We start from the raw sequence: 138506 nt of genomic DNA on the forward strand, positions 1-138506 counted from the left end.
AACAAACCCAAGAGAATTACGAAACATGTACTTACCAAAGAAAGTAACAGCTGGGCCAAACCCCTTCACCACTCATCAAACCTCAGCTCAAAGGAATCGATCCAGGCTCAAAAGACAAATTCTCCAAGAAATACTTCAATAGCAAAAGCAATTTCAATCAACTTCCTTAACCTCGGAACCCGCAACTTTCGTAGATTTTAAAAAAAAAGAATGAAACTAATACACGGACTGTAGTCAATAAGGAACTTCAGTACTCCATTTTCGCAATTTGATCTTAGCTGCTTCAATCCAAGGCTTCAACTCAAAGCAGCAACAGCGAGCCGGCAGAAACGAAAACAACAGGCGTTACGTCATACGTCACGCGGCTCGCGGCTGCGTGCCCAGAGGAGAAGACCTTGACTTTACACTCATTGCTCTTTACACACACAAAAGTAGAAAAAAAGAACAAAACATTTTTGTTGAACACAAGTTTCCAATGAAAAAGTAATCAACCATACATTTTTATTCTTTTCTTTTCTTCCTGAATTTCTTTCTTTTTAATAAAGTCCTTTTAATCATGCTTTTACAACACGCCATTTAATCTTTCTTTTTATTATTTTATTATCCATTTCCAGCTGTTCTTCAAAATCCTCTAGTCCTCTGGATACCTCGACAGAGAACACTGATGGAAATGCATTTCAGTGGCGGCTCGGAAGGATGTCACCGCCACAGATCTCCCACCCTCGATGGAAAAATTCCTACAGAATTTTTCTGTCACAATCTGGACTGGGAAATCTATAAGCTGGAAAACTCATAAAAAAATTACAACATAAAGACGCATTAGTGATAATTTATCATAATTTTTCATTCACATAAATATTTTTCAATTTCATTTTTTTTTTCAATTATAACTTTTACAAATGAATTTGGACAAAACAACTTAAAAATTTTTACACTTTAAAACTTTAGAATTCTTTCAATTTTATTTACTCCATTTATTTGAATTTTCATTTAAATTTTTCTTTATTGTTTTGCGCAAAACAATTTAAAATTCTTCCAAAATTTTACATTTAATATTATCTTTCACAAATTATTAAGATTCAAACTTTTCAAACAGATTTAAAAATTTTTCCAAACTTTACAATTAATAAAACTACAAATACACTTTAAAAATTCGTTATAATTCAAGCATAATACTTAATTTTCTTTACTTCACAATTCTACTACAGATCAATAGCTTTCCGGAAGTCAGTTGTTACCTGCATTTTCATTTCTTCTAGGAAAATATTTCTTAAGTTCAGAGACATGAACTCTTCTGAAGGAGTCTCTCGAATTCTCCAAATCAGAGACCAACACAGTGTAGGAGTTAAAAATTTTCTAATAATAAATGGACCTTCCCACTTCACACTCAATGACCTCGTTATCTTCTCAGACAAAGAAGATTTAATGTGAGATTTGATCAAAATCTGATCATCAACCTTAACAACAACCGGACCTCTTATCTTTGAAAATAATTTCCTTCTATTCATCCAAGACTTTTCCATATTGACCAGAGCTCGATTGCAAATTTCGGTATTATTAAAATTTATAATTTCTGGATTATTAATCTTCCATCGAGATTCAAGTGGGGTGTTAATTGGACGTCCATAAAATAGCTCGTATGGTATAGACTTTAACCCAGAATGCTCACACAGGTTAAGAGTGAATTGTAGCTCAGGAATAAACCGTGACCAGCTGACTTGCTTATCATAACAATAAGCACGAAGAGAATTTTTTAAGGTTTTCACGAATCTCTCCGAAATGTTTGCCTCAGCGTGGTACGGGCTTATTCTAATATGCTCGATACCCAAGCCAAAAAGGAAAATTTTAAAATGGTTTGATACAAAAACAGAAGCGTTATCAGTAGAAAGTGACTCAGGGAGGCCAAGTCTACTGAAAACTTCAAGAAGATGATTACAAATTGTTTGAGAACTTAATTTCCTTAATTTCTCAAGAAAGACATACCGTGAAGCATTATCCACTCCAATCAGGATAAACTTATATCCATTGGAGGTAGGTAGAGGACCAATTATATCAATCATTATGTTCTCAAAAACTCTCTTTGCAAGTTTAGAAATTAAAGGTCCCATTTTCTTTTGATTATTATCTTTTACTAGCTGACATTTAGGACACGTTTTTACGTATTCTTTCACATCTTCTACCATAGTTCCCCATGTATAACGACGCATCACCTTTTTTAGCGTCCGGAAAATCCCTGAGTGTCCCCCGGTCAAATGTTGGTCATGAAAATATTCAATAATCAATTTCTGCAAATGTTGAGGTATTACTATTTTATATGGAAAGGTTAAGGCTTTACTTTTCTTCATCAAAATTCCTTTATTCATAATATAATTTCTAACGTTCTCCCCATATTCAATTCTTTCCATAATATTTCTTAATTCTTCATCTTCTCTCTGCAAAACCTCAATTGGTTCCTTCACGAGAGGAAGATTCCAACTATTTGCAATTTTTAAATTTTTCCTCATAATAGCAAGACCAACTGGACCATCCACTTGCACAAACTCATAGGGATCATAACAACGTGTCAGGAAATCGGCAACAATGTTCTCGTGGGATCTAATATGCTTAATCGTGAAATTAAATTGGCAAAGAGTTTCAACTAAAGGTCCATATTTAAGGAGTCTCTTCGAATTTCCGAGTATCCAGGAAAGAGCCTTATTATCTGTGAACACCACGAAGTCATTGACAAGATAGTGGCGGAATCTATAAATAGTTTTTACCAAACTAATAAATTCTATTTCATAGATACTTCTATGACGGTCCGCTTCCGTTAATTTTTTACTATAGAACGCGATTGGGGCCAAGTTATTATGCTGATCCAATTGTGACACTAGGCCTCCGATCGCTCTCCCTGACCCATCAACATGGACAAAAAACTTCTTTGATAGATCAGGAGTCTTCAACACGACATTTTCAATCAATAACTCCTTCAATTTATTCAATATTTTCTGGTGTTCATGTGTCCAAACAAAAGGTTTTTTAGGTGACTTCAATTCACTAATAGGGGCCATTATTTCTTGCAACCCACTAACAAACCTCGCATAATATGAAAAAAGTCCACAAATTTTTTGAACCCCACGTCTATTACGAGGAGGAGGGATATTCTTAATTGCTGTAACTCTAGATGGATCGAGCTCAATTGTCTCCCCATCAGCTATGAAACCCAGATATTTAATCTTTTTCCTAAAGAAAAAACTTTTATCTGGAGAAATAGTAACTCCATGTTTCCTTAATCTTTCTAGCACTAATTTAAGTACCCTCTTATGTTCTTCTAAGGTATCTGTCGTTACCAGCAGATCATCAAAATAAATCCTTACGCCTTGATCTTTTAAATCACCCAATATTTTCTCCATTGCTCGAGCCAAAATGCAACTACCGGTCTTTATACCAACTGGTACTCGAGTAAACTGATAACTTCCACGAGGAGTAACAATCGTAGTTATCTCTCTAGAGCTTTTATGAAGGGGGATTTGGAAATATGCCTTGGTCCAGTCAATCGATGAAAACCAACGCTTCCCCGCTAAACTAGCCAAGCATTCCTCCAAATTAGGCGAAGGAAACACATCGTCACTTATAAGCTTGTTAGCATTACAAAAATTCCCAACAATACGATGTGTACCATTCTTATTTTTTACCAGGAAACAGCTGCTACCATAATTTGAGTGGTCCACCTCCACTAGAATACCTTGTGATACAAGATCTTTAATACAATCATAAAAAATTTTTTCCTTATTTTTTGCAACCGGAAAAGGAGATTCTTTGAAAGGTTTGTTTTCTTTAAGGTATAATTTAGCTTCAAAGTCTTTAATACAACCAATTTTATCATTTATAACATCTGAAAAGCTTGAACGCAATTCACTGACAAACTCCAAAACTTCTGGATCATCACAACAATCCAAGTAATTCGAATTCCCTAAACTACTATTATTATTATTCCCGGAACTAACTTTCGAAACTTCAATATTATCCGGAACCGAAAACTGTTTTTCATTTTTCTTTATCAAATCCAGAAAGTTCTTTGATTGTTCTAAATCAATATCTGAAGTAGTAGAGTCACTATCAACTACATCCTTTTGGACCGCCGCAATACATTCCATCATTTGTGAACCATCTTCCATTAGTGTCTGCTTTGACTTCTTTTTCCTCTTCTTCCTCATCTTTTTCTTGCCTGATGATTGAACACAATCTCCTTCAATAGGATCCTCATGAAAAGAGACAACTTTTTCCTCAACCTTTGAATTTGACTTAATATCCTGTCTATCATCAACTAAATATCCCATATTAACTATAGGATTAACCACTGGTCGTTCTTCCTCATTTCCATTAGATGACATTGCATTCGCACCACCTTGTTCCCAAAATGTTATTGGATCAGCCGAATAAAAACTCGGATTATCTAAATGACACAGTTCTTTAGTACCCTCACAATTCTTGGGTACATCTTCATTGTCTTTACATTCGATGAATTGTTTAAGTCCCCTTAACTGATCTTGAGATGGTACAGTAATCTCCAAAAGATGTCGTTCAATTTCCGCTAATTCGATCTCGCACTGAACACCAATCTCGCATTTCATGTTAACTGGTCTTAAATCACGCCTAAAATCTTCAGATAAATCATCGAAATTGTCCAAATGGCCTGCATGACTTCCTGATGTAAACCCTTTCATACCAGAAATGTCTCGAAAAAATAATAAGGTATTTTTCCTAAAATCATTTACATCACTTCCTTCAATCTCCTTTCGGTGGCCGGCACTATATCCTGATTTAAATCCCGTAGAGGTCGACGAAGATCTTTCACTTTCTTTCAAAGGAAAATCACCAAATTGCAATAGAACCGATTTCCTACCATTGCGTAATAGTAATCTCTTTTTAGCAAAATCCACTAAAGACGAAGTATTTTTTAAAAAGGGTGTACCTAGTAAGCAGTCACATGGTAACTCCGAAACCACTAAAAATCTTACACGCTCAAACCATCCTGATAAATTAATGGTAACAGTTATTTCACTTTCACTTATGTAAGTCAATCCAAGAGGTGCACGAATATTTAATGGTTTGGTTTCAACACGATAGTGCGTCAACCCACAACGTTCGATTAATCTTTTAGTAATAAGATTATATGAAGATCCACTATCAATGCAGACATTAACGAGTTTATTATTAATTAAAGCCTTAACGAAGGTTGCCACCACATTATCCATCTGTGCCGGAACTACTCCCGATCGATTTAAACTATCATACCGAGTTTTGGATTTTATCAGTGAATCAGATTCTCTCCCTTCAGAATTATAATTACTTTTTACATTATTTTCAACTTTCTTTTCATGATTATTCCTCCCAAAAATTTTCGATGAAGCAGCTGAAGCTAAATTAGCATTAAACGTAGTGGTTTTTATTCCTATTTTCCTATTATATTCAAGTTGATTTCGAAATATTTTAGAATATTCTTCAGCTCGCTCTCTAAGTTCTATAATACTTCCAGGAATATGAAAGTTTAGCATTTTAAATCTGACAGCTGGATTCATCCCGTCAAGAATAATATTAATAAGCTGTAACTCTTCACGATTACAATCTAACACTAATGAAGTAAAGTAAATATCATTAACAAAGTGTTCAACCGCCTCATTTAATCTCTGTTTTCTATATAATCTATCAGCAATCAAAGAATGTTTAACTGTTTTTGAAATAAATTTATCAAAAATCCTAGCTCTAAACAACTTCCAAGGAACGTTAAGTTGAATAGCCCGCTGAACTTCAATCAGAAATTCTCCCTCACATTTACTCAATAAGGAACAATACACCAGACTCATTGAATAATTCGAGTTTTCATTAAATTCTTCAAGTGCCAACAAAATTTCAAAAACTATTAAACTGTTCTTGCCGTCTATATTTTTAAAGTTTTTTAATTTAGAATCTAACAGCTCAGTTGTTTTTGTAAAAAGATATTGATCACACAAATGCTTCGGAAAAATTCCAGGAAAATACTCACTGGAGCTCGACTGCTCTTTCCTCGATAGACTACCTTCACCTCGAGGGTTTTCACACACATTTCCAAGTAATCCCAAACGACAATTTCCGACTGGAGTAGAATTCTTTATTGCAGCTACTCGTTTATAATAATTTCCTATTCTCTGATAATTTGTAACCTTTGATGGACTCGCACCCTGAGTACTACTAACATTAGTCAAGTCAAAATCAACTTGCCTAGATGGCATATTTTCCAAACATTCTACTCCCGGAGTGTTTCTTATAGGATAATTGTTTCTATGTTCGATTCCCGCCTGAGGATTTATTCCTACAGACTCTCTCGGCTCAATTATATTAGCCCTTAGTATCCCTCTCATTGAAGGCATCTCGGGTTCAAACCTGATTCCATCAAACAAACTATTAATTGGGGTAGGAGGTTGAGCCATCCTGCTAATATTATTTACTGGAGGATTCTCTAAACTCAAACTACTACTATTTGAATAATAATTAATTCCTAATCCAGACCCATTTCCGAAATCTCTATTACTTTCTGAGCTAAAGCTGTTTCGATTAACAAAAAGCAAAGAATCACGATTCGGCGGCGTTAAACTCATATTCATCACACTTCTATTAATGTCAACCATTCCGGTTTGATCTAACGTAATTAAGTTTTCGCTTAAACTTTCTTCAGGCATTTCAATATAAACATCATTATTGGAAGACATGATTAATACTATCAATATTATACTAAAATACATAAACTATATAAATAAGAATTTCTAACTACACTAACTACAAAAATTCCAAACAAAAACCAACTACAAAACACTATAATTCTCACAAAAACCACTGTTTGAATCTAATAGCAATTAAATAGACCTTCTTATAGCAATTAAGAACTCCTCCCGGCTCGTAATCAACCGCCAACAAGTGACTCCCGAAAACCTATTTTTTTTTCAAAAAGCACCGTAATAATTTCAATACATTGAACAATTTTTAATTAACTATAATTTACTGACCTCGTCTAGAATCCAAATTCTTAATACAAACCTACTTTTCAAATACTACCAGCTTGAAAACAACGAATGTAGTAGGTTAATGGAGTTGAAGCCTTGGATCTTGTAGCGCACCTTACAGCCGTTAATCAACAAGCGGAAATTTAACTTCCAATAAGGCAAAAAAAATCCCGTCGTGAAAATTCGGTGTTGCAGGGCGCAATTCGCTAAGATTCCTTGAATGTTATACACTTGAAGTCAGTAAATAATCTTATTCTAAATACTAATATATATTCCAGACGACGATTATTATTAAAGATATTTGAAAATTCAAAAAGATTAATAATTCCAATGAGTAAACAATTTATTTAACAAATTTAGAAAAAAAAATTCACTCAATAACAATAATTTTTAATGACTTTAACAGCAACAATTTTTTTTAACTTGAATAATAAAATGACTAGCAAGTTCTGATAATTACGGACTGATAATTAATATTCAATTGACTAATTACACAGTTTCATTAGAACTATTATACACAAAATTCTTTCACAAATTAGGAATTTACTCAAATTTCATTTAGTTGAATACCTGCAAATGGAGTACGGATCTTCCTATATCAGTACGAAACAAAATTCTTCGGTCAAATTCTCGTAAATCACGCAATGATCAAAGTTCCCAAAAACAAATGGCAAATTAAATCGTTAGTCGAATTCGTTTCCAATGGCTAATGATCCTAATCGAGGTAGATTCAATTACTTACAAAAATATAAAATATATTTAAATAACAAAACGAAATTTAACCAGTCAAAAATCTAATGAAAGAAAGACTAACAATTCAACCAAAAATTCTCGGCTGCCTAAGTCGATCCTATGGACAAACTTAATTAACAAGTAGAATTTAAAGGCAAATAAAAACGTAACCAACAAACCCAAGAGAATTACGAAACATGTACTTACCAAAGAAAGTAACAGCTGGGCCAAACCCCTTCACCACTCATCAAACCTCAGCTCAAAGGAATCGATCCAGGCTCAAAAGACAAATTCTCCAAGAAATACTTCAATAGCAAAAGCAATTTCAATCAACTTCCTTAACCTCGGAACCCGCAACTTTCGTAGATTTTAAAAAAAAAGAATGAAACTAATACACGGACTGTAGTCAATAAGGAACTTCAGTACTCCATTTTCGCAATTTGATCTTAGCTGCTTCAATCCAAGGCTTCAACTCAAAGCAGCAACAGCGAGCCGGCAGAAACGAAAACAACAGGCGTTACGTCATACGTCACGCGGCTCGCGGCTGCGTGCCCAGAGGAGAAGACCTTGACTTTACACTCATTGCTCTTTACACACACAAAAGTAGAAAAAAAGAACAAAACATTTTTGTTGAACACAAGTTTCCAATGAAAAAGTAATCAACCATACATTTTTATTCTTTTCTTTTCTTCCTGAATTTCTTTCTTTTTAATAAAGTCCTTTTAATCATGCTTTTACAACACGCCATTTAATCTTTCTTTTTATTATTTTATTATCCATTTCCAGCTGTTCTTCAAAATCCTCTAGTCCTCTGGATACCTCGACAGAGAACACTGATGGAAATGCATTTCAGTGGCGGCTCGGAAGGATGTCACCGCCACAACGTGTATTTTTTTTTTGTTATATTTATAACCAGTTGTCTTTAGTTTAGTTTAGTTATTTTTAAATTATATTTAATTGGCATCAAGGGAGGACTAAGAGAAGGTTTTTGAATGCAGTTGGTCAATTATAAACAACAAGTGAATTATAGATATTTGGAAAAGATAGATACAGGAAAAAGGGTAATTAAGTCAGAGCAGGTGGCCGACAGATTAAGTCCGAGGAAGTAAGACTCAGGTGGCTTCCCATACAGGAAAAAGGGTAATTAAGTCGGAGCAGGTGGCGACAGATTAGGTCCGAGGAAGTAAGACTCAGGTGGCTTCCCATACAGGAAAAAGGGTAATTAAGTCAGAGCAGGTGGCCGACAGATTAAGTCCGAGGAAGTAAGACTCAGGTGGCTTCCCATACAGGAAAAAGGGTAATTAAGTCGGAGCAGGTGGCCGACAGATTAGGTCCGAGGAAGTAAGACTCAGGTGGCTTCCCATACAGGAAAGAGGGTAATTAAGTCAGAGCAGGTGGCCGACAGATTAGGTCCGAGGAAGTAAGACTCAGGTGGCTTCCCATACAGGAAAGAGGGTAATTAAGTCAGAGCAGGTGGCCGACAGATTAGGTCCGAGGAAGTAAGACTCAGGTGGCTTCCCATACAGGAAAGAGGGTAATTAAGTCGGAGCAGGTGGCGACAGATTAGGTCCGAGGAAGTAAGACTCAGGTGGCTTCCCATACAGGAAAGAGGGTAATTAAGTCAGAGCAGGTGGCCGACAGATTAGGTCCGAGGAAGTAAGACTCAGGTGGCTTCCCATACAGGAAAGAGGGTAATTAAGTCGGAGCAGGTGGCGACAGATTAGGTCCGAGGAAGTAAGACTCAGGTGGCTTCCCATACAGGAAAGAGGGTAATTAAGTCAGAGCAGGTGGCCGACAGATTAGGTCCGAGGAAGTAAGACTCAGGTGGCTTCCCATACAGGAAAGAGGGTAATTAAGTCGGAGCAGGTGGCGACAGATTAGGTCCGAGGAAGTAAGACTCAGGTGGCTTCCCATACAGGGAAAATGGTAATTAAGTCAGAGCAGGTGGCCGACAGATTAGGTCCGAGGAAGTAAGACTCAGCTGGCTTCCCATACAGGAAAGAGGGTAATTAAGTCGGAGCAGGTGGCGACAGATTAGGTCCGAGGAAGTAAGACTCAGGTGGCTTCCCATACAGGAAAGAGGGTAATTAAGTCAGAACAGGTGGCCGACAGATTAGGTCCGAGGAAGTAAGACTCAGGTGGCTTCCCATACAGGAAAGAGGGTAATTAAGTCGGAGCAGGTGGCGACAGATTAGGTCCGAGGAAGTAAGACTCAGGTGGCTTCCCATACAGGAAAGAGGGTAATTAAGTCAGAGCAGGTGGCCGACAGATTAGGTCCGAGGAAGTAAGACTCAGGTGGCTTCCCATACAGGAAAGAGGGTAATTAAGTCGGAGCAGGTGGCGACAGATTAGGTCCGAGGAAGTAAGACTCAGGTGGCTTCCCATACAGGGAAAAGGGTAATTAAGTCAGAGCAGGTGGCCGACAGATTAGGTCCGAGGAAGTAAGACTCAGGTGGCTTCCCATACAGGAAAGAGGGTAATTAAGTCGGAGCAGGTGGCGACAGATTAGGTCCGAGGAAGTAAGACTCAGGTGGCTTCCCATACAGGGAAAAGGGTAATTAAGTCAGAGCAGGTGGCGACAGATTAGGTCCGAGGAAGTAAGACTCAGGTGGCTTCCCATACAGGGAAAAGGGTAATTAAGTCGGAGCAGGTGGCGACAGATTAGGTCCGAGGAAGTAAGACTCAGGTGGCTTCCCATACAGGGAAAAGGGTAATTAAGTCAGAGCAGGTGGCCGACAGATTAGGTCCGAGGAAGTAAGACTCAGGTGGCTTCCCATACAGGAAAGAGGGTAATTAAGTCGGAGCAGGTGGCGACAGATTAGGTCCGAGGAAGTAAGACTCAGGTGGCTTCCCATACAGGAAAGAGGGTAATTAAGTCAGAGCAGGTGGCCGACAGATTAGGTCCGAGGAAGTAAGACTCAGGTGGCTTCCCATACAGGAAAGAGGGTAATTAAGTCGGAGCAGGTGGCGACAGATTAGGTCCGAGGAAGTAAGACTCAGGTGGCTTCCCATACAGGGAAAAGGGTAATTAAGTCAGAGCAGGTGGCCGACAGATTAGGTCCGAGGAAGTAAGACTCAGGTGGCTTCCCATACAGGAAAGGGTAATTAAGTCGGAGCAGGTGGCGACAGATTAGGTCCGAGGAAGTAAGACTCAGGTGGCTTCCCATACAGGAAAGAGGGTAATTAAGTCGGAGCAGGTGGCGACAGATTAGGTCCGAGGAAGTAAGACTCAGGTGGCTTCCCATACAGGGAAAAGGGTAATTAAGTCAGAGCAGGTGGCCGACAGATTAGGTCCGAGGAAGTAAGACTCAGGTGGCTTCCCATACAGGAAAGAGGGTAATTAAGTCGGAGCAGGTGGCGACAGATTAGGTCCGAGGAAGTAAGACTCAGGTGGCTTCCCATACAGGAAAGAGGGTAATTAAGTCGGAGCAGGTGGCGACAGATTAGGTCCGAGGAAGTAAGACTCAGGTGGCTTCCCATACAGGGAAAAGGGTAATTAAGTCGGAGCAGGTGGCGACAGATTAGGTCCGAGGAAGTAAGACTCAGGTGGCTTCCCATACAGGAAAGAGGGTAATTAAGTCAGAGCAGGTGGCCGACAGATTAGGTCCGAGGAAGTAAGACTCAGGTGGCTTCCCATACAGGGAAAAGGGTAATTAAGTCGGAGCAGGTGGCGACAGATTAGGTCCGAGGAAGTAAGACTCAGGTGGCTTCCCATACAGGGAAAAGGGTAATTAAGTCAGAGCAGGTGGCCGACAGATTAAGTCCGAGGAAGTAAGACTCAGGTGGCTTCCCATACAAACAATGAATCTTATTACTTTCACTTTTAGCATATATTTCTATGCTCTGAAAATATCTCTTTCAGTTAGTGTCTTACGAAGATAACGTTAAGTTGACGAAACCCTTACACTGTATTTTAGTCTTAATAAATAAGTGTATATACTCTGGTCAGAAGTATTAATTATTCCTTTAGTTTGATGGTGTATAATGCTTCTGAAAATTGCATATGTAAGAAATCACAACCTGAATTAAATGCAGTATTATCTGTCACAAATTAGATGTAAAGTTATCGTCTACGTAATTCTGAAACTTTAGAAATCTAGTGTGGTAAGCAAGTTGTAAATGAAACATTTAGCTTTAACTGACAGTAGGATTTTAATAATCAGTTGTGTCTGAGCATGATACATATTTTAAGAGGAGGAAGCCAGGTTAAATGTATTTGCCTTTGATTATTTAAGCTTTTTCTAATACATTTCTGTGTCTTCTATTACAGTTTCTAACAAATGGCTGCATGAACGTGGACAAGAATTTAGAAGACCGTGTACATTGTCACAGACTGTGTGAGGACGTTTGTTTTTATACATACATATTATAAACGTGTATTATTATGCCATGTACGTGTCCTGCCATACCCTAGTGTTCGTTTGTATGCCGTTCGAAGCCCCATTGAATGTTTTAAAATGTGGCCAATCAACTTTTGTGACATTAATTCTGACACACTTTTATATTGCCATTACTTGGTGCTATCAACTATTAAGAATTAGTATTAGGCAAGACGTAGTGTTAGGCAGTGACTTCCAAAATCATAAGCAACAAATGCGTATTATATTTGCCGTATGGTGAGATATTTCTTTATTGTATGTGCTTTTAGTGCCCTGCTGAGTTCTCTTACATGCAGTGAGTTTGCCAGACGCATGGGTAATAGTTTTATTGCCAAAGTGAGCCGCTTTTAAGAGATGTCTTACGAATAAACACGAAAGGCATTCAGCTTGCTCTTCTGTGTTTTGTTAAGGATTCCTTCAAAATATCAGTAAAAGATTTTTTAAATGAATCCATTACACAATAGAGAAGGGTAAATGAGTATCTTTTGATTAACAAAAAAAAAAAAAAAAAAAAAAAGTTCCTTACCAATGTACGAGGGTCATTTCAAAAGTTTTACACACAGCGCATGCGCGACCGTTGATGTGGTGTGATCAAGTTATATTGTATGTCAGTTGTGAGTTAGAGTTTGGTCTTGATGGTTGTGTCATGTTTGATTATTTGCGTGGCTGTGTTGTGAGAAATTTACTGTTAAAATGGAAGGTGAACCCGAATCAGATCGGATTACACATAGTGACCAGCGTTCCCATATCAAAATCGAAACTCTACGTGAAAAGAATCCAGCTGAAATTTACAGTGCTTTGGGAGAGATTTATGGAAATAGTGTAGTGGATCGTAGCACTGTATCACGGTGGTCAACTCGTTTCTTTGCAACATGCTTTCTGCCCTTCACTCAGATCATGCGGAACCCATCTGGCAGCGATTTTTCTCATCTTTAACTTTTCAGTACTGATTCTGTAAACTGAAGTGACTGATATTCTGGCCTCATGCTATTTCCTCACATGTTTTTCGTCGATCCTCTCTCAAAATGTCTTTCACAACAATCTCAGAGGTGTAGTCTGTTGCAGTTGATGGTTGGGTTGTCCGCAGTGCTTACACGACCTTCACGGAAACGAGCTGACCACCGTGATACAGTGCTACGATCCACTACACTTTTTCCACAAATATCTCGCAAAGAATTGCAATTTCAGTTGGATTCTTTCCACGTAGAGTTTCGATTTTGATATAAGAACGCTGGTCACTATGTGTAATCCGACTGAGTTGGGTCCGCCTTTCATTTTAACTACTGAATTTCTCACAACACAGCCACGCGAATTAGCAAACACAGACACAACCGTCAAGACCAAACTCTAACTCACAACTGACATAAAACTGAACTTGATCACACCACTCAAATGGTCGTGCATGCGCTGTGTGCAAGACTTTTGAAATGACCCTCGTATCCTTCTGTGGGAAATTAGATATTTTCCGAACGTATTGAAACAACAAGCTAGTTCCGTCTTCAGTGGTAAGGTAACAAGGATACAAACAGATAAGAGAAATATGGTATTGGAACAGGATGTATATGTATTGGTGATATGTATTCCTTTTCCCATACCATGTTTCTCTTACCCGTTTTTATCCTTCCGGTCTTCAGTGGTAAGGTAACAAGGATACAAACAGATAAGAGAAATATGGTATTGGAACAGGATGTGTATGTATTGGTGATATGTATTCCTTTTCCCATACCATGTTTCTCTTATCCATTTTTATCCTTCTGTCTTCAGTGGTAAGGTAACAAGGATACAAACAAATAAGAGAAATATGGTATTGGAACAGGATGTGTATGCATTGGTGATATGTATTCCTGTTCCCATACCATGTTTCTCTTATCCATTTTTATCCTTCTGTCTTCAGTGGTAAGGTAACAAGGATACAAACAAATAAGAGAAATATGGTATTGGAACAGGATGTGTATGTATTGGTGATATGTATTCCTTTTCCCATACCATGTTTCTCTTATCCATTTTTATCCTTCTGTCTTCAGTGGTAAGGTAACAAGGATACAAACAGATAAGAGAAATATGGTATTGGAACAGGATGTGTATGCATTGGTGATATGTATTCCTGTTCCCATACCATGTTTCTCTTACCCGTTTTTATCCTTCTGTCTTCAGTGGTAAGGTAACAAGGATACAAACAGATAAGAGAAATATGGTATTGGAACAGGATGTGTATGTATTGGTGATATGTATTCCTTTTCCCATACCATGTTTCTCTTATCCATTTTTATCCTTCTGTCTTCAGTGGTAAGGTAACAAGGATACAAACAAATAAGAGAAATATGGTATTGGAACAGGATGTGTATGCATTGGTGATATGTATTCCTGTTTCCATACCATGTTTCTCTTACCCGTTTTTATCCTTCTGTCTTCAGTGGTAAGGTAACAAGGATACAAACAGATAAGAGAAATATGGTATTGGAACAGGATGTGTATGTATTGGTGATATGTATTCCTTTTCCCATACCATGTTTCTCTTATCCATTTTTATCCTTCTGTCTTCAGTGGTAAGGTAACAAGGATACAAACAAATAAGAGAAATATGGTATTGGAACAGGATGTGTATGCATTGGTGATATGTATTCCTGTTTCCATACCATGTTTCTCTTACCCGTTTTTATCCTTGTTGTTTTGATACGTCTGGAGAATATTTAGTTTTTCCACGGAAGGATATATTGGTAAGTGACCGATTATTTTGTTAATTTTAATATTTTTCTCATGCTCCCACATAAATTAATTAAGTATGTTTTGAGTTTATTATTTAATGAAGTTTTAACTTTACATAATGACTGGAAGGATTCACAATAAATAGCAGTAGTCGTTTATTGTTGAGCTTTGGGGATGAAAGAACTCTCTACAGTTTTATTACTGGAGACTACTGTGTAAAATTGGGTCTCAATTTAGCTCTTGTTACAGGTTTGGAAATATGTCTTATTTCTTTATTACGTATAGAAATCCAGTTAGAGGTGGAGCTTCCTGAAGCATAATCTTTTTTAGTATATTCTAAAAGATTTAAAACAGTGATAGCCAAATGAGGATCCGTAAATTAAACTCAAATATGTATGATTTCTTTTCTTTTTTTCTCTATGCGTAACAGAAGAAATATAACTTGCTGGTCATTGTAATATACCTGAATTGATAATTTAATTTATCTAACACTTTCTTTAGCATTTTAAGTATACCACGTCATTCTGCAAGGTAAGGCCAATTTTTAGAAAAATTCAGATTTCATATACAGCAAAAAATGAGGTGTTGAAACAACTCAAAATGACTGCCACTTCAGCGTGTTGCTTGTGTGTTAATTCAACACCAAGGACATTGTCTTCCGAGCATATCAGAAACTAGTTATTGACTGAGAATTTGCATTGGTTTTTATTGTTTGGTATGAGCAAAGCTTTACGCATTATATTTGGCATTTATACCAAACAACGAAAACCGTTCTAAGTTTTCTGTAATCGATCACAATAATAGTTTTGTAAACTTGTGAATTGTATGACAACAGTTACATAAATAGTAGTGCTGCCATCTGTTTTCCTTATCTGTTATTCTTATGTTTTAACACGTAAGAACAGAAGATGGCAGAACTATACTCATGTAACTGTTGTCAGACAATTCACAAGTTTACAAAACTATTATTGTGATCGATTACAGAAAACTTAGAACGTTATTCGTTACTTGGTACAAATGCCAAATATACTGCGTAAAGCTTTACTCATATCAAACAATAAAAACCAATGCAAATACACACAGCCAGTAACGTAGTATTTCTGATATGATCGGAAGGCGATACCCTTGATGTTGAATTAACACATGTGTTATTTCAACACCTCTTTTTGCTGTGTCGAGTTACAGTAGACTCGCTGTTAACCGATCACCGCGAGACCGGGTACTATTCGGATAACGAAAAAAATTGGTTGAAACGAGTATCACTTCATAGCTCCTAAATTGTATAGCGTCTCTATAATGCTTTTGTTTTAGAAGAGGTTTATAGTATTATAATTCAATAAATTTAACTTAATCGGAACGAAAAGTTTCGACCACAAGTTGCTCCAGTGACACTCATTTGAACAAGATATTGTATAAGAAATAAAGCACAATAGAAAAATCTCACACTTTATGGTGTGTGTGTGTCTGTGTGTTGATTAAAGAAAAACATAAAGCTGAAAAAAATACGATTCAGTCCACAATTTGTCTTCTATTATTGTTATATGTATGTTAATTATTGTTGTGGAGTACCTAGCGCGGCTGATAATGAAAATGTCTTATTTCTTGGAAGATTAACGGTTGAGAGAGAATGCAGTAAATGTTTGTAATTCAGGTCCAAGTTACGCAGGCTACGCAACAGAGAACAAAAATTCAGGAAATGCATTACTTACGTACACTCAGCAAACTCCTCAGGAAAGGAAAAAAAAAGGCCTACAAGTACGGTTCTTATTTTATCCCGGCTCGCAACTCGTTATAAATTGGCCTTCACTGACTTCAAATATAGCTGTTGGAATCTGTCATTCCACGTTGAAACTAGAAAGTAAATATTTTCTAGGAAAATATTTTTTCTGTGGATTCTGAATCCCGTTTCAGTAGATTCTGATTCGTTTGCTATAGGAAGGAGTTTTTATTAAACATTTTTTTCATTTGTAACTCAAGCTGAGTCGGTGGAAATCAAACTCAACATAAGCACGCAATGTATATGGTCCTAGAAATCACGTTTAGGTGGCTTTTAATTATAAATTCAGAATTTTTTTTAATGTGAAAAAATTCACAGGAAATAGGTTCCTTTTTCGGTCGCACTCTATAACTGATTCTACATGTGTGTATACTATTATTTTTTAAAAATATATATAAAAGCAATACAATATTAGATTACTGTCAATCAGAATTACTTTGACTTATACTGAGTCTACTATGACACTTGTTTCTTTCCTTCTAGTCAATTATAGCTATCGATTCCTGATGCTGCCGTATGTTCGTAAGCAGGTGAAGAAACCCGACAGTGTACTTGAATTTATGATTGAGTGGACTATCGATTACTTGGTCAGATACACAAATAAAGCATTTCTATTATTTCATGGATCAAAAACACATTTCAACCAGGCACTATCCCAAAACCAGAAGACATCCAAAGAATCCTTATTGTTTTTTGAGAGATGTCAGTGGATCATGCGACTTACTTAGTTCATTGGCTGCAATTGAAAGCAGAAGATTTAATGGCGACGAAAGTTAGACCGTAGTTAGGTTATAATTGGTGCTGCGTGCAAGCTCCGGTAAAGCACATGTAGTCTGGATGTAGTATTCGTTTTTTTTATTTATTTTTGAAAGTCCAGTATCACACTTTTTTTTTTATACTGCGTCCATTGATTTAGTACATTTATTATGTGTAATAGTTTCTACAGCTCCGAACACAAGAATCCCATTGTTTTAGAACGTTTTGCCAAATGAATCTACGATTTCTATTCCGTTGCCTTTCTGTCAGACCTTTCGCTCTGTTGTTAGAATAAGTTTTGTGATCCATCACGAAGATCCTTAATATTGTCTTATTTGCTCCAGAACGTTGTGTAAAGACCGAAAGAAGTAGAATGTAGTTTGTTGAAAATATGTTAGCATGAATGCGGGAGATGAATTACAAACTCCAGTCTAAACTCATGTAACTTCCCATGTCATTCCTTTTGTTAACACCATAATGATTCAACATAGGCAGATGGATTTCTCTCGTAGCATTCGAGAATTATACAGCCGAACTATACTACCACCAGACACTTATTAAGACCTTTTGTGGATAAACGTTCTTTTGGGATGGATCTTGAAACTTCGCATGACTTGCAAATAATTGTTTCTTATTTCGACGCTCTGATTAAGAAAAAAAAAAAAAAATAAATAAATAAATAAAAAAAATAAATAAAAATAAAAACTTTTCATTGCCAATGGGGGCGCGGGCTGAGTAGTAGAACGTTCACCTCTGATGCATGCGGTCCCTGGTTTGATCCTCGCTCGCACCAACTGAACTCCCGTTTCCTCTCACTTTATTCATTTCACCATTTGATTCATTTCCCATCAAAACCGTCTCCTTCAGCCCAGCTGGCATAATCGTGGGACATCAAACTGAAAGATTTCATTTCGTTTCATTTTTTTCATCGCCAATTGACCACTCTAACACATTTTATTAGGGTAAAATTGATACACGGTTCATTCGTAGCTTTGTCTCCCTTTCGGACAGTTAGTGTGGAACCTATTTTTCTAACTTATCAAAACGTACTGAGCGAATTTACCTATCCTCTGCCGCTCTGACCATCCCAAATCCGTCCAAATGTACCACAGAGGCCTTGTTGTTCCTTTCAGTGACTTCAAACAGATCGTCGTTCTTCAGTTCCTGAGGCCTCCCCCCCCCAAAAAAAAATACAGAAGTAATTTTGGCAGATTCGTTGGGACATCATTTCAGCTATATATGCCTCATATTCTGTGCCGTTCTTTAATTGCATTGTCCAAAATTATACTATATAACAGACAATGTATGTGTGTGTTGATCTTCATTTGTGCTACCACGCTTTTCACTGAATAAGGTGCAGCGCGTTTGATTACATCGGTCACGGAACACCCTCCCACTGTCTCGCTATCAGCGTTTCCAAAGTAAAAACCCTGTGAACAGTACAATCGCAACAAGTGTTGCACAGACTCAAGTAAATATTCCCACCTAATCCCCTCTTCATAGAGAAGTGTCTGAATGGGCTAAAATAAGATCATAAGAATCAAAGTAACTTTTTAGTAATTCTTTTCAGGTTATGACCCAGGTGAAAGTATTGACATCCGACGTTTCGAATGCAGACATTGCATTCATCTTCAAGGAGTGTAATGAAGAAACCGCAGATATGAGCATGTATATATGGTAACTACTTAGAAACAGAGCTATGAACAGGGGTTTGTGATTGGCTGGGGGAAATGCTGGCTTCTGATTGGCCGTTGTTGTGAATATGAGAAATAGCTTTGTTGAATGTCTGTTTTTCTTCCTGGAAAGGGCCGACCAGATAGGGCTGAGTTGAAACCCATTGTCTCTATTGAGACTTCATTTCCCATGAAATAGCTATGGCTTCCTTTATTGTACCCTCCCAAAAATTGGTGCACTCAGTTACGATGGTCATAAAGTCAATTCTGCTAGGCTATGCTATGCTAGTCCTGACTTTTCGGGTTGCTGAAGTCTTATGTAGCTGTTATGTTGTATTGTGTTGTGTCAGTACCTTTACCTGACTGATAACCCCAGAAGAATTACTAAAAATATGTCGCCAGGAAAAATTCAGTCCTTTCTTCAAAGTAACTCTGATTGACATATATTTTATGGGCTATTCATCCACCACAGTGGTGGTAAACGATCTTAATTATCATACCTGTTGATTTTTTTTTTTTTTTTTTTTTATTTCTATAAACATTTTCCTAGGTCTTTGAACAGAAATGCTTTACAGAGGTGGACTGGCTCTATGAAAAGGCCGGTGTTAATGGGGAAGGCGCTATACCATTAGCCAACCTTACACACGCTTTGAGAAGTTAATAACAATGCGAATTATTTTGTGTATTAGTCCAGAAAAATAATGTAAATATTTCAGGGAAATCTGTTCATTTTTATTTTAATTATTAAGCAAATTTTGGAAAGGAGCTTCATGAAAGGGGAGAACGCATTGGGTATTTGCTCTGTTACCCGGCTGGCCAGTTCACCCCTGATGTTTTTTTTTACATAATATTTTAAAATGTATTTGGGGTGTTTTGACAGCGTCACAACATTCAAACTAGTCTTATTTGTACTATTTTCTACTGATGCATATAAATATTTTGTGCGCCTTTTTTTAAATGTATGTAACTTAATTTTTTTGTTAACTATTCCATGTATACGTAGCTGTACTTTTATATACTGTTGCACGTTTCAGTTTCCGTATCAGAAGAATTCGAAATAGAATAGGACATATCTGAACGGTAAAATTGTATTGTAAATATATCAAACAAAATGTTGATATTAAAATGACTGAGACTAAACTGAAATAAAGTAAATTGTAAACCGTATTGTGTAATTTTTTTTAGCAATTTACGAGGGTTGATCAAAAAGTAAGGTTACAAAGCCTGCAGTGAAACGTGTATATATTATTTCGTACAATCATCAGGCTATACAACATAGTACATACATCAGGCTATTTTTCAACATAGTCTGCATATCGATTGCGGCACTTGTCATATCGTGGGATGAGTTTGGAGCTTCCTTCACGGTTAAAAAAAATCTTGTCCTTGCGAGTTCAGCCACGTTGTCACAAAGTATTTCACCTCCTCGTCTGAAGCGAAGCGATGACCTCCTAGGTGCTCCTTCAAGTGCGAAAACAAGTGAAAGTCACTTGGAGCGAGGTCCTCGCTGCAGGGAGAGTGGTCGATGATGTCCCAGCTGTTGATGCCGGTTGGTATTGGTCACTGCTCTTCTCATCAGTGACATTTTTCTCTACCAGTCGCAAACTTTCGACACCATTCTGCGACATGCTGGCGAGACATTACAGTCTCTTCATAAACCTCTACCAGCTGCCGGTGAATTTCAACTTGGGTTACATGTTTCGCCCGCAGAAATCGAATAACTGAGCGGACTTCTTCGCGAGACCGGTTTTCGAAATGAGTCACCTTTTGTATTTACCTACAACTAGCGCTGTACGTGGCGAGTGGCTGAAACTCTGCACAGTTGCCAACTATGTATTAAAATTACCGCACACTCATTCCAACAGACGAAATTCCTGATATATTGGCCTTGTAACCTTAGTTTCTGATATCCCTCGTACATTTTACAGGTACCATACCACAACAGTGTTGCATTCTAACTTCTTATATTAAGAATATGGGAACCGAGCAGTTCTAAAATAATAATTCTTGAGCATTTCTGTATCCTGTTGATATTGGCTCCATATCTTAACACAAAGTGTTTGAAAGATATCATCAGTATTCTGATAACCTCTTCATTCTTATTATTCGAGTTTTTAAAGGTAATTTTGACATAAATAATCATAATTTATCGTAATAATCGTAACTTTTTGGAACTCACTATTAATGTTACTTTAGGATTAATTTCATTTCGTTGAAATAAAAGTGAGTTTAGAAAAATGCACAAAAGTCTACAAACAAAGTGTTACACTCACTTCACTTTAATTCACGCTTCTTCAGCTAATCGGTTATGCTGTATGGTTTGTGACTCTCAACGGATACTCTACAAACTAAAGGGAAATTAAGGCTGGAATTGTTTTCCGTTAGAGTGCAAGGAATAACCAGTCACAAAAAGAAAGCAAACATATTAGAACTGCTTCGAACTAACATAGCTTCTTTATAGAACGACAAGTTGTTCGCAGTACAAAAGTGACTAGATTTGTAAGTAAGTAGCCAAATAGTCATTTAAAAATTACCAAAAAAGTCACAAATCGGATAATTATATTTTCTCACTATCCTGAAAGTCTAATCTCTTAGACTTAGCGCATTTTCACCCAAACTGACATGACCAACAGCACAGTAAATACAGTTTGGATACAATCGCCCTATTTACGATTCCATAGTACAAGGCGCGTTCGGAAAGTAACCTCCGATTGGTCACTGTGCGTGGAGTAACTTACTAGGGGCAGCGTTAAAAACCTTTGCACAGACGTGTGCGGTAGGTCAGTCTGCATCCAGCGATGGTAGACTGAAGGTTGTCTGATAACTAGTTCCACTTTTGTAGCGTCTCAAAATGTGTGCTGCAATAGAAAATCCCGCTAAGTGCAAGGTGCGAGCTGTTATACGTTTTCTTACAGCAAAACAATATTCGGCAGCAACTATTGATCGGGAACTTTGTGCCGTGTATGGACCAAGTGTGATGAGTGAAGGAGTTTTTCGTGAATGGGTCCGTCCATTTAAAAGTGGATGAACGAACATTCATGACAAAGAGAGGAGTGGCTGGCCATCAGTGGTTACTGAAGAACTTTTTCAGAAAATTGATGGGAAAATTCGTGAAATTCGACGTTTTACAATCTCGGAGCTTTGCGATGAATTTCCACAAATTTCCAGGATCTCAACGCTTAGGTGATGATGAGGAGCTGAAAGATGCGCTCACAGGCTGCTTTGGTCCAAAAGGAGCTGAAAGATGAGGTCACAGGCTGGCTCAAGGCACAGGTGGGACATTTTTATGCTGATGGAATTTCTAAGCTAGTGCTTGAATGCTTATGGAACCCATGATGAAACATAGAGCAAAGCAATGTATATAATAAATTATTCTTATTTGGCGTTTATTTATTTATTTATTTATTTATTTTAACCAATCGGAGGTTACTTTCCGAACGGCGCTCGTATATACGCTGTTCTCTGGACGCTCATGCATTTGTACACTTAGTTAAGCATTGCTAACTGTATGTTCCTCACTTAAAAAAGGAAATTACCTTTTGAACTCTGACGGAAAAAGAAATATGTAGTTAACATTCTTGTGGATACAAAATTGGATACAGAAACTGAGATGAGTCTTTTATGGGATCAAGTACAGTGATTATTGCATGTACTATAACCGTAATAGACTATGTGTTTGGATTGGATGGATTTAACTTCAAATAAACGTGTGAAGAAACCATTTCTTTTATTGTACATTTATAGTATTTACATGTCTTAACAGTAGTGATTAGAAAAGGTATTACAACTATTTAATGTTGCTGTAAGTAAATTCTGTACGTAAAAGTGTGAACTGATCCATCACCACCTTCCCATCTCAATCCCGGCAACGGAATTGGGTATAAGCTCAGGGCCTCTGCCTCGCCAGAGCGTATCACCGTTGAATTTAACAGTTGCAAAGGAACGTCTGTTCCATTTTCCCACGTGTCCTCCCATTGGTAGGTTTCCAGTAGGATCTCCTCGCTGTAGAACCTCGTGCCATGGAAAATTCCTTCGTACCTATAACTGGAATGAAATAATACATATATCACACATAGATTCATGACTGAGTTAAGTACCCTCAAATCTCACGGTGACAGAAAATGTGTTGCTCCAGAGAATATTCTGTATCTTATAACTATAAAAAAGAAATTTCATACAAATGCAAGAATACGGCTTATCTATGAAATTGATTCATTGGTTCCTATTTCCGTCTTATGTCACCAACGAGACCTACAATTTCAAGTAGGATCTAAACCATAGTGAGTTCGATACTTTCCCTGCGATAATCTTAGCCCATGACTGTGTACATTAAAGGTACCTATGCCAATCACTAGACCATCAAATGAGGGCTGATAATTGAAGTTGCGCAAAGTATTGTAAACATTTGTATAAACAGACGTTAAATATAAAATTTACAGCACTTATGATGAATTCAGCGTTGGAAAACTAATATACGTTAGTAACAGTGGCGGCTCTGTCATATAGTCTCAAAATCACTTGTCTTCCTAATTACTAACCTAAAGAAAAACAAAAAAGAAGCAATTGTGGACATCTTTTTCTCGTATACGAATGCAGAACGACCAAAAACAGTGTTTAGTTATCTTAATAAAGAGTTTGCAGCTCTAATTGCTGTCCATAAGATTTAGTAATAGCATGAGGTCACAATGCTTCATGTGACTCTTTGTCCACATGCCCTGGATTCTCTTTCTAGCATTTCCCCTCTACGTAACTGTCCCTTTAAACACCTGGCCATTCACTCTCACTTGTGATTGAACTTCTCCGTTCTGTATATTCTTGTAATGGGATAAAAGAAACTAAGGCGGAACTATTTTAAGCGCCCTGCACAAGGGAGAAACTTGTTTCTGTGCTTCGCGCGCTAAGATAAGACTGACTAGGAATCTGCTCTTCGTTTGAAGATGAGAACCCACAGTGTAAGCGAGATGTGTTCAGAAGCAAGTAATGAATCTTCGAAGGATTATTTCTACTTTGTGACGTCCATGTACAAATTATGAATGAAAAAGTAATACACCGCGAGCATAAAGTCCTGCCCTGATTATAAAAAATTATTACGTAATAACCGCTGGACAGAATAATGTAAATTCTGGTCCGTTACATAGGTTAGTATTACAAGTTTTTTTTTCAGGACCAATAGATGGCATTAGTGCTACCCAAGAGTGACGCAGTACGTTACTTGGCGCGCGCGGGTTAGTTGGCGAAATGGCATCGAAGCAGGAGAAAGCGCAATGCGTACTGTGGTATCACGCTCTCCCCGCCACAGACATTACTCCATTACAAATTCTAACAGTAGCATTTAGACAGATTATCAGAGATTTACACGAAAAAGGAAGAACCATTACATATCCTGTACTGAAAGAAGTGGACTGAATGGAGCTCAGAATATATGATCTACCTGCAAATGGTTGGGAATTAATTGATTTGATTGATGAAGCATTTGAAAGAAAAGGAATATACTGGAACATTGATAACGTATACAAACAAATGGTAAACGCCCACGGTAAATTATACTTTGATTTTAGTAAAACGGGAAAGGAAGCAATGGTACACTCTAAATATGCATAAAACGTCCAAAACCTTAAGATTTTTGCAAAATAATGCCCATAGATCAAAAATTGCAACGATGGAACTAAGAAGATATGCAGAAATAAATAATATAGACATACTAGTAATTCAAGAACCTTACTTAATAAAGAACAAATTGGCAGCTTTCCCAGCGACTGCAAGAATTATTTATGGAGGAGATGAGTCAAAGGCTGTCATTGCTATCATGAATAGAGAACTCGAAATCCTAAAAATATCACAACACTGTGACGATTGGAACGTTTGTATAGAAATTTCATATGGACATGTTAGCTTCTGGCTCAAAATTCTTATTTTCAATATAGCATAGAAACTCAAGTATTTTTACAAAAACTACAAGACTTAATCTGGAAACATCCTACCAAAAGTTTATTTTATCGGCCTAAATCCACTGCCTGGGGTTCACCTACCACAGATATAAGAGGTGAGGCCATTGAAGATTTTATACAACAAAATGGATTATTACTAGTAAACAGGGGCAATAAACCAACATTCGTGGGCCCCAGAGGGGAATCATTCATAGATGTTACGTTATGTACTCTGGGCTTAGAAAATAAGATAAGTAATTGGACAGTCCACGACAGAATAACTATAAGTGACCATGAAGTAATATCTTTTGATTTGAAAATAGGCGAAATAGAAGCCCATAATGAGACAACAAACATTCAGAAAACAGACTGGGAATTATTCGAGAAAAAGTTTATCTTACCTCAGATAGAAGATTCAGAAAATGTGAATGGACTTGCGTTACAAATTGAAAAGGCCACTAAGCTAGCTTTACAGGAATCGACACCAAAATGTAATCCAAAACCTGAACACAGCGAATTCTGGACTCCTAAATTAGAGCGCCTAAAGAAAATCCTAAAAGCTAAAAGAAAAAGTTATCAATCAGCTTTAATACCAATAATCAAACAGAGAAGATTAATCATATATAGAACTGCGAAACAAGAATATACTGAAGAATTGCTTGAATCTAAGAAAAGAAGCTGGGAGAATTTCTAAGAAAAAACATAGAATTGGGTCCATGGGGCCTACCATATAAACTAATAATGCAAAAAATAAACCCAACGACATTATCAACTATAAAAAATAAGGACGGTTCTTACACCCAAACTTGGGAAGAAACCATACAGAAACTATCTAGCAATTTTTTTCCAAGGGACTTACAAGATAATGAAAATGAAAATCAACGTAAAATAAGAAGAGAATTTGAGAACATTCAACCCGTAGAAGTCTTACACAATATTCAGGAGATAACAAATACCGAAGTAGAAAAAATTATAAGAAAACTAAAAACAGGAAAAGCCCCAGGCTTGGATGGCATAACAAATGAAATTCATAAAAATAAGAAAAGTATTTGGATTCCCTATTTTACAAGACTGTTTAATTTTTTACTCACAAAACAGGAATTCCCAACCATTTGGAAAGAAGCTAAATTAATAATATTGTTAAAAGGACAAGATAAAGACCCAATCGATGTAAGTTCGTACCGTCCTATTTATCTACTCAGAAGCATCGCGAGAATTTTTGAAAAAGTCATAGCTAGTAGAATTAATAATGTTAGGAACATTGAAAATGATAAAGTACAATTCGGCTTTAGGCCCGGCAAATCGACAGAAGATGCTCTCAACATCTTTGTAGAACAAATTAGAAGAAGCTGTTCAGTACATAAATACGCGTTGGCATTATTTGTGGATATCGAAGGCGCGTTCGACAATCTTTGGATTCCTTCATTAAGTCAAAATCTCATCAAAATAAATGTACCGGAGTACTTATTAAACATTATTAAGAATTACTTTACAGATAGAAAAATATTAATTAAAGGTGAAAAAGGGAATATTGTAGTTAAGACAGAGAAAGGATGCCCCCAAGGATCGATCTTGGGACCGTTGTTGTGGGACATAGAATTGCAGCCCTGTCTGGAAATTCTAAATAGTAAAGAAGAAATAGACCGAGTAGTGGCTTTTGCTGACGACATTGCAATTATCATCTCAGCTAATTCACGAAGAGAATTAGAAATTAAAGCAGAATTAGTCATTAATATCTTACAAAATTGGAGTAACAAAAGTAAGCTAAGGCTATCTGCGAAGAAAAAGTATATGTTGTTCGGTACACAACTGCGTAGGAATCCAACAATCAAATTAGGAACTAATACGATAGAAAAGGGAAGCAGAATTCAAATAGTTGGGTATACACATTGACGAAAAACTAAATTTTGGGCTACATATAAGATATATAGTAGACAGGGGTCATAAAGTTGCAAACAAGTTAATATCAATAGCAAATACCACGTACAAACTACCAAGGAAAATAATTAAATTATATCAAGAAACTTTATTAAGTGCAACAATGGCATATGCTTCAAGCGTGTGGGCCCACAGATTGTTGGAAAATAATACCTTAAAACAAAATGTCGATAGACCTCAAAGGAATTTATTAATAAGATTAAGTGGAGCATTCAGTACGACACCGCTTATTACGTTAAATGTCTTGTTAGGAGTCAAACCAATAAGTTTAATTATCAGGAAAAGAGCTGCAATTTATTAGTTTAAAAAATCAAACATGGGAAAAGTACAAGAATTACTAAGTAATCAAAGTGAAACCAGTGTCTCACGTAGATTGTATAATATAATACCAAAAATTGATATTCGTCTCAAATTGAATTGAATTGAATTGAATTTCTCTTTATTTCAGCGGGCGAGGTTCAGCCGGAGGCTGCTCTGCCACCTAACCCTTGTCATCATTACAAAGAAAAGAAAGAAAAAAAATAAAGACACAAATAAGATACAAGATACAAATAACAACATAACATGATACATTCAATAATACTAATGATAAATAAAACACTCAGTAAATGTAAATGAAAAAAAAACTATACTCATACTGCTAGTCCAATTTCATACCAATTTCAGTCCAATTTCAAACTGTAGTAAACCTGTCATGTGTGCCAATGCTTTGTCTCTGATCACTAAATAATAATGTTTGGAGTGATGATTTAAATAAATTATACGGTTTGTCAGTGATTGACTTTGGTAGGGAGTTCCAGATTCTTACTGCCGAGATTGAAAATGCCTTCTCTGTTATTTTTAAAGAATGCCGGGGCATATTCAGCTTATTACTTCCTCGGGTATTGTAACGGTGAATTTCTGATCTGCATGTTAATTTATGATGCAAGTAAGGTGGTGCTTTATGTGAATTTATTTTGTATAGTAAACAACAGTATCAGAGATATCGTCTTCGGGACATGGTTAGGATATTGTTTTCATTAAGTACCGGCAGAATATGCTGAGACTTCCTGTAATTGAGAGAGAAGCGTATAGAGTAATTCTGTATTTTCTGAATTGCTCTAGTATTTTGAGTGGAGAGAGAGCTACCATATATTGAATCGCAGTAATCGAACAGAGGCAAAATCAGAGTGTTAACAAGATATAGTCTTGTTTCTTGCGATAAATAGCCTTTCAATTTATAAAGTTGTCGTAAGATGCGCTTAGCTTTAATACACTGTTCAGAAATGTGTTTATTCCAGCTAAGCCCTTGGTCTATTATTAAGCCTAGATCTTTTGCAAAGGTAGAAAATGGAATACTGGAATTCACTACAGTTACTTTTAGGTCATCAGGGTTGATTTTGCTCAACTGATGTGATGTTCCCAATACAGTGAAAACACATTTTAATGGATTAAGTAAAAGACCATTCTTAAGGCACCAGTTGCTAACAGCTGAAAGACCCGTATTAAATAGCTCTATTGTGTCCATAATATTTTCAGGCGTACTACTGATGAAGATCTGGGTATCATCCGCATAGAAGTGAACTGATGAATGTTTTATGACTGTAGAAAGATCTGCTGAAAAGAGTGAAAATAATAGGGGACCTAATATTGAACCTTGCGGAACTCCTGCCTTTATCAGGGATGGGGTAGATACCTGAGTCTTTTCTCCTCTTAGTATTACTTGTTGCTGTCTACAAGAGAGATAGCTGTGGAACCATTTAATAACTGATTCCGAGAAGTTGTAATATTTCATTTTGGCCAGTAGGAGTTCATGATTTACTAGATCAAAAGCCTTCGAAAGATCCAACAAGACCAAAACTGTTACCATTGAATTTTCTATTGAATTCAAAATTGAATCTGTAATTTCTAAAAGGGCTGGGGTTGTGCTATGTTCTTTACGGAAGCCGGATTGAGTAACAGGCAATATTTCATTTTTATTGATAAAAGTTGTTAATTGCTGAAATGCTACCTTTTCTAGTACTTTGGAGATAATTGGAAGTATACTGATGGGACGAAGCTCATCAAGCGACTGTACAACTGTCTTCTTGGGCAGTGGAACCATCTTCGCTCGCTTCCACAGTTCTGGAAAACAACCTTGAGTTAATGAGTAATTTACTATGTGAGTAAGTGGAGTTAAAATAAACGGAACAGATTCAAATGGCAGCACTTTGACCCCAATCCAGGACTAATACATTATCTCTCGGACACGGGCCATATGAACAATAATTGTACAGAATGGGTTTGAAAGAACATCCCAGATGCCAATGTCAAGAACTAGGCACGCCGGAACACCATATTCTATGGTGTCCCCTCTTGGAAGATCAATTACAGGGAAGAGATGTCATCAGAACAAAAGAAACAGGGGAAGTCTTAGCTAAGGAAGAGGACTACAAAATATTAAGTAGAATAGCTAAGGAATATTCTGATCTAAGAAAACAATTATATAAAAGGCACCAAGAATAAGAGAAAGACTTTTTGGAAATGTGATACAGGAGTAAACAAAATGTAAAAGAAAACAATAATAAGGAATGAAAATGAATGTGTTAGAGTGCAAAAGAGTACCTTCCAGAACCGGAGTTTTTGCTCCAGGAATGGTGGATTTCCGCGTGACCCGGAAAAATAGTTTGAATGTGCGCTCGACGCATCCCCGGCATCCAGCCGGATTGGAACTCCGGATGTGTTGAGCGGGTGTGCACGAAAATAGGTGGTGGGAAATAGCGTAAACTTCAAAACAAAGCAAAAATAGCATATACATAACATACACTAAAGATCATATGCACAACAAAAGCCAATTACTCGGTAAATGTTATACAGTGTCCACCTCGAACCTTGTTCGTGTAGGTGTCAACACCGGTCCCAGCGCTCACGCACCGGATCAGAACCATAGAAGTAAATTGTGGAAAACTGAAATGATTAACTCCGCTTAGGATCAATAAGGAAATCAAAATCGCAGAAAAGTGAATGGGTGTTGTAGTGTGCAGTGTGGTGATAGTGGTATGTTCTTTTTGTTACGGAAAAGTTGTGTTTTCACACACAGGAGTGTGTAGTGCCTATTTAAGCGTGTAATATTTAAATGTAAGTGTGCAATAATGATGCTGAGTTCAGTGGTGCAAATATTATCATCCTCTATTAGAAGAATGTAGTATAAATTTATTTTTAAAAAATCACACAGGAGGAAACCTAAATTTTAAAAAATGTCAAAAAATAAAAAGAACAAAATAAAATAGGTGGAAAGCCTATCATACAGGCGGAATAACACAGGTGAAACATAAATCTAATGAAGATGATGATAATACAAAAATAGGTGGAAAGGATATATAGGTGGAAATCTTATCATACAGGTGAAACCTAGACCTATGAAGATGATGATAAACATACGAGAAAGGCTAAGTATGATAAAAGGAACGAGGATGAAAGAATTGAAGACTAGAGTAAGCTAAACTTGAGTCGAGAATAGAATAGAATAGGAAAATTAGAAGATGAACAAATATTAGGTAGTTAGGAGTTTATATAAAAAATATCTTTTTCTTCTTCTCTTTTTTCTTTTTTTCTTTGTTGATTTTGTGTAAATTTATCTTTTGTTGTTTCTTAGTGTTGTGGTTTCTTCCATTTTTCCTATCCCTCGTCCCTGTCCACCCTTGTCCAAATAGAAAAACAAATGAATGACGAAAAAATAATAAAACAAAGAAGATTGCAATGATGATACCCCTGTTTCGGTTAAACTTTCAGGTGCCGAAACTGAAAGGCGCGATCTGAGCAAAAATTTTTTTAAAAATTACTCCATTGGACTTTTTTTATGGGGCCATATGAAGGACAGAGTCTATGCCACACCCAGGCACGTAGCCAGGATTTCGTGAAGGGGGGAGGCTGACATGAAATACTGTGGTCATCACAAAAGGGGCTCGATCACTCTCAACTATTTTACTGGAACATATATTGGTTCGTTTAGCCAGGATTTCGTAACGGGGGGGGGGGGGCATGAAATTCTGAAGGCCCGGGAGCTCGATCAATCTAAACTACTTTACTATCAACATATATTCGTTTGTTACGACAATAAAATGAGGATATGTTGGCAAGTATTTTAAAACAAACTATGAAGAAATTTCGAGCAAAATATTAAAAAAAAAAAAAAAGTATTGAAAAAGATTTTGCAATATTTACGTTCTTCTCCTGTTTATTCAAATATAACAATTTTCCTTTCGTTATGACCTCAATTATTATAAAAAGTACGTACTGAATACTGTCTTGTAAACTATCTTCTAATATAAATAAAATAAAGAGTTTGTTTGTGTGTTTGTCTGTCTGTCTGCCTGTGTGCGGCCTTTGGACCAGACGAGTAGACCGAGAGTTACCAGATTTTGGTCAGGGGTGCCTTGGCCCAGGCCCCAGATCAAGACGAAGCGATTTTTCAAATTTAGAAACAGTGGGGTCTCAGGGGGGCGTTTACCGGAATCGGCTTGGGAACCAGACAAATTGACCGAGAGTTACCAACTTTTAGTCACGAATACCTTGGTCCAGGCTCCAGACCAGTTAAACGTTTTTGTCGAAATTCGAACCAGGGGGTCTCAGAGGGGTGTTTACCGGGACATGTAAAAGTAGTAGAAAATGACCGATATTTATTTATTTATTTATTTAACAATCACCAGATACACCTCAGAGGCCATTTTACATTGAATATCCAACAACATTAACAATGGAAAGGATTTGGGAAGGTATCGACCAGGGCCTGTTTAGTAGGTACCATCCTGGCATTTGCCTGGTAGGACTGAGGAAAACCCTGGAAAACCTCAGTCAGGATGGTAGGCAGCGGGATTCGTAGCCACGACCTCCCGAATGCGAAGCCAACGCCTACCACTTGAGCTATTAGTGTCGAATTCATATTTTCGCGGTCGCTGAAATCAATGGTGAAACTTCAGTCGCATTAACTTCCAAATATACGTTATTCGGCTCCGGGCCGGGGGTCACTGGAGGGGGGTGAGATACCAAGACATATAAAAGTAATCCAAAATGACCGATATTAGTGTCAAATCCATAGTTTTCGCGGTCGCTGAAATCAATGATGACACTTCCATTAGCGATGACTTGCAAGTACGCAGGCCGGGAGTCAGCGGGGGGTGGATACCGAGACATGTAAAAAATAGCCCAAAATGACCGATATTAGTATCAAATACATAGCTTTCGCGGTCGCTGAAATCAATGGTGATACTCCCACAGGCGTTGACTTCCAAATACAGCCCCTGTGCGAAGCATGTGTATATTCAACTAGTTTTAAAATATATGCGTTCCTTTCTCTGTTGAATCAAATGCTAACAGAACTTTCTTTCAACATATTTTTTTTATTATTATTATTCCGTCAACTACTGTCGGTTCCAAAGGACAGGTTAAAGGAGCAACAGAAAATTGTCCTTGAAATAACATGTTTGATACTGCAAGGATGCGATGACAAAAAGTTATGATTAAAAATGTCCACGCTGTTACACAACGGCACTTATGCTTTCGAAAGCTTGAAATCTCCCTGACTAGTAGCAGGAGTTCTGAGAATTCCATAACTTTTCTTGAAATTTCAAATTTCCTGACTTCCAGAATACCTCGCTTACCTCGCCATCATATTGGAAGTAATACAAATCTCCTCATAAGAAAGAGTAAGCAAAAGCTTCCTGTAGTTTTCTTTTTAATTTTTAACGTTGATTCTTCTTTTTGCCATTTCATTTTGTTTTATCCTTCCTTAATTTTTTCATTTCTGGTCTCAAAGGGGGGGGGTCCGGACCCCCCGGACCCCCCTTGGTTACGTGCCTGGCCACACCTGTTGCTGACGTCGAGGAACTGAAGGCTAGGATACAAGCAGTTGTGGGTACCGTGACAGAAGACATGTTACAAAACACTTGCCGGGAACTGGAATACCGCTTAGACATTCTCCGAGCTACCAAAGGGGAACACGTTGAAGTGGTCTAACGTAAGTGGTCTTTAAAAAACTTGTAATACTAACCTATGTAACTGTCCAGTATTTACATTATTATGTCAAACGGTTCTTCTGTAATAAATTTTTGTAATCAGGGCAAGACTTTATGCTCATCCTGTATAATTTCCTAATACGCTTTACAGTTTCAGAATTTAATAATATATTATGTATTAACACCTGACTCCATTTTGGAATAACATACACTTTAAGCAGAAAAACATCCTGGATCGAAATCTTATCTTTCGATAGCGTTTAGAACGAATTCATGCACCTAATGGCATCCAGTGTTCAATGTTCATTGAAAATTACAAAAGGCCTACAACATAATCTAGTAATGCTCACATTAGATTGTTTCCAGACTTCGTGAACGTTGGATGGTCAATGAGATTGACAGGGAATCCTCTGCACTTGAATCCTTCCACAGCCTGATCAAAGCAGAAGATAATATCTCCTCCGATGACCACATTGAAACTGTAAGGCACCAATAACTCTTGCGTCTTCACTGAATATGTAATCTGAAATAAAGAAGAAATACCAAGATTTAGCTTTACAGAACAAAACACAAAGATAAACATAAAAAATTGTCGAACTTAAGAGTCTGACATAAGGTCATTTAGGGAGATATCGACACTCAAGAGATTTCGACAATTTTAAGGTCTGGTAAAGCTAGTGATCATACGCGCACGCGAGAGGAAACATTTAGTACGTGAAAGGTTAGTGTCGGTTCTTAGTGATAAGTTGCATATGCAGAGAAGTTAATTTTACCTGTTGCGAAGGAAGCAGAAGTCTCTAAAACAGATACATAAAGCTTTATTTAAGACAAAATATCCATGTTATAAGTTTCAGTAAGTCAAAAATAAGGTATAGCGGTAATATATGTTGATGAAAGGAGGCAAAGGATTGGTATTATGGTAGAGTATATCCTCTGTATGCGTGTGTGTGAGACTGACACACATTGCTTGTTACAGTGACCACTCGTACCAGCTTTTGTTGATCAATGCATTTAGGGAATAAATCGATAGTTATTCTAGGGTAATTTCAACATGTGGTTCCTTTGTTATAAGGAAAGTCATTTAGACAGGACTACCGTCTGGCTCATCTTAGTATATACATCATAAGTTTAGGTTGTAGAACTTGGTCCCCATATTCTTAATTTGTACTGTAATTTTAACTTACCTTATAGCTCCTAAAAGGTTCGCCATCAAAATCAACTTCCGCCTCATAATCATTGGGCAATGTTCGAGAGTAACCAGAACCCTTGCCAAGTGGTGTTGAGAACGTGTCAGTCGGGGTTTGCTCAAAATCACAAGGAACTGCTGACTGAACAGTGACTGGTACGCCAACGTCTATGTCTCTCAAGACCCTCCATTCATTCACCAGGTTTAATGTAGGCTGTGGAATAAAATATTTCATAATGAGGAAGCCAAAATGTGAGATTTCATCTTCAACATACTTGTCTCGCTTTCTGCCAGTGTCTTTATATATACAAGGTGTGTTGAAAAGTAATGAGACTGATTTTGTACTTACTAAAGTTTTTGGGCCTCATGCAGAGTCGTTTTGACGTCTGATTAATGCCTTACTATAGGTTTGACTAACAAATGGTTATCAAAAGTGTATTCAGAGTCTCTGATTAGGACGTAGTAATCGACGGAGTGCATTACATGTGACTAATTAATCTAGAGCAGATGGTACCCTTTTAGCCACGGTTTAGCTTGTAAGACACATTTCGGATTTCGTATGTCATGTATTTCCATTTTTACAGACTACGCATGCGCACATCTCTTTTCCGTAGTTGCCACATTTATTTTTCTCACCTGATGCATTGGGTTATATTAGTTAATCATACCAAATCAACTTTTTAGTTGTACTCAAAGTAGACTCTGAATACCAAAAAGTACACCTTCCTTACTGAAGTGCTACTATGACACTAACTAGTCGGTGACTAACTATTGACGAATTCTCTCTGAATACCACCCTTTATGTTTTTTGAACAATTTTATCCCCTTCAAAGTAGTTCCCTTGGGCAGCTATGCACCTGCGGAGTCGTTGTTCCCACTCTTGGTAGCAACGCTGGGAGTCTTCAACTGGTATGGCTTTAACTGTTTGGTCACAGTCTTTTGAATGTTCTTCAGAGTTTCAAAATGACGTCCTTTTAGGACATACTTCAATGTCGGGAAATGAAAAAAGTCACAAGAACTCAAATCAGGTGAATAGGGGGGTTGAGGAACAACAGTAATGCGTTTTGAGGTCAAAAATTCACTGATGGAAATGGCCGTGTGACACGGGGCATTGTCATGATGAAGCATCCACTTGTCTGCAATGTCTTGTCTCACACGAATCACTTTTTTCCTGAGCCTTTCAAGGACACTTTTATAAAACATTTGATTGACAGTTTGTCCTGGTGGAACAAATTCTTTGTGCACGACACCCTTACTGTCAAAGAAACAAATCATGTCTTGATCTTTGATTTGCTCATTCGACATTTCTTCGGCCGAGGAGATGACGGAGTGTGCCACGCTTCGCTTTGCCGCTTTGTTTTAGGATCGTACTCAAATATCCAGGATTCATCACTTGTGATCATACAATTGAAGAATTCTTGGTCATTGGCAATCCTCACAAGAAGGTCAACGCACACGTTTTTTCGATTGTCCTTCTGTTCAGTTGTGAGGTTTTTCAGTACCATTTAGGCACAAATCTTTCGCATGTTCAAATCGTCTGTCAAAATTTGATGTACGGTGAAAGTGTTTAAATTTAACTGTTCACTCATCATCCTTATTGTTAAACGATGGTCTGATCTCACAAGAGCCCTCACACGTTCAACGTGTTCTCGGCCTTCCAAAAATGATTTGTGCCAGCGGAAAACTTGTGCTCTTGATAAGCAATGTTCCCCATAGGCCTGTTTCAACTTTTCAAAAGTCACAGTCGCAGGTTCACCAAGTTTAACACTAAACTTTATTGCACAAGGTTGCTCTAAATTCCGATGCTCCATTTCTCTAATACATAACAAAAACACAACTTCACTGATGGCGTTGTCAAAGATAATGTGTTAGCTGTACGGAGTTGTAACTTGGACTGAGGAAGTGGAAGGGATAAACAAACTGGTCTGGCAGTGTTGCCAATCTCATTACTTTTCTCACACACCTTGTATATAATAGCAATATACAATATTAGAATTTTAGCAAGTCGGCCGAGGCCTGCTCGTATATTTACGAGGGTCATCCAGAAAGTAAAGAACAATCGCGCATCGCACACAGCATCGACCCCCCACCACTGGGTCGCGTGCACGGCAGTTAGCTCCTTCCTTCACCTAAGTGTAAGCCGAGTCTCGACGCTGTGCAATCATGCTACTTGTTTTGCAGCAATTCAAAATGGCGGCGCCAATCGAAAATTCCGCCAAATGTGAAGTGCAGAGTGTCATTCGTTTTCTGAATGCACAATAAGTTAAACCTATTGCAATTTATAGTCAAATAAAGAATGTTTATGGTGATAGTGCAATGAACGAGTGAGGAAATCATATCAGTAAGGAAATGGTACGTTATATTTAATTAAGGAACGACCAGCGTGCATGATGAAGATCGGAGTTGGAGGCCATCACTTGTTACAGAAGAACTGAAGAAAAAAGAATAAAAAAATTCACGAAGACCGACGCTTCACTTTGAGAACGTTACACGAAAACAGTTCGCAAACGATTAAAAACAAGCAAGCAGTGACAGCCTGGCTCAAATCTTTAACGGCAGATGAATATAACGTTCCCACGTCCAACGTTATAACAAGTGTCTTGACAACTATGGTGATTACATAGAAAAGGTGACTAAGATCCTGTGCTTCTGTATATAAAGTTTTGTGCTGGTATCTTTTGATTATTATACCAAAACGTTCTTTAGTTTCTGGATGACCCTCGTGCAAACGACTCTTAAATAAAATTTATTTTCAAGCTATTTCACATGGAAGAAAGCATTTGGGTGTTCAACAATTAAGGTGTCGTAGATTCTGAACCCAGATTTATGTCCTATATGGAAAAAAGCCTGAAAGCAGGGTTTATTTAATAGCATTTTTAGATCTACAATCGATGACTTTCTAAAATTTTAGGAGTACTTTAAGTCAGTAGCGTAGCCAGGATATGTGTTGGGGGGGGGGGGCGAATGCTGTTATAGGTACATATAGAAATATTACAAACAAAAAATATATAAACATAAAAATATATAAAAAATTACAAACATCAAAGTACGAAAGTACATTGTCGGACTTCTTTCTCTGGCTCCCCTTCCCTACGCCACTGCTTTAAGTACATCACATTAGAAACGGTCCGGCCATAAGGGAATGATTGGTCAGGTCCTACCCCATAGGAAATATAGGCTGTGCATCTTAAATTATTACGCTAGTATTGTGGCTATAGTTTCCCTGTGAACCAAAAACAATATTTCTGTCTTCTTCAAATAAAATTTTTCCCTGTCCTGTCTCACTTATAGGGTTGCCAACCGTCCGATATTTTACCGGACAGTTCGGTTTTTGACCTTGTTCGCTGTCCGGTACGTCCTCAAAACCGGACGTTAAATATCCGGTAATTTTTCCTCTTACTAGTCCTATTGTCTGTTCTATTCAGATTATTTTGGAGTGACGAAAGGAATCGTTTGTTGATGAACATGGTTAAAGAAGAGCTCATAATTCGCTTTGATATCGACCTGTAGGGATGGTACCGAGACCGAGACCGAGACAGACTTTTACATACCGAGACGAGACCGAGACCGAGACGGACTTTTAAATACCGAGACGAGACCGAGACCGAGACAGACCTCTATAAATCGAGACGAGACCGAGACGAGACTTAGGTCAGTCTCGAAAGTCTCGGTCTCGTCTCGAATATTGATATTGATAAATACTAAAATTGCCTTCACTCAAAATTTGTTTCGTTGCTGTGTTTGATAATATGAGAACGGTTGACTAATGTACAGTGGCGTATTTAGGGGGTGGTTATCGGGCTCAAACCCCTCTCGAAATAAATTTGCGATAATTTTTTGCATTGCACGTACAACGCAAATGTTTCTTACTCGTTCCTCAAGCCTCCCCTGAAACAAAATCCACTGCTGGTGCAAATAGAATTCTCCCCTCTCTCTCTCTCTCTCTCTCTGTCTCTCTCTCTCTCTTTCTCTCTCTCTCTCTCTCTCTCTCATATATATATATATATATATGGTCGCGGTGCCACCCAGGTCCGCCCTGCATGGGTTCTCGGGGCCCAACTTTAATTTTAAATGGAAGCAAGGGGTGAGTGGTACCTCGTTCGATAGATCTTCAAAAACTAAAAAGCGTTGTGGCAAAAGATCTTTCATATTGGGCACTGTATTCAAAATGGCCGCCAAGACATGTTGCCTCTATCAGATACAGTAAAACGTGCAGTACCACTTATATGAAAACGGTTGAACATAAATGAACCGAACAAAAACTCAAATAGAAAATGTCATGTGTCACATCGATTGATATTGTCGCAGAGACTCCCAGGGCCACCGTTCATGGCCATGGGGGCCCAGGGCGCAACTTCAAAATTGTAAATGGAAACATGGGGTGAATGACACTTCGTTCGACGAAAAAACTAAAGAGTGCTGTTGCAATAGATTGTTCATATGGGTCACCGTTTTCAAAATGAGCACCAAAACATGGTTCCTCCATCAGGTAAAACGTCCAGTATCACTAATAGGGAAATAGTAGAACAAATACTCGAATAGGAAACCATAGAGGGTATTTATCATTCTATAACTCGGGAATGTTGCAACAGTTGAAAAGATGATTAGAGTGAAAGTGCCATAATGGAAAGAAAGAAATCTAACTCCTAGAAAATTATCGCTCAACCTCACTCCGTAAGTGAGTGAAGCGCGAAGGATGGGGTAAATTGCAAATGAGAGCCTTAGTTTTTGCAAATTGTATCTACGAAACAAAGTTATTTGAAATGTGTTTTTATAAGAGATAAATGTCTCTGTAATGGGATAAAGTATGTAAAATTCTTGTTAAATGGTATCTTCCATTTTGATTGCAGGCAATGGTTTGATGCAAAAATGAATCAACTGAAATGCGAAACAAATTTGTCGAACACTGCAATTTTAGAACAATGTTTACAAACGTTGGTTTTGTTCAACAGTCGTCTGCATGATATTGGTTCGCTTCTTTTCCTTCTATGTCTTCTTGCATATGATAGAATATGAGTTTCACTGAGATGTCTACAGTTACATTCCGAATAACTTTCAACGGTAATTTCAGTTGCGATCCTTAGTAACGAAACGGTACATACTGATGCAGATATGTTCCAAAAATCTTGCACGCAATGTATTAAATTATCAGAGGCGAAGGGGCGGGTAAAATGTTGTTAAACTTGAATTTCACCTTATTTTTATTCACCTTATTTCACTTTATTTTTAATCATTATAGTACCAGTCATTTGTACACACAAGTGTTTCAGACAAACCATATCTATTGCAAATAAAAAGTGAGGTTCTCATTTGAGATTTTACCATTCATTCCCGCTTCACCTACTTACGGACAGAGATCGGAAAGATCATTTTCTATCATTTCCTCTTTTGCATCATGTCAATTATACTTTAATGCTACGAAAAAAAAAGATTATTATATTCGAGCGGTGGAATGATAAATACCCTCTGTGCTTTCCTATACGAGTTTTATTCCGTTAATTTATCTCCAACTATTTTCATATTAGGGGTCTAGTGGTACTGGACGTTTTATCTGATACAGGCACCATGTCTTGGCGGCCATTTTGAAAACGGTGACCGATGTGAAAAATCTTTTGCCACAACACTTTTTACTTTTTAAAGATCTATGGAACGAGGTATTACTCGCCTCATTTTTCCATTTAAAATTTTAAAGTTTGGCCCTAGTACCCCATGAAAGGTGGCCCCGGGAGGCGCCGCGACAACACCGTTCGATGTGCCCCATGGCATTTCCTATTTGTGTTTTTGTTCAGGTTCATTATGTTCAACCGTTTTCGAGATATCTCCATGGAAAGATTAAAATGGACCATCCTATATATATATATATATATATATATATATATATATATATATATATATATATATATATATATATATATATATATATATATATATATATATATATAAAAATGCTGAAATTTTGTACCAAGTTGGGAAATTCTTCTTGATACTCTGCAATATCACTAGATAAACAAGCAATGTTTCTAAAGCAAAATAAAGTTGTATTTTCTCAAATTGCGCTACGTAAGGTATTACATATTTCTAATTTAGTTATTTAACAAAACCACAATAGCCCATACATTATTTATGTAGCTTGGAAATCTCTAATAACTCAATGGCATGGACGGTGCAATACGCAACTGTACCTTAGCGTCAAATACTGTGATCATGGTATAATATATTTCGAATGAATGAAGGAACAAAGTTACAAGAAACGGAAATTTAAATGTTTCTAAAGACTTTACTTCGAAAACGCGCTGACATATCACGTCTCATCATGCAGATGCTTCCAAAAGACTTATAACGACATCAGATATACCAAACACATTGGTAGTGATTGTTGTACTTCTTAAAATAACGCATTAACAGTTTTTGGTGGTTTTAATTACAACAAATTGCAGTTACATTATTTTAAGCAGTGTTGCCCACTTAAATAGATAGCTAAATATTACTCTAAATATGTGCAAATAACGTAGATAAACTGCAAAATATTTTAAAATTACTCGTAATTTGTTTTATGGTGCAAGAATGCTTTCAAGAGACGATGTTTTTCATAGTCTTTGGGCTACTTATAATGTTAATGTTTAAAACTTCGTTCCAGCAATACATGTAAATGCAAATTGTAACTGAAATTAAATGTAACTGATACATTTTCAGTAACACTAGTTGTTCCCCCTAAGCCTGGTGTACACTTTAGATTAAGACCGTGCTTAATTAAAAGTTCTAATTGCACCCTAATTATGTTTTACTTGCTTTAGTTTGACCACCGACCACCTCAATCTCGATCCATACCATATAGCTATATGCAATTATTCAAGAACTTACAGTTAGTAATACACAGTGTTCACTTTTGTTTTGTTTTGTTTTAGTTTAACGTTCTACAGTTATTCTAGGGCGGCTAAAGGAGACGTGCAGCTAATGATTATAGTGGAATCCGTACCACTTCGGTCGTTCAACTTTACCCCTACCGGAAATCGAACTCGGGACCACGCGAACCGAAATCAAGAGTTCTAGCCGCTAGACCAAATGGGGGTCCTCACATTGTGTTGATTTAAATCATTCAGTCAGTGTTGTCAGATCCGATGATTAAACAGTAGCGTGTCTGTACTCCGAAAGTAGCGAATTCGAACTATTTGTAGCCCAAATATATAGAAATGAATACTGATTGTGCTAATGAAATGAGCTGGAAAGTGTGCTGGACGTATTGCAAGAAGAAATTATGATCGACGGACGAAAACAATTCTAGACTGGATACCACGGCACAAAAACAGCCTAGGAAACCTCCACATACAAGAAGGTGTGACGAAATCAAGAGCCACTGAGGAGTAACCTGGAAAAGAATTGCCCAAGTTAGATAGTTGTGGAGAATAATTGGAAAGACCTTCATCCAGCAATGGATTGATAATGGTTGATTATGATGATGGTGATGGTTTTATTATATCTGGACTTCGGAGGTAAACTAAACCAAGTCGTAATTTTACAGAAGCGAAAAACCGGTTCCTCAACTAAGACTAAATATATAACTTTTACTAGGTAAGGTAGGGTAAAAATGGATCCAAAATTTATTGAAAATCATAGAGCGAAAAAAGTATTTTTGACTATTCAATCCATCATATAACAGCAAAACTACGAAGAGTTAAGAATCACTTGTTTTGGCAAGTGAGAAAAAATAGGTACAGATAACTCGAATTACCTATATAGACTCTACTTATATAATATGTATGTCCATGTTTCGCAACTAATTTTCAATCAATATAAAATTTCAACGTAATAAACGCAAGATTAATTTTCTCGAATAAAGATTGCATGCACCGTTAAGAGCTCAAGAATAAGATTAATCTATGTTACGGCACTGGATATGTGCTTACGTAATGCATTACGACCTTATGAACTAGCATAAGAACAGAATGCACTTAAAATGAGACGCGAACTATGCGAAACATCGGACTTTGAATCTAACTTGTTTTGTGATCCAACTCGAGACCTCACATCGCAAAGATGAGTGTAGTAGCTTCCATCACAAGGTTCAGGGCGTTCGTGTTATAAAGTGTCAATTAAACACGGAGATGAGAAACGGTAATAAATCATTTCATCAATTTCAAACAAAATACGTATATTGTAGTAATAATTTACCCTATTTGTTAAGATAATGAACGTTATATTCTGTTTTTAAAATTACAGTGAAAGCAGAATGTATTAAATAATGAGAAATTGTAAAGTTTCAATTTCGGTACGATTAAATATATTCGTGCTGCTATGTGTTGCGTTATCCGTTAGGAGGTATTGAACAATTCTGATTCAAAGGAAGGAAATAAACTACTGTATAGTACTGGAGTTAATTTAATAGAGTTTAATTGTATAGGCAGTTCTGAGGCTATATGAGACAAAGTCTATTGATGAAAGTAAAATATGGGTTACTATTAGGGTTTTATCCCAGGTATGTTGTACCCACTGATGATTGTACCCGGAATACACGCATGGAAAGCATTAGCGCTAGCAAATTAGCTATGAAGCGGTACACCATACCATAATTCTAAGTCAAAATGAAAGGAAAAAATAACCGGAAACGACAGACTGTACGAGAATAATACTTTCACTATTTTAATTTCACACTATTTATTTCGAGACTTTCGAGACTTTCGAGACGAGACCGAGATTTGGTACTCGAGACCGAGACCGAGATCGAGACAAGCATCTGTTGACCGAGACGAGACCGAGACCGAGACCGTTATTTATCAACCGAGACGAGACCGAGACTGTACAAAGTCTCGTCTCGTCTCGTCTCGATACCATCCCTATCGACCTGTCGTGCGCGAAATTTGTTAAAGAGTTGAAGGCAGGAAAATTTCTAAATTTATCAAAACTGCTAAAAGTCAACAAAGTACATTTTCAAGAGCGTAGCTAGCACTTCTTCATCCTCAACTATATCTTACAATTAAATAATGCATTCAGATCCAGTAAAAGTAGGATAGGCATTGAGCTGGATGGTGCTACTCTTATAAGAGCGGTACGTCCTCTTAGTATTGTCTGTTAGTCAATCATAACAGTCAAATTATCTTTATGAAATCTTTTAAGGTGGCTGTAATAAGAGCCGGATAGTACTTCTCTTTTGTAAGGCCTTACGCGGAAATATTGCGGTCGCTAATCCTGCTGCTGCTTGATTTCAAAAACTTGTATTGCTCTTGCACGCGTGTATACGAAAATTCTTTCGAGGTTGTGTGGACTGTAAGAGCTTGTCTCTCTCTGTCCGTGGAGCACTTACAGTGAATGAGACCGAAGATATGTGGGACTATATATATGGTGAATATTTAGGGCAGAGCTATGGATGGGTGCTCCTCTGAAGGAAATTCAAATAGTTCCCATGCACCATGTTCATATTCTCCCCATGCGAAGAACGGGTGTTTTAGCCAATATTCTGTGTGCTGGCTTATATGTTTGTGGTTAAGAAAAGTTTATATGTTTGTCTCCAATCCTTTCGACAATTAGATCTCGAAAATCACAAGTGCTAGAAATGTGCTGTTTTCGCTGGTCGATTTCAAATTTTGTGTAGATTGTCCAGTTCTTATTGAATATTAAAAAAAAAAACATGACTGTTATTTTTTTATTACAATTTTAGGGGTACATTGGAAGTGTTGAAATTTAAAAAAAAATAAATCAGCATATCCTACGATTTATACGTTCCAACACTACACAATTGTATACAGAGGTTGCATATCTCTCAGGCGTTTGTTTCATTATTATTATTATTATTATTATTATTATTATTATTATTATTATTATTATTATTATTATTATTATTTGACCATGAATCAAACGCCTGAGACATATGTAACCCATATATACAACACTATGGTGTTAGAATGTATAACGCGTAGGATATGATGCTTTAGATTTTTTTTTTTTAATTTTAACGCTTCCAGTGTACCCTAAAAATGTAATAAAAAAATAATGGCCATGTTTTTAAATATTCAATTAGAACTGGACAATCTACGCAAAATTTCCAATCGATCAGTGAAAACGTCATCTTTCTAGAGCCTGTAGTTACCGAGATCTCATTGTCGAAAGGATTGACCACAAACATATAAACGTCCACAACATATAGTTTAAAAGAACTCGGAAGATGAAAGCACGATTCACGTGCATTGGTTTTAGAGGCTTATTAAAATACAAAGGCTTTGAACAATAATTTTACATCATAAATTTTATGAAAAAGATCTGGTTAACTAAGTTATTTAAAGCACATACTTAAAACGTTTGTCTCGGTTAAACGTGAAATCACACATAACCGTAAATGAAAGATTTGAAAGGCAAAGTTATAAGTTGGAGCTCAGTCGCTTTTAATTGCTATTGTGGCATTTTAATAGATAGATGGGAGCGTGTACCTACCATAAATTATAGCGTTTCGTCACTGCGTCACACAATGCACTAAGAGTTTTAAACAAAGTTGATGATTCAAATAAGTCTATTTGATAGTTACCTTTTTCTTGAATTGTATAGTCATTGGCTTTTCTTCTGGATTATGGAACCAACGACTGTATGAGTATGCTTGGCTCACAAAGAACTGGATTGGCTCTCCCCATTCATTCCTTTCTCCACTTTCGTCTATCCATACACGTATGCGATGCCTGAAAACAGAAGATTAGCAATATTAAAAGCAAAGTAGCTTTACTGCTTACATGCATAGTTTTCTTCTGATTGTGTTATATTGTATTGTACTTTTGAGTTTTATGTTCCACTGGTTTGTCATTGATTGACTTATTGGATTTGAGTTTTACGTTCTACTGTTTTGTCATTGGTTGACTCATTGGATTTGAGTTTATGTTCCACTAGTTTGTCATTGATTGACTGATTGGATTTGAGTTTTACCCTCCACTGCTTTGTCATTGGTTGACTGATTGGATTTGGGTTTATTTTCCACTAGTTTGTCATTGATTGACTGATTGAATTTGAGTTCACTTTCCACTAGTTTGTCATTGATTGACTGATTGAATTTGAGTTTATTTTCCATTAGTTTGTCATTGATTGACTGATTGGATTTGAGTTTCACGTTCTACTGCTTTGTCATTGACTGATTGGATTTGAGTTTATGTTCCACTAGTTTGTCATTGATTGACTGATTGGATTTGAGTTTTATGTTCCACTAGTTTGTCATTGATTGACTGATTGGATTTGAGTTTTACGTTCTACTGCTTTGCCATTGATTGATTGATTAGACTTGAGTTAGCGTTCTTTCAGGACAAAGGCTATGAGACATGAACGTACATCTTAACCTGGGAGACGAACCACATGATGTCCGATCTGGAATCGAGCCCAGGGCTTCTACACCAAAGGCGCCTACGCTAACCATATGGCCCCTGCGAGGCTCTAGTGGGGAGAAGTACGTATTTTTAGACCTAGGGTCGCTCGAAAGTGTGCAAAAGATAAAATTTCAACATATGCTATTTCAAAGGTGAGGAGCCATAGAGTGGTCGTCCATATGGGTGCAAAGAAAGCGACACATTCGCCATCCAAAAATGAATATTTTAGCGGTAAACAATGGTTGCGGAACGGATTCTCTACAGGACATAATTCCGAATCATACCCCCAACAGAGTTCTTAAATATGCTCTGACTTAAAGATGAGTACAAAGTATGAAAAAGTGCAAGACTTGACAGCAGTGAACCGAAGTCCGTTGGCAGGGAAGTCGAAAACTCCAGGGTTCCTCGTATTCGAAAGATCGCGCGCTGCGATGTATCTTTTCATGCTTATAGGTGGAAAATCATGAACTATACTGTGGAAAATACATCGCAGCATGCGTTATTGCGAACACAGGGAACCATGGAGCTGGCGGTTCGTAAAACTTCGACTTCCCGTCAACGGATTCCGTGTTATAAACGATGTCGAAAACAATTGCTTCTTTAACACCATTTTATAACTATTACGTGATACAGTATAACTCTTTGGCTTAAGGAATCCATAGGTTCATCATCACAGAAACAGAACTATTACTAAATGTCTTGTGCTAACCCAATCCAGTTGGGACCGGTACTCTCTGTTTCCTGAAGGTGTTTTCTATATTCCATTTCCTTACTTTACCCAGAGATCTATTACCCCCAATGAGACTCTATGCCACGGATGTCAATCTTGCAATCGGGACTCGCCTGCTATCAAAGTCACTGTCCCGAATAGAGATCGTGTTCACGCTATCTTAGTCCCGCAATTGCTTGAGTTCGGGCTTGCTATACTCGAACCTAGTAAGCAAGCACATCTACGGTGAGTCTAAGTTTGCCCTTAATTTCTGTTAATAGACTTTATCTTAGAGAGAAATTCTTTCTGTGCATGGCTTTACCAAATGTAAATTTTAAGTCATGCTTTGAGTCGAGATAACTTTCATGTATAAAGCTGTATACGCTTAGACCAGATATAAGAATCAAGGCTGCATAAGAACGGGAGCGTATTTTAGGCTTAGGGATTCTCTCTGAGTATGACTTTTCCACGTGGGAATTTTAAATCGTGCTTGATTAGTGTGTCGATTTAAAGGAATTTCGAGGGCAGCTTTATATTGTGTATTATTGACAAGTCTGAAGCAAGCTTGCAATTGTCGAACTACCATGTTTGCCATACCGTTGGTTAGTTTGCAGCCGTGTAAATGCAAACTTGTGCAAGACTACAGACTTAGTCTTGAGAAATTGAGTAAGGCTATTAAAAGTTTGGAATGATGTTAGGGATGAGTTTTACGCTCATTATTCTCAATGGGATTCACAGTCTCTCCTCCTGGTGTTTGCTTGGACTCTGGCTCTGGCTTTCCATCTAGTTAGAACTCGAAATTCGACTGATGAAGTCTAGATCAGTCCCGAACTCGAGTTCAGAGCCTAGATAGCTTTGTTTTATTGCGCCCAATCCAAAACTTGTATCATTATGAAGGCAATTGGATTTCTGCTCCACGTTTCTCGATCTTCAACGTGCACCATAGTTCACTAATCTCTAGTATCTATTCAGGGGATAATTTTCCCAGCTCGCTAGGAATAGTAGTCTCCCTTACTGAATTTACACTTATAATAAAAATGTAAACAAGACTCTTGTTTTCGACGTGATATCGGCAGTTCGCATGACATGAAAACACAGGATTATCTCTGACTTTTTAAATAATCACTTCGTTTGTAAACACAACACGCTTTCATAAATATGATACTTTCATACACATTATGATTTTCTAATTACACTAGCCATTGCTCATTTCAAGATATGTTTCTTACACTTGAAGTGATATGCGACAACTCGTGAGCTACCTAGACGCCAAACTTCTTCATAACAATTCTTATGATATCCATTGGCATGTATCTATTGGAGTAACTCGTTTTCTAACTTGCTCCATTCAGTCATTCCTTTCTGCTTCACATGCTACTAGTCAACTTTCGCATCCATGCAGTACTTCAGGCAATATTGGGCTCTTATACATTTTTAGTTTTAACTTTCTCAATATTAATCGCGACGATTCGTTTTCCACAATGAAATATTGTGTTTGTTTAATTGATTAAGATGTTTAATAAAGACGTCTGTAGCGAGTTTATTTGTGTTCGTCCCGAAAAGGCCAATGACCGATATATTTTGTTGAAAGAACTTTCATAACGAAAACAATGAACAAAACAAGAATTCTAAAAGCTTTAGTAGAACATAAGCTCAATGAAACAACATAATAAAACAAAAGTTTATAAGAATCGAAACAGACGTCGATAAAAATATTTAAACTATAAATATCAAAATAGAAATCACCCAACAAGAAAAATAACAAAAAGAATACTACTGCTAATAATATTTTTAAAAAAGCAGGTAAAGCTAAAAAGAAAAGAAAACAGAAAGGGTTATTATTTCAATCTCATAAATAAATGCGTAAATACAGTCATTAATAACAGAATTATGGCCCAAAACCTGATTAACATTGTTAGACAATTTTCAAACCTTCTCTGAAGCCTGAACATTCCGAACCTTCTGCAAGAATGTACCGAATACTCAGTGGGATGATGTAGTTCTCACAGTATGAACGATTAATATCACACACTCCATAGGAAAGTGTGAAATGAGAAGATCCGATACTCAAGCATCTCAGAATCACTTCGTCTTAGCGACTACGCGATCACAATATAATCGTTACTGTTAAGCTGTTAAGTGAAGGTGAGCATTGTGAGGGCACTATAAAAGGTTACTAACATCTTAGGTGGTGACAGTAGTACCCTTCAAGAAAACTGAAAATTGTAAAATGGTAAAATAATATTTAAATTTTAATAGTACATAAATATAATCAATATTATAGCAATTATAGCAACTACTTACCTTTTCGCTTGTGGCTCTTTGTGTTTCCCTGTGTAATCTATCGAAATGACGTTTCCGAAAGTTCCATTCGCCTCAATCATTTCCTTAAGTTGCTGAACAACGTCTTCAAATTTCAGAATTAAAACTGGCTCAAATCCTGTGTAAAATGAAATAAATATAATTAATATAATAATTACTACTATTGTAACTATAGAGAAATTTAAAACGTTCTCATAATGTAAGCTACAATTTCATACTGATTTTTATGCCACATTGTAACACATATAATTAAATATTGCGGTCTCAGTTCGTTTAAAATTACTTTAATATCCACCGAAATTTACCGCGATAATTATTTCAATAAATTAAACTAGTTTTATTCTTTTTAAACTTTGTATTTCTTTAATACTTATCATTCGTTTCGCAGAAATTAAAAATACACTTCAATCAACTATGGCTTCTTCACCTATTATAATTTTAACAGCATAAATAAAACAAGTTTAAACAAGTCTGGCCACGAGCTTTGTTATCATAAAGTACCGGACTATTGTCATAGTTGCCCTATACCTAAATATATATAAATGTTATCGTTCCAACATTAATGAATACTAAATCCAATACATTTGAATCACTTATAGCTTCCTCACTTATTATAATTTTAACAGCATAAATAAAACAAGTTTAAACAAGTCTGGCCACGAGCTTTGTTATCATAAAGTACCGGACTATTGTCATAGTTGCCCTATACCTAAATATATATAAATGTTATCGTTCCAACATTAATGAATACTAAATCCAATACATTTGAATCACTTATAGCTTCCTCACTTATTATAATTTTAACAGCATAAATAAAACAAGTTTAAACAAGTCTGGCCACGAGCTTTGTTATCATAAGGTACGGACTATTGTCACTGTTGTCCTATAACTAAATGTACATAAATGTTATCATTCCAACATTAATGAATACTAAATCCAAGCTTTTATTTCTTTTTATTTGGGTGAAATATGTAAATGTATGCAGGGCTGTTGCGTGGGTGAGGCGACCGGGGCGATTGCCCCGAGCGCCGCGACCACGGGGGCGTCGGGACGACAAATCAACAAGAATTTAAGGAATTCAAACTATGTTGGTAAATGATTTTAAAAAAAAAACATTGTTAATTCAGATATTTTAATAAAGATCAGACCTCGGCTAAGTAAAATTTATTTATCTATTTATTTTATACGGATACAACAGGTAACATACACTATTATACATACACAAATATACGCCATTTAATAATGCAGAAGTTATTTCCTGACAATTATTTTGAACTTGTTTTCGGATATACTGAATACATCTACGGTACTACATGAAATCTACTCATTTCGTTATATGAAGCACACATTCTCCGTCCACAGAGGAGACTTATGTAATGTGTTAGTTCTTGTTTTTCTACAATAGAATATCCCAATGTTTGCTGTTTTAGTGTTACCTATTGGGACACATAATAACTCTTTTGAAACTAATTCTGGACAGTCAATTTTACCGTTTAATAATTTATGTAAGAACAACAGATCAAACACCCATATCATTTCTTCTAATGTTTGAAAACGAAAATTCGTTACTAAATCTTCATAGGGGACATACATGTATGCAAGCTTTTCAAAAATATATTAAACTGTATATTTTCTATTGCATCAGAGTGTTTAGCGGCGTTTGGTGTCCAAACAGTACAACAGTATTGTAATTTTGATCTCTCATACGAAAAATAAACCTTATAAATGACGATTCTTTGTAGAAAAAGTGTTGATTCTTTGTATGAATGTTGATTTTTTCTGTCCTATCCTATAAATTAAGCGTAGGTTTCTATTAGGGATGGGCAAAACCGGTTTCCATAAAAACAGGAAACCGGTTTCTAGAAAAACCGACATTTCGGTTTTCTCCAAAACCGATTCGATTTTTCACCGAAACTGGTTTCAGTGAAAACTTTTGGAAAACACACAAAACTCTTTCTGTGGAAACGGATTCGATTTCCGGAGAACGAAACACTATTCTGGTCAGAAATAGAACAAATCTTAGAAAAAACCGGAATCGGTTTTGAAGAAATCCGAAACCCGATCCGGTGAAAAACCGAACCAGTTTTGGAGAAAGCCGATAAACGGTCTTGGTGAAAACCGAACCGGTTTTGAAGAAAACCGAAACCGGCTTTGGTGAAAAACCGAACCGGTTTTTCTAGAAAACCGAATAGCGAAAACCGGTTTTTGCGCCCAACACTAGTTTCTATATGCGCTACTCGTTATTGCGTTAACATGTTGAGCAAAGGTTAATTTGCTGTAAAATATTACTCCTAGATCTTTGATAATATTCGGGGTAGACACGGAAGTGCTGCTTATTGTATAGGTAAAGTTAATTGGATTTTCTTTCCTCGTGAAAGATATAGATTTACATTTGAACACATTCAGAACTTATTCTTATCACATCATATTTGAACTCTCTGTAGATCCTGTTGAAATTTCACGCAGTCGTCAATTGAACTTACTTTGGAGTATAATTTTAGATTGTCGGCAAAAAGAAGAACTTGAGAAGTTTTAATACATAGAGGAATATCATTAACAGCAAGAAGAAACAACAGGCAATCTAGATTAGATTTTTGAAGAACTTCCGATAGAGTATTGAACTTGAAAATTACCGGTAATGTAAAATATTGTCTAGGATTATTCAACTGTAACTCTCTCTCCAGCCCTCTGTGAGAATTTTTTTTTTAACTTGAAGTATCGTTGTTTGAATATTCTATGCTATTACTATGTTGATGTGTATCAAGTTCAAAATAAGCAAGAGTAACACTCGATTTCAATAATTCAAAACCATGTTTTTATTAATATCTTACACATTTTTAACTACAAAAGCCATTCACTTTTAAAAATTGATATAATACTAACTTCTTCTGTCTTGCGTTATGATCTTACATTCCATATTTAAATCTAAGAGTACAGACTAAACTCCGGTTGTTTTTCATAACTCACTGCGCAGGGGAGGCGCCTAGGAATTCTCGCCCCGGGCGCTTACAACCCACGCGAAGGCTCTGAAATTATGTGCAGACAGTGAATGCCTTTTTATTAACTTGATTTCTGATCGTTCATTGTGAATTGTAAGTCTCAAGACCCTTTACCATTGTTTAATTCATACTACCCAGAAACGATACAGAGTTTGAATTCATGGTTTATTGAAATTATATAATCATAATGCCTCTTTCATTTGCAGAACGCATATGAGGGCATGTTGTGTCTATTGAAGAAGAAATGAGGTCGGCAGTTTGTGCTCCACAAGATAGAGAACATATGTATTGTAGTCGTGACCAAAGGGAAAGTAAAACCGTAATTTACTACGAACATTGATATGGAAGTGTGACATTCCTTGTTATGTGGAAGCAAATGATACGCTGAGGTGCCAGTACTTCCAAGACTAGAGCCTTAAAATGTGTGATCTTTTACACTCGAAAGACTGTAAGTAGTAATTAGAGATAAACAATCAACGACGCTGATGAGCTGATTCAATTGGAAAAAAATATTTAATAGTTGCTAATGTCACCATTCAACTCGGTATTGGCCATATCTTAGCCCATTAAATTTTCTTCAACATCCTTCAATATCTTGAAAAGGAATCACGGTAATTTCCTTGATAATAATTTGCTTTCAATGAATTTTTTGTTAGATTTCATGGGAAGAAGGGTCATCAATGTTCAAAGATGGTATCAGACATTGTTACAACTGAATACTCCTATTTGCGAAAAGAACCTTAGCTTCCAAACATCAGGAGTTTTCTTTCTTGACGACAACTTGAAACAGCAGCGGAATATGACGGCAGAATCGTCACTCAATTTGCTATTTTTACATGAAAGCCTTGATTATCCCTCTATACAGATAAAACTTCCAGTACCTTCCAGATCTTCTCATGGCTGAAGAAGGCATGTACTAGTAATGCAGAAGTTGAAAATTCCGTGAGCCACTTCGTTCACAAAAAGTTGTACGAACAAGGATGTTATAAAATAGAGGATCTGCCCATATGTATCTTTATCCTACTAAATCAATGAAGCCTAAAAACAACCGAGCATCGTTACGTCTCATTGGCTACTCTCGTTTCCGCCATCGACTGATTGGCTACTTTCGTTTCCGCCATGATTGTTGGCTCAAAACATTGCGATCTTATTGGGCGGAGTGGGAAGAGTAGGGGTGGCGAAAGTGTGACGTATGGCTTCAAGTTTTTGTTGTAAGGGCAGATTCTCTATTTTTATAACATCGTTGTGTACGAACGAATTTCTTCAAACTTTAGAAGAGAAGATTTTATCAATGTCAGTGGTGACTATGTGAGGAAAGTAGTGAAAAAATTATTATTTCTGTCTATACAGGTTCTAACTCCCTGTTGATATCCGGTCAATCCATGGTATGTATACTGTTCTAAAGGATAATGTACTGTACGTATGTATGTTTGACTCCAAAACCACTCAATTCATTACTGACATACTTTCAGTAATCTCAGAATAGTTAAGCTCATATATCATTAGGAGGGTCAGGGTCTACACAACTGACCGATATTTCAGTCTGAGTAGAATTAAACTATATATTCGGAAAATATTACAACCTTAGAATTAATTTTATTTCAACATAAAAGGTTATTTCTCCTCATAAAATAATATACGTAAGTTTTAAGATGAGTTTTGAAACTTTAAATTTTAAATTTAAGTAAAAATGGCGATTTCTATTAATGATACTCACCTAGCCTGGTTCCATTAAAGAACCCCTGAAAAGAAGGAAAAACACGATTTGAATTGGTATGTTTCAGAATGTTTTGATATGAATCTTGGCAAGAGGAAATACTGTAACGTATTCCTTCGGCATATGTCGATTATTCATACAAGGCCAATGACAGTAAATAAATAAATAAATAAGTAAATAAAGATTGAAATTTTAGTTATAGTATTTATAAAATTCATAATGCTATCTGCATAGCAATCTCCACTGGTTTAGTTGCTAGCATTTGATGCACGGAATCCCGTGTCCGATTTACCGGTGGGAGAAAATTGAACGCATTAAGGTGCTTTACATTCCACCTTTAATTGTAGACTGTTAACCCATATTTTACTTAATTTCGGTGCTCAAAAGGGACGCTAACATTCAATAAATAAGTACACTATATACTATAGTACAAGATAGTACACGAACATTCATAGCTTTTTTTGATGTTCTGATTTTGCTCTTGTATACATGTCGGTAGAGCTCACAAACTATTAATAATACAAGTGTTATCAGTAGAAACGAGTCGTATGGTCGCTATGAATACCCAATGATAGTAAATTACAATTTCATAAATACATATTCAGTAGCATACTGTTAGTTTCATAACGGATAGACACAATAATCCCTCTTCTAACTATTACTAAACTTAAAATAATTGCAGTTAGACTTATTTATTATTAGTCCTATATTTATTATTTATTATTACAGTTAGACCTATATTAAAATAGTATTGAGACTAATTGATACAATCTGACTAAAGCTGAAATTCTGATTAGTAAATTCTATTAATACAAATGCTCCAAAAGTCACGTTGTTAATGTTATTGAGGTTTCTTGCATCATGTTTACATTGTGCATTCGTTATTACGTGGTTGAGGTTTGTTGTTTGGATATCCTATAATTGAAAATTAAAAAAAAAGCTCATAATAAATAGTTATTTACTCATATAAATGGAGTTGTCATTATATGAACCGGGGGTTTCTTATGCAAGCATTCAAGTTACGCTGCAAATGTTACAATTCCTTCACATTGTATCAGGGAGACAACTGGCATGCAAGGAACCCTTCTTGCAGAAACAAGTGCTAGAGGTGGACAATACATGAGTTCAGAATAGCAAATCAGATAACACTCTCACTGTATGAATACTAATTTACTGTCATTCTTATTCAATTCAAATGGTCTGCTCGTCCTTATGCCTTTCGTATGTTTTCAACTACTACAACAACTATTATTGTGTGTCCTTTTGCTCATACCAGTTATGGCTTTATGCTTTTTCGTATATGTAGGTAAGTTATGAATAAAAATATCAATGTGAGAGTACCTTTCTTGAGGTACTTTAATTTGAAATTATTTGAAGGTATTCAAATAAAAATAACATGAATCGAATAACACGAGGAAACAGTGTTTTTTTAATAATGTTAACTAAATGACAGTAAGAGTTTAAAAAAACATTAAATATCTGCCTGGAACTTAGTCTGATGATCATCGAAAAAACTGAAATCACTATAGAATGTACACTCATGTCCAAAATGATTGTCGCATATCTATAACAGTCTTGTTGTGCGAATATAATTGAATAATTATATCGCAAGGTGCTTTTAATACTGTTAATAATCGGGAAATGTTTATTTGTGGTAAATTTCATACAAAAAGAAATATATTAATACGAAAATTACAAATCTTCGACGACTATTTTTTCAATTGCTTCTTGATAAACGTGTATAAGGAAATCACTAAGAAATGCTGATCGCTTCGCGGATTATTTCTTATGTTTTTCATTGCTAGACGTTTTAAACAAATCAACATCTTAAATGAATCATAGGGAGCCATTCTTGTATCTTAATAGGTCATAGTGAACATCTGAAGTCAGATTAATCAATATAGTACGTTAAGATCATCAATTGTTGAATGGTGACTGAGAAGTTGTAATTAGCTCATACATAAAGTGGTTGGTTCATAAGCGAAAGCAACTATGGCATTAGCTCAAGTCCTGGTGAAGAAGGGAAAGATATTTTATGATTTAAATCTTGAAGGAAAGACGTTTCTATAGATTTATTTAATTTGGTAATTCTGTAATGGAGAGTTCAGGATATTGTAATAAGTATACTAAGGTACCAGAGAAGATAAGGGAAATTACATTATTCTAGTGGCAACTTTGATATATCTGTGCTTAGCTCAACATTTCAGACAAGAAATCGAGAAACTAGGAACTTGGTCTGCTTACAAATGATATTGCAATGATGCTTGAAATCTGCACCTGAATGTCGTATACCTATTTTTTTTAAAATTCACTAGTTAAATAAAAACTGTCACAAATTCTTATTAAAGTGGGTACATTCTTCGAGTGGATATAGAGCTGCAGTGTGTAAGGTAAAGAAAAAAAAGTAATTATTTAATTGATATTATTATTTTATTATTAACCAGCCCCCAATTATGTAAAGCAGTAATACCCTTAACACGAAGATCAATAATAACAATATTCGAATCTCTCACCACACAAATGATTGAGTCTGTCATTTTACCTTACACTCTAGAAATTTCTCCGCAAGATAAATCATCCGCTCGCGGTTGTCTAGGTAACAGGTTCATAATACGATTGAGTTAAATGAAATACCAAGGAATTTAAGGTGGGTTATTAGTTTACGGTATGGTATGGTGCTTGGCTAGTAATTTAGACGTTACTGTACCCTTTAAAAAGGACGTTACTGTACCCTTAAAGTTAACTTAACATTATGCTCTTCTTCCCCAAGTACTCATTGGAGAGAATAAGGAGCTCAGCTTCTAATATAAAATATTCTAATACTTAATTAATTTGATTTCTCTAATTCTCTATGGGATATGCGGCAATATAAGAACTAGTACTTACTCTCACTCTAGCCCCATATTCCTTACTTTCAAAAACTGTTGAACTTGACTCTAGTAACAGTCTGGCCTACACCTGGTTGGACTCTACACTCAGAGAAATTCCCTTAAGGAAGCTATCTAAATATTCATGGATGGGTAAACTTAGGGGATAGGAGTAGCAGCCGTCACACATGGCCCAACTATCATAGTACGTCTTGCATTCAGAACTCTAGGTAAGAGGTAAACAGCACACTCTTATATCTTCGAACACGAAAGTCGCAGTGTAAATAAATAAAACACCAGCCAAACCTTACTATTGCCTGACTGGTCGGGGATCGAACCCAAATTGCAACCTGGATTCTAATACAAAGGGAAATCCTCCAACACCTGGAGATTTAAATAACCTAAGAGTCCTGGATTTGGATTCATACTCTTCCTAGGATCACCCCAAGAATGAATTGTTCTTCATTCTTTCTAAACTTTAAAACTAGAGCCCATTATTGCCATTGTTTTGACGTAAGACTCAACTCCCAAAAGTAACACTTTCCCAGAGACCACTTTCTTTAGCGTGATCGGAAGCCTTGAACCATATATCCACGGAACTCCCAGCAACAATTCTAAAGGACAAATCTCCCAGAAAAAGTTTTCTTGCTAATTTCCTTCGGGCTTTATGGACCCCCAGTTAAGAGGCCTCCTGAGCTGAAACAGCAAAATCCATTAAAAAATTCGTCTTTGATATGTTATCCAAGGACCCCCCCCAAAAAAAAAACTTAGCAACGGTTCTAGAAACCAGCAGCAATGGAAAATTACTGGAAAAGGCAAGCAACAAAGACAAGCCTTCAAAACACTAGCCTCCCCCCAGGCCTATAAGCAAAAAAAGCGCGAGTGAAATTTTTAATCTACCTAACTGTAATAGTAATATGAGAATTTTAATATATATATTAATGATTGAGATAATTCCCTGATTTATATATTTTAGCAAGAAAGCGAAGTGCACCTTGCAGATGGCTCAGTGATAGTGCGTTCACTTCTGGTGCGTGGGGTCCCGGTTCGATCCTAGCTTGTGACAAGTAAGCGTTGTGGTGGACAAACACCGTGTGCGTAGGTTTTCTAGGAGTTCTCCCGTTCCCTCCCACTTTCTTTATTTCACCATTTCATTTATTTCTTATCATCACCGTTCCTTTTAACCTAACCGGCATAACCGTCAGACGTAAAACTCAAAGATTTCATTTCATTTTATTTCAAGTGAATACGTTGTTCAAATATGTTCGCTCAAGATACAGTAAAAGTATGCATTTTTCTTATACAAAGTGGGCGAGGCGGTAGTACTTTTGTGGTCGGATCTGCCAACTACGAAAATCGATGTTATCGATTTGAACTTCTCAGTCCATTTCCAAATTCATTTCACACGAACACTTCGCTAAGTTTGCTGTTTCCATAAATTCACCTGTCAGAAGTTGTTCCTTGTGATGTCATTCTTATCTTTTCTCTGGGGCACTGAGAACTCCAAACGTTGGAAACGCCTTAATATCATATGCACTATGGAAAATGCACTGTAATATTTTGTATGCATATTTAGTTCAGTTCATTTTTACACGGAAAAAAGAAGATTTGATTGGACAGTAGAAAATGACTGTTGTAATTAGCGTAATGAATTTTCTTGACTAGAAAATACTGTAATTTCATAATATTAATCCTCATCAACATAAAGACAGAATTTTCTGGGTGAGATTATGTCGACAACTTATTTGTTAAACATATTATGTATACAGGGTTTCAAAAGAACACCGACAAAGTTTAGGAGGTGATTCCTGACACCAAGATAAGACGAAATGTATAGACTAACCTGAGTGAACAAACGTTTACTTTTGGAGTTACAGGCTGCCGAAACCATGAAAAAATGAGCTTTAAAGGTCCATAGCTCCAAAAGTATGGGACCTATCGTAGTCGGGTCAAGACTTCACTTAGGAACTAATATGTGCGCTATCCAAACATCCATGTTTCAGAATCCTAAGGTGCTCATGAAGCAACTTTTATAGAGGCAGTTTGGTTACGTTCATATAATTTGAAGTACTCTCCAACTGCCTCTACACAAATTGCTGCGGAAGTAGCACAGAATTCTGAAACTAGGATGTTTTTATAGAGCACATACTAAAATAGATCCTAAGTGGTCTTGATGCGACTACGGTAGGCCCCATAGTTTTGGAGCTATAGGCCTTTAAAATTCATTTTTTCATGTTTTCGGCAGCCTATAACTCCAAAAAGAAGCATTTGTGTACCCAGTTGGTCTAGTTTTTGTCTTATCTTGGTGTCAGGAATCACCTCCCAAACGTTGTCGGTGTTGTTTTGAAACACCCTGTACATATATCTATTACCTAATATGTTGATATTAGTTACTGATACTTACATTTACAGACATTCCAGCAGGACCATTATCTTCTTCACGTGATATATTATTTAATTTTGGGTTTCCCTCTGTTTTAGGACGTTCAATATCGTTCCCTCCTGAATTTGAATTTTCCCCTTTATTTGAATTGCTTCCTCTAGGTTCTTTACTGTTATCTGCTGTGTCTGTATTGTTCACTCTAGAAGTTTGGCTGTCTTCGGAAGGAAATACATTGTCTGTACTAACTTCTAAGTCGCTTTCAGAATATTCTTCGTCCTGTTCATTCTCACCATTAGACTCTGCATCTTCTTGCTTCCTTGAATTAGGAGATGGTGATGACGTTTGTCCATATCCATCGGATATCGGCGTCTTCCCAAAATTTGAAGTCTTTCCTCCTAATATAGAACTTTTGGCCATATTGTACCCGTACCCGACAAAAGCTTTCTTGAAGTCTGTTTGTTTCTGAAATGACATGGGTCTCCTTCCAGCTGGAAAAACTGGAATTAGCGGAATATCAAGTTTCGGTTGATCTTTCTGCTTCTGGCCTCCAAAATCTAATGGAGAATTCTTCCAAGGATACATTTGCTAAACAATCACAAAATATATATTAATACATATTATCTAAATTCCAGGAAGTCTTAGTAAATATTACTCTATTCCTAAAATCGTAACAACCTAAGAGAAACTTATGACCCAAGGAAGGGAAGAATGGGATATAGTAACTTATTATCTGGATTTATTTTGTCTGTGGTACTTATACTTATGCTGAACTTCCATGGACAAAGTTAAAAGTTTGGCGCAATATCTAGGACAGAAGTATTTCGAGCTTTTAATTGAATAAAATTGAGAAGACATTTTTACATAAGTGCATTTGCGATAAGTACTTACAGTTTCCAAACAGTATCCAAGGGAAAGACACTGGATTAGAACCTCGCTTCCACAAGACATTTGGAAAATATTAATTTCCTATTTTAAGGTATGAAAACAAATATTGAATGTGTCCTAAAGCCATCTGACCTTTGGTACTTGAACCTTCTTGACATTATGTGTACGCTACTGGTTTCTAGGCCTCTTCAAAAAATAATGTTTTCAGAATGGAAAACGAGAACCAAAGAAAAATCCATAGATAAACTTTCTTGCGGATACTTTTCTTCCTCTTCTTCCGTGTGAAAAACCTGAGCTCAAACACATAGAAATACAGATCATTTGAATCCTATATTAAATCAATTATAGTCTCATATATGATCAGAACTGAAAGTAAATACAGAGTGTATCAGAAAGGATTTTACAACTTTGGGAACTCATATTGATTGACCCATGGGTCAATCCATCTGAAGTAGTCCAAAGATGGGGAAAATGGTTGCTCGACCATTTCCGAAAATTATAGAAATTAGAGTGTGATGAACCTTGTGTATGAGAAGGTCAATAACATCATTCACGTTGTCGTATGTACAAGTGTTCCTGAATGGCGGAAATCTGTTATTGGTGGAGTGCCATTTTTTGCATTTGCAAGCGTTTACGAAAACTACAGTTGCTCAGGACGTACGTATCAGACGAACATCAAACAAAAACGAATGTTTATAGGAGGGACTGAAGTAAGCAGAGGACATGCACTCTTGCTTCTAAATAAATACGCAGGGTTGCAAACCAATACATGAAATCAATAGAAAAAGTACAGAAAATTATACTTTTGAAGGGACTGTATTTTGGAATGGCATAAAATGGAGGGTTCATAAGTTTTGTGCTGAATACTATTATATGTAAAGAGTCTGTAGAAATATCCACAGCTTTGATACTACTAGCATCGTAGATTTATGGGGGTCCGAAAGTTGAAGTTTGTGATTTTGATGCCATTTTTGGGGCGTAATATCTCAGGAGGGCAAAGTAACAAAAATTTGCTGCTTAGGCCACAAAGAAATTCTGTATGTGAGTAAACTATTACAAAAAATCATGACTGATATTACATGGAGAAAAAAGTGAGGATATGTTAAATGCGCGAAGAAAGCAAGCATGTGACAATGGTCGTAGCCCGGATAAAAAATAAATGTTTTGATATGTTTCATGCTAGATCTCAAAAACTACGCATGGTTCAGCAATTAGGATGCTTTGGTTTGTGTTCAGCTTTCAAAAACTTGCGACTGGCATTTGTTCCATCTTTCTAGCTCCATGAACATTGCCACATCTATATGGTAAGGGGGTTAGCCCCTCCTTGCACCCACGATACCCATCGTCGAACTGGACCGCGGTATTAAGGCACTTAATGTATCAGCAAAGTATCATTGAAATCCAATCACAGTTACGGAAGTTAATGTGTTCACAAGATTGCGTTACACCTTTCAATCCTATTCTGCTGGAAATGGCGTATTTGTGAAAAATAATAAAATGATTATTGTTTCCCTTCTCTCCTATAGCATTGCAGTAATAGCTTTCAGTAACTGTAATTACATCAAGTTCTCGCAATTACACGATTTAAGCAGTGTTGCAAACTTCAGCAACGTTTATCATATCTCCGGAACGGTTTTAGATATCGAAGTGCTGTAAACGATGAAATAATTTATACATTCAATACAAACCATACAAGTAACTAGATATGATACTTATCTCAGCATTTTTTCGGAATAAATGCTTTCAAAAAGATTAAAATTTTCAAGGTCTTGTAACTTCGTTCCTGTTCATTCAAAACAAGTCGTACCATGACCATACTATCCAACACTAAAGTACTTTTGATGTGCTTTATCCTGTGCATCTCCGTTATGCTGTTTTTGCTTTAGAGGCTTCTAAACTTTGGATGTTTGTGCATCTATAGCATCCTTAGTTTGGAACACTGAACAATAAAATTAATATTTTACGTTCACGTTTGACACGTTAATCTGAAGTAGTGCCATTTGAAAAATATAACTTTATATTGGGTTGGCAACACAGCTTGTTGAGTCTTTCTGCTTAATACATACAAAGATGTCCCCTTCTTATACTTGCTTCGTGCAATTTCCCTTTTTTTCTCTTTTGGTTTGTCCGCTATAGTGGATGGTCTAGATAAATCGTGCACTCTGTAGATGTGGCAATGATCATTGAGCTAGAAACATGGAACAAACGCCACTCGCAAGCTTTTGCACAACTGAACACAAACAAAAGCATCTTAATTGCTGAACCATAAGTAGTTTTTGAGATCTAGCATGAAACATATCAAAATATTTAATTTTTTCCGGGCTACGACCATTGTCACGTGCTTGCTTTCTTCGCGTATTTAACATGTCCTCACTTTTTTCTCCATGTGATATCAGTCACATTTTTTCTGCAATAGTTTACTCACATACAGAATTTCTTTGTGGCCTAAGCAGCAAATTTTTGTTACTTTGCCCTCCTGAGATATTACGCCCCAAAAATGGCATCAAAATCACAAACTTCAACTTTCGGACCCTCATAAATCTATGGTGCTAGTGGTATCAAAGCTGTGGATATTTCTACAGACTCTTTACATGTAATAGTATTCAGCACAAAATTTATGAACCCCCCACTTTATGCCATTCCAAAATACAGTCCCTTCAAAAGTATAATTTTCTGTACTTTTTCTAGTGATTTCATGTATTGGTTTGCAACCCTGCGTATTTATTTAGAAGCAAGAGTGCATGTCCTCTGTTTACTTCAGTCTCTCCTATAAACATTCGTTTTGTTTGATGTTCGTCTGATACGTACGTCCTGAGCAAGTGTAGTTTTCGTAGACGCTTGCAAATGCAAAAAATGGCACTCCACCGACAACAAAGATGGCCGTCATTCGGGAATACTTGTACATACGACAACGTGAATGATGTTATTGGCCTTCTCATACGCAAGGTTCGTCACACTCAAAGTTTTATAATTTTCGGAGATGGTCGAGCAACCACCTCTGGTCTACTTGGTATGGATTGACCCCTATTTATCTTGCGGACATGATTTTGCTGTCACTTTGTAGCGAAATACATCAAGTTTTCACTCAGATAGTACACTAGTTCAGAAACAAGCTACCGCAAGCGCTAACGGCAGTTGGAGCAAAGATGGGAGGCTTTACTGGTACCGAGCATACTAGCTGTGTGTTTTGGTTTGAAGAATCCAAGTCTGCGACAATTGTGTAACGTAATTTTCGTACAAAATATGTTAAAGATTCTCCCAGTAGGCCTACTATTTACCAGTGGGATACTGGATGTTTCGGTAAGACACAAAAATTCTTCAGGTCGTCCTCGTACGCCTGAAGGCGTTGTAGAGCAAATGAGACAAATCTCTGTGAACAGTTCTACAAAATCAGCCCAGTGTGCTTGTTGACAGCTGTGCGTCCCACACATGGGCGTCTCTGGCGGGGGGACAAGGGGGACGCGTCCCCCTAAATATTTTGAAGTACAAAATATTCAATATGTTATTCTAATTTATTTACTAACGACAGAATAACATATAAATAATAATTACGCTATTCGGAATATAATATTCAGGCTATGAAAGGATTATAAGGATTATAACAGACTTGTTAATATACCTCAGGGGTCCGTGAAGGTAATCAGAAAGCTAACAAATGGAATCGAAGATAATAAACAGGTTGGGCATGATAGTACCATTTAAATCACTTTCCTTGATGTCCTCCCCCCAAATTTTACATGCTAGAGACACCAGTGGTCCCACACATGACAGTTTGACGTGTGTTGAGGAAACGGTTGCATTTCAAAGCATACGAATTACAAATGGTGTAGGAATTAGAAGATAATCATAGAATTGCTTGTAAGGAATTTTGTGTGGAAATGCTATATCGAGTTCAGATAGGATTTGTGGCATCACCAATGGAAGGCACATTGAATCTCTTTAGGTATAAGGTAAAATACTTGATGTAAACTACTTTTTGATATACCCTGTATTGAGGAACAAAGGATCAAAATGAAGTTATTTTGCGTGAATAAACATTCTAAAAGGGATATTATAAAATAAATTCATGAAATCCAACAACGTAGTTTGTATATCCATGTATGGGATTGCACTGCCTCTGTTTTGAAGCATGAAATAATACTTGTACACAATTTGATCTTAGGTAGGCAACATTGTAACGTATGGTCTAAATTTGATTTTATTGAACTTGTGACCACATTTACATTTGTTTGAAAATATTGCAAAAAAGAAATCACTAGAGACAAATTTCAGCTATTAGTAGCAGATTTCTAGCTGCGAATTGATATTACATGTACTGTGGTCTTACCTATTAGCGAAAGAATCACTTTTTTGAATTTGTTATATTTTCTTCTTTCTGTTCCTCTTTCATCTTCAATCAAATCTTCTATTAACATATCTAGAAACAAATATTCCCAAACATTGTCCTAAACGCCTTCATTTCCCTTTTAGCCTTCCAAACAATGCTATCAATACATACTGAATGTCCTTTGGAGTTGCTATGTGTGTCCATCTCTGTCGACAGATATCACATTAAAACTGGTAAGAGGTGGGCAGATTCCAAGGACAACTTCTATCTCCTTTCCTAAACCTTTACACAAACCAGGAGTATCAGAAATCAAGCGGTTTTAACCTTGATCCACTAAAGAACGAAAACGTTAACAGGAAGGATGTGGCTAATTTTAAAAAAAAATCAGCATCACAAGAATATTCAGCATTACAAATAACCGGAATGTGTTTATATTTACAAACATCAACCATGTGCATCTTACTACGGATTTCTATAGCTACCCAAACAGCAAGGACATCGACACCACGGGTCATGTGATGACGAAGGAACAATCGCGCTATCGCGTCGCCTGGAGCACCTATATAAATGAGATTTCAGCGACAGGCATCAGCCTGCGACTGGCCACCCCTCCTTTAGCTTTCTTTGGAGCTCTAGGAGATACCTAACTGAAAACCTCTACTTTACTGGGAACTCTAAGTTTCCTGTCTTCCCACTCAGCTTGCTCGAAGCTTTGCTGGGACTTTTAACCTCAGTCACCTATCTTGCTTCAGAGCTCTGTGACGCATAACCTCCACTTTGCTTGCGTAGAGCATTGATTATCCTAAATCCAATCCATCTAGCTTGCTTCGGAGCTGTGTGGAGATCCTTCTCTAGGGCTGCTCGGGCCTTGAGTCACCTCTCTTTATCCGATATTAGAAAATTTACATTATACTAATATTTGTAATATACTGTTTACGGTGGATTTTATAATAAAAGCCGGTAGTGGGAAGAACGATTCCGAACTGTAATTTTACCCTGCCTATTCATACACAAGCAGAACTTTACAACATGCTTTAGTTTCACCCTTGTACTTCTACTAAAAGTGGAAGTGGTAGAAATCTACTACTATTTCCGGTTTGAATATTACATCTCCATAGAGAGAAGACGGTAGTAAGTAACGGTAAATTGCTCTTTGATATGAATTCAACGCTCCAAGAAGAGCATTTATCTCCACATGTATCTCTCCCTGTTCAAATAGGATATGGTAGAAATACTTTGTATGTGATTTCCGGTTGCAGCATTAATCGTCATAGGGCAAAAGCATTAGTAGTTACCGAGCAGCGATTTTCGACAAGAATTCATTATTGCAAGAATAGGACCCATCTCATCTCTTAACCCTTTATTTCAACCGAGAGTGGTAGAAATTAATCGTTTCCGATTTCAACTCGATCACTTTAGAACAAGAACACTAATATCAACGAGTAGTTATTTCCCGAATTAGATTCAGCGTTCTAACAATAGGTTTAGAACCTTAATAAGACGGAAGTGGTTGAAATTATTATTATTTCTGGTTTGCTTTCCATATTAACACCACAGAAGGCATTAGTGTCCACCGATTGATGATCACCTCTACTCTCTAAGACGCCTAGTCTCTGCGAGTTCCTTTTACAACGCCTGATCTCTGAGAGCTCCTTTATTTTTACCAATCTTTAGGACACCTGGTCTCTGCGAGTTCCTTTTACAACGCCTGATCTCTGAGAGCTCCTTCATCCTTACCACTCTCTAGGGCGCCTGGTTTCTGCAAACACCTCACCAGTTCCTAGGACGTCTTGTCACTGAGTTTATCCCCCTCTCTAGAACGCCTGATATCTGAGAGGTATCTACCTACACCTTAGCCGCAAGAGCTTTGGTTCCTGTTGCCTTAAGACCCTTGGTCATTGCGGTCCTACAAATTCACTAGGATACCATCAATATATCTAGAGGAATTTATATTTTATCTGTAATATTTATTACTACTGTATGTAAGAAGAAACCTTTATAATACGATGTGCACTGAGAAAAGTACGTTATCCGGACAGTGGCATATTAATCAAATACACGGAATCCATATGCTTATTACGGAAATCTGTACGGAGCATATGTTATGCATATGCTACGTACGTACTGACTTTTCCCCTGAAATGTTACATCATACCGCTTCAGGATATCTGATATCTAACAGTCTTCCGTACATTATATACGTCAGCTATATGTTATATGCGTCCATCTATATGTGAGAGCCTTACCGCTTATAATATAATTCTTTCTTTCATACAGAAAGTACGTATAGATTGAACACTTATACGGAAAGTATTATAAAACATACGTTTTCAGCTATAAGTTTACTACAGGATGTTACATATATATTCGTACGTTAAGATTAAAAACTACAGTGTTTACGCAGGTAATTTACGTTTTTACGTATGCTACATACGTTTTTACCCTCTGTAATTGAGAAAAGTCCAAATTCTCGTGTACTACCTACTCTAAAGATATAGTTTTACAATAGGTGAAAAATGATAAATAGTGAGAAACGAGACGTTTCGCTATCGATTCAGCATCTCAAGGATCGTCTTGAATCGCTATCCGTGTATTCAAACCAGAAGTGGCACAAAGTTAGAATTTCCAGGTTGAACACTGATCGCTATAAAGTAAGAAATTGCAACAGATAGCGAAACTGTTCACTGATATGTATTTAATATCGCTATATTAGCTTCTCTCTTCACCTTTATGGCTCTAGAAAAATCAGGAGGCATCAATCTCCACCGATTCATCATCACCTCTACTCTCTAGAACACCTGGCTCCTTTATCCTTACCACTCTCTAGAACACCTGGTCTCTGAGAGCTCCTTTATCCTTACCACTCTCTAGAACACCTGGTCTCTGAGAGGTCCTTTATCCTTACCACTCTCTAGAACACCTGGTCTCTGAGAGGTCCTTTATCCTTACCACTCTCTAGAACACCTGGTCTCTGAGAGCTCCTTTATCCTTACCACTCTCTAGAACACCTGGTCTCTGAGAGCTCCTTTATCCTTACCACTCTCTAGAACACCTGGTCTCTGAGAGGTCCTTTATCCTTACCACTCTCTAGAACACCTGGTCTCTGAGAGCTCCTTTATCCTTACCACTCTCTAGAACACCTGGTCTCTGAGAGCTCCTTTATCCTTATCACTCTCTAGAACACCTGGTCTCTGAGAATTCCTTTTGCTAGGACGCCTGGTCTCTGCGTACACCTCACCACTCCCTAGGACGTCTGGAAATCTGCTACAACTTCCGCTTTCAATTCCGATCCTTCGAAGCAAGAACTGTATTAGATAACGATAACTTTTTGTCATATGAATTCGTCGTCTTAAGAACAACTTGCACCTCCCATCTTATTTATCTATTTCAAAGAGAACCCATAGCTCTATCACCCGTTTCAAAATGGATCTGCGTAGTTTAGAAGCCTGCTGTGATTTCAGAAAGTGAAACATTACTCACTTGTTAAATTGACTCTAATATTATTCGTCTTTACCAAGTTTTTTTGTTAAACTTTATGCAATGCTTTCAGTTTCATCTAGTTCGTTTTCTCTTTCCGTCTCCATACCCACATTTTGTGCTCTTCGAAAATCTCTCACCACTCTTAAATACCTTTGTTAACTATTAATGAACTACAGCAAGTAATTACGTCCATACAGCACAACTTCATTAGGACGATTATGTAGCAATTGCCTGAACTCAAAACCTTTACATGGCTAAGATTGATTCTATGAGATCATCGGAACAAAATGAGTCAAGAGATTAGAGACTCAAATAAATGAAGAAATAAAGAAAGAAAAGATAACGATTAAATAAATTAAAGATAATGAGAAAAGTGCAATTAACATTATATGTGATTAACACACGATACTTACGGACTGTGGTCTTTCCAGTACTTGCAGTCCAGGTACATATTTTTGGTTTCTTCTTGAGTTACGTTGCGTTGTAGTCTTTACACTTGTACCTTTCTCTGTAGTCTGTGAAGTAGTCGATTTGTCTTCTGGAGCATCTGTATCTGATTTTATCGTGCTAACACTATCTGTTGTTATTGAAATGCTGGTGGTTTCTTGCGTTGTCGCAGCGCTGGTGGTGGTTTCGAGATTTGTTTGTCCACCACTGTTCGTTGGCGCAGTCTCTGATGTGCTTCCTTCCGTCGTTTTAGTTGTAGTTGCACCTGAGGTTGACCTTGCTGTTGAAGTTTCTAGCTTTACCAATCGTGCAATGTACGGTACAGAATTTCTTACCGGAGGATCTACTCTCATTTTTCGACCATGATATTTAATTGTACGGATCACACCTTTTGTTTCAGTGAAGTTTGACATTGCTGTATGGTCTGATCCGAAGCTTCGAAGAGCACTTTTCATTGTTGTCGACGAAGAATCTGATTGCAAATTCTGAGAATCAGGTTTTTCTGTTGTAACAGTTGGCGGCGTTACTGGCGATGCATCTTTTCTTAAATTAGGGGCGTTTTCAGTAGTTGAGGTTGATGTGGTTGTAATACTAGTACTTTCTGCTCTCAACATTCGAGCTGCAGCTTCGGCAGGTTCTTTATCAGCCTCTGAACTTGCTTCTTCTTCCGAGGTAGTTGTGGCTTCTGAAATTGTTGTTGTTTTAGAAGTCGTGCTCTTGCTGATCTTTCTTGGAGTGTTAGTTGGTTTTCGTTTTCCAGTTTGCATCATTCGAGCGGCGGGTTCAGTAGGCTCTTGTTCACCAGCTGGGGATGATTGTCCATCTTCAAGAGATGCTACGGTGGTTGAACTGGCAGAAGTAGAAACTGTTGTAGTCTTCTCCACTGGAGATTTAGTTGTGTTTGGTTTCTTATTTCGCATCATTCGAGCGACGGGTTCAGTAGGCTCTTGTTCACCAGCTGGGGATGATTGTCCATCTTCAAGAGATGCTACGGTGGTTGAACTGGCAGAAGTAGAAACTGTTGTAGTCTTCTCCGCTTGAGGTTTAGTTGTGTTTGGTTTCTTATTTCTCATCATTCGAGCGGCGGGTTCAGTAGATTCTTGTTCACCAGCTGAGGATGATTGTCCATCTTCAAGAGATGCTACGGTGGTTGAACTGGCAGAAGTAGAAACTGTTGTAGTCTTCTCCACTGGAGATTTAGTTGTGTTTGGTTTCCTTTTTCGCATCATTCGAGCGGCAGATTCAGTAGAAGGGGATGATTGACCATCTTCAGAGGACGTTGTGGTTATTGAACTGACAAAATTAGAAGCTTCGGAAATTTTCTTCCTTGGAGGATTAGTTGTTTTTGCTTGCCCCTTTCGTATCTTTCTAAGACTGGCTTCAGTTGCCTCTGAAGTTGGTTCTTCACTCTCTGTGGATCCTGTGGATGTCGTACTTTCAGTGGTAGTCTTCGAAGGAGATTTCGTTATCTTCTCCTTTCCCTTCCGAAGAACTCCCTCAGTGATTTCAGTAGAAACTGCTTGATCTGAGGTTGATTCTTCATCCTCAGCGGATCCTCTGGATGTTGTACTTTGGGTGGTAATAGCTTTAGTTCCTTTCTCCTTCCCTTTCCTAAGAGCTCTCTCAGTGGTTTCAGTTGAATCTACTTTGTCATCTGTAGTCGATTCTTCACTCTTCAAGGAAAGTGTGTTTGCGTCGGTTGTAGTGGTTTCCTTTGTTGAAGGTTCAGTTGGTTTTACCTTTACTTTTCGCATTGTTCTTTCACCGCTTTCAGTAGATTGTTCTCCGTCTTCTGAAGAAAATTGTTCTTCCTCAGAAGATGCTACAGTTGTTGAGGTCACCCTAGTAACAACTTTGGTATTTTTCGACAGATTTTTAGTTGTTTTTGGCTGTTCCTTTCGCATAGTTTCTCCACCAGTTTCAGTCGTCGTTTCGCCTTCTGAAGTTGAGTGGACATCCTGAGCAAAAGTTGTGGCTGTGGTCGTGCGTTTTGCTTGTACTTTAGCCGCTGTTTTACCTTTGGAGTAAGCATTGTAAACCTGTAAAACAAAACAAAGGTTAGGTTAACAGAAATTTATGTATTTCTACTAATAAACAAGATTTAAAATTATTTGTCACGGAACATTTAGAAGATCGTTATTAAGTTTTGATTTGGCTGGTAATATATATTAAATGCACAGTGAATGACAACTTTCTTTCCATAAGCACTTAAAATACTGACAAACTTTGATCGAAAATGCGTACAACTTTAGTGCTGAAAGCGGTAAAAGAAACAAAGAGAACATGATTTTGTAAGATTTCAGACAGAGATATCTGGAAAATCTTTCTTCAACTTTTCAGTGACTTTCACGCATTTATTCTGATAAAAACTCGTAGTTATCTTTCAGTTCAATGCTTTGACGCACACAAATGCAAATAACTAACGAGAAAGAAAATTTAAGATTTAGAAATAAGATACGGAGAGAAGAGGGAATCAGGTTTGTTAGATTCGGATTAGGAGTTAGATTTCTGGGCTGTCGGAATTTAAGGCCATTTAGCCCGTCACCTGTATTAGGAATGAAGTCCATCTCCCATCACACTATCCGATGAAAGAGAAATTAAAGAAAGGATTGATGAAGGAAGGAATCGGCCTGGGACCTATATATTAGGTACCATCCCGGCATTTGCCTAGTGTGAATGAGGGAAACTCAGGAAAAAACCTCACTTAAAATGATTGGCCTGCAAAAGTTGTTACACTTTTAAGATCAAGTGCCCCCACCGCCATGTTTCTTAGAATTCATTAGCTGTCTCAGAGATACTCTGCATGTGTATGACGATGCTTTTCGTTTAATTTACGTTTAATTTACGTTTAATTTACGTTTTTCGTTTCGTTTAATTTCGTTTAATGTATGACGATGCTTTTAATTACGTTTTTCGTTTCCAGATCACATCGCATCTATTCGAACCACTTGGGTCATGGATTTGTCCAAGTTGCCTGGTGTTGTGCGTCATAGTTTTGCCTGTTTCTCTAGTATTGGGGTTACGGGTTACGAAGTTCGTGAGACATTCCATCACTGGGTCCACTGCATTCAATAAATTTGTGAAACTTAAATACAAACTTTGATAGTCTATAACTTGAGAAGATCTAGGTCTCGACTTCACCAACTTTGAAAATGAAATCTAACGTCCCACGATTATGCACTTTAGACTAAGGGAATGAATAATTAAAGTAAGTGAATGATCATAGAGGAATTAGTAGAATGAGAATGTGGGAGGAAAAGGAAGTATTCTCAGAAAATCCACGAATATAATGTTGACCATCACAAACTTACTTGGCCGGGATCGAGCCAGAGACCCAGAGCATGACAGGTAATTATACGAAGCCACGTGGAATGCCAAACTCAAAGAAGACGAGAAAAGTAGAGAAAAAGCATTCAAAATAAAGTAAAAGAGACAGAATTTAAAATTTAGTGGCTTACGTAATTAATTTTACTTAATTACGTATTTAATTTTAACGGAAAACTTAAAAATCTAGATATATGGATCGAATCCTATAAAATAACTTATTTCTATGAAGCAATGAGAGAAAAAATTAGATATTCTGAAGAATTAGTTATCTTCCCTCCATGAACAGGAGCATTGTTTTGTTCGATGGTAAAACAAATTCGGTTTCCGAACCTTGCCAGATTTTCAATTGCTCCCTGTCCCCTCTTAAATACTCCAAGGCACTTCCATATAGCAATGGCAGTGTCTCCAAAATCTTCAACTGATCATGACTATTGACACCTTTTTCATAACATGTAGATAAAAACTTTATTAGACAGCTCTACGGTAAAATCTTCCATTTCAGATCGGTATATACGTACACTGAGAAAATTCAGCTATCCGGACAGCGATATATTGTACAAATATACAGAATCTTTATGTTTACTACAGAAATCAGCTTGGAGCATACATTATCCATATGGTATGTACACGAGCAAAGGTTTATTCACACTTCCATTTTTCATATCCTGCAAGTTAGACAACCAACAATACTACTAGGGTTTGTTGGCTGAGAACTACACGAGGCGTTCTACAAGTGCTCTAGTTGGTTTGAAAAATGTCAGTGTAGCAAATTAAAAAACATCCATGCCTCTGCGACGAAAAAAATCAGTTAGAAAACACCGTTCAGTATCTACAGAGTGATTGATATCATGAGAGAGTTAAAGATAAAATTTATTTAACCTTAGATACACCAAGGAAAAATCAATGTTAGTCAAATATTCATTTTATTTCACAGGTTACAGTATTTTGTAAAATCTCTTAATGTTTTACATTATTTGTTTCAACATTACCTTCACTTTTGTTAGTTATCAGTTTTGATATCTCTACTAAAACTTTACGAAAAAAATCAGATCGAGATGTTTTAACTCCCAACTTTGTTTTGCGAGAATATTTCTTTTATCAGCAAAACCATCGTTTTTTTATTTTTTAAATGTGTTATTATCATCATTCATTTACATAATAAACCTAAAAAGAATTTTTCTGGAGCTATGTTACTGGTTTCCAGTGTGCTCGGAAAATGAATAAAAAAGAGAAAACGAAAAAGAAATTCAACGGAAAAAGGAGAAGAAAAAGACAATTTAAGAATGTAAAATACAGTTCAATTTTCGAAAACCATTCCATCAATAGAAAACAAGTCATATCTCTAAAATATGACAAATAGTCATATTTTGTGTGCTAATAACATGAGTTTGTGTAATGTAATCCCCAATTAATAATACAAGCATGCTTTTATTAGAAGCATATACGATACCAAAAGAATGCAAGTTCTCCCTTGTAATACACCGTAATACATAATTCACTATCTCTTGCTATATTATATCAACAACTGTAATTTCGAAAAGGAAAATAAATAAAAATTAACTAAAACATAATCAAATACGGATATTGACGAATGTTTAGGATAATATTTCAATTAAAGATATCTCCACTCTCTCTTTCTCTCGGTTAACATGTGCATGATTTTTGCATCTCATCTCTAGATGGAGAACTTTGAGCAAAGAGAAGTCAGCATACACCCTGCAAGAACAAATTAAATGTAAAAGTATTAACTTGACTTTGAGTAGACTTCAACCCATGATCCCCGGATTTCTAACCTAGTGCCTATAACACCTCGACTATTATTTCACTACTGCTGAAGTCTCCCAACTTAAGAGTTCAGTCATGAAATAATGGTCGGAGGGAGAAAGAATGGAAACAGAACTTTGATTTGCAATAAATAAATAAATAAAAGTAAATAAATAAAAATAACAGAAATAAACAGAAAGTTTCGGTTTGCCGAATGAAGGCTTAAGTAGCCAAGTCTCTGTTAGGACAACTCGTTTGAAGAAATCTTGAGTGTGACACAATATTTCTTTTATACCATAGAAACCTGTGTATTTTGGTAGGTATTTAATTAATTGCGCTGAAATCTAAAACAATCGTCTTGTGTGGTAAAATAATACATTATCTGTCAAAAATATTTTTGTCGCGGGTCTGCATTGTTTAATCCTTCCTGGAATCTAATTTATGAATAATCATTCCATATAATACGCATCCACTTCGTAATTTTATTGTTTAACTTTTTTAAATTATGGCCTTTTTCAGGTCTTTTATAGACTTTCACTCAATCAGCTATTTCGTCAAGACTATCTGTCGTAGGATCATGGTTCATACCTCGTTTTGTTTCTAATAAACCAGTGTTTCCCACTGCATCCATCAAATTTCCCTAATGTGTACCAAATGCGGTAAATTCCCGCTCAAAGTGGGAAAAAGAGATTTTCTTAAAAATCCTTTTCTACATCGAATATCTCCCCTTTGGTACAGGACACGATCATGCGAATGCTACTAAAAAGGTTTCATTCTGAAGAGAATGAGATACAAAGAGTGGTCCTGGGATGAATAGTTTTGATGCTACAGCCAATTTACATATTTTCCCTTGATAATACATTTTTAGTCAATTTCTATAGTATCAGCTTCATCATCAAGACTTCATTGTGGGAACATGAATTGTATATCATTCTCTTCGACTTAAATCAACCTTTCAAACGATGCTACTCGCATGTGTGTTTCGTGTATCATAGTGGAGAAAATTCCCGAAAATAGAAATTTTTTAGAATAAGTCTCATTTCCCTCGATTTTGGGCTCCTCTAGCGATCCACTTTGTTAACGCACAGAGCCCCCAAAAATCTCAAACATACTACATACCATACGTATGTAATAACTATGCGAAGTTTAAATGTTATATATTCAAAACTAAGGGAGGGAAAATATTAACCGTGTGCAAACAATAGCAACTTTGCTCTATGTGAGAAAAGGAAAACAGATTTTTAAATAAAAATTACCTGACTCATCCCTAATTATCGTAGAAACGATTGGTACGTCATTTTGTTTGGCGTAAGGCATCCTTTCCAACGGTACTACTTGCATGTCTCTATCATGTACCATAGTGGAGAAAATGCCCGAAAAAGGGATTTTTTTTAGAAAAAATCCGTTTCCCCTTTTCCCTTTTTCGGGAGTTTTCTCCACTATGGTACATGATAGAGACATGCAAGTAGTACCGTTGGAAAGGATGCCTTACGCCAAACAAAATGACGTACCAATCGTTTCTGCGATAATTATGGTGGAGTTAAGAAATTTTTATATAAAAATCAGTTTTCTTTTTCTCATATACAGGAAAGTTTCTATTGTTTCCATATGGGGAAATATTTTTCCTCCGTTAGTTTTGAACATATAACATTGAAACTTCGTACAGTCATTACATATAGTATGTAATATGTTTGAGATTTATTTTTTGGGCCTTGTGCGTTGACACAGGGGCCGGGCAGAGGGGTACGAGATCGTGTGAAAAGGGATTTTTTCTCAAAAATTTCATTTTTTTGGAAATTTTCTCCACTATGGTACACGAAACAGACATGCGAGTAGTACGGTTTGAAAGGCTGGTTCATGGCAAAGAAAACGAGGTACGTAGCATGATTTTAGGATAAATAATAATGTGTCGGATTTTATGAAAAAACTTCTAAAATTTACGCTTTTTAAAAACCCATCCTCCATGTTTGTGACGTCCCTGCCTCTAGGCAGAGGACACGAGACTGCAAAATTCCCATAAAATATGTTCTATGATGCTTTTATGCTTGAATAAATACAACAAAACCGGTTTAAAAACTTTACTAGAGACTTATAAAGCTAATTCCGAAGGTAGTTGCCATATAATTTAAAAGGGTTAGCAAAGCTATTCAAGTAGCAAATATGAATAAAATAGTTATTTACATTTGTTTTATTATTGCAGTTTAGACAACAAGCTGTAAAAATAAAAAAGTCAGAACAAATTTTCATACTTAGCACTTAACGTTAATACAAAAAAGTATTACAATTAGTCCGAGATATTAGTTTTGTTACTCAAATTTCTGCTGTGTATTGTTGGATGCATACGTTCGTGAGACTTCGTTTCTCGCTCGCTGACTGTTAGTGTTGTAACACACGACGAGTCGATATAAGTTTGTGTACTGTGCGATTATCTTAGTGGGATATTGCATTTATTAGTGTCTTCTAGATCTTCATATATTTGTTTCTTCGAGTGATTTTTGTAGTCGTTCTACGACGAAAATTCAACATGAGTTGTTTGCGTGAAAATACCTTACATATAAATTTTGCTCAAGTAAGTCAAAAGCCTACTTCAATTTTTGTCCATGAATGAATAAGAAACACGTTCAAATTAACAATAGATCAAATACCTAGCATTGAAATGAATTATATCAAGAAACAACTGTATATAAAGTTAGTCAGTAAGGTGTTGTGTGAACGAATTCTCTCTCCTACTCATGGTGAAGTCAAATTCACCGATAGTGACAAGGAACATTTACTTCCTATTGATCTCGCTGAGAACCGTCTTACCATTGAGTAAGACGGTTCTCAGGTGTCATTGGTGTCATTGTGCCCCATGGAACTTAGTAATCAACAGTTAACACGAGTGTTTTCTTAGTATGGTGAAATACAGTCAATCCTAGAAGAACAGTATTCTGCGGATCATGCATATGTCACAAGTACTGGACATAAATTAATTAAAATGAAGGTTAAACAAAATATTCCTTCATTTATTACAGTGTGTGGTTAGCGCCTCTTTGTAGTTATTCAAGTCCAATCCAAACTTGCGCGTTGTGCAATTCACAGGACCATTTTGTTCAAGAATGCCCCCGAAAAAAATATCCGTCCTTCAAAGTTTACCCGCCAGTTCGAAGGACTCAACCGCCACCGCTGCTTCGTACCCCTTATAATCTCCCACATGAAAAGGTGACTCTGCATACTGATAACTACAAGGAATTTCCTCTGCTCACTTCTGCTCAACCTGGTATTTCTTCAAGTCATGACGTTCCAGCACCTGAAACGTCCTACGTTCCCGTCATTAGCCCCGACCTACCAATGGATGAAGTTCGTACTACTGAACCGAATGTTATTGCCCCTCCGGAATCTACTGCTGTACCTCAGTCTACTCCTGAATGTAAGGCCCAAGAAGTTCTCCAGGAAGGACAACTAGCTCAGGTAGGTGACCAACAGTCAGTAAAGAATTTAGAAGTGGATTCTAGTGCTGCCATGGACCACGGTAGTGCAATTGGTAGCCGACTAGAATCCCACCCGTGCAATGTGCAATCACTCACCACTGATTCCGTCAGTGAATCTGATATCAGTGCCCCTGTATATGAAAAACGTAAACATTCCAAAATAAAGGCAACTGCTACTGGAGTTTCAAAAACTTCTAAAGGAGGACGTTCTTACACCAGTTTTAGGTGTACGAACACGGGCCACCTTGAAAAAGTTGATATCTGGTACCCTCGTTGGGGACGACTTATAATTATCTTCCTTGTGTTATTGTGGTATCATTTTCAACCTTTAATGCAGTGTTTACAACTTCGTTTCACTTTCTTTTTGTTTATGTATAGTTTTTAGTTTTGCCACCATTAACCTAAATGGATTTACTTCTCCTGTTAAACAAGAAGCGTTAAGAGGTTTTATTTACAAAGCAGATATTGATATATTGTTCACTCAAAAAGTGACCCTTCCAGAATATGGTTATCTTTCCAATCATACATGCTATTCTTGTTTTATAGAGAATAAGCTAGGTGCAGCTATTACCTATCGTAATAATCTAGCTTTTAAGATAATTAATGATTACTCAAATGAACGAATCTCCATTGGTATGCTTGAACGCATAAAATTATGTAATATTTATGTCTGGTTCTCATAACAAGAGAGGGCACCAAGATTTCTTCAACACTGACCTTGCTCAGGCTCTATTCAATGGCACTGCCCTTGTATATTAGGTGGAGATTACAATTCAGTTTTACAACCTATTGACCAGACTCCGAACTTTAACTTTTCTCCTGAACTCCAAGGCATAGTAAATAGATATGTTTTAGTGGATGTGCGGCATCATTTTCGACCCGCTGAACCGGGTCACTCATTTCATACTTCACAATCATCTAGTCTCTTGGACCGATTTTACATAAGCCGCTCACTTGTTGCACAAGTACGCGATATTAAGTGTTGCTGTTTCAGTGACCACTATGCTCTAATTATGAGAATAACCCTACCAGTATCCAAATTTTTGAGCAGTAGTCCTCCATGGTATTTTAACACCTGTATACTTATGGACCCTGAATATCAGCATTTAATTCGAGAGAAATGGCGGATCTTGTTTCCGTTAATATCACGCTATCAGGGCAAGCTTATGTATTTTTGGGAAAGTGAGCTAAACCGAGATTTCGCTCCATAAGTAAACAATATTGTATTCAACGGGACCATGCATACAATACTCAATACAACTATTACTAGAGTCTTCTCAAAGAATACATGCAAGAACAATTGCGAGTCCGTCCGGTCAGGCCTCAAATTCAAGAAATCAAAGCACATTTATTGTCGTTGCATAAACAACGCATGCGCGGTTTTCTTTTGTTAGAAGTAAACCTGTCCAGGCCGATGACACGGAACAAGCTAACATCATACAAATTTAAAAAGAACGACTCAGAGGCAAACAAAAGTTATTTTTTTCTATTAAGGGCAATAATGGCCTAATTTATGAAGGTTTGCACGTACTTTCCCAATTTGTTCAGTATTATAAACAATTGTATGCAAAACCTAATGTAAACAATGAAGATGAATCTCTTTTGGACTTTATTCCTCTAAACCTAGATGTAAATGCTCAAGAGTATCTCAATAGTCCCTTTACACTTGATGAAGTCAAGAGATCAATTCAATTAGGGAAACGTGGTAAATCTACTGGTATTGACTCTTTACCATTAGAATTTTATATTACTTTCATTGATATTCTTGCCCCGTTTCTTACGGAGCTCTTCAATGAATATCGAGATACCTGTACCTTAGGAGAGTCTCTATCCACGAGTATTACAGTATTAATCCCTAAACTGTCTAACTCTAATTTCATATACAATTATCGTCCTATCAGCCTTTTATGTGCGGACTTCAAAATTTTAACACGATGTCTAGCGCCTCGTATGAAACACTATGTGGGAGAGTTAATAATGTCCTGTCAATATGGACTGGGCAACAAGCTTTAATTCATGAAGATTTAGCTAACATAATAGATTTTATATCCTATCATGAAACTGCCTCTCCTACATCCGTTGCTATTTTATCTACAGATTTCTCGAAAGCTTTCGATAGGGTATGACACGAGTATCTTTTTAAAGTTCTACAAAAATTTGGTTTCAATGGTGCTTTTTTGTCCATGCTCCAAGGAGTATATCATAACAGGACAACTAAACTAAAACTCAATGGTGGACTCAGTTCTGTCATTCTTTTCTGTACTGGTATTCTTCAAGGTAATAGCATGTCCAGCCTTTTATTTAGTTTCTCGCTTGCACATCTCATATACGCGGCACAAACTAGACTCACTGGCATACAAGTTTGTCAAGCTTCCATTTCTGTTGCGAGTTATCTTGATGACGTTCATTTCTATTTCAACAGCATTTCTACCTTACAAGATATTCAATTCCTTCTTCACGGATATCAACAAATTTCTGGAGCGAATTTAAGTAAAGACAAAACAAAACTGATAGCACCCGAATTTCGGACTACATACAGTTCGAACTATACGATTGGTGACTCAGTTAAAATCTTAGGTATTAACTGGTTCAATAACACCAAACAAACCATTAACTACAATTCTGACATAATTGCAAACAAAATTCGTGGACTTCTAATACAGCATAAGCCTCGCAATATGAACCTGATCAGTAGGAATTTATTTCTCAAACAAAAAGCACTGAGTCTTTTGTAGTATTTCTGTCAGATTTTCCCTCTTCCCACAAAAACATAAATTCCTCAAGTCATGCTTTGTTCTTTCGGTGGCAACACAAGCTGTTAAGAATTGTACGTGATCAACTTGTGTTGTTACCAGCTCAGGGTAGCATAGCTTATATAAACATAGCCCTCCAGGCTCAATCACTACTGCTGAAAAGAAGCATTGAATTGTTTACGAACGATAAGATCAGTGTGTCGTCATCTGTTGTCTCCGCATGTTTAAGTTGCATTGACCTTGAAGCTCCGATTCATATTTTTCCTTGGGGACTCAAATTCGTACACTTGTGTGAACCCGCCTTAGATATCGCTTATGCATTAATTGAACGAGCACAAATTGACTTCACAGCCCTCTACCGACATTATCTAAGAACACAACATATCGTCATGCACCATGTTCAATTGAAAGAACCACAACTTCATTGGAATTATATTTGACGAAATATTAATGCTCCCTTTTTAACTACCCAGCAACGGTCTCTTTAGTATTTTATCGTTAACAATAAATACGAAACGCGAGACAGACTATATCAGCTCGGTATAATGTGTTGAAATCTGTGTGACTACTGTCATAATATAGGTACTCTTGAGCATCGCTTACAATATTGCACAGAGATTCGACATATATGGACCAAATTTAGTACACTCATAAGTAAGATTTGTCATTCTTCTCCACCTCATATTGCTGCTATTGATGTTCTGATATATCCAGATTTTAACTATTTTCCTAAAGCAAAAAAATAACAGCGTAGTCTGGCTCGCTGCATATACGCTTCTTTATGTGCTCACCACACATCAGCCATATCCTGTCGATGTATATTTGTCTTATTTACGGTACCATTTGCAGAAAATGAATGCCCAGTATAAACAACACTTTGCAAATTATTTTGTTATCTTAGCTCCATAATAATTGTGTAAACTTTTCAGATTTATTAAGTTTTTTTTTATTTTTTTAAAAATCAACTGGCTTTGCTTGTTATTTATTTTGTATTGCTTTCATATCTGTCTAATATACATGTGATAGAACTGTTAATGAAGATTTTTTTTAAAAAAAAATGGATCAGTGGATAACGTAATTGAACAGTGAGATAATAATTAAATGTCTTGGGTTCGAATCTCCGCCCCAGCTATTTTATGATTCTTTTTTTAATGCTTGTTTAAAAGCAACCATAAGTAAATTGAACACTTCAATGATTTCAATTTGGAGCTGACCACGTGATCCTTATGCTTCAATACCACGTCGAACAAACGTTTGTTCATAATTTTCCTTTCAGTAGGCAACTGTATCCCTGCATCCTGATGTATAGATCGCTCGCTGTGAGTGTCTTACGTTCAAATCTCGCTCTAGGCATTAATGTTTTAAAGTTTTTACATCTACTTGTACTCGTATTTTTGTTTGCTCAGTGGCGGCTAATTATCAAATGTATTATTATTATTATTATTATTATTATTATTATTATTATTATTATTATTATTATTATTATTATTACTATTAAGTAGGGAATAGAAAAACGGTTTGAGAGTACTTAATTTGGTGACACATTTTATTTCCTACCAGTGTGTTATTACACCCAGGGCAATAATTTGTAGGGGCCTCGGGCATCTGCCTCCCCAGGGAAGCTTCCCGCCTTTCGATGGGGGCCCATTTTAAGACAAACTTTTTTACTACCTATACGATACGAACATGAAGTTATAAATTAAGCATCAAACAGGTTCACTACATTACATAAACGAAACAGCGCACAAAAGGTAAATAAAACAAAAAAACGAGTCTATTGCCCATTTCAGTAAAAAAAGTACTATTAGGTGCTCTTTAAAAATATGTATTAGTATGGCTTTGAGATTTGTCAATATTGTCCCCTTAATTAATTTATCATGTATAAAACGTGCTCAGGGGCGCAGCTAATAGTCCCGCAGATCTTGCCGTGCGGAAAGGTCCACAGGCTCCGAGGATCAATAAAGAGTAAGAGAATGATGGAAAGATGAGGCCCAAGGAATAGAAAAACAACTTTTCTATGGGGCCGTAATACGCGTATTAATGCTTGCTTCCCCCAGAAAAATCTAAGTTACTTCGCCGGTTATACCTGTGGAGTACCGTATATGTTGTCTTGGTGTTTCAGAATCATTTTAGATAGGTTTTCACGACGATCTCACATTTTTCACTTAAACGTATTAATAGCTCTCATTAGTATCACCGTTTGCTAGAGCCTATCTCACAAGAATGCCCTCAGTTTCATGAAACATTGTCCATCATCTTACCCCGAACAATCTCTCACGAGTATTTTGCGAGTGGAGATGAGGTGTCTTCTCTACTGCTTTCGAATCGTTTTTTTCAGGTTCAAAGTATTGTCAACAGCTAAAGCAACTGGTCTTCCGGCTCAGTCACCATCGAGTCGAACTGAGAAGTGAGCTGAGCCAATAGCTCATCCAACCGTGCAGACTCGCGCCGATGGTTCATTCCAACCAAGCTGGCTCGAGCCAATATCTTACCTGAGCTGAGCCGAACCGAGCTGATGGCTCACCCCAACCGAGCAGGCTCGAGCCGATAGCTCACCTGAGCCTAGCTGAGCCGAGCCGAACCGAGCCGGTGGCTTATCTCAACCAACGCAGTTCTAGCGAATGGCTCATCTGTGCCCAGAAGAACCGAGCCAATGGCTCATTCCAATCGACCCGAATTAAGCTGGTGGCTCAGTTGAACCAAACCAGAGTTCAAGCTGAGCCGGTACCTCAGGGCTCGAGCATAGGCGGTCGACACCACTATTTCCAATTCGGTAAAGTTTTTGCATAGCTATCGTGAAGAATTAATCGATTTAAGCAGTGTTTAGTAGTTTTCATCGGTTCAGATGGGTAGGGCCATGGTTTTCTTGCCCCATCTTTGGTTATGATTCCGAGTACTCTAAATCATATCCTTAACTTTACGAGTTTTCTAAGCACACAGAAAACCAACTGAGAAAGGTGATAAATTTCGTTCTATCGCATGTTGAAATCGAGGAAAGCAAGCTCGCCAAGAATAGACCCGAGAAGCACACGTAGAAGGCAAGTATATAGTATATTCACAATTTGCTAACATTATTTTAGTATTGGCAGTGATCAGAAAGCTACTTTTCAAAAGTAGCTGCTATACAGCTACATGATAAAAATGTAGCTCGCTTCAACTATTAGCTAGTTTTCCAGAAACGTATTCGCTACTTAAACTCTTGTCACAAATACAGTTTACTTGGCATCATGCATTATAATATACATGTTATGGCATCAACATGCGTAACTGAACTTAAAAGTTTGGTTAAAATATTACATAGAAGCTTTGTCTGTCAATTTGCATTTCACAGTAAAGTATGCATTGTGTCTGTTCTTTTTAAAGGATCTATCTATCTATCTATCTATATCTATATCTATATATATATTACTCCCTCCTCCCAAAAGTCAATATTATCCTTTTGACCGATCGTCAGTGCGCAATTTATTTCAGGAAATTTTCTTGTAATATTGCTGCAAAATAATTGGAGACAGAAATCAGAAAACAATCATATTTTCTCCCTATCATCATATAAAAATTAACTAAAAATTGTGAGGAAATGTTGGAGTTTCAAAATATTTTGGCGTCCTGGAAAAGATTTATTTTAGGTTTAGTGCAAAATTCGCTACACACTATAAAAATATGTAGCTCAGCTACAGCTACATGGTACAGGTTTAGACTTGTAGCGCCACTACAAAAATAGCGCACTACTTCCGTACCGACTATGAGTTCTATTAGGAGTAACTATTACCTAGTATAACTTGTGTCATATACTGTATATAAGGAAAAGTTGATGACAAAGTAACGCGATAGATTTCAATAGTAACTTAACCAACATATTGAACTCTAGACAAGATATTTCACGTTCCTGTCACATTATGTTTCTATATCATCATTTTACTTTTAATGTGCCTATATTAGGCCTATTCAAAATTACCCTATATATATTCAAAAGTTTGGACTACCTTTTACAAAATTCATTTCCGATAATTCATGAATCTTCACGCTTACGCTGTGAAGCATGATAGAACATCAGCGTGTCGTTGTTGCCCAAATTGATACTCATTAAACACTTTTACTGACCTCCAACAGAACAGCAGAGTGCATTAACAGTAAAGAAAATGAGTTAATTGTCACTTGAATATCTTTTCTCCAATGAAAATCCTGTGGTGCTGTATGGATGCAGAACATGGTGTAGTAAACAAAACCTGTGAAGTTTTATTTTCAATAATAAAAAAGATCGTTCTTTTTAGTGTTTGTTTTTCAAATGTCCAATAAAAACCATGGCACTACTCACCTGAACCGATAAAAGCTACTGAACACTTCCTAAATCCATTAATTCTTCAAGATAGCAATACAAGAAATTTATCGAGTTGGAAATTTACACCTGACTTTACAATAACTTTGTTTTGTAATAATCCTATTCACAACCGAACCAAGAATTTCTTTAAGGCGATATTAGATACAAGAAGACTCACTAAGCCGGACATACAGTCACTTCCATAAACCGATCTAATCTCTAGCGACCAAACTTGGCCCATTTGAATGTGTTGAATGAAACATGCCAACTCTAATTGTGCAATTGTGCAATTGTGCAATTGTGAGATAGACTCTAGCAAGCGGTGATACTATTGAGAACTATTAAGACTTGTAAGTGAAAAAAATGTGAGATCATCGTGAAAACCTACCTAAAATGGTTGAAACACCAAGACAATAATGAAGTCCATACTGGGAAGAAATAATAATAATAATAATAATAATAATAATAATAATAATAATAATAATAATAATAATAATAATAGTTTTTGAGTTTAGCGCCCCTTTCAGCAGCGATGTTATATGAGTAGACTGCGGATTTTTGCATATTTGCATTTTTTTCCTTATGTGATACTGATATGCTCTTTAAACAGAAATTCGTTTAAGCTGTTTCGGGGTAAAATAGCAGAGTTTTATAGTGCATATATTTGCATGTTTATGACGTTACTGCATATAAATGCATATTTAAAGGAACGACCAAAGTGATAATTTTAAACCTTCAACAGCTTTCCTTATGAATGGAATTTCAAGTTTCTGATATAAATACTCTCAAGACCTTGAAATAGTTCATTGTCGTCGACTTACAAGGCAGGGTACCCAGGTGTAACACACCGATTGTGATAAGATCGCACAGACATAAAGAACATTGAAAAAGAAGCGATACGTATTTTTTATATCGGCCAACAAGCGCATTGAAAGGGTCAAATAAGGGCATAAAAATGGGGTCAAAATGAGATTATGTGGAATATAGCGAGAACGAGAAGAGATATCGGAAAAGTTTAAATGTACGAAATACTACCCTAGTCGACGCAATTTAATGAGGTAGAACGCACCCATGAGAAGAGAGCAGAACATCCGAAAATGGACCAATCACGTGTACGACATTGTCACAATGTGTTACGGAAATGAGAGAAAAGGGTCATAAGGAGCAGGAAGAAAGAAGAAACGAAATCAGAAAATACGTGTTTTTGCTTTGGGTGCATACATCACCCATATGCGAAAGAGACGCAGATTTAACTCAATGCACGAAGATGGGGTAACACGCAGGAAGGATGCAAACTCCGTTCGTATATGCAGCAAACGAGACAGTACTGCGCAGTGGGTTGCACATATCGCGTGATGGGAACAGTAATTCATAGCACAGTACAATGTAATAGCAGGTGGTCCACATACGTAAAATAAACACCAACAGTAATGTCAGTACCACACATGAGTATCAACATTACATCACTACGAAAATACGCGTACAACGTAACAGTAATAGTAACAATTTTGTTTTTGTGTTACTACTGCCTACACACATTTTCGTTTCCAACTTCCATCTCATCGTTCTTCTCATTACGCGAAAGGAGAATATGTGAAAGAAGAATAGGAAAGGGGTATCCTCCTGGCAGTGATACAAGTCACCTTTTTGGAAGAAGATAAAATAAATAACGATGTCAAATCACCTACAACAAAATTTCCACGTCACCCATCTTGGAAGGTAAAGTTCCTACTGTAGTGTGTGTGTGTGTGTGGATTTGAAAATGTGTGGTCCTATGGCAGTATAAGGATACCGAAAGAAAAATCTTCTAGAAGTTATCTTCTGAAACAATGGATTGAAGTCGAGAGACGTTAACAATTCAAGAAGAAAACATATTTTGCAAAGGATATGGTGAACAAGTAATATTTTCCAAGTAACTAAACTTCTTTTCAGAAGAGAACATTCCCATTTGTTTCGACAGCAAAAGCTTAAACTTCAGTAGCGCCTTTTTTTTTTTTTTTTTTTTTTTGCCTTCTTATATTTTCGTAGCAGTTTCAAGCCTGGTAAGAAGTTTATACAACTATGAAACAACCCAGATGTTTTTTTTTTCTTTCATACTCGACAGAGTTTATCCCAAAGAAACGGTTGAAAAATGTATTTCGGGAAGAAATGAACAACCCTTTTGAAAATGAACTCTACAATTAATTAAAATATTTGCTTTACAAAATCTAAAATCTGACGCAGCAGTTACTTTCTGAGACAAGGAAATAAATTCCCGAGTTTTTCTTTAAGGACTTTATGAGAGTATTTAAATGTAAGCTTGTGCTGCTTTGATACGCACCACGCACCTCGATCTCTCGAAACGTAACTTGTCTACTAAGTAAGTCTTCTGTTATGTTTTCGATAACTTTACCTTCTTCCCATTCACGCTCAATGTCTCGCTCAATTCTATTTATTCCATTTAAAGTATCAATATTATATGTTGTAAATTATTGCTGTTCGAAATGGACAATTTTACGCTAGAAGAAAATATTCTAGGATTTACATATAATTGGATACAAAAAGTAATTTCAAGTCAAATTATTTTCTTTTAAACAAGAACATAAGATTTTGAACACAGACTTTTAATACAGTAAAAACTGCCTTCATCTGGCACCTAAACGATGAATAGGTTACATTTTATTGCTAGTTAATATGGAACATTAAAAGTTTTAGCAACTGGTTTGAACTTTTTTTACTGTTTTATGAATTATAAGCATATGGTGAATTAATATTTTATCTCTACTTTATTAGTTAAAGCAAAAAAAAGTTCACTTGTGCGGAAATTTAAGCCACGACCCTTTGCACGGGGGACGTAGATGCTCTTCGAGGCCGTCACTTGATAAGTTTACGCGTCATATCATATATGCGCGAGTAGGGATCTTTAGGACTCTTTTCTTCACTATTTCCGGTTATTGTGCTGTCCCAACTCGTAATATTAGCACTTTCAATTTATACTACTACCTCGAGAAGGATGGATCTGAAGTTAATATACCAAAGTCTGCTTTCCCCTTATAAGAAATGCTCACCTGGAGTCCACTGGCGAACTTGGACACTATTTAGAGAATGATCAACTATGCCTAAATGAAAAAAAAATCAGGTGGAAATACACGTGAGGAGAAGTTATGGAGATTTTAGTGAAGTTTAGAAACCAAACTTAATAAGGAACAAATGTTAATGTAGCCACAATCAGTCAACATCAATTGAGAGCATAACTAAACACTTCAGACACGTGTAAGAAATGGTCGACCGGTTGGGACAAATAATCTGTTAATCACGTCTACAAACCTTATAAAAAAAATACGTTTTTATCGTTTGTGCGTATCACATTCTGTTTTTCAGTGACTTTCAATGCTAAACTTAAGTCCGCTTTTACTTCTTTCCTTGTGTTCAGTTCCACCTGCAATGTAATATTTAGGCATAGTTGACCATCCTCTAAATCGTATCGAAGTTTTGTCAAGTTTCCAGTGGACATCAGCTAACCATTTTCTTCCAAGTACCAAATGTATTCAAATATCCATTTCAAACGGATCATTCGATTTCCGTGATGATCGGACAGACAATCACGATGTCACTTTTACATATTGACCGCGTATTTAGAACTTGCCCCTTTTCCCCTCAAAAGTCGATTTTTAACGACAACGGAAGATGGGCTCACATATTTTTAAAATAAGGTTTATATCCATATCTTCCTCTTAGAATATATACAGGGTGTTGCAAAACAACACCAACAACGTTTGGGAGGTGATTCCTGACACCAAGATAAGACAAAAATTATACACCAACCTGGGTGCACAAATGTTTCCTTTCCGATTTATAGGCTGCCGAAAACGTGAAAAAATGTACTTTAAAGGTCCATGGCTCCAAATCTATGGGTCATGCCGTAGTCTAGCCAAGACTTCACTTAGGATCTAATAAGTGAGCTATCCAAAAATACATGTTTCGAAAATCCTAGGAAACTCGCGTAATAATTTTTATAGAGGGAGTTCCTCTACGTGCATATAATATGAAGTATTCACCAACTACCTCTATCAAAATTGTTGTGGAAGTACCGCAGGATTTTGAAACTTGGATATTTGGATAGGATACGTACTAGTTCCTAAGTAAAGTCTTGACTCGACTACAGTAGATCCCATAGATTTGGAGCTATTGGACTTTAAATTTCATTTTTTCATGTTTTTGGCAGCCTATAACTCCGAAAGGAAGCATTTGTTCACCCAAATTGGTCTATACTTTTTGTCTTATCATGGTGTCAGGAATAACACTCAAACACTTGTCGGTGTTGTTTTGAAACACCCTGTACAAAAGACAAATACCATGTGAGGACAGATTGTAATAAAATCTGTAAAATCTCCCCAGACATTAGGCAAAAGTTACAAAATAGTCGGGAATGGACAGAAGTGTCCGGACGACCAGGACATATCTTCTGCGTACGTCCCTACATGTTCGCTGCGGTAGTGTAAAACTGAGTTTGGATCTCAGTGCTATACGAATCACCATGTCTCTCGTTGAAGCGCATAGAAACGAAGTATCTCACGAGCCATTGGTGACTCGTAACGCAGCGAACGTGTTTTAAATGAAAGTTTTCCAGTCAAATTTCATGTAGAAAGTAGGCCTACTGGACTCACAAGAGCCCTAAGAAAAATTATGTTTTAAGTTTTATGTTCCATGGTTATGCCGACTAAGCTAAAGGAGACGTCGATAACGAGAACGAAAGAAATAGTGGAATGAAGAAAGTGGAAGGAAATGGAACCCCGAGAAAACCTACACACACGACTTTTCTCCAGCACAATGATCACTGGGCAGGAGCTGGGATAGATGCAGGGACACACCAAAGCTGAGTGGGCTACGACCAAAACAACCATAAACAAAGGGCTTAACCTTTTTGGAACAGCGTAAACCATTAAATTCACAAAACTTCAGTAATAATAATAATAATAATAATAATAATAATAATAATAATAATAATAATAATAATAATAATAATAATAATAATAATAATAATAATAAATTTTCTTAACGTTGCCTTAAAATTAGGCAAAACTTACAGAAAAATCGGGATTTCGTGAAGAGGTTCTGGACATCCAGAACACACCTCCGCAAGTACCAAAATTTTAAACGAAAGCGTTCCACTAAAATTTCATGAAGAAAATATTCTATAGTACGTTTTAAGGAAAATAATTGTAATAAAACTAACTGAATATCACTGAAAAATAAGGTATATAAGAAACTAACGTTTAGGATATGCAGAAGTAATTATAAAAGCTTTGTTTAAAAAATACGTATACAAACCATAATTTGATAAGCTCAGAAATACAAAGTAACAAAATAGTGTTTAAGATTCAGTCTACAGAGCAAGTGTTACTTAAAGAATGGACATACACTACTTCGAGAATCAAGATAAGACGAGAAATGTTTACGATACTTTTCGTCTCGTCTTGATTCTCATCTCTAAATCAAGACGATGATTTGAGTTACCCTTGTGCCATCTCCAAAGTAAAATGTTCTTTTTCGTTTCAATTTTGTTTGTTTTATTTGAGAAACGAGACGAGTAATTCCTCTTCTTGTGAGCAACACTAAACAAACCCAATATGTTCTTGACAAATGTCACGTTTCTGCTTGTAATGGTATGACTTGAGCGATAATAAGCTCATCTTTTAATCTTCTACAAGATAATGTTGATTATTATTATTATTATTATTATTATTATTATTATTATTATTATTATTATTATTATTATTATTATATCTGAAGATTTGGTAGTTCAAGTATTGAAACATACGAACATTCAAAATCTGAAAATAAAAAAAATGTATGTGATCATCGATCAATCGCCGCCAAAAAATCTAAAGTAAAAAGAAATACTTGCCCTCCTTGGATCCGATCCGACGACTCTTAGATTACTGGCCTAGCGCTTTGACCACTGAACCACGATCATTACACAGTAAAAGATTCGTCCTTAGTGTGATCACGTTAGGTTCCTTTGCTTTCGGTTACAAAGTTCTACGGTATTTTTTTTTTTTTTTTTTGTTTCGAAAGGTCTTTAGTATTTCTTTCATAATGATGTAAGTCAACAATCTTCGAATAGTTTCTATTAATAACTTGAGTTGTTCTTAAATCTTTGGTTCTTAATTTTGTTTCTTATCCATACCTAACTACAGATATGACAGATTTAATTCTTATACTCTGCATTTGATTTCAAAGCAGTCCCCATTACCTGGTCAAGGACTTATATCCGTCACTAAACAACATGTGGTCGAGTTAGTATTGAAGCACAACGATCACGTGGCCAGCTCGAAATTCAAACAACCAAATTGTTGCCTATTTGTGGTTCTTTTTTGACAAGAATTAAAAAAGGAATCATAAGATAACTGCGGCAGAGGTTCGAACCCAAGATACCTAATAATTACCTCACTGTTCAAGTACGTTATTCACTCAGCCAACGGTACACAGTGAAACTTCTGTTACAAATATAATATCTCGGACTAGTTGTAATACTTTTTTTTGTATTAACGTTAAGTGCTAAGTATGATGATTTGTTCTGATTTTTTAAAAAATTTTCAGCTTGTCTAAACTGCAACATTAAAATAAATGTAAATAACTATTTTATTCGTATTTGCTACTTGAATAGGCTTGTTAAACATAATTGGATTACGAAGTGGATGCGTATTGTACGGACTGATTGTTCATAAATTAGATTCCAGGAAGGATTAAAGAATGCAGACCCGCGACAAAAATCTTTTTGACAGATAGTAATGTATTATTTCACCACACCAGACCCTTCTTTTAGATTTCAGCGTAATTAATTAAATACCTACCAAGATACACAGGTTTCTATGGTAGAAAAGAAATATTGTGTCACACTCAAGATTTCTTCAAAAGAGGCGCGGTGGCTCAGTGGAAGAGCGTTCACCTCCGGTGCTTGGGGTCCCTGGTTCGATCCCAGCTCGCGCCGTGTGGACTTTGTGGTGGACAAACACCGTGCTCGTGGGTTTTCTCGGGGTTCTCTCGTTTCCTCCCACATTCTTCATTCCACCATTTCACTCATCTTTCATCATCACCGTCTCCTTTAGCCTAACCGGCATAACCGTGGGATGTAAAACCAAGAATTTCATTTCATTTTCTTCAAAAGAGTTGTCTTAACCGAGACTTGGCTACTTAAGCCTTCATTCGGCAAACCGAAACTTTCTGTTTATTTTTTTTATTTTATTTATTTATTTATTTTTTTGGTAAATCAGAGTCCTTTTTCCGTTCTTTCTCCCTCCGACCATTATTTCATGACAGAACTCTCAAGTTGGGAGACTTCGACAGTAGTGAAAGAACAGTTGAGGTTAGAAACCCGGGGGTCATGGGTTCAAGTCTACTCAAAGTCAAGTTAATACTTTTAAATTTAATTTGTTCTTGCAGGATGTATGATGACTTCTCTTTGCTCAAAATTCTCCACTAGAGATGAGATGCACATGTTAACCGAGAGAAAGAGAGAGAGGAGATATCTCCAATTGAAACATTATCCTAAACATTCATCGATATTCATATTTGATTATGATTTAGTTCATTTTTATTTATTTTTCTTTACGAAATTACAGTCCCCGATTACTTAGAATATAGCAAGAGATAGTGAATGATATATTACGGTGTATTACAAGAGAGAACTTGTGTTCTTTTGATATCGTATATGCTTCTAATAAATGCATGCTTGTATCATTAATTGGAGATTAAATTACACAAACTCATGTTATGAGCACACACAATATGACTATTTGTCATATTTAAAACATATGACATGTTTCCTACTGATAGAATGATTTTAGCAAATTGAACTTACACGCTGCACATCTTGTTTTTACTTTCTTAGGTTTTCTTTTTCCTTTGTATTTATTTTTCTTTTCTGTTTCATTTTCCGAACACACTGCAAACCAGTAATACAACACTAAAAAATATTCTTGTTAGCTGTAATGTGTAAATGGAAAATAATAATAATACATTTTTAAAAAGTAAAAGCTAGGATGGTTTTGCTGATAAGAAAATGTTCTCACAAAACAAAGATGGAAGTCAAAATACCTCGACCTGATATTTTTTCATAAAGGTTTAGTAGATATACTAAAACTGATAACTAACAAAATTGAACATAACGTTGAAACAAATAATGTAAAACATTCGGAGATTTTACAAAATGCTGGAACCTGTGAAATAAAATGAATGTCTGACCAACATTGATTTTTCCTTGATATATCTAAGGTTAAATAAAATTTCTCTGTAACTCTCTCATGATATCAATCGCACTGTAAATACTAAACTGTGTATTCTAACCGGGTTTTTAATCGTCGGAGAGTTATAGATCTTTTTATATTTTTTTGCAGTTTCCTACACTGACATGTTCCGAACAAACTGTTGCATTTTTAAAACGCCTTATGTGGTTCTCAAATCAGCTAACCTTAAGGGTATTGTTGGTTGTCTAACATTGCAGGATACGAAGATTGGAAGTGTGACTGCACTTTTGCTTGCGTGTATTCATACGCATTGCCCTTTGATGATACGTCATGCCGTTGCAGGATGTCTGATATCTAACAGTGTTATGTATACTACATATGTATAGGGTCTACGTATGTTACATACGTCAGCTATATGTTACATACGCGTATCTGTATGTGAGATCCGGACCGCCTATATACCGTTCTTTCGTTCGTACAGAAAGTACGTTTATTTGGAACACTTATACGGAAACTACGTATAAACCATACTTTTTCAATTACAGGTTTAGTGTACGTTAAGTCCAAAGACTACAGAATTTACAAACGTAACCTACGGTTTTATGTACGCCACACACGTTTTTCTGTCAGTGTATATAAAACTCATAAATCTTTCCTTCTCATATGCATTTGAAAATCGAACATAGATAGTTACAAGCTTAATTCAAGTATAATTATATTTATTCATTCAAGTATATTTATTATTCAAGTATAATTATTACTTCTTGAATTATAACAAAAGGACACGTAATCTTAGTACGCTCTACTAACAGACAACTTTTGCATTCAGTAGCCAAGGGAATCAAGTTCACTTTTAGTTATTTTGAACAAATTTGATCTTTCTCTATCTGAACCTCCTTTCAGATCTTAAAAGATTGATGTGTATGTCTTATATATAGCTATTACAGTGTAATGTAAAAAGAAAAAAATATTTCAAAGTACTTAAGCGTATCACACGCACCTTACGTATATTTTTCACACTCCTTTGGAACTTGAACTTCATTCCGTTGTATCGATTTAATATCACTGACTTTTATTTATTTTGATCCATATTGGGGATGTTCTTTCTTCTAGAGAAGGGTTTCTGAACCTGGGGGTCGCGACTCCTAGGAGGGTCGCGAGAAGGTATCATGGGGTCGCGAAGACAAACTAAAGACAAATATGATTAGAATCTAATGTCGGAATATAACAACAAAACTTGGATTTAATTGTTAAGATATATAGATATATAAAACGATTCGTAAATCGAAACAATCCAGTTTTTAAATTACAATTCGATACTTGTAAAAGATTAAGTAAAAGAGAGATAATATATATGTACATATTATCACTGCTTACTATTCAGTATAGATTAATTATAAAAGAAAAACTTCTTCTAATGATTTTCCAGGAGGTAATGTACCTAAAATGGAAGCCACATTTCCTCGCTGAACTGCTATGCTGATACGTTGTATCAGAAAAGTAGAAGCCCGCTTGTCACCAGTAAGGTGTGCTATACGTTGGCCTACTTCTTTGATGAAATTGAGCCCTTCGAGACCCCAAATGCCGCTCGATTCAATGGCTACGGGCACGAACATGTATCTGTTGAGCAGATCTTTATATTTTCTTCTTTTCTCGCATTCTCTGCGGGCTGCAATAGCTCCTTCTCGAGATGAAGAAAGAGTCAAATTAGATGACGCGAAAGTGTCAGAGCATGTGAAATCCCAGAGAAGAATCCTTCCCCTCTTCCATGGTACCAGCGTCATGCCATCTGGTCTTTTGCCATCAGATCTGTTACACCCCACAGGTTCACGGACAGATGGAACTTCCGCCGATGTGAGTGCTCTCCAGATAATGTCATTCACGTTCGAATGCCTCACATGTCTTCCGGAGCTACTTATACAAGACAGACCATGTAGACCATTCTGCTTGACTGATGCACCACATTTAGAGCAGTTGTGTGATTCACAGATGTCTACTCCTAGGCGAAGTGCAACTGCAATACGAAAACTTTCGTTTGGAAGGTGCAGTCCTAGGGTGTGTGAAGGTAATGCCTGTAGCCAAGCACCTGAAATTGCTGATGAGGAGGCGAGAAGTCTAGCCTTATCCTCTTGACTGTCTGCTTCTTGTAATAACACTGATTGACGTAATTTGATGATTGGCTTGTCCCAAATTGATTGCGAACTTCTGCCCGTTATTTCAGGAGGGCTTAAACCAACTAGGTTAGACCAGTCAGATATGCAGTCTTGGACGTCAGATTCTATGTGAGGCTCATTCAGTTGGTTGAGGAGTATCTCAATGGTATGCCGGGAGCCATAGAACGACGCTAAAAATGAAGGATACGCCAAATCGACTGCCCGACGAATACCAAGACCTCCAGAATCAACTGGAAGGGAGGCCTGTATCCATGCGTTGCTATTTAGGTTACAGTTGAGTAACGATTCCAGTCCACATTTCAGAACGGTGTCAAACTTCTCTAGTAAATCGACTTCACGCCAAGAAGTAGAACAGCGTAAAAAATAGATTATTCTTGGTATGGAGAACGACGCACGAAGGAGATAAAAAGCTGAATGTGCGGAGACTAGGGCCAGACGTGATAAGAAAAAGTCTAACTTTTTAGTTTTCTCGACTAACAAATTACGTGTTGCCTCAGGTGAAAGGGCTGCACCAAGTAGAAAGGCTGACGAGGTTGTGATAAGTTGTATTCCCGGTGCTGAATTTTTAAATTGTGAATATAACACTTCTATTTGATCTTGCGAAATTCCTAAAAACCCTACTTCACACTTCATAAAATTTAAGTGTAGTCCGATGTCTGCTGCCATAGTTCGAATATTGTGTAGTTCACTTATAACTGTGTCAGGATCTCCTGCTATAGTGCCATCATCTAAGTACCAGATATTTAATTCAGTGTTAATCCTAGACACTATGGACTGAATTGTCATGGCGAACAAAGCGGGACCTAGAGGATCGCCTTGTTGTACTCCACGTTGCGAGAGTATTATCTTATCACCTAGAAATAGGTTACTTGGTTGCGCTTAACATTGATATACATAGTGAAAAATCGATGGAAAATTAGTTTTAACTGTGAGTAGCATAGCGTCTCGGTTCAGTTCATTAAAAGCGTTTCGAAAGTCTAATTTCAGAAAAGCCTTTTGTTTTGAATGGGGAGTAGAAAAGTAAATGCGAGCTGCATGTGCTGCGGCTTCGGCTCCATTGGGAACGCATACTCCCAATTGGTGAGGGTAAAGGAAACTTACGACGGATTACGTAATGTCGGAATATATTTTTAAATATTATTTTAAATTTTGTTCTGAGAGGCATATTTTTATTTTTATACATACTCGTATTGTTAAGAACAACAAAAATAGATCTATTAACAGTGTCAGCAGGTGCAGAGTTGTTTCAAAATCATTTTAAATGAAAGAGGTACGATATGAAACTAATGAGAACTATGTATTAGAATACCAGAAAAATGCAAAACAACAAAACCCACATAGGGCTATTGAAATATAATTAAAATTGAAAAGTAATGAGATATCTGAGCATGGTATGATTTCACTAATGCTTCACTGTCAAATTCCACCAAGGTGACGCACATTATCAAGTCATTTTCAACTGATAACTGATTTCTTGTCTATATTTACCATGGAGGAAAAACTACTTTCGCATACCTACTCAAATGGAATTATTACTTTTAAAGCAGTAGAAACTAGACCAAAATATTGTTTTCTCCTCTTCAGCCAGAGCTGGTCCAAGTTTTCGTTACAGAAAACCAATTGCAAGGACTAGTCTATTAGTTGGTCAAGAAGTTGTGAGCTTAGATCAGCTACTTTGATGGCCTCTTCAATGAAGCGGTTTAATATCCATTTTGAACCAACGCTTACACTGTAGGGAACATATTACTGTTACTGTATCTACGATATACAAGAAATAGATTCTACTATTACAGAAATAGATGGATATCGTGATATCTCCGAAACAGATATATTAAAAATCCCACACAAACTTATTACAAAGCAGAAATAATTATAAGGGGATCGCTAGCATGAGGATGTGATAAAATGGAGGTCGTAATAAGAATTATGTTGAGAATTACTGTTCTAGAGAGACTTCATGTTTGTTGTTTGTGTGAAATTATGGGTTAAGGTACAATAACAAGTAACAGTTTATTTATTTTCAAGTTTAGAATAGACATAATTACGGAATATATACAAAATAGAATGTAGAGTAGTGATGTTTGCATACAGTTTCGATCTTACTTTAATTTTGTTGTGTAAATCAAGAATGAATTTGAATGTTCCTTTCACGGAACAGTGCGACTGAATATGATGTAATACGTTAAAATCGCACTCAAAATGCCTTTTGCTTGATCTAAAGCTACGTAGTAAGAGGTCTAAAATTTCAGATAATCAAGTAATTGATCAAGAAAGGAGTTACTTTAGTTCTTTATAATGATAATAATAGTATTGTTAATATTACAAGATACCTACTCTGTCAGATTAAAAAGCATTTATTCCGAAGTTGGTCGTCCACCAGGTTTTCTACAAAAAGCGTAATAATAGCCACGAAAATTTAAAAATTATAAATTTTTAGGACCGCTTTTAAAGGGTATAATGTTGCTAGGCTAGGGTATAGAAGAGTAAGTATGGATAGATAGGGTAGAGTAGGGTCGGGTTAGTTTCGGGTTAGGAATGTTTGAACTCATTTCGTTAAAATTAATAGAGTATAATTTCTGTTCTCTGCGTAAAGATATCAAATGGTTTCTATACACCTACAGCGATGTTCACAATACAAATGCTCATTGCTTTCGCACAATCCAACCATATGGTAACCTTGCGCGAAGTAGTTTCCACTACTTGCCAAATAGTTCCACGTTCATAAGCGTTTATTATATATATATATATATATAAAAACATAAATTCCGCTCTCCTTACATATTATGAAGCACACAAACAAGAACATTATCCATTTCTTTTTGTTTAATTTTCAAAATTTTGCTAGAAACGGACGACCAACTTTGAAAGTTAACCCGACTAAAGTTTCTCAAAGAGACGCATAAGCATCGAAAGAAAGACTTGGTTTAGTAGATACGTTCAATTTGAATGTCGTCCTACTCAACAACGCCCGTCAATTCCACAAATAGGGAAGCTAACAAGGTTGATCTACTTTGTTTTACATATTAAATCGATTTTAATTGCCTGCGGATATACTAACAGCGATCGTGAAAGTGGAAGGGCATCACAAACTGAACGCGGTTAACATTATAATTTGAATTTTAATTTTGATAGCCAATAATTTGTTTGGCTTGGCACAGCCTTCAAAAACATTTATTGACAATAGTAACTCTTTAGTGTTTTTAAGTTATTTTCTTTTTAGCGCTGTTAAAATTATTTTCTACCTTTTAGCGCTTTCTGAATTCTAATAACTTCATAACAACGTATTTAATTTGTGGTTATAATGGTTAAGTTTATTATAAGAAAACTCTTCAAATTGCCCCCATGCTATTATGGTTATTAATACATTGAGTTGTGTGTGGATAAAATTGTATATGTCAACGTCCGGATTCTCGGTCCAATATGTTGGCATATGTTAGTATGGTAGCGGCAGCCATCTTGAAATCCGCAATTTTGAATTAAGGTCAAGTTTTTGAAATGAGAATAGGGTAATATGATACAGGATTTCGGGCCAGAATTTAATCAGGAAAACAATGGTGAACTTAATTTTAAGATTCGCTCATTTGGAGAAAAGTTACAGGCATGTTAATTGTTTATACTTACTACGTGCGTAAGTCCCTTACCTCCGTTTCTAACCCGCGTATTGATGATAATAAGTGGATAAAAGCTTCGGTAATACATATTATGCCTAGAGGGAAGTGATACGGTGAGAGTATCCTTGACGGCAGCCATCTTGATATCCACCATTTTGAATTAAAGTGAAGTTTGAAAAATGAAAACCATAGCATGTGATACCTCATTTTAATAGTAAATTTTCCAAAATTGCCAATGGTATGCTTATTTTTGTTCTATAGTTAACCAGTATGAATTTAGGACTGTTTCTAATGTGCACCAGACGTCCATTATTCGATCTTTCAAATTGGCAACACTCCTAATTTTCACCGCATGTTTTAAGATTCCAACTGGCACTTTGCAATTGTTGCCATGGTTAATGTTTTCTAAATTTATTACGTTTTTTAAGAGTTGCGATTTGTCAGTTCATGAATGGTTTTGATAAGCATCCAGCGAACTTTCTGAATTTTACTACTTACAACATGATCATTTATTTTAAACCAGAATACATGAGGAACCTATGGACCTATGTGATGTAAAGAAATCAAATGAAATTATAACAAATTGGTGTTATACGAACACAAAATTATCAGGAAATGCAGCCTACATGTTGCGCAAACGACAAACAATATTTTTTTTTTTTAATAAATACAAATTTAAAGAACATCAGCTATGATAGAAAATATCAAAGAGGCATAATATAACTGTTCCCAAAACATTGTTTGTACCATGAATAATATGAAAACACGTAACTTGTTTATAAAGAGGTGTAACTTAATTGAGTTCCCGATCAATACTGATTATGAATCTTACAAACATGAATCATCAAAACAATCGCTAGAAAACGAATGACTTTTTTGTCTGACTAGCTAAAAAATTGCCATAGAAAATAAGTAAATATACAATAAAAATATAAAACAAAACAAAAGACCCTTGATTTACCCAACAATCATATTTCGTTCTCCTTTTTGAAGTGAATTTTCATTTGATTTTTCGTTTCATCTACTATGCAAGCTATGTGTTCGGTATTACCCGAATACAAAGTTGAAGTTGTTTCGATGTGCGATGATTCATGTCAGTAAACGAGCTTTTGAAGGGCAGGTATAGGAAATAAATAATTATATGGCAAGTCTTCAAAATTCAGAAAGATTGCTGGATGCTTATCCCAACAGTATTCATGAACTGACAAATAGCAACTCTTAAAAAATGTAATAAATTTAGAAAACATGAGCCATAGGCAACAATTGCAAAGTGCCAGTTGGAATCTTAAAACATGCGGCGAAAATTAGGAATGTTGCCAATTTGAAAGACCGAATAATGAACGTTTGGTGCACATTAGAAACAGTCCTAAATTCATACTGGTTAACTATAGAACAAAAATAAGCATACCATTGGCTTTTTTGGGAAATTTGCTATTAAAATGAGGTGTCACATGCTATGGTTTTCAATTCTTAAACTTCACTTTAATTCAAAATGGCAGATTTCAATATGGCTGCCGTCAAGGATACCCTTACCGTATCACTTCCCTCTAGGCATAATATGTATTACCGAAGCTTTTATCCACTTATTATCATTAATACGCGGGTTAGAAACGGAGATAAGGGACTTTCGCACATAGTAAGTGAACAATTAAGAGACTGTAACTCTTTCCCAAATGGGTGTATCTCAAAACTAGCTTCACCATTGTCTTTCTGATTAAATTCTAGCTCGAAATTATGTATCATATTACCCTATTCCTATTTAAAAACTTGACCTTAATTCAAAATGGCGGATTTGAAGATGGCTGCCGTCAAGGTCATACCTACCACACAACTTCCCCCTAGGTCTTATATGTATCTACATGGTTGTTCTTTCATTAACGCTCCGTTTACAAAGGTTAGTAAGGAACTTCTGCAGTAATCTCTAATAACCACATCACAACTTTTAAAAATTGTAAAAAAAAAAAAAATGCACCATGGCAAAAATTTCTGTCATCACAAATAATACATATATGTCCTCTATCAGCTAGAAAAATTTCATTGAAATCGGAGCCGGACAATTGGGTGATGTCCCTTGTTAGTATCACTACTAGTTTTTCGCTACCGAATGAATTTCAACCAATAGTAGACTGTTAAAAACTATCGAATGAATTTCAGCCAAGTCGATATTTCAGGCAATGGGGAATTGAGGAAAAAGTGGCTGCATATGTATGCTCATTTTGCAACGTTATCGTGTAACAAGAAGAGAGAGGCGAGGGTATAATTCCGATTTAAGTTCCATTTCGAGTGTATTGCATCCCGAAAAGAGATGTCCCGATCTACGGGGCGGCTTCTGCTTCTACTTGTCAACAACGTTCCTCCCTCCTCATCTGCTTTATTAATCTGCGGACCTCTCCCTAGAGACTCCAGGGAGTCTAGTCCAGTATACATTTGTCAGTCAGACTATCGAATGAACGTTTAGGTAGAAGAGAAGCACGTAGGAACACTATGTTTGAATGAATAAAAAACTATCGGACTATCGAATTAAAACTATCGATAGTTCAAAACAACTGTAGAAGATCATTCGATAGGAAAAAAATATTCGATAGTGCCCATCACTACTATAGTAATGGGTGTCTGCTCGCTTTGCCTTCTGGCCCCGAGTCAAATCATGTGGGACCTATCGATCCAATTTGTACTGCTTTCCAAGTTGATAGAGGTGCTGACGAATGGTTTCTCCACTCAGACTGAATTGTAGTCCCATTTCCTCACATGTCTGGCCACTGTTCGCCTCAATTGCTGCCTGAGATCTTCATTGTGCACATGTGTTGATCTTTCGGCACGTGGTGCATTTTCGAATGTTTCGTAACCGTTCTTAAACTTGTTAAACCACAACTGCGCTGTCTGTGTAGTCACGACATCTTCACCAAAGGCCCGGCATATCTTCCGCCCTGCTGCAGCGCGGTTGACCCCAATTTGAACTTGTACGGTTTACACGCCCTTATGACACTCTGTGGAGGTCCCATGTTCACTCTGTCCTTACCCAAGTTAACGGTGTAACTGAACTGCCACAACCAGGTAGTATGTTGGATATACGCACACCAACAACTGACCTTCGCCTTATCCCCATTCGGATTGAACTCACGGTGTGAGGACCAATTCAACCAGACCTCCATAAAAAGCGACAGAACTTTCTTGGTTATCTTTATACCAATACCTCCCATAGAAACTCCTATATATCAAATTAAGAAGTAATAATCTAACAGAATGGCATATCTCAAGTACGCTGGGTTAGGAAAAATAGTACAAAAGAGATAACGTACCTGTAATAGAAGTATTACATTTAGGACTAAAAGTGTGACATTCTTATTCATTGTTGAATCTTTGTATCAAACTATAATATTGAAACGAATGAAGCACACTTCAAACCTCTCAAGCGCATAACGTCAGAGAAATTCCACAACAGCTCTCTTGGAACAGTAAGAAATCAAGAGAATGCCAATAAATGACGCTATCAAGGTAAGGGAATTCTACTGGAAAAGAATAGGATATAAAAAAATGATCTTGTGTTTGTAAGTGGCTTCTATTGCTCAATGGAAACACAATCCAAAACAGGCATGAAATGTATTTCAGTTGGTGAACCTTAACCACACAGAAAATGTCGTAGCTCTCACTTGCTTCTTGATTTTTTAATATAATTTCACATCAAAAATGTATTCTATGTAAATTGTTCATCATTTTCCAAGATAGCATAAACATTCTCTGGGGATTTCAAGGTTTTACACAATATTATTGAAGAAACCAAGAAAAAGAGTAAATTTTGGATTTGGTGTGTTCTACAGTCAGTGACAGGTCGATGGGAGAGAGATGAGAAACCACTCCTTTTCCAAATGCTATCTTTCTTCTTTACTTCCAGATAGTGGCGGCTCTTCAGGTTAACCATTCTCAATCAATGAGATTTTCCTAATTCATACCAGGAAAATGCCGATAGGTACTTAACATGCAGGTCCTAGTCCACTTCCTCCCTCCTCAATTCTTTCTTCCTTCCCTTTCCTCGGATAGTGTGATCCCCGAGGGACGTCATCTCTCATACGTGACGGGCAAAACATGGTCATAGATGCCGAAAGCCCAGAAATCTAATTCCTAATCCTAGTGACGGGCCAAAGCCCAGAAATCTAATTCCTAATCCTAGTGACGGGTCAAAGCCCAGAAATCTCGTAATCCTAATCCTAGTGACGGGCTAACATGGTCATAGATGCCGAAAGCCCAGAAATATAATTCCTAATCCTAATCGTAGTGACGGGCTAACATGGTCATAGATGCCGAAAGCCCAGAAATCTAATTCCTAATCCTAGTGACGGGCCAAAGCCCAGAAATCTAGTCCCTAATCCTAGTGACGGGCCAAAGCCCAGAAATATCCTAATCCTAATCCTAGTGACGGCTAACATGGCCATAGATGCCGAAAGCCCAGATATCTAATTCTTAATCCTAGTGACGGACCAAAGCCCAGAAATATCCTAATCCTAATCCTAGTGACGGCTAACATGGCCATAGATGCCCAAAGCCCAGAAATCTAATTCTTAATCCTAGTGACGGGCCAAAGCCCAGAAATATCCTAATTCTAATCCTAGTAACGACTAACATGGCCATAGATGCCGGAAACCCAGAAATCTAATTCGTAATCCTAGTGACGGGCCAAAGTCCAGAAATATCCTAATCCTAATCCTAGTGACGGGCTAACATGGTCATAGATGCCGAAAGCCCAGAAATCTAATTCCTAATCCTAATCCTAGTGACGGGCTAACATGGTCAAAGATGCCGAAAACCCAGAAGTAATTCCTAATCCTAGTGACGGATCAAAGCCCAGAAATATCCTAATCCTAATCCTAGTGACGGGCTAACATGGTCATAGATGCCGAAAGCCCAGAAATGTATTTCCTAATCCTAATCCTAGTGACGGGCTAACATGGTCAAAGATGCCGAAAACCCAGAAGTAATTTCTAATCCTAGTAACGGGCCAAAGCCCAGAAATCTCCTAATCCTAATCCTAGTGACGGGCTAACATGGCCATAGATGCCGAAAACCCAGAAGTCTAATTCCTAACTCTAATCCTAACAAGAGGAGACAGCATTCTTTCTATATATAAAGATATACTTTCCGAGGCAAGAAATAAGCTTTAGGACATCTTTTTGAGACGAATCAGCCTGAACTCTTATCTTGCAGGTAACCTTAGTTGCTAATTCCATGGGATGGCCGCAATAAACCGCCAAAAAGTAAGTCCTTTACACGAACAGCTATAGAATGAAGGGTTAGGCGCTTCAGATCTTTAAACTTTTTTTTTTTAATTTCAGGAAAAGATATAGAGATGGATTGAGGGCCTGAAACACAAGAAACATTTAAATTCCGTGAAGGCCAAATGTTATTCTGGAAACTGTATCCGACCCTCGAATTAGAGGTCTGTACTAGCCGAAATTTTATACTTGTGAAGTAGGACGCGAGTCTGAAATATGTTTTAGTTTACAGACCAGAGCCTGGCCTGAATCCGTGTGATAGCCTGTTCAAATGAGCCCGAAATAAGCTCGAATTACAGAAACTTAATAATTAACACAAAATTGTACTTTTATGTACAGCAATTAGAGGTTTAATTATGCAGTTGTGCTTTAAAAGCTCTCCAGAAAGAACGGTCCGATATATATCGTTATACAGTATATTTACAAAATTTGATCCGAAGAGGTCCGAGAAATATGGTTCTATATTAAAAAATTTACCTCCCACTACCGGCCCGAGCCCGAAGTCATCTATGCTTTGTAGACCCAAGTTCGAGCGGGATCGACCCGAGCCCGTGCAGACCTCTACCTCGAAAAAGAATGAGCAAACTATGATTCGTTCTATTTTAAACTCCGTATTAACAAGAAGAGAGTATCTGACCATGTTAATGTATGGTAGCTAAATCGATACTTGATTGTAACTATGAAAATATTGGGCCTTACATAGAGTCGTTTTGACGTATGATTAGCGTTATACTAAAGGCTTGAATACTGCAGGAAACATATGTCAGTCGAACTCTTTAGTATGGCACTAATCACACTTCAGAATGACTCTGCATAAGGCCCATTATGCCCGTAACTTTTTGGTTACGTAATCCAATTCCAGTGGCCTATTTAGGGGGGCTTCCGGGCTTAAGCCCCCTTCCCGAAATCTTACTATAGTCAAGTATATGAAATATCTTGCAGAATTTTCATATTTTCAGGCAAAGCACCCCCCGAAAGTTAGCAAAGCACCTCCCGAAACAAAATCGTAAATACGCCACTGCCCAATTCTGAAGGTAAGGCCGGTGTATTGGGCCACTTTCTCGAAATCTTTAGATTTTAAAGTGTTACTTTCAAATGTTTGTAGTTCAGAGTCTAACTAGCATATACATAAGAAACAAGAAGCAGGATACTTACAATAAAAAAAAAGATTTACAAAAATGTATGACTTACGCACGTCTCAAGAAGAGGCAAGAAAAATGGAAGAAATGGACCCAAAGTATAGTTCTTAATTTCTTCTGATCCTTATATATATATATACACAGTATATATTTATTGGCCCTCTGACTCATATATAAATTGTCCATCACTTATTTTAATAATAATACAGAAGTAATAACAAGAAGAAAAGAAAGAAGCTTTGGTACTCCTTAACGAAAACCTTATTTAATCTGATAATTTTACAACGATCGATCTCTGTATTTGCGTCCATTGTCATCAGTGAAGCTGTGTGGGATAAGATCTACCCTTTGATACCAGATCTCAACGACTGCAGTGCGTTCCATGCTCTCGAAAAGAGGAATAGTGACCTTCCATTGACCTATAGCTATCGTGACTGTGACCTGATCTTTACTAATGTATTTCACCACCTTTTTAATATCCAAATCACTGCTCCATGACGTCAGAGTTTATTGCTCATTTTCGCAGTAAATCAGACGAAGTCAAGAAGAAATAGGCACTGCAGAAAGAACAATGAAAAACCTTGAAAAACAACAGTAATGATAGGCAAAAGAAATACATCGATAGCGTTATGAATGGTTCTGCAGTCGTACTACTGGTGGATACCTGATTACTGTTGGTTATTTCGTTCCTCTATACCATGTCCCTCCCATCCTTTCCTCTGCTATTTTTCTTTGCTTTTTTCTGCGGGCACGGTAGTTTAGTGTTAGAGATTTCACTTTTGGAGGTGCATTTTGCCAGCCCCCCCCCCACCTTGGAGTTTCGAAACAAAACCTATGCCAATCGTTTGTGCTACGTTTGTGCCGGAATGTACCACAAAAATTTTCGTTTGTACCACTTCCGGTACGAAGTTATGAGGGATTTAAAGTGGGGGGCTGGAGAAACGGCAGTCCCACCACCTAGGAATTTCAAAACAAAACCTGTGCCAATCGTTTGTGCTACGTTTGTGCCGAAATGTACCGCAAAAATTTTCGTTTGTAGCACTTCTGGTACGAAGTTATAAGGGTTTTAAAGTGGGGGGGGGGTGGAGAAACGGCAACCCCCTACCCTGGAATTTCGAAACAAAACCTATGCCAATCGTTTGTGCTACGTTTGTGCCGGAATGTACCGGGAAAAGTTTCGTTTGTACCACTTCCGATACGAAGTTATAAGGGTTTTAAAGAGGGAGGGCTGGAGAATCGGCAGCCGCCAACCTTGGAATTTCGAAACAAAACCTATGCCAATCGTTTGTGCTACGTTTGTGCCGGAATGTTCCGCAAAAAATTTCGTTTGTACCACTTCCGGTACGAAGTTATATGAGTTTTCAAGAGGGGCTGTAGAAACGGCAGCCCCGCACCCAGGAATTTCGAAATGAAACTTATGCCCACTGTTTGCTCTACTTTGGAACAGGTACGTATTGCTAAACTCTTTTCTGTACCACTTCCGGTACAAAGATACGAGAGTTTCAAACTACGGGGCTGCCGTTTTCATACCCCCTCGGAATTTCGAAACGAGACGTATGCAAATCGTTTAACAACATTTGTATCGGAATGTATCGCAAACATTTTTCTTTGTATCATTTCCAGTACAAAAGTATGACAGTTTTAACTAGGGGGCTGCCGTTTCCAGAATTTCAAGATAAGAGTATGTCAATCGTTTGTGGTACGTTTTTACCGGAATGTACCGCAAAAAAAATAATGTGCCTGAAGTTGTCCCCCCACCTCTCCCAAATTACACTAAACGTAGCACATCGTTAATGCATCGTTAGTGCACGTTAGTGCATTTAGAACTAACGTTAGTGCTATCAGCGTTTACGAGATATTGAAGATTTTGGTGGTAGACCAACTTCATATGAAGTTAGCCCCCACCCCATCTTTATGCAGACAGATTTTCACAAAACTTAGCGCATCGTTAGTGCATCGTTAGTGCACTTAATCATACTAAGCACTACCGTAAGTGCTACCATATTTTGGGATTTATTCAAGATTTTCGGTGGGGGGTCAACTTCAGAAATATCAAATTCTATACAAATAGAGGTAGAAACATGGGGTTGACGATAATCGTTAGTGCATCGTTAGTGCACTTAAAAACACTCAAGCACTAACGTTAGTGCTACCATATTTTGAGATTTAATCAAGATTTTTGTTCGAGGTGCCAACTTCAGAAATTTCAAATTCTATACAAATGGAGGTAGAAACATAGTGTTAACGGCAATCGTTAGTGCATCGTTAGTGTACTTAAACGCACTAAGGACTATTGTCAGTTCTACAATATTTTGGTATTTATTCAAGATTTTTGGTTAGGAGTCAACGTCAGAAGTATCAAATTCCATACAATTGATGTATAAATATGGGGTTAACGGCAATAGTTAGTGCATTGTTAGTGCACTTAAACGCAATAAGCACTAACGTTAGTGCTACCATATTTTGGGATTTATTCAAGATCTTTGGTGGGGGGCCAACTTCAAAAATATCAAATTTTATACAAATAGAGGTAGAAACATGGAGTTAACGGCAATCGTTAGAGCGTGATTAGTGCACTTAAATGCACTAAGCACTAACGTTAGTGTTACCACATTTTGAGATTTATTCAAAATTTTTGGTGGGGCCAACTTCAGAAATATCAAATTCTATACAAAGTGTTAGTATTTTCAGGAAGCAGTAACGAATGCACTAATTACTTTGTTAGTGCTTGAAGAGGGCGCAAATTCACACTGACCACCAAAGACATTTTACTTGTAGCACCTACACTAATTAAGCACTAACGTTAGGGGTTGGCGCACGAAGAAGCACTAACGATGCACTAAGGATTGTACTAGAAATGATCATTAGTGCTTTTTAATTTGGCAGAAATTTGACACAGTGAAAAACTCCCCTTCAATTTCTTATGTGAGTTTCCTGAGATGTAACTGGCCATAACTACACTAATAGTGAAGCACTAACGAAAACGGCTCTAATTTTTTCGTTATTGGTTGAAGTGGGGCGCCAAGTTCATGAAAGCTTCCAAAGGTTTTTTTTTACTTGTAGGACCTACATTAATGAAGAACTAATGTTAGGTGTTAGTGCTCTAAGAAGCACTAACGATTTCAGTAGAAGAGGTCATTAGTGCTTTTGATTTTGGCGGAAATTTGACGCAATGAAAAATTCCACATGAATCTCTTATGGGATTGTTGTGGCATATAATTGGCCATATCTACATCAATAGTTAAGCATTAACGGAACTATGAGTGTTTTGCAGAAGCGCTAACGATACATTAACGAATGGACTTATTTTTCGTTACTACTTGAAGTGGGAACCAAGTTCACGCTGGCCCGCAAAGGTTTCTTACTTGTAGCACCTACACTAATGAAGCACGAAACTTAGGTGTTGGTGCACTAGGAAGGACTAATGTTACAAGGAAAGAAAACTTTCGAAATTATCGTGAACTCAGGCCCCACTACAAGCACTAACGAAAAAATTAGTTTTATACGTTAGTGCATTGTTAGTACTTCTAGAAGATACAAGTAGTTTCGTTAGTGTTTCACCATTAGTGTAGAAATGGCCAATTATAAGTCTCAAAACTCCCATAAGAAACACATGGGGAATTATTCATTGTATCAAATTCCCATCGCATTCAAAAGCACTAATTACCTCTGTTAGTTCAATTGTTAATGCATCGTAATTGCTTCTTAGAGCACAAACACCTAACGTTAGTGCTTCATTAGTGTAGGTGTTACAAGTAAAAAAAAACTATGGGGAAGTCAGCGTGAATTTCGCACCGACACTTTAAGCACTAGCGTAAAAAATAGTGCAATTCGTTAGTGCTTCTATAAAGCACTAACAATTTCGTTAGTGCTTCACTATTAGTGTAGTTATGGCCAATTACATATCACGAGACTCACAAGAAATTTAGGCAAATTTTTCATTGAATCAAATTTCCGCCAAATTCAAAATCACTAATGGTCTCTTCTAGAGCGATCGTTAGTGCATTGTTAGTGCTTCTTAGCGCATCTACACCTAAGGTTAGTGCTTCATTAGTAAATGTGCTACAATTAAAATACCTTTTGAGGCCAGAGTGAACTTAGCGCCCTCACTTCAAGCACTAACTAAAAACTTAGTGCCATTCTCTAGTGCATTGGTAGCAGGGATGAATTCAGGGGGTAGCCCGGGGGGAATCTCCCCCCGAAGAAAATTCATTCCCCCCCCCGGAGAAACTCAAAAAATTTCAGTCACAAAATGTAGAAATTACTTCACCCAATTATTTGGTTTTCTTTCCGTGCACGTGCAGACGAAATCCAATCTCTCAATATACATATAAACGACGCAGACCCATTCTATATAAATATTAAACATGTAACATCTAAGATAGGATACCAAATAGTGAATAAAACTTGTATTTCTTAACGCTATGACCGAGTTTGGCAGAACATGAAATTGTTAACTGTTGAAGAAAGGTTTGTATTTTAGTAGGTACTATACTCTCGCCCTATATTATATATTAGTAGGTAGCACTAGCACAGATTGAGATAGGAAAGGAAAGATAGAGAAGATCTTTCGATCATTCTATATGATCTCTGATGTCAGCAGACTTCAGTTCTTGAAAATGTACAGTTCTTGCATTATCTGAAATAGAGCGCCTAAATCCCATTTCTCGCATCGGAAGTAACAGACGTAATGTGTTTTACGATTGTTAAAGTAAACACACTTTTCTTTAATTAAAAATAAGTCAGATAAAGGGTGAGATTCAGAGGACGTCATTTAGAGGGATCAGGGAGGAACAGTTATCCATCCTGGGTTAGAGATTTATATAGAATTTATCAATATAATAGTAGTATATAAGTGAAAGATTGCTATTGAAGGTGGTGAAGATCCTGCTCAAGGTCGTGCCATGTGGGAGAGGCAAGCGGGGAGAGGCAAGCGGGGCGAGGCCCCGGGCGCCGAAGTAAGTGCGATGTGGGCATGTGCACATATATAAAATGAAAGGAAAAAAGTAATGAAAAGTGCTCAAAATCAAGGAAAAGCAGGGTTTACTTTTTAAAATTTTCTTACCTTTCGCGGCTGGTCCATCGACCTCCGGGGGTGCCTTCGTATACACTCGCGGCAAGCGCTGATTTTCCAAGATACGGCACTAATCCTACTCAAGATTTCGTAAACTAAACTATTGATTGTATGCAGTGAAGAAACCAAGGCTAATATGCTTGATTTAGAATCAGAAGGGTGAGAAAGAATGATAACTTTTTGTTAAGACGTTCTTAGGTATGTTTGTTTTAGGACAAAAAGTATTTGAGTTAATTTAAATCTTTTTAAAAACTTCTACATTAGTAACAAACAGTAACTACTGAATATAGGAAATAATAACAAAAATAGCAGTAAATATCAGTTCTAGTGCTGTAGTACTGTAAAGAGCAGTTAAAGTTTAGTCTAAAATATTTTTGCCAGTCTTTATTTAATGTTTTAGATAAAATTAAAGGATTGTTTTTTTTTTTTTCAATTGTAATCTCACATAGAATATTTATCAGCAATTAGTCTCACAAGGTACATTCGTGAAGTGTCCCCTCGGGATTCATGTAAAACTGATTTAAATGCAAAGTTCTTCATGGCCTAATGTGTATTGTACTAATTTTAGCAGCCCATATGGGTAATTTGCATATTTATGAGCCTTCATATACCCGGAATTCAATCACACACTACTATAACGCTCGGTCACAAAATTGCTTTTAGTTTCTTTAGATGTAACTGTACATGAATGTGGGCATATGGAATAGGATCAAGTACTGCTTCTCTGGCACGTGTTATCTATACCGGCCGCCATCTTGGATCCGCAATATTGAGTTCAACTTTCGGTTTTTCAAATGGGTATAGGTGCATGTGATACATCAAATTCATATAAAATTTTCTCGGAAATTCATTGGTGTAGTGAGTTTTACGGTAGCTTGTACCATTTGCGAGATATTACATGTTAAATCCCTCTAGGCACTTCGCGAATAGACGTTACAGAATAATGTGATTTACGCTTACGTTTTTGATGTTGACAAATCAAAACAATTTCTAACTGGAAAATACTGTAGGTATAAACAAACTCTCTACAACATTGGTGTCATAATATTACAACATTTCTGTAAGTGATTGTTATTACTTCCATGTTATTCTACGAACAAGGAAGTATTGTATTACGAACATAATGCCTAATGTAAATCTAGATACGATTAGATTTTGGTGAAGATCTACCATATCCGATTTACGTCTGTGTGTCTGTATGTATGTACGTTCAGAAGACATTTCGTCAACAATGAATCACGTAAAAGATCACATATTCATACGAGGCCCTGCACAACTTTTTAATGGTTGAATTTGTGAAGTGCCTCACATTTAACATGCAATATCTTGCAAATGGTACAAGCTACCGTAAATCTCACTACACCAATGAATTTCCGAGAAAATTTTGTATGAATTTGATGTATCACATGCACCTATTCCCATTTGAAAAACCGAAAGTTGAATCCAATATGGCGGATCCAAGATGGCGGCCGGTGTGGATAAAACCTGTCAGAGACACAGTACTTGATCCTATTTGTTTTGTATATGCCCACATTCATATTCAGTTACATCTAAAGAAACTAAAAGCAATTTTGTGACCAAGCGTTATAGTAGTGTATGAATTCCGGATATATGAAGGCCCATAAATATGCAAATTACCCGTATGGGCCGCTAAAATTAGTACAATACACTTTGGGCCGCGGAAAACTTTGCATTTAAATCAATTTTAGACGAATCCCGAGGGTACACATCGCGAATGTATCTTGTCAATATTAGGTAAGATGTACATGTGAATGAAATTGTTAAATATGCTGCTTTCTTGCAAAAATACAGAAAAACAACCCTCCCCCCGGGTGAAAATGCCTGAAATCAACACTGATTGGTAGTGCTTCTGGAAAACACTAACAGTTTAGTTAGAACTTCAATATTAGTTTAGTTATGGCCAATTACATGTAACGAAACATAATAAATTTATGGGAAATTTTTCATTGCATCAAATTTCCGTCAAATTCAAGAGTACTAATGATCTCTTCTAGTGCAATTGTTTGTGCATCGTTAGTGCTTCTAGAAAACACCAACAGTTTCGTTTGTCGTTCAATATTAGTGTAGTTATGGCCAATTACATATCACGAGACACAAGAAATTTAGGCAAATTTTTCATTGCATCAAATTTCCGCCATATTCAAAAGCACTAATGATATCTTCTAGTGCAATTGTTAGTGGTTCTTAGTGCACCAACCCCTAACGTTAGTACTTCATTAGTGTAGGTGCTATAGGTACAATATCTTTGCAAGGCACGGTGAACTTGCGTCAACTTCAAGCACTAACAAAAAATTAATACCATTCATTAGTGTATCGTTAGTGCTTCTAGAAAGCACTAAATGTTTGTATGGACTTTGATATTTCTGAAGTTGGCCCCACCAAAAATCTTGAATAAATCCCAAAATATGGTAATGCTAACCTTAATGCTTAGTGCATTTAAGTGCACTAACGATGCACTAACGGTTGCCATTAACCCCATGTTTCTATCCCTATTTGTATAGAATTTGATATTTCTGAAGTTGACCACCCACCAAATTTTTTGAATAAATCTCAAAATATGGTAGCACTAACGTTAGTGCTTATTGCGTTTAAGTGCACTAATGATGCACTAATGATTGCCATTAACACTGTTTCCACCTCTATTTGTATAGAATTTGATATTTCTGAAATTGGCCCACCCTCCAAAAATTTTGAATAAATTCCAAAATATGATAGTACTAACGTTAGTGCTTAGTGCTTTTAAGTGCAGTAACGATTGCCGTTAACTCTGTCTCTATCTCTATTTGTATAGAATTCGATGTTTCTGAAGTTTGTCCCCCACTTTAAAACTATTATAACTTCGTACCGGAAGTGGTACAAACGAAATTTTTTGCGGTACATTCCGGCACAAACGTAGCACAAACGATTGGCATAGGTTTTGTTTTGAAATTCCAAGGTTGGAGACTGCCGTTTCCCCAGTCCCCCCACTTGAAAACCCTTATGACTTCGTACCGGATGTGGTACAAACGAACATTTTTGCGGTACATTCCGGCACAAACGTAGCACAAACGATTGGCATAGGTTTTGGTTCGAAACTCCAAGGTGGGGGGGCTGGCGAAATGCACCTCAGCTTTGGTACATTGGATCCCTGGTTCGATCCAGCTTGCGCCAAGTGGGCTTTGTGGTGAACAAACGCCATGTGCATGGGTTTTCTGTGGGTTCTCCCCTTTTCGTCCCACTTTCTTCATTCCACCATTGCATTCATTTCTCATCATCATCATTTCTCTTTTAGCCTAACCGACATATTCGTCGGACATAAAACAGAAATATTTCATTTAATTTTTTCTTCGCTATTTCTTTAAAGAGGTACTTCTGCGCTACAGATGTCACTTGGAAATAACTGACGTAAAAAATGAAATCTTTAAGTCGGCCGGCTAGGCTAAAGGAGACATTAATAATGAGAAATAAAGGAAATTTTGGAATGAAGAAAGTGGGAGGAAAGAGGAGAACCCCGAGAAAACCCACGCACACGGTGTTTAATAACTAAAGCAGGGATAAACTGACGTCACGGAGCAATTAGTTGGAAATGACTGGATTACTCATAGGTCTAGTGATGAAGTTCAGCTTCTGTGGATGTGAATGAATTAAGTTGTCGTGATTAGGGAAAAACACATTAAGTTGTCTCCATCTCGAAACTCTCAATACTTAACCATCAAGTATATCATTTTGATAAACATACTAAGCCAATTGTTAAATCTAATATTCTGCGTCTATTTCTTTAATGGTTTCTCAACATCGGACTTCCGAAGCGGAAACGGATTAAACTTATTGACCGCGCCTATAGCGACAACTACCAGTCACGACTTCCCCTCAGTTTTAATTCAAAATAGAGAAAGACTGAGGAAGGATTATAGGGAAGTCAAAGGGAAAATGAAGGAAAGCAGAAGAAAGAGGAAGAAGAAGAAGAGGAAGAGGGGTTAGAAATCTTTGATAGAACTATATTGTCTCGGAGTTAGTGGAGTACAAAAAGGATTTTATGGGATAGGTATATCGGATGATCTATGGTGAAACAGAAGAAGATAAAAGAAGGAGAAGAAGAAATAGAAACAAAGAAATACGGAATAATTATCGAACTACAGTAAATAGAATCACATGAGTACTAAAAGTACTGCATATTCCAATTCTACTGCTCGAGAATCGAGTTTGAACTGTTCATGATAAGACACGTGTTCCCTCATACAACTCTGACCTGGATCCAGGTAACTGCACAAGTTGAAGTTACCCTGATTCAGCCCAGATGATGAGAAGTGCTAAGTTAATTGTTTTATTCGTTGTTTTTGATCATTAAATAATTTCAATCCATTTTCTGACTCTTATGCAGTGAACCAAACACATGTTTGAGTTAGCCAGGAAAGAAAAAATCTAGGTAATAAACATTGTTGCTCTTGATGGCTTTGGACAAACTGTTATTATCCCTAGTTTCATTCTGTTGCTTCGTCTTGCCTTTCAGAGCCGATTCGAATTAATTAGAAATTAGTCACCTTCATGACCTAGGTCATGACTCATATGTAAACACATTTCTCATTAGAACATACACATAACTAAGATTATTAATTTGCATTAAGCTTTAAAATCCCCTGCTTAAGACTAGAGTTTCCATTCACTCTCTCTCTCTCACACACACACATTCGTATCGTATTTGACAATGTATAGATACAGGTAAATGGGTTAAATATTGCTTTAGGAAAGGAAACTATCACCTAACTACAGTCTTGTAACATTTATTACATTTACCAATGATAAAAGCACAGAAGATAATAGTTACATGCTGATTCACATACATATATTAGTATAGACCTACATATAACGTCAAACATATCCATCAATATTTACATGATGAAAGGAAAAAAAAACTACAAATATTTTTTAAAAAGTTACTACAGTCTAAACATTCGTGACACAAGATCGAATCTCATCTGATAAAGTTTGAAAACAAAAGAATTTCAATTAACGAGTCTGTTCTTTCGTCCTTTTAAATAGTATCATTTGTTTTGTGTGTTCTCTCTTTTTAAAATAGTATAATTTGTTTTGTGTGTTCTCTCTTCGTTTTAAATAGTATCATTTGTTTTGCGTGTTCTTTCTTCGTTTTAAATAGTATCATTTCTTTTGTGTGTTCTCTCTTCGTTTTAAATAGTATAATTTGTTTTGTGTGTTCTTTCTTCGTTTTAAATAGTATCATTTGTTTTGTGTGTTCTCTCTTCGTTTTAAATAGTATCATTTGTTTTGCGTGTTCTCTCATCGTTTTAAATAGTATCATTTGTTTTGCGTGTTCTTTCTTCGTTTTAAATAGTATCATTTGCTTTGCGTGTTCTCTCTTTTTAAAATAGTATAATTTGTTTTGTGTGTTCTCTCTTCGTTTTAAATAGTATCATTTGTTTTGCGTGTTCTTTCTTCGTTTTAAATAGTATCATTTGCTTTGCGTGTTCTCTCTTTTTAAAATAGTATAATTTGTTTTGTGTGTTCTCTCTTCGTTTTAAATAGTATCATTTGTTTTGTGTGTTCTTTCTTCGTTTAAAATAGTATCATTTGTTTTGTGTGTTCTCTCTTCGTTTTAAATAGTATAATTTGTTTTGCGTGTTCTCTCGTCGTTTTAAATAGTATCATTTGTTTGGGTGTCCATATTTCACTCATTAAGCGTCTGTGTGCTCAATATCTCCTTTTTGATATAAACATAAGATGATACTTATTCATTTCATGGTAACACATACTAGATTGCCATAGTCATTAAATTATATTATATTCATGTTCAAAAACCACTTAAAATTCCACTACTCAGTTCATTCAGCTAATTGAATCTATTTTTATCACTTAAATATGTGCATAGTCCAGATTCAGTATGTCAGAATTAGCGTTATACTGATACAACTTAGAACCACTGAATTATTAGAAGTAGAATTATTTATTATGATAGATGTCGTGCGTGGACTTGTCATAGAAACTTGAAATTATATTGCAAACATTGCTTATCACTGTTGCGATGTGATCACGGTCACTTAGACGGATAACACTATTCGAAGTTGGAGATTAATAAGCAGCGGAAAAGGAAATAGGGATATTATTACATAATAGGATTCCAGGTTCACAAGGTTTATGGATATACTTGATATCCATTCACAATGAACTTGAGTAAGGACAGAGTGAACATGGGACTTCCACAGAACGTCATAAGGACGTGTACGCTGTACGAGTTCAAACTGAGGTCAAACACTGCTGCAGCGGGGCGGAAGATATGCCAGGCCTTTGGTGAGGGTGTCGTGACTACGTGGATAGTGCAGCGGTGGTTTAACAAGTCCAAGGACGGTGACGAAATACTTGAAGACGCACTACGTGCCAGAAGACCAACACATGTATAAATAGAAGATCGTCAGGCAGCAACTGAGGGGAACAGTGGCCAGACATATGAGGAATTGGGACTAGAATTCAATGTGAGTGGATAAACCATTCGACAGCACCTCCATCAACTTGGAAACACTACAAGCTGGATCGATGGGTCCTACAAGATTTGATTTCGGGGCAGAAGGCAACGCGAGCAGACACCTGTGTTTCCTTCCTGTCTCGTCTGAGGAAGGAGCCATTTCTAGACAGAGTGTTGACATGTGATGAGAAGTGGGTCCTGTATGAAGAACATTGGTTAGCATCCCATGAATAGGTTCCAAACAGCCGAAACCTCCACTGCACCAGAACAAGACCCTCCTGTGAGTTTTTGAATTGCTCTCGGCATCGTGGCTGGGGAAGTGCTACCAGCTGATCAGAGCATCAAAGCAACTGTGTGCTGTCAGCAGTTGAGCCGTGTTCAAGAAAAACTCAAAACTCTGCAGCCAGCACTTCTGAATCGCAAAGGGGTCCTCCTGTTACAGGACAACGCTAACCCCAGGTGACTAGGATAACTAGGCACACAATTCTACAGCTTGGATAGGAAACACTATTACATCCAACATACTCCACGGACATTGCACCGTCCGATTATCAACTGTTCCATTCCTTGGACAATCGCCTTAGAGAACGCCAGTTCATCGCTTCACGACACACAAACTTCTACCGCGATGGAATCCATGGCCTTCCAGAACGTTGGCAGAAGGTCGTCGATGCTGATGGGGACTATGTTTGATCTTTCAGGTTCGTCTTAGATGACATATCCATATTCGAAGATGGTGGATGAAAAAGCGACATAACTTTCTTGGTTACCTTTACAAATATATAATCAATATACAGATATTTTACTGCCACATTTAGCGTTGTACAGTTACATAGTATTCAGTTTGTAGTTATTAGCTTGTATGTACTTGCACAAAAAGGTTTTCCTCCAGTCAGTCACTAAATATAGTTTCGTTACACCCAGTGGACCGTTAAAGCCTAATTAAAACCTTATACAGTTATCAGTGGTTTGCTCGTTACAGGGATCGAATCTCGTAAACGTTATATCATATAGCGAAAATAGTGATAGGACACGTCAAAGGTTTTCAACGAACCTAAAAAGTTCATTACTGAATTCTCTGTCTGTATGTCTGTCTGTCTGTCTGTGATTTGAGAATTTTTTCAATTTTGAGCCCTCCATTCGACAGAGCATCGAAAACTATCTGAGGAAGCGATGGAATTTTTCGCGTCACTCTTACCGTTGAAGAGACATTGGCCAAAAATATCGAATTTCGGGAATTTTTAGGAGCCGTATCTCAGGAACCATAAGTCGAAAAGAGATCATATTGGCGTTGATCAATACCTACCAGGATGATGAACAGTTTGGTTCCAAATAGTAATCTGTAGCCACTGGCCAACTGGCCATCAGTCCCTAGATATTGGCCAAGAAGTTCGAGTTTTTGGGAGATTTAAAGAGCCATATTTCGAAACAATCATAGAGAGATGATATTTTTGCGATTTTTGAATTTTGAGCCCTCCATCATTTTGAGCATGTATCTTCATAAAGCAACATATATTAGAACGTTTTAACAGAAACTTCAAACAAAGTATGTGGAAAAAATTCAGTACTCAAGAAAATTATAAATGGATATATTACAAGCAGTGGCGTATTTAAGGGGTGGCTTCCGGGCTTAAGCCCCCCCCCGAAATCTTCCTTAGTATAGTAAAGTAAATGAAATATCTTGCAGAATTTTCACATTTCCAAGCAAAGCTCCCCCCCGAAAGTTAGCAAAGCCCCTCCCGAAACAAAATCGTAAATACGCCACTGATTACAAGAATTGTCTAATGAGTATAATAATCAAGTACTTATGACAATTAGTGTAAAGCCTGTAGAAGTTAATAAGAAAAATTCTTTTTAAGTTCATTCTGGCAATGCTCTTGGAGCATTCTCAACTGGTTATGAATTCAGAACACCAAGAGTAGATCTCATATCAGTTTTTATTCTTCTTCTGAAACCGGAAGTGTTAAAAGAAAACTATTACAACTTCCGGTTTGCTCTATAGTATTGAATTCTATAGAGTAAAAATTGTGATAGATAGCAAAAAAAAAAAAAAAAAAAAAAAGAAAAGAAAAGAAAAAGAAAAAAACTATTTTCGATATGGATTTAACGTCTGAAGATTTTTTTTTCAGGCGCACGCACAGAAATCTTTGTTGAGAGGAATCCAAAATTTGGTGGGAAGGAGTCCAAAAATACAAGAGACTACGTCTATATATTACTAAATCGGTTTTATTATTTACCCGAAAAGGCTGTAAGTTATTGTTAAGTACCGAAATATGATAAAAAAATATCGTATTTTAAGAAAAGAAAGAGTACAGACGAAATGTAAGAGATAATCTTTAGCAAAAGAAACACTGACCAAAGTTTAAAGCCCACTGTGTCTTAAATTATACTATGGAACGGTGTCGGATATCTAACATATCCTTCTTCAGACCTATGTTAGATATCCGAAACCGTTACATATTATAATTTAAAATAAAGTGGGTTTTAAGCTTTGGCCAGTGTTTGTTTTGTTAAAATAATCAATCCAAAGTCATGGGTAGTCTGCTAATCTTTAGGTTACTTCAATCATTTATCTTCTATACAAATATAGCTTTAATAAGAAAGTGTACCTACATAGATACAACGTGTACCTAGATAGAAAGTGTACCTAGACAGAAAGTGTACCTAGGAATAAATGTATATCGAACTACGAAATTATGGGGTCTACCGGGTTCGGATCCAATTTCGGCAGGGTGGACCAAGGCAAATTTTCACCCGGGCAAAGTGAGTTATTGACGCCCCCTAGTCCTAGCCTATATTTTTCATTTTATTACAGTTTTTTTAATATTTTAAAACCAGTTTTAAAAAAAGAAAAACAAATACTGAAATACATGATATAGCCCTAGTAGGTATATTTAGTACCTAAAACTATACATATGGTACCAATCACATTGTGTTTTCATTATTATTATTTATATACCGATATGTATAAACAAAAACAATATCGAACATCATTTATTGAATAATAATCATGATGACATGATTACTGGTACCGTATATTGTAAATTGTTTTGTTATATCAATAACATCAGGAGTCATTCTACCATATATACGACTATGTAACAATCTATTCTAATAACATGGAATACCAATAAATGCATTTCACATATGTTGAACGTGTTTCACGCACAGCAATATAAACAATCCTTTTTATGTAGGTCCTAGTAGTTGAAGTCCACAGCATACATAAAACGTATCTCATGAATTTGTACAAAAGCTGAACACTCTTACAAGACTAAAGCGTATAAAAGGTTTTATCAAGTACTAGAAATCCCTTAACTTTCGTAAGTTTGATAAGTAAGTAAACAATATCAAAGTCAATTTAGGGAACTTTATGAGAGAGCGTACATATCTTTTTGTTCCATAAAAACAGTATCTTAAAATCTAGATTAATTTACACAAAGTTTTCCTAATTTTGCAACCTTTGGCCTCAAGCGTGATAATTAATAGCAAAACAATACTTATGAGATACTAAATAAAAAGTTAAATTCCACTAGTATTGAAACTTACCAACAAATTAAACAATTTTAAATACATTTGTTTTCAGCACCTCATAACAATTACGAAATAACCTTCCGAGCATTTTTGTCTGCAAAATCTCTTACAATATCTATATCACTGGCTTGAGGAATATCGAACTCAATCGACATCATGACGAGTCCCACGAAGCGCTCCTGGCACATGGTATGGAAAAAGATGATGTAATTAACTCTACTTTACAAGAATATAAACCAAAAAAGTGAGTAGAAAACACGTTATACAGTAAAATTTACTTTTTGAGGCTCCTTTGGCGTCCCCTGACCGTGGCGCCCTGGACAATTGCCCAGGTTCAACGGCCCTTGATCCGCCCCTTCATGTCTGTGCGGCCCTGGTTCTTTCTATCTCTGATCTTATTTTTTTTTTTAATTTTTTAGCAGTTGAAAGATATAGATTTATTGCGTTCAGTTGTAGTAATGAATTCATATACTTTGGAAGTCTATTGTAATTTCAGAATAGCTATAGTACGGAGTTCACTTCTTTCGAACGTTCATAATTTAGCTAGTTTAAACGCAACATATATTGTCCCGGAATCATCAAACAATTATTTACTAGTCTTATTTAATTAAACGGAATAATTAGTTTAATTCCCTATTTTAATGTTTATTAAGCATATAAATTTAAAAGAACATTTCTGGCATAGATTTCCGCTCAGTGCCATAGGTCCATGATGCGGTTCACAGAGTTTCTCCTATTTCACGAACTCATTCCGCAGAAACTCGAATAATTCAAGAGAGAATAAATATTTGATGCCCTCTAACAAGAGTGGATGCTACGAGTCTGCAGCGAGAAATGTTTGTTGATAATGGCTCTGAAATCCTGGCCGTGACACAGATGAAGAGCTCTCGGCATCATCGACGTCATGTGTGGGCTCAGACACACGATCATCCAATTAGAGGTTAGCGCTTTCATGTATACATCAAATATTCGTGTGATGCTAAATCATTATCTATTCATACTGGCCGAGAATTGAATATTGTATTGGGAATAGCCTACATCTAGATTAATTATAGAACACTATGGTATAAAAGTTACTGCGCAGTTTTGCTAGAGACAAATTTCTGGATTTCCTTACTGTATCTCTGATTGCTTTAAAGATGGTCAATCATGTGTTAGATGAAAGATAATAATAATAATAATAATAATAATAATAATAATAATAATAATAATAATAATAATAATAATAATAATAATAATAATAATAATAATAATAATAATAATAGGTATTCTGCCGCTAACCTCTTCATTTTCACGTACGATTTAATATGTTTTGATATCGTCTATTAATTATAGTCTTCATTTTCCCTCCCTCTTTTACCTGCCACCGTACCCTCTAGAACGTCTTTCATCATACAGTTCCTTCTTAGCCAATGTCCCAATCAGTTTATTTTCCTCTTCTTAATAATATCTAAAATTGTTTTTTTCTCCCCAGCATTTCTAACATCAAGTCACAGATACTTCGAAATATAATTCTGATCATCACAAACTTTAATTCGTATCGTTTTCCGTGATAAATTGCGTGATGTCCACGGAATTAGCTTGTTAGAGGCTTGTCATGAACTCAAGTCGATTACAGTAAGTTTAAACTGTTTGTGAATCATGTGAATTTACCAGGTAGGCTTTTATTTTAATATCCAATAAATAGGTCAGAAGTAAAATAACTTTTCATTTCAATTGTTCTCAGTTAATTGTCATATTCAATATAATATATGCCTGTTAGTTTAAGTGTTGTAGTCATGGGTAAGAGTGGGTAATTACCAGCAGCGTAGCGTGGTATTCCGAAATGGGGATGCCAAAGTTAGTCACTTGTGCGATACAATACTATTCTGTGTTTCACATAAAAGGATAGGAAAAAGAAGAAGTTTTTTCCCCCACCACGCTCAAGTAAGGTGACTGTTGGTGTTCCGTCTTCCACCATCAGCCCCCGCACACGGAGGTATAGAGTGTATCTAAATATGTCTAGGCCTAAATAATAAATTACAACTTTCATAATAACATTGAGTATTTTAAAACACTTAATTACATTTACCTGCATTGTTTATTTTCCTTCTTTTTTGGCAGTCGGGGTTATGACATAATGTTGGAATGGCAAGAGATGTCAGGGTTGGTAATTGAATTGGCATTTACTGCTTTGATACATTAATTTCATAATATAAAATCGGAAACCAAGTACAATATGTATGGGTAAATTATCAGTGCGTTAAGATAATACCAATAGAACCTGAAATAATAATAATAATAATAACAATAATAATAATAATAATAATAATAATAATAATAATAATAATAATAATAATAATAATAATAATACACTTCTTGCTTCCTCTCTTATATACATATGTTCTTAAATTAAAAAAAGAACCAGAAGAAAAATAATCATATGTATACACACTGATAATAGTGAATAAATGCGTCTCGCCCCGGGCGCCTCAACTCACGCAAATGCCCTGGATTCTATTGATTATTTTTCAATGAAATCATTTTCCTACGTTTTTCTCTTCGTACGTACACCTGATGTGATGGTGGCAAAGTATCTTTTTTTGTTTGTTGTTTATTAATACGCGGCGATAAATTTACGGTAAAGCATCATACATACAAGATTCATCAACATTGAAGTCTTCTGAGTTTATTAAGGGGGAAAATTTGTTATGGTGGACTTAGAAAAACAATCCCAGATTGATTGAAGCCCGACGTGAAATAGTAACTGCAGATGCTACGTAATTTGAACAGGCCCATGTCTGAGTCTGCCGTTTCAAGCAAAATTATAATATTGGAGCTTAACCATCATAGTGAATTTGACGCCCCTAAAATCCCCTAAAATTTGGCGCCTTGTGCGGTTGCAATCCTCACCCGGCCCTTTCGTTGGCCTTGAGTTTAGCCAATTGATAATAGAGGAAATTGACTTTTGAATTGTTACTTGACTATTTTAATAAAAACGGAGCTGTCAACAGTCCTGACGACCGTTGAGGGGAGGGAGAGTAACAGAAGTTTGGAAATGAAATTAAATCTTTGAGTTTTACGTATCGCAGTTATGTCGGGTATGCTAAAGGAGACTGTGATGAGGAGAATGAATGAAACAGTGCAAAGAAAAAAGTAGGAGGAAACAGGAGAACTCCGAGAAAATCTGCAAAAACAGTGCTTGTCCACCACAAAGCCCGCTAAACACGAGCTGGGATCGAACCAGAGCCTTATGCTCCAAAAGTGAACGCTCTATCACGGAGCCACCACAGCCGCAACACAAGTTTTTAGTTCTCACATAACTCTTGTCTGGAGGTCAATGCAATTAATGGGTGCTATACATACTTGAATTTCATTATTTTCAACAATTTATGGAGAGTTGAGTGAGAAAAGCAGGGCAGTTCATCATCGGTATTTATAGCTATCAGAATTTTATTTAACGTTGGCAATTCATTACAGAAAAAGACCTCATGTACTTTTGATCGAATTGCCGATTTCGTGAAGTCTCCATAGTTTTCATAGAGGGAAATACTTGTACGCGTATTTTTGGGACTTCTTAATTTATTTTCATTAAATTTAGCCTCCCACCTACTTCTATAAACAGTTGCCTTTCCTACACTTGTCTGTTTCCCAGTCATGTCGGCAAATTCTTCAACAGTTAAATTAGCGTGTTGTTCTCTTAAAGCATGAAATATATTCAAAATGCAACGCTTCTCACCACTTCGTAACGCTATCCCGGGCTCATGTTTTTTTTTTCGCAGAACTACTGCAAGCATCATGAATTGTCGCTTCACAAAGCACTAAATACGCAATTATTTACAATTTAATATGCACTAAAATTTGTTTAAGATAATATAAACTATACAAAACTTAATGGATACAGAATACAATTTAATATGCACTAATTTCACACGACACTATATATAATATAGTTACCACACACGCTAAATTCATACAATATTTGTACAGGTCGATAGTCTGCGCACTCGATACTCAGACAGCCAGAAGATTACCTTCCTTGAATTTGTAAATAAAGACAGAATGTCGACAGGATTGGTTTGCTTTTTCTCCCGATTCTTAAGTGAAACAATGATGGAAATTAACTTTATAACGAATTAGTTCTTATTTCTAGAAATGCAATTTAATAAATAGGACTAAAGCCAAAACTTTAATACATAAATAGTAAAAAATACTTTTCTTAAAGACAAAAATTAAAAACAGTAATTGTTTGTTATACGGGGTTGCTTTCTCACTATCAGGTGCGAGCAAATTGACGTACGAATTTAGTATGTACACGATTCTCTTTATTAGAAAAGCTTCCCTCCCTGTGAAGGTCAACGGCTTGCTTACCCCTCCGTACTGGAGAGTGGTGGGAGGAAGGGGAGTTTCCTATCAGGTTACCTGGAATAGATAATACTAAAATCAGCAATACATAGCTATACCGATGGGAAATATAGGGTTGTAAAAAATTTAGGGGGGGAGGCCCCCTATTTGGTGGCCTAGTGGGGCATACAGAAGCAAATGCGTGGGTTACGTCAGAAGCCAATAAGCAATTGTCTCAGCTTCTTCTTACCACTACCGTGTGACAAGAAAACTTGGCCCCGCTGTTGTATGAACATTGTTTCCACTATAGTTCCCTTTATTTCATTCTCGTGGACAGCTTCTTTCTCCACATACCATACTTCAATCTCGTTCTTTAAAATGTCACCACTAGAAATTTGCCATCTTGAGTCCGAAACTCAGACGCCCATTCGTGAATATGGGCCTGAGTGTATACGTATATCATTTGAAGATGTAAATAGAAAACACTTAAACCAGCTCTGGGGGCCTGTTTCTGAGTATGTATTTTGTTGTCAGATATCCAGATACTGAAGGCAGGGGCGCAAATCTGTCTTCAACGTTCGGGGAACGGGTAAGACCGTTCCCATTTTTTAAAGCGATGTTCAAAATATTTATGAAGTTGAAAAACAATGCTGTGGAGGATCAGAGTTGTCTTCAACATTTGGATGAGGGCAGATTTGAGGGAGGAGGGCATATTTGAGGCTTACTCTGGGTGCAGGGGTGATGAAACTCATATTACGGTAGATGAATCTGATTTCTGAGGTGAACTTGTCGTATATTATATACCAGGCGATGTAGATAAAATTGTGATACGTATCAAGTGTCGTGAACACATTCTGAAATCTGAATACATGCATATTTATAATTGATATGTTTCTATTTATGCATCCACAATGTTCCACATTAAAAGTTTAGGACACTTGTTTTGTAATAATATAAATAATGACTTCCCCAAAACTATGAAAGAAAATCAACCATGTATGGCGCAACAATACTCTTATTTGAGCAAAATTATGATGATCACAATAGCATTATAGGAATTGTTACAGGAATTAAACAAATAGTTGAAAATAGACTAACAATAATAAATTATAATGAAATATTAAAAAACTAGATTATTTTTTTAAAAATGAAACAAGTCAAGGGAAACAATTTCATCCCACTTTCCTTTGTGGCATTCGGATACAAATCATCACAATTTCAAATCGGGTGGAGGGGACATGTCCCCCTCATCTCCTCGGGATATGTACTAATGACTGAAGGGCCCAAACAATCTTTGCGAGGGGCGAGAATGCTGGCTCTCTTGGTCTACCAGATCGGTGACCGTGATTCTACAGAATGCTTTATATTTATGCTTGTGTGTGTGAGGTCCCTCAAAGAATTTCTAGCCACGCTACTGGAAATACTATGTATTTATGATGAAGATTAATAGTTTGCTTTTAATTACAACTAAATTATTTATACTATTATTTACATAACCGACATGCTTCAAAAAGGCATTGAACTAGCCATTTCTGTTTTGTTGTCTTTCCTTGACGTTAGCGCTCGTACGTTCTGCACAGAAACTATAGCTTAGTTCAAAATAGATAGAGTTGGAAATACTTGAAGATATGCCAGAGTATATCTAAAGCAAAATGTAGAGTTGCAAGGGGTGAAGGGAGTTAAGAAAGCAAGTAGTTGCGCATGCGCACTCCACAGAAAGCAGACGAAAACCCCGTTTCTTGCAGTAGGCCTGGATGCCCAAGGAACATAGCATACGACAAGAGAAAAGATAGAAAATGTGCATCTGAGGACGCGCATGCGTAGGTTCCGCTTATCAAAGTAAGGCGAGAGAGCACATCCAGAAGATTGCAGTGGAAATAATTGTGATAATTACAAGCAAACAATTTACATACAATGAAATACGTTTTTTTTTCTTTCTTATTTTGTGAAGGCCCACTCAGATTGCTTAACCTCTCGACGCTTTCTCATTAATTCGGTACAAAACCAAATACTTAGAAAGTGAGGTGCAAGGTGAAACTTTGCTGGATTTTCTAGTAGTAATGGATGATTACCAGGCCCGTGCTGGCCCACCGGGATACCGGGACATGTCCCGGTTGCCCCTCCGAAACATCACATTATGAATAAAGGTACAAGCTTAGTTGTTATTGGTAAAGAACCAGTGATAAGCACAGTGCGCTCCTTACATCAGGCGCCCTTGCGAAGCCACATCAAAGGTAAACGGTTTATTCTTCTGTATAGCACAGTTCGGTACAATGAATACATACTGTCGGTAAAGAATACGTGAAGGGTACAGTGTGCCCTTTACGTAAGGCGCCCTTGCGAAGCCACATCAAAGATAAACGGTTTTATTTATTCTTCTGTATAGCACAGTTCTGTACAAAATCCATACTGTTACTGTTGATAAAGAACCCGTGAAGGGTATAGTGCGCCCTGCGAAACAAAGATAAGTAGTCTTAGTTTTGTTCTGTATACCAATTCTGTATAGTAAATTCATCTAGTGGCTGTTGGTAAAGAACTTGTGCGAGTGCACCCTTATAAAAGGCGGCCTGCGAAATATCACATTATAAATATTTTAGTATTATTGTTCACTATATAAGTTTTGTATTATACATTCGTATAGTTGATTTTGGCAGAGATCAAATAAAGCCAGTCAAGCAATTAATATGTAGGTCTATTTGGTAAGATAATATAGGAGTTTTTCTTGCTGCTAAACATTTATTATCAAAATGAATTTTCAAAGAGCAATCGATACAGCACAGTTTAAACAATTCAAGTTTTTCTGAGCTCTTCATTTACAAATTTGATTTTTCTTGTGTGTTTTAGAACAGTGTTCAAATAATCAGTGCCAGGCCTGTAGCCAGCCCAAATATGTAGGGGGGCCGGCTGAAGTTAGGGGGGGCCTGATGCAACGATATTATAGTTCATTACCATATTATAGTTCATTTGCCAGTCTATCGTGAAAATTTTAGGGGGCAGCCAAAATTTAGGGGGTTCGGCCCCTAGACCCCCCTGGATACGGGCCTGATTAGTGCCTATTGTATTTCAAAAATATATTGATTGACTGGTATATAGTTAGCTTCATTTTGTTTGACAAAATATTTATTGCAAGAACTAAAAAAAGTGTTTCTCTACTAAAGACGTTTTCACAATTTAATTATTTACGTTACTAAACAAATTTGGTGGTTTTAACAAACGCCGGGAAGTGATACCTGACACGTAGGTAGAATGAGAAGTATACACCAACCTGGGTGTAAAAATGCCTCCTTTTGGCGCCCTGCTTACCCGAAAATTTGTCGGAAAATGTAAAAACAGTCATAACTCAAGAACAAAACGTCGAATCGAAGTCGGGTAAAAGAGAATGTCCATTATTTTTAGTCCTAGATTCCATTAATGCACAATCGGATATAGTGTAGTCAGGGCCGGCCTTAAGTCGATTGGATCGATTGCTCCCAACCGGGCCCCTTGCTAGTGCCGTCTACTCTTCAGTCTAATCTACTATCTAGTGCCGTTTTAACAGCATATTAGGCCCTAGAGCAAACAAGTGTGTTGTTGTCCCTATTACTAAATTTTGCACATAATACATGTAATTAATACATACCATTCTGCTCGAGGGGCCCCCGATCAAGTGGCTATGATATCGTTAAGATGGCTCTGCTACTCTCGGTTGTCCAGTACACACAACATATTGCAATGCAGGTACACTCATGTCCAAAATAATTGTCGCATGTCTATAAATATGTTGTTGTAGGAATATAATTTGATAACGAATTCGCCCGGTGTTTCTTATAATGTTAGTAAGTGCATAATCGGCAAAGACATGTATGTGGCAAATTCGATGTCAAAAGAGCTGTAAATAAGAACAATAAAACGAAAATAAAACTTTCTTGTCCAGTTAGCAACATATTGTTTTACTCATTCTAATTTTCGTATTTATAATTCTTTTCCTATGAAATTTACCACACATATACATTTTCCGATTATACACATAGTATCAGTATTAAAAGTACCCTGCAAAATCATTATCACATTATATTCATAAAAGAAGACAGTTATAGATATGCGACAATCATTTTGGACATGAGTGTACATTCATGGTCTTCACAAGGGAGGGTATGGCCTCTCCGTAACCAGTAAATAAGTAGTTTGTATTAAGTTTTCGGGCATAAGCAAATATTTTCTGAATTTAATGTTGCAGTAGTTTCTTTAGCTTTTTACGTTTACAACTTCTGTTTTAAAAATAGATATTCCGCCTTATGCAGAGTCGTTTTGACGTATGATTAGAGTCATACTAAAGGTATGACTACTGCAGGAAATATATGTTAGTCGAACTCTTTAGTATGGCACTAATCACTCGTCACAACGACTCTGCATAAGACCCATTATGTCCAGGGAGTATTCTGAATACCCCTAACACTCCCCTGACTCATCCCTAAGATGAATTCATTTTCTCATTCATTCATTCAAGTATGCCTTTAGTAACGGGCGACTTTTATAAGAAATTATACGCAGGTGTTATGTTTTATTCAGTCATATTAACACACATTGCAAGTAGGGCCTATTATTTTAACCTTAAATTGCAAAATAACTTTCGAAAGCCAATTCGTGTAAGGCAAAATTGACAAAGAAACTATGGTATTTATAGTTATTATGACGCATCTAAATCGTCACTCTATTATATTTTCCTCAATATAAGAATTGTTGGTAGCTTTTGGTAAATTTATAAAACATGTCTTAAAGCAGGGTTGCAAATAACCACTCGCCCCGGGCGAGTGGTTCATCGGGGCGGGCGAGTATTTAATATCATACTGAAGGAAAGTAAATGATTTCCATTGTGGGATATGGACTAGTAGCTCTTTTCTTGGGCGAATAAAATTTTGTTGCTTATTTGCATGCCTGTCTTAAAGTATAATTATTGTTGTATGCATGGCCACCCTCAGGATGGGGCAAAGGGGTCAGTTACGTCACCTATATTTTCGAAAAATCTTCAATTCTCGAAAATAGTCAAAACTTCTCAGACTGGCTTGCTGATATACTGTTGTATTTAATAGATTAGTATGAAATTCTATAGTACTATAGATATTTACTATATTAATATATGTACAGTGCGTAGCCAGGATTTCATTTGGGGTGGGCCAGGGAGCCAGTTTTCATGAAATAACATCTTGCATTCCATACATTGAATCTAGGATCTTTTATCTTTTCATTGGTAATAAAACACCCCACAATTACCGCAAAAATTGTCTTTCTGATGGTTCTTCTTTATAGTACGCTGATTTTGGCTGACACACAACTTCGGTTGATGATAATAGTTTTCGAGTTGTCTGGATTGTCCAGCTACATTTAATTCCATCTTTCCGATTTTCTTTGAAGTTTGTCCTTTGGGAGCTCTTTCAAGTTCTATCAACAATTCCTGTCGCAGAACAACTACTATGCTGTTAACTGATTTTCTGCGAACTTTTGGGGCCTTTATATTAGATGTTGAAAAAATCTTAGCCACGATCCTTTTGGATGAGACTTTACCCTCAGGACTTTACAGTGATCCATGGAAATCTGTCGGAGTTGGAAGTTTATCTTTCTCTGAAATGGAATCAATAGGTTTATCATCAGCTATAGGCTTGGGGACATTTGATCTTTCTCGGAGACAGCTAAGAGCAAAGGTAGTTTCTGCAAACATGTTTAGATCATAGGGACTGATTCTTGATACCCTGAATTAGCATTTTCAGGAGTTCCAGCTCTGTGCCATACTAGAGAAAAACGTCTAGGAAATTGTTGCTTGCTTACTGTTACGATACTATACGTCGGAGGTCCCTGGTTCGATTCCAACGACAGACTTTTGGATTCACGTCATCTACTTCGCTGGATTATTTTTATTTTTTTTCTTTCCTCGGAAAGTTCAATTATGTAGTCTCAAGCTTCCTAGAAGCATATTTGTATACCTTTGTGTTTTATTAAAAGATACGTGCAATAGCAGATTCCTTTAACCTCATATAAAGTCACTACCCTTGTTTGTTTTCCTACTTTTGTGCAACTTATCAACTTTCTACTTGTGTCTGGCTACGTTTCCATTTCTTGGCAGTGTCACTAGTCTGCGTTTGAGGACATTGCTCACATTCAACTTATTTGTAAATATTTCGAGCGCCCAGTTAGCTTTTCTCTAGCTGACTCATTCGATTGCCTCAACTAAAAGTTATTGTCTGGTAACTACGTCAACGATTATTAAGTGTGTATTTTGTATTTTCTACTTTTCGCTGAGGTTTAGCTTTGCACTTGAAATTCCTCAGAAAATACAATTCAGGATCAGGAGGTGAAGTCCCCAGCGTGTGAGGTCTTCGACTCTCAAACGTTTTGACACATGTGACATCACGAACACGGTGTTAGGAAAAGGTGAGTTATGGAGTGACCATATTTGGTATTGAGGAAATCAGGAGGTGTGGTTTGAGGCCTGAGTCCGGGAAACAAAACTGGATGGTGAGTGTTTCTCGGGACACTTCGTTTGGAGTTGGGAGAACAGCAACGAGCCAGCGAGAAGGAGAGAAGAAGAATGGGGTTACTATCTTTGAAGAAGGTACTGTTTATTTCGTCGAAACAATAAGTGACTACGCCAGACTAATTACTCTTATACTTAATTGCCCTTACCCTATCTGCTGCACTTTTAAAAGCAAATTTGAGTATGAGTTATGATTTCTAAATACCATGAGCTACATTTCCCACATGCTTTAGTTGTAGAATTATCTTTCAGATGAGATTTATTTTTATATTCCAGCGCTAGTTGCTGGTGGTGGAGAAGATACCCCAAAATCTAGTCATCTATCGGTCTCATAATGACCAAAGCAATAGATGATATCAAGCTAAACATAACTACTATTTAGTCATGTTTCATGATGGAGATGCTTTAGGTTTGATCTCTGTAGTACCTGCGCAGCTGGGTTAAAAAAAAAAAAAAAAAAAAAAAAAAAATTGGCGTTTTCACTTTTTTGTTCTGACTACATTTATTTGGAGATTATTTTTATATGTTGCGTTACTTTGCTGAGGACAATGTGTTTTTATCTGATTTTTGTGATGATTTAGATGCTACTGAATTTTTTGAGCCGATTATTACATCATCTCCGGGTCGCATACATTTTACGCGACAATGTTTTGATAAAATTAAAAAGCAATTACAGTTTACGCAGTCGCTTTCGAGTATTGACACTGTTTCTTCATTAGATTCTGACAGGTTTGAGTTTACTGTAGACATGGCTGTTGGGGGAAATCAGGATAATATTGGCATTTTGAGTCATATTCTTCGGCCAGAACCATTTTTTGGACGTATGGGCGATGATATTGTTCGCTATATCGATCAATTTGAAGTATTGGCTCAGGTAAATAATTGGACAGACGTAAAGAAAAAATGGATTCTGGGTTCGCTTTTAAAGGGGTCAGCAGCCTATTGGTTTGACACTACGTCAAAACAAGCAGATTTTCCGGAGTTGTCATATGAGCAATTTAAACAGAAGTTAATAGCTGCTTTCAAGGACGCGCTTTTGCCTCAACTTACAGAACAGGAAATGCGGATGCGAGAACAAAATGAGGGAGAGAGTATTCTATCATACGTTTACGCCAAGCGTAATTTAATTTTACGTAACGATAAGGACGCGCCAGTAGCTAAGCAAGTGCAGTTAATAATCGATGGATTATCTCCGGAGTATATGAGATTGGCAATAAAAAAACAATATGTTACTGTTGAAGCTTTAGTGCAAGATTTGTTGGACGAGGAGAAGGCACGCGTGTTGTTGGAAAGAAAAGCAATTGAAAAGCTGATTAAGAAAAATCCGTTGTTAGCTAATTCTCAATTAATGCAATGTAATCCGCCTGAGAATACTCAAGTTCAATCGGCTTCTGTTCCGCAAAGTCAGCTTTCCCAGGCTGTAGTACGGACTTTGCCCTCTCAAGCTACGAATACACAGGAAACTGATCAGGTTAAAGATCAGCTGGCTGCTATACAAAAGCAATTAACGCAATTGTCTTTGCAAGCAGAAAATAAGAGAACAGATGATCAACGTTCGTTTTCGAGACGTAATACTAATAATAACAATAGTAATAACAATTATGGACGTAATTATAATAGACGGGGCAATGGCCAACGGTTTCAGCAAAATCGTTCCCGGGGTGGTCAGAATAACAATGCAGGGAATAGGACACAGCAGAGGGGTCCTATTATTTGTCATAAATGTGGAAAAGAAAACCATATTGCCACCCACTGTAGAAGTAATTTAAACTGATCAATAGAGTTGATGACGCAGGGCCATCAGCTCTTCAACGTCTTAAAGTCCCTATTCAGATTGATCGTGCGCTTCCTCATGTTAATGTTACTATTAATGGGAAAGAGAGTCCTTTATTATTGGATTCTGGATCACAGGTGTCTTGTATTGGTCAGGCCATGGTCCCGCGTTTTGCTAAAGTTCAAGCAACACATAGTTTTTTGAAAGGCGTGACAGGGAATACTTTGTCTGTTAACAAGATAGCTTTGGTTCGATTCAAGCTTGGATCTCAAGTTTTTTGTCATCCTTTCCGGGTTATCCCAGCGTATTCCCACCCACCCCTATTGGGGCAGGATTTTTTATTAGCACATAAGGCAAATTTAAATTTACATGATTTATGCTTGGAAGTTACGCGGTTTGGTAGGATTCCTAAATTTACTCTCCCCACCGACAGTACAGTTAATTCTGTGTCTAACGAATTTGCAACGCTCGTATCTCCTGTGTATAAGGTTTTTTCGTCTGTTTGGTTGCCCCCACGTTCGCGAACATGTGTTAAAGTGAAGAAATGTTTTGATTTATTGGGAAATAGAGATTATTTGGTACCTAATAAGTTCGTAGTGGGTGCTGTACATGTTTTATTAAGAGATACTGCGGTTGACAGCGTAAATTCACATATTTGGGTTTCGAATCCTACTGACAAGCAATTTTTGCTATGGAAGAATAAAGTTTTAGGGCATGCTGTTCTGAATAGGGAAGAACATTTTTGTAGTAATGTTACAGAAGATACTGGTCTTCAAAAGACTCAATCTGATAAATTTGATTGTACCAGGGTGGATGTGAACCCTGAACTCTCTGAACATGACAGACAACGATTTTATGATTTAGTTACGGAGTACAGAGATGTGTTTAGTTGGTCCCCGGACGATTTTTCAAAGGCACGGGACTATGTTCACGAATTTCAGTTAAAGGATGAAGACCCAGTATACATCCGCCAGTTTCCCATCCCGTTCCATCTTCGTGATGCTGTTCATGAGCAAGTTGAACAGTTACTTAAACAAAACGTCATTCGTCCTTGTCATAGTAGTTACAATAATCCCATCATATTAGTTAAGAAAAAAAATGGATCTTGGAGGTTCGTGGCAGATATGAGATTTACGAATGCTAAAATAAGGCCTATTAGTTTTCCTGTACCACCAATTCAGGACATATTAGTGCGTTCTAGTGGTAAAAACCTGATTTGTTCGACAGATCTCTCGCAAGGTTTCTTTCAAGTGCCTTTGTCTGAAAAAAGCCAATTAGTAACTGCTTTTTCAGTTCCTGGACTTAAGCAGTACTGTTTCACTTCCATTCCTATGGGAGGAGTTACTTCTCCAGCGGCATTAAATGATTTAATGAAACTAACACTAGAAGGATTAGATGAAAATAAAGTATTTTATTATCTCGATGATATTTTGTGGTCAGACGATACGATAGATGGCATTATTAATACAACACGTGAACTATTTGAACGATTAAGACGCAGAGGTTTGAAAATATCTCCTGAAAAAACCAAATTAGGCCATTTTTCATTGGAAATATTGGGTCACCGCGTCTCTAAGCGTGGTATTTCTATTTCTGAACGTATTACTGAATCGATTCAAAATTATAGACGTCCAAGAACACAAAAACAATTGAAAAGTTTTTTAGGGTTGTGTTCATTTGTTAGAAACCATGTTGCCAACTTTTCGTCTATAGCGGAGCCGTTACAGCGTCTCTTGAAAAAAAATGTTCCATATAAATGGACGAGTGAACAACAACAAGCTTTTGAGAAGCTCAAAGAAGTGATCTTGTCTGCGCCTACTCTTATGAAATTTCATCCAGAAAGAGACGTGTACGTCGTCACGGACGCCTCACAACGCGGTCTGGCTGGGGCAGTCCTGCAACCTGAAAGTGATGAAAAAGATGCTCCTTTGGTTCCAATAGCTTACTGTTCTCGTGCTGTAGGGCCACACGAGAAATCATATCACCCATTTAATTTAGAATTAGCAGCTTTGATCTTTACGCTCAGACGCTTTAGATATTTTTTATTAGGACGTCACTTTTATTTGCGTACCGACTGTCGGTCACTGGTTTTTTTACGTCAAACTAAGAATGTGGCTAAATTTTCTCGAATTCTTGCGGAGTTGGAGACCTATAATTACACTATTTCTCATATTTCGGGTGCTTCCAATAGTCTTGTAGACAGTATTAGTCGCCATGTAGATTGTACAAGAGACGAAGAGGATGAACAGAAGAATCTAGAAGATCCCCGGGTCTTTACTATAGAAGAAGATGATAAGTTAAAGGAAGAACAGCGGAAGGATTCCTGTTACAAAGATATCATTCTCTTTTTAGAAGGGAAAATACCGCAAAATTACGATATTGAACGACAGGCACTGCGATATGAGATGAAGGATGGTTTGTTGTACCGAAAACATAGACGTCCAACTGGTACACAGTTGTTGGTAGCTATTCCTGCCTCCTTACGTGAGAAAGTGTTTCAGTCAGCTCATAGTTCTTCTTTGGGTAGTTCACATTCGGGATTTACAAAAACATATAATTTGTTGTTAAATTCAGTATATTTTCCATACATGAAAAAGTTCGTCATTGAGCGATGCAAAAGCTGCCAGGTGTGCCAACGTTTTAAAAAGGTACCGGGTTCGCCTCCAGGTGTTTTACAAACTATGCCTAGCGTGCCTCCTTTCTTTCGTATTGGTATTGATGTAGCTGGGAGGTATTCTGATGCCAATATTCTGCGGCACAAATATTTAGCAATCGCAATAGACTACAATACTCGTTATGTAGTAACGGCTACGTTGGGTGAACAGACAGCCGCTGCTTTGGCAGATTTTTTGTACAATCATGTAATTTTACGCTTTGGTCTGTTCAAAGAAGTGATTTTAGATAGATCTACGGCGTTTACGAGTTCTTTGTTTCAAGAACTATGTAATATTTTAGATATTAGAATGAACTTTGTTAATCCTTACTTTCACCAGACCAATGGTCTTGTTGAGACTTCTGTCCGCCATATTGAAGCACTATTGAAAAGGAAAGTGGATCCTAACAATCATGGTAGTTGGGTGGATCACGTGCCAGCCGTCACTTTTGCCCATAATATCACTGTGAACCATTCCACGTCATTTAGCCCATTTAAACTGTTACACGGAGTGGATCCTTATTTAGAACACCAGGCTATCATTAATGGACCGTGTGTACACAGTGTGAATCAAGAGCGTCTAGCCACTCTTGTTGATATTAGAGAACAGGCTCAGGATAAACTTTTTAATCGATTTCGTACTTCTGAGAGGTCTTACAATAAACATCATAGATCTGTACAGTTCACGGAAGGACAGCGTGTATGGATCTTTGACCCTTCAAGACGGAGAGGTAATGCCAAAGCATTTTCAGGATTATTTTTTGGACCTGCTGTTATAGTACGAAAAGATTATGAAAATGCTTATTTTGTGAAGTACAAAACTTCAAAGGGAAGAGAAAAAATTGAGTCGATTGCCATTACTAGACTTAAACCGTATTACCCGGATGTAACCCCAGAACCGATGACAGGCGAGGAAGAAGAAGAAGAAATACGTGACATGCAAGTGATTAATGTTGCCAAAGATTGTTCTCAACATAATATAGAGTTTAACCAGCTAACATTCACCACTGCACTCAGTGATCCCGTGGAAATTCAGCGAGTTGTGGATGTGTTGGAGCTTCCAACTTTAATGGATTTGTCTCAGAAATTCGCATACAAGAAGCCATTATATAGTTATAATGAGGACATTAATAGAAAAGTGAGTGTATATTATGGTAATATTGCGGATCTGAAGTGTGACATCGTGGTTAATGCAGCGAATGAGACCCTTACTCCCTTGTCTGGAGTCGACGGAGCAATTCACAGAGGGGCAGGGAAGGAACTAGCTGAAGTTTGTAAAAAGCTAGGTTCGTTAAAACCTGGTGAAGCTAAGATCTCTTCGGCTTTTAATTTACCAGCGGAATATGTGTTATTCACTTGCGCGCCTAGAGATAATAATAAAAGAATTTTACGACAATGTTACACGAATTGTCTACAACGCGCTTTGGAGAATAATTGTCGGACGATAGCGTTCCCTAATTTGGGGACTGGGAAATTCAATTTTGACAAGTTTCAGGCAATGAAGATTGCTTTATCCACGATTCGAAATGTTTTGGAAGCTAATCTGCAAGATTTCGATCGTATTGTGCTATGTATTTTTGATAAAGAGAACCGGAAATTATATGAAAATAATATGTTTGCTTATTTCCCAGTGCGGATTTAAAAAAAAAAAAAGAAAAGACAGTGGTTAGTAGCGCATATATGAAGGTTAGTAGAGTTCTTACAGCTATTCTTACCTACATGTATTATTAATGACTTAAAAGTAAAAAAAAAAAAAATCACTAATGTTTCACATATTAGTGTATCACGCACGCACAGCACTGTATCAGGCACACACTCACTGATCACTAGTCTTCGGTTATATAGATCCTGGACGAAGGGTTTTCCTTTCACTTACCTGCAAAGGAAAAAAAGAAATTCAATTTGGATATTTATTATACTTTGATTTGACGTTAGTTTATTTTCTATTCAGATCATAAGCTTAAAAAAAAAAAAATTACCAATTATGACATTTTTATACTAGCTGGTCTAGTACTTATTTTATTTATTTATTTATTTATTTATTTATTTTGCAATTTTCATTATGACTACTTTACTCGAGTATAATTGCGAAGATCATGATCTATATATATATATTACATATTGACCTAATTGTGTATTTTACCCTGGTCTGTGACGTTTGAATTTCACCGAATTAAGACTTTAAACTGCAGTTTTCCTAATTTTGACATTAGATATCTCTATTTTGATGTTAATTTCCTGATTATGACGTATTTTTTTATATATATATCCTAATTTAGTCAATATGCGCATTTTATGATATAAGTTTTGCTTAGTTGTGTTATTAATTACAATATATACCTGTTTGAGTATCAATTTTAGTGTTATTTTTATTACAATTTTGCCTTTATGACTGATACGTGATGGTTTTTAAGTAATTTCTACATTTTATGAGAAGTATAGCAGTTTAATTTAATGGTACTAAGCTGAGTTTTTTGTTTAAATGCATCTATTAGCCTTCTTATTTAATGAATCAAGTTACACTATGGTAGTTAAGATACAAATATATATGCATTGCATACGTTAACGCACTTGAATTTTATTTGAGTTTTGTTCTGAGTTTTATTTATTTATTTTGGGTGTTATATGTGTGTTCGTCTGTATTTTTTACAGATGATCCTGGTTTTATCCATTGCCTTTGGTACTTCTGCCAATTTTGATGTGTCGATTTCAAGTGGATTTTTTTTTAATGAGTTACATGGCCACATATTATACCAATATGCTATTCCCATCATGTTTAACGTAAGTTTCACTTTTCCGCAATCCCTGCCTGCGTCTTCTTTATTTAAATCATTACACTGTGCCGATAATTCTTCGTACTCTATTCAGACATGCTCTTTAGCTCATAGTCTTGACGCATTACATTCACATATAGCGAGTAATTTTTTGAAAATTAATGAACCTTATAGATACAGAGAACATTCGCGTTCTAAGAGAGGTATTGCTATTTTAGGGAATCTTTTTTCATTTTGCTGTAACGTGGCTACCCAAGGACAGTTATCGTCTTTTCAGAAGAAACAAGATAAATTAGAATCTACAGTTATTGAACTAAGACAGCAGTTACTGAGGAATTCTGTGTATATTCAGAATGCGTCTGTTGAATTAACAAATTTCCAGGCGAAATTGGGTAAAAATTTTCAAAAGATGGAAGTTTTTTCTAAGACTTTGTTGGATCAATCTAAATTTTTGGCCAGGACCTTAGAAAATTTATCAAATAAGGACCAATTGGAAGTTTTTGCGATTTTGGGTGAATTATATCAGTTATCGATGCACATTTTGAAAGTATTAGAATTTCAGCGTTATCAAACGTCCATTCAAAGCTGCCGAGCAGGGAAGTTAGATCCCGTATTGGTGCCTTATGAAGTTTTGCAAGCTCAGCTTCACATTTTACAGGAATCTATAACTAAACAACGTATGATTTTGGCTATTCCTGCTGAAGATATTGATATATATTATACTTTGAAATTACTTTCGTGCACTATTACTGATAATTACATTTTTGTGCATTTTAAAGTGCCACTTAGAGAACAAGATATGCAATTTAAATTATTTTCAGTTAAGGCCATTCCATTTGGTTATCATAACCAAACATGTTCAATTAGTATTTCACCCAGTTATGTTATCTTTCAGGGTCATATTTTAGCCCTACCAATTACTGGATCAGACCTTTTGTCATGTAATTTGCAAGTTTCACCCTTATGTAAAATCCCATCGCATGTTTCTGTGTCCTCTCATTTAGCGCAATGTTTATATAAAGGATATTTTGGTATAACTGTCCATGATATTATTTCATCTTGCTCTTATATTTGTCATGAGAATTCTCAAAGCCAATTGCTGGAATTACAACCACATACTTATGTGTTAACTCATCCGCCTGCTACGGTTCAATTAGTGACTGGTACTAACACTAAACTTATAGACATTACAGATAAAGCTAAGTATGGTTCGATTATGATTAAATTGCCTTGTGGTACGACATTAAGAGTTAATAGCCATTTATTTGCGAAAGCCGTCTTTCCTTGTTTTCAAACGGAATTAGTTACGCCTACTGTAGTGCACTTATTTCCGGCTTTCTTGTCTGCCAATAGTTTTGTTCACCTTAATCAGAAATTTAAAACTCATGAAGTTTTCAATTCCTCAAATTTATTAAATCTCAATTGGCACTATTCTGTACCTCATCTAAATCTTTCTAGTTATTCTGTCGCTACTGTGGTTCCCTATACTCCAATTTATTATAGAGACAATTTTATTCCTATTTTTCTCGTGGTTTGGAATATTATTTTGACATTAGCTATAGGTTACTTACTATATAAACAAGGTTTTTTCTTGTGTATTCTTTGTATGAAAGGCGCTAGAGCAGAATCTATGTCTTTGGATCAAGATGTGTTGTGGATCATTGTTCATATTGTGGAAATTTTATTGCTGTTGTTAGCAGTTTTTCTGTTATTTAAAATTTATAAGCGACGCCCCATGTTACGTCGAAATCCTAAAGTTTTTAGAAGTGCTAGCCTGCCTCCACCCCCTCCACCAACTACTACTGA

The 138506-nt window shown here is 36.7% G+C and overlaps 2 protein-coding genes across 2 annotated transcripts in view; one reads left to right on the forward strand and one right to left on the reverse strand.

Moving 5' to 3' along the window:
• The window catches only part of PH4alphaEFB (prolyl 4-hydroxylase subunit alpha-1), a gene marked incomplete in the record, with an annotated part of 205716 nt that extends 185507 nt beyond the window's left edge, over positions 1–20209 (forward strand). The window contains 1 exon segment of the mRNA XM_081729523.1: positions 12022–20209. Within this exon segment, the coding sequence (XP_081585649.1) occupies positions 12022–12092 (71 nt within the window).
• Positions 20210–22447: 2238 nt separating this feature from the next.
• Positions 22448–100596, reverse strand: LOC145663188 (uncharacterized). Its single transcript, XM_081729521.1, has 9 exons — positions 100479–100596; positions 67501–69573; positions 58417–58980; positions 53146–53170; positions 48412–48547; positions 44579–44726; positions 34064–34279; positions 33230–33402; positions 22448–23086 (listed from the first exon to the last, which is right to left on the reverse strand). The coding sequence occupies exons 1-9, from the start codon at positions 100527–100529 to the stop codon at positions 22834–22836; spliced, it is 3639 nt and encodes a 1212-aa protein (XP_081585647.1). The 5' UTR covers positions 100530–100596; the 3' UTR covers positions 22448–22833.
• Between the last annotated feature and the right edge of the window lie 37910 nt (positions 100597–138506).

The sequence above is a fragment of the Thermobia domestica genome, chromosome 10 (genome assembly GCF_964235325.1).
Source record: "Thermobia domestica chromosome 10, izTheDome1.hap1.1, whole genome shotgun sequence".
Classification (NCBI taxonomy): domain Eukaryota; kingdom Metazoa; phylum Arthropoda; class Insecta; order Zygentoma; family Lepismatidae; genus Thermobia; species Thermobia domestica.

Excerpts from the sequence above, each read along its gene's own strand:
- LOC145663188 (XM_081729521.1), bottom strand. The coding sequence starts at position 100,529 with ATGAATAAGAATGTCACACTTTTAGTCCTAAATGTAATACTTCTATTA. Across the intron at positions 58,981-67,500 it reads TACTGGAAAGACCACAGTCC|CAAATGTATCCTTGGAAGAA; the intron begins GTAAGTATCGTG and ends GTGATTGTTTAG. Across the intron at positions 34,280-44,578 it reads CTATACAATTCAAGAAAAAG|CCTACATTAAACCTGGTGAA; the intron begins GTAACTATCAAA and ends TTTATTCCACAG.